This window comes from Coregonus clupeaformis, chromosome 5 (assembly GCF_020615455.1).
Source record: "Coregonus clupeaformis isolate EN_2021a chromosome 5, ASM2061545v1, whole genome shotgun sequence".
Classification (NCBI taxonomy): domain Eukaryota; kingdom Metazoa; phylum Chordata; class Actinopteri; order Salmoniformes; family Salmonidae; genus Coregonus; species Coregonus clupeaformis.
Window position 1 is genome coordinate 4,723,918 of NC_059196.1, and position 144,179 is coordinate 4,868,096.

The following is a 144,179-nucleotide window of genomic DNA, read 5'->3' on the forward strand; positions in this document are numbered from 1 at the left end:
AAATCAAAATATATTTGAGATTCTTCAAAGTAGCCACCCTTTGCCTTGATGACAGCTTTGCACACGCTTGGCATTCTCTCAACCAGCTTCATGAGGTAGTCACCTGGAAGGCATTTCAATTAACAGGTGTGCCTTCTTAAAAGTTAATTTGTGGAATTTCTTTCTGTCTTAATGCGTTTGAGCCAATCAGTTGTGTTGTGACAAGGTAGGATATGGGTGGTATACAGTAGATAGCCCTATTTGGTAAAAGACCAAGTCCATATTATGGCAAGAACAGCTCAAATAAGCAAAGAGAAACGACAGTCCATCATTACTTTAAGACATGAAGGTCAGTCAGTCCGGAAAATTTCAAGAACTTTGAACGTTTCTTCAAGTGCAGTCGCAAAAACCATAAAGCGCTATGATGAAACTGGCTCTCATGAGGACCAACACAGGAAAGGAAGACCGAGAGTTCCCTCTGCTGCAGAGGATAAGTTCGTGCTAGGCAGAATATTGTGAAAAGGGTTTTCTATAAACTTCTAGAAATGGCAAATAAATTACCATGGAAAACACAAAATCTCTGTCCGGTGCATGCCAATGGACACCTGAGGAGGTAGAGGTGTTGTTAACACGCTGGGCAGACGGAAGTGTTCAAGAGCAGCTTCTCTCTGCAGTGAGAAACGAGAGAGTCTTTACCTAATTTAATTCAGCGCTTGCTGCCCAAGGCTTTATCAAAACATCAACACAACAGTGCAGGTGGTCCATGATTTCCCACCAGAGGCGCAAGATCCCGGTAACTTGGACTAATGTCACTTTTCAGGGTTTTACACAATGATGTATATAAACCCTGGATTACTGATGGGTATTGGCCATTGAGAGGCTTTGAAGCCACCGTTCAGCCATATTGGCACTCCCCAGTAGAGCAGTCCTCCATAGGAATTAAATGACAAAATTACAAGTATTTAAGTATTTTTATTGTTGTAGTGGACAGCAACATTAGTAATTAAAACAATAAGGAAAATGTTTTTATTTGTATGTTTAGCTCACAGTATAATTTTAAAGTATGCATTAAGGTGTCTGTAATAAAATAAATGTAGCAAAAACAAATGTAGACATTAATAAATGCATTTCTATAAATATTTTTTACAACGTGGGGGAGTGCCAAGATGGAGGCAAGCTGGCTTCAACCCAGTGCCCCCTATTAGTGATCTAGTGTATATATAAGTCTTTGGTTGACCCCAGTGCTTGGCCTGTATTTCCACCACTGGAGGCCAGGCAAAAAAGTATTGGACCATGGCCTATTTGCCTTTTTTTCATCATGGCAACACTGCTGTAACTTTCCATGCGGTTTCCACAGTGGAGGCTGGTGGGAGAAGCTATAGGAGGACAGGCTCATTGGAATGGCTGGAATGGAATAAATGGAACAGAGTCAAACGTGATTTCCATATGTTTGATGATATTCGATACCATTCCATTTATTCTATTCCAGCCATTACTCCTCCCACCAGCCTCCACTGGTTTCCCAGTGTTATAAGCTAAGTAACATTAGGAAATGGTGAATGGTGAATGGTGTTTCCATAGCTAAAGCTACTTGCAAGTGTAGGCTAACACTGCGTATGTGAGCGTTATACTGCTTTGCCCAGAGGCCCAGGCTTTTGTGGTACAGTCCGTTAGGCGCTCGCATCTGCACCGTAGAAGCCTCGATGCAGCTCTCTCTTCTTTCCCGCTACATTGGTAGCAGTGGTGGGAATGAAGCAGCTTGTGCCACATAGGCTAAGACCAGGTCTCTGGGCAGAGGAAGTACAGTACAAAGCTCACATATACCGTGTTACACAAGCGTTTGCTAGTTATTGTGACCCTGTTTGTGTTGAGTACACATGTTATCTGGTGCTTCCACAGACAAGTCTCCATCCAGTTGGATGCCTGATGAGGCCCACGGTTTCTTTAGTCAGCGTTCAGGAACTTCAGGGTCTGAGGGGATAAATTCAGCTTCTAGGCTGAAAAAGCAGAAGATTATGGTAAACTGAGAAACACTGATCCATTACATTTTTAGTAAGCCTAAATTACCTACGACCTTACCGGAAAACATTTTATCTGTGCTTACTAGTGTCTTTCAACTGATCTGGTGCATTCACAGATTAATCTCCATCCCGCTGGACGCCTGAGAAGGTCCATGCATTGTTAACACTCTGGGCAGACAGGAGTGTTCAGGAGCATCTCCTCTCTGGATTGAGAAACAAGAGAGTCTTTACCAAACTTAGTTCAGAGCTCGCTGCCCTGGGGTTTAACAGGTCGTCATAGAGGTGCAGAGAGAAAATCATAAAGCTGAAACAAGGGTACCATAAAATCAAGGACGACAATAAGAAGAGAAGCTACAACCGCTGTAGAGAAAGATGGTTTGCCATCATGGATAGTGTCCTCCGTCACCAACCAAGTACTTTGGTAATAGATTCAGATGGAAAGATTTGGGAGTCAACTCAACCTGATTCCCCACAAGAAGTCGAAGATTCTGGTAAGTTAAGTTGTCTAGTACAGCATCTACACTAGTACACATTTTTAAAACACTAACTTGGCCTGCGACTGCAAGCTCGGAAGTTAATATTGTTTGTCTGTTTGTCAACTTATTGCTTGTATCAGCATTGGCACTGGACCTCGACTAACCTGTACCCCCGCACAGTGACTCAGTACCGGTACCCCCTGTATATAGCATCGTTATTTTATTGTGTTACTTTTTATTATTTTTTACCTTAGTTTATTTAGTAAATATTTCCTTAACTCATTCTTGAACTGCCTTGTTTGTTAAGGGCTTGTAAGTAAGCATTTCACGGTAAGGTCTACACCTGTTCTATTCGGCGCATGTGACAAATACAATTTGATTTGATTTGATCTGGTGCTTCCCCAGACAAATCTCCATCCAGTTGGACACCTGATGAGGTCCATGGTTTCCTTGGTCACCGAATAGGTACTTCCGCTGCTATGATAAATTCCCCTACTATGCTGTAGGAGTCGACTGATTCCCCTCTAGAAGCAGAACATTATGGGAAGTCATTTAGTAATGTCTGCTAACCATCTGAGGGACCAGACAGTAAAATAGTCAGATGTTGAGAAACACTTATCTAGCACACCTTTTTGGAAAACTGCATAAACTTGCTAGCTAACATTGTTTGCCAGTTTGTAAGTGCTTTTAACTGATCTGGAGCACTCACAGATTAATCTCGAGACAGCTGGTCACCTGAGGAGGTCCATGCATTGTTAACACTGGGCAGATGGGAGTGTTCAGGAGCAGCTTCTCTCCGCAGTGAGAAACAAGAGAGTCTTTACCAAACTTAGTTCAGGGCTCGCTGCCCTCGGATCTACGAAGACGTCTAAGCAGTGCAGAGAGAAAATAAAAAAGCTGAAACAGGAATACAAAAAAAATCAAGACCTACACTAGCAAACATAGTTCCAACATTCGTGGAAGAAGATGGTTTGCCATCATGGATGCTGTCCTCAGTCAGCGAAATAAGAACTTCAATGCTTTTGGAGTCGATTCAGCCTAAGTCCTTGCCAGAGGCGGAAGACTCTGGTAAATTAAGTTGTACTATACATTTTCAAAATGGTAACTTGCTTGTTTTTTGTGTGAGTGCTTTTAAAACGGTGGCTGGCTTTATAGATATTCACTGAAGCTGGCTAGTATCCCAAACCCTAGCTAAAGACATTTTAGATATAACCTGTACAATATTTTAGGTTTAAACTTGGATTTGTTTGTGTTTCCCACTGTAGGTCCCGGTTTAACTCTGTCCTCACTGCGTCTCCTTGCTCCACTATTATGCCTGATGTTAGCATTCTTGTGGCAAGTGGCTCAGCAGCATATTGTAAAGCATTATGGGAAACTGGAGGAGTTTGTGACTTTGGTGACAGAGATGGTTCCTGAGGTGCTGAGTTCCAGGCAGAGGACCCAACTCCTCCTGGGTCTGAGAGCAAGGGTGAGAGAGGTGGAAATGCAGAGGATTCTGATAAAGTATGGGCAGCTACTAGCTGCAAATAGTATGTTTTCCCCTGGGGCTGCCTCTCACATGTCTACCTCTTTTTCAGCTGGTTCTGGAGTTATGTCGCAATGAGAGCACAGCTGACCTCGTGACCATTCAGCCTCACCTGGACAAAATCCATTATTTGACAGAATACGCTGTACACAAAGAGTTAAGTTAACTTATTTTGGCAACATTTTAAAGTGAAGCAAATATGTTTTTAAGATGTGTTCAGCCCATATGTTGAGGTTAAGTTAATGTCTGATGTCATTTGTTTTGTTTGTTTATGCTTACTGACAGAGTAATCAAATCAAATCACATTTTATTTGCCACATGCGCCGAATACAACAGGTGTGGACCTTACAGTGTAATGCTTACAAGCCCTTAACCAACAATGCAGTTTTAAGAAAAATAAGTCTTAAGTAAAAAGAATAGGTAAGTATTAAATAAAAAATAAATTAAATGAAAGAGCAGCAGTAAAATAAAATAACAGTAGGGAGGCTATATACAAGGTGTACCGTTACAGAGTCAATGTGCGCGGGCACAAGTTAGTCGAGGTAATTGAGGTAATATGTACATGTGGGTAGAGTTAAAGTGACTATGCATAGATAATAAACAGAGAGTAGCAGCAGTGTGAAATAGGGGGTGGGGTGGGGTGGGGTGGGGTGGGGGGACAATGCAAATAGTCCGGGTAGCCATTTGATTAGCAGTTCAGGAGTCTTATGGCTTGGGGGTAGAAGCTGTTAAGAAGCATTTTGGACCTAGACTTGGCGCACCGGTACTGCTTGCCGTGCTGTAGCAGAGAGAACCGTCTATGACTAGGGTGGCTGGAGTCTTTGACAATTTTTAGGGCCTTCCTCTGACACCGCCTGGTATAGAGGTCCTGGATGGCAGGAAGCTTGGCCCCAGTGATGTACTGGGCCATACGCACTACCCTCTGTAGTCCCTTGCGGTCGGAGGCCGAGCAGTTGCCATACCAGGCAGTGATGCAACCAGTCAGGATGCTCTCGATGGTGCAGCTGTAGAACATTTTGAGGATCTGAGGACCCATGCCAAATCTTTTCAGTCTCCTGAGGGGGAATAGGCTTTGTTGTGCCCTCTTCACAACTGTCTTGGTGTGTTTGGACCATGATAGTTTGTTGGTGATGTGGACACCAAGGAACCTGAAGCTCTCATCCTGTTCCACTACAGCCCCGTCGATGAGAATGGGGGCTTGCTCACTCCTCTTTTTTCCCCCGTAGTCCACAATCATCTCCTTTGTCTTGATCACGTTGAGGGAGAGGTTGTTATCCTGGCACTACACGGCCAGGTCTCTGACCTCCTCCCTATAGGCTGTTTCATCGTTGTCGGTGATCAGGCCTACCACTGTTGTGTCGTCAGCAAACTTAATGATGGTGTTGGAGTCGTGCCTGGCCATGCAGTCATGGGTGAACAGGGAGTACAGGAGGGGACTGAGCACGCACCCCTGAGGGGCCCCTGTGTTGAGGATCAGCTTGGCAGATGTCTTGGCAGATGTGTTGTTACCTACCCTTACCACCTGGGGGCAGCCCGTCAGGAAGTCCAGGATCCAGTTGCAGAGGGAGGTGTTTAGTCCCAGGGTCCTTAATGATGATGAGTTGGAGGCTACAGAGTCTAACTTTGTGGAGTTGGTCCAAACCCTGCTGGAAGACCCTTCTGAGAGGGAGCACTTCTTTCAGGTAAGAGATCTTTCTGGTTCGTGACTATAAAGTGCTTATTGCTTGTATCAGCATTGGCACTGGACTTTGTGTTAAATTATCTATTTTTCAGGAGGTGTTGCCAGTACACTACGGCCCTCAGTATGACACAGCAGTGCAGGTACTGGTATGGGAGTTCCTCTCCAGACTGGAGGAGCTGCAACCTGTGCCAGACTTCACACAGGTACAGATTAAAGCATCACAGTATACGTTTGATCCTTTTAGTTTACAGTGGGTTGTATGCCAAAAAAATAGTTTGCTGTCTTACAAAGATCGCCAGAGTACAACTGAATAGAAAATACTTCACATGACATTTTAGGTAATTCCATGTGTGTAAAACATCAGGTGTCTGGCATAGTGTATTTTAACTGTATATTCCTCTGCTCCTCAGACGGCAGCATGGCTCAGTGCTGCCCCCTCTGTCTTGGAGGAATGTGGACAGACTATATTTGACCCTGAAGCACTAAAGACACTTCTGCAGCGCAATCAACATCATGGAAACCTGAAAAATAGTAAGTCTCCATCCAGAGCAAACCACAGTCCTGTCAATTGAACTTGATAATGCAGGTGTTTGGAGTTGGACTACACAGCCAGTCAGTGGCAATTATTTTAGCTGTAATGGTAAGGGAAAGGCTGCTGAAAAATATAGCAAGAGTAACTTGTGTGTATACCTTGGACTGAGGACTGTTTCTGTCTGTTATAAAGCCCTTTTGTGGGGAAAAACCTATTCTGATTGGCTGGGCCTGGCTCCCCAGTGGGTGGGCCTATGGCCTCCCAGGCCCACCCATGGCTGCGCACCTGCCCAGTCATATGAAATCCATAGATTAGGGCCTAATTCATTTCAATTGACTGATTTCCTTATGAACTGTAACTCAGTAAAATCATTGAAATTGTTGCATATTGTGTTTATATTTTTGTTCAGTATATCTACATTGGTCAATCCAAAATTACTTTTTAATTCTGTCGTGGAAATAATTGTATTTCCTATTACCAAATCATTTACGGTTTCTATGCCTTTAGTTTTCCATGTGGACCAATTTATCTGTGAATTCTGAAAAGCTATCCAATGATTGTTCCATAAGGTTGTGTTTTTAGGAAGTGATATTGGTTCTTGTAGAATCCGTTTCATTTTCTTCCATATTTTTATAGTGTTCTAAACTATGAAGTTCTTAGCTTTATCCTTTTAAGTGATAATGCCCGAGAAGCTGGTGTTTGTAGGATTTATTGGCAGGGGTGTTGTGCCAATGTATCCTCCAAACACCCGCTTCGAGGGCATTATCACTTTAATACATAGGGTTACCAACATATTAATGTAATGATTTACATATTTTTACTGCAACTCGCTGTTGGCTGGGCTCCCTGCCTGTGCCATTAAACCCCTACAACTTATCCAGAACGCTGCAGCCCGTCTGGTGTTCAACCTTCCCAAGTTCTCTCATGTCACCCCGCTCCTCCGCACACTCCACTGGCTTCCAGTTGAAGCTCGCATCTACTACAAAACCATGGTGCTTGCCTACGGAGCTGTGAGGGGAACGGCACCTCCTTACCTTCAGGCTCTGATCAGACCCTACACCCAAACGAGGGCACTACGTTCATCCACCTCTGGCCTGCTAGCCCCCCTACCTCTACGGAAGCACAGTTCCTGCTCAGCCCAGTCAAAGCTATTCGCTGCTCTGGCACAAGCTCCCCCACTACGCCAGGACAGCAGAGTCACTGACCACCTTCCGGAGACACTTGAAACCCTACCTCTTTAAGGAATACCTGGAATAGTATAACAGTAATCCTTCTACCCCCCCATTTAAGAAAAAGGGAAAAGGGTGGTTGTCCCACTGGCTATCCTAAGTTGAATGCACCAATTTGTAAGTCACTCTGGATAAGAGCGTCTGCTAAATGACTTAAATGTAAATATAAGAGAAATTATAGATAAAACGTATTGGTGCTCATAAACATTACACAACAACTTGTAAATCGCAAATTCAACAATGAGTGGTTTGGAAGGAATCAGTGGCTAAGTGCAAGCATTGCAAAGCAATCACTAGCCTGCTATTCAGTGGAGAGGGTGTGTGGTCCAACTCTGGGTTTAAGGGTCTCTTTTCCAAGCTTAAAAGGATAAACATTCAACATTGGCCATGTTGTCAATCCAGCATGATTTCTGCCGAGTTCAAAACAACTCGAAACTCTGAACTGGGAAATCTCAGACTTCAGTGAGTTCAAGACAACTGGAAACTCTACCCACATGTAGATATTACCTCAATTACCTTGACTGTGACTCTGTACAGGTACCCCCTGTATATAGCCTGTTATTTTATTTGACTGCTGCTCTTTAATTGTTTGCTTTTTTCTATTTTTTACTTATCTTTTTTTTTACTTATCTTTTTTTTACTTAACACTTTTTTTTTCTTCTTAAAAACTGCATTGTTGGTTAAGGGCTTGTAAGTAAGCATTTCACCTGTTGTATTCGGCGCATGTGGCAAATAACATTTGATTTGATTTTGATTTGAACGAGCTACGACTGGGAAAATACGTTTTGAACGGTCATCCAACTCTGAATTCCAAGTTGGGAAATCGGGCCTCTTTCTAGCGCTCCGACCTGAAGATCACTGATGTCATGATTCAACCTTTTTCAGAGTTCCCAGTTGTCTTGAAATCACCATAAATCCAGAGAATGCCCGTCTTTGATGAAAAAGTTTGATGACAAAATTTGCCCACAAAGGACCGCCGCACCACCTTCCTGTTCAAGTGAGCACAGCACAACAAGGTGAGTCCAAAAATGTATTGTATGCTGCTGCATAAACGACATAATATGCCAGGGAGATATGTATACTGCAGCTAAGAAAGTAATACTAAGTGTATGTTGTGTAGTAAGCTGTTAGTAGCCCATGTGCCACACCCTAATAATTTAGTCCCTTTTCCTCTCATAACGTAGCCTACTGTTCTGACTTGGTGGTACACATTTAGCCTATAGCCTGTTGTAGAGAAATGTCATCATCAAATATTGTAAGAGCTTTCATTGTCTGCTTATATGCCCCCTTTATTTATCCTATGGTTCTGACTTGTTGTACAGGGAGAATACTGTAAGAACGGCCCATGTTCTGAATTCTGTCGCTGTACATTTCAAAAGTTTTGAACAAATAGTTATATTGACTACGTCCATCCTAGCTTGCTCATGAATGTCTTAATCGATATTACGGATTGCCTCTTATCTGCTCGTCGTTCCTTTATGCCATAATTTGTACATCTCAATTGTCAGTAGAAACCACATTTGTTTAAGTAAGTCAGCCATATCAGCTATGTTTTTTTTAAAGGCAGTAAATGAGGCTGAGTGAACTGTTTCGCTGCCAGACAAGGCTCCGCTGATAGCCAGGTGTAGCAGTGGTAAGGTGTTGGGACTGCTGTTGGGACTTTATGTAGGCCCTAACAGTTTGTGGGCACCGTTTGTCACTGTTATAGTGCAATTAATGTATTGTTTAGTGTTGTGTTGTGTAGTGGCTTTGCTGGCATGCATAAAGTGCCCCACCAAGATTTAGATGCTAAAATCGCCACTGGGATACGTGTATGAATGATAATGAATCACTTCTTGTTGGGATGCGTTTAAAAATAAAACATTGTACCCCTTTTTTGTGATATCCAATTGGTAGTTACAGTCTTGTCCCATCGCTGCAACTCCCGTACGGACTTGGGAGAGGCGAAGGTCGAGAGCCGTGCGTCCTCCAAAGCGCGATGGGACAAGGACACCCCCACCGGTCAAACCCTCCCCTAACCCGGACGACGCTGGGCCAATTGTGCACCGCCTCATGGGTCTCCCGGTTGTGGCCGGCTGAGACACAGCCCGGGATCAAACCCTTGTCTGAAGTGACGCCTCTAGCACTGCGATGCAGTGCCTTTAGACCGCTGCGCCACTCGGGAGCCATTTGTTGAGTAAGGATGCATATGTGGGAAACCCATTTGAGGTGTCGAAAATTGTGAAGTATGCGCTGGGGAAAGTGGAGTCTGTCAGACTGACCAGGAGTGGTCTTATTTTGATTAATTGTTTTTTTGAAGAACAGAGGAAGATTGCAGTGAGCCTCAAAAGAATACGAACAACATACGTTTTGTGTTTTGAACTTAGGAGAAGAGCACCCGTCAAAGGAGTCATCTCAGGGGTGACGACGGATGCTCAGATTGAATACTTGAAGAAAATACTGGTGTGGCTGGTGCCTGGCGTCTGACCCGCTGGGTGAATAGAGAAAAAGAAGAAAGTCTGTCGGTCCTGTTGTTTTTTGATAAAGAGCAAATGGGAAGGTTGGTTATGTAAGATACACTGTAAGAACTTTTGTCCCCAAACCATTGCTGTGTTAGAATTGTAAAGGATTAGGCTATGTTTGCTATGTGATGCTAGTGAAGATATGGTAGTGGACGCACCACAGCCTGTAGTAAATGTTTGCTGCCAGTCAAAAGATACCCTGTGTGGTAAAAAGGTAGATTTTGTGGAGTTCATTGCCACAGGTATAAACTATACGGCACAAGTCTCAAAGAAGTCCAAGAAACTGGACATTACTGTGGCTGTGGCAGAAAAGGTTTTGGGACTTAAGGATTTTACATCTGAAGACTTGCAAGGATTTTACATCTGAAGACTTGCAAGGGGTACCAGGTTCAGAAAAGTTGTTTGATTTGGTTTAGTCTATTTTTTGTAATTTTTTTGTAGCTTTGTAGTTTTTTGGTGGGATATTTTGTTCCATTTTTGGGAATCCTGTTTCTACCCCGCACAGTAGGTGGCGGGATGCACATTAACTTGTGCGAACGCCAATATACCATAGAAGAAGAAGATTCCTCCAGGAAGGAGACGCTCAGAGGTATGACAGCTCATTTAATTCCATTTGTGTGACTAACAAATTAATCTTTGGCTAGAATATGTATCATTTTCGACTGTGAACTGAGTTGTGACATTACAGTCAACACAACAACTGAAGTAACTAGATCCTAACATGTTTCCATGGTTGTTGTAGCCTATAATATTCCCCAGTGTCGCTAGCTAGCTACTAAGTTTAGCTAGACAGAGCTACCTGGCTCACTAGCGACGTCAGCATGCAATAGGTTACTGTAGTTTATAATCAGTTATTCATAGTCATAAACATTGACACATTTAATTGTAGCTAACTATATGTTTTTATAAACTCACTCCAGCCAGCTAGCTAAGGGAGCGTTATTACACACTTTACTTGCTAGCTAGTTCTCGAAAACCCAAGGTGGTTTACACAGCCGGTCAATGTAATCCAATGGAGTTCGAGTCATGAATAAGGGTTACTTGTTATTAGCTGGTTGTTAGTGTGCATGCCGGTTAGCTAGCTAACTTTAGCGTGTGGGAGATGTTGCCACTAGCTGTCATTCAGTGACAAGCAATAACTAGCTAATGCGCTTCCTACCGTTGACAGAGGCCCAAACCCTAAAAAACGTGTTTGCTGGTCTTGTCTTCAGGTTGTCTGGTCGATTTAACAGTGAATGAGATGGCAAAGAATGGGGCAAGCTGTGAACAACCACAGCAACGAGGAACCAAAGACAAACAGAATGGACATTTTGCAGGTCGGTTTTGAAACTTATCCATGTGAACCAGCATTAGGCTGTGTTTATGGATAATAGATAAACAATTTTACCAAGGAAGGATAATGGTGTGTGTCGCTATTGGTATGCAGCAACTGCAAAAAGTATTCTATTGGCAGTTCTTCTTGCAACATTCCAGTATTGCCAGAATGGTCCCAACCTGTTGGGTACTTCTTTATTCCATAGTTTAGAAACTACTAAAATATTCTACTTGATTCAAAGGTCTAGACTAGAGAACACCACCAATTGCTAGCTTTACGTTCCTACTTAGGCCTAGACAGTGACATGATTTTGTCAAAGTCACGATAGCCTATGTCCCGCAAAATAAGGGGATATTGCAGTAGCTTTTTTGAAAGTAGCCCACTTTATAGGTTAATCTGACCTCACGAGTGTGCTCCTGTATCTACAGACCCTGTGGTGAGTGAGAGGAGGCAGAAAGATCGGGAGGAGCGTCTCGCTCTGGTGCTGTGGAGGAGGCCTATCCTCACACTACACTACTTCCTCCTGGAAACCTTCATCACACTAAAGGAGTGGACATTAAAGTAAACCACCACTACTTGACAGTAAAACTAGAAAGCAACTGATCAGTTTAAAGCTTTTTTCAGTTTGCCAGTCTAGTCATTAGGTAGTTGTACCTAATAAACTGTTCCACTTCTCCCCTCTACAGGTTATGGCGAAGAAGGGGTACAGTGTTCTTGTTCCTGGTATTTTGTTCACTCTTCTCCCTTGCCTACTCCACCGAGGGAGCACACCAGAAGGTAAGGAAGGAGAGAAACAGAAACCCCTATCACCTCCTCTGTCATTGATTTATTTTAGATGTTTAATGGTTAAAGATAAGTAACTGTTCATTCAGATACACTGCATTCCTAGAGGAAAGGTCATCTGAGGAGGAAATATGTTGAGCAATAAACTTTTTTTTGCTTGAGGCTCAGGCCAATACATTGGATAAATCTTAGCTCATATGTTGATATTATGGTGTACAATTTTTACATGTACTATTTTTTCCACCACTATCCTTGGCATAACATAGGTCTCCAATGTTCTCTCCAAAGGATAAATGTCTTGTGAAGTATGTTATGGCTATCTATGTCCATGCAAAAGCCTAAAGCGCTCTCTACTTCTCTCGCCCCCTCCTGTCTGTTCTCCTCTGCAGTATGTGCAGTACCTGGAGAAGAGGTTCCTGTGGTGTGCCTACTGGGTAGGTTTGGGCATCCTGTCCTCAGTAGGCCTTGGGACTGGCCTACATACTTTCCTACTATACCTGGTAAGTAAGAGAACCACCCTTCCCTTGCCTGTCAGCTGTGCCAACAAAAACGTAATCTAACTTATCACGCTCAGACAGTGGAAAAGCCTGCTGTATATCTGTAGTAATTACTTTTCTGAGAATGCTGGTACAGTATGTGTCATTGGATATTTTTGTGAGCCTATTAGCTCTGCTTGTTGTTCCATAACTGGCACGATAGATTAAAAAAATATATATAGTTACGGTGAATTAGTTGACAGGCTTGTCCTTGTCCTCTTTGAGCAAGAGGGACACATTTTGTGCACAGGGTATTTCCATCTGAGTGATGTTTGACTGACCACTACCAGAAACGTAAAATACATATCCACAGTTTGTCCAGTGGGTGGCCTCATACTTCCTATCTCATTCTTTGTGTATTCAGATCTGGTCTAAATAGATCTGCCTTTCACCTCTGGGCCCAGTTTATCAAAAGTTATCTATCTGGATTTAGGGCTGTCACAGTGACCATATTACCGCTACACCGGCAGTCACGAGTCATGACCGCAGTCAAATTCCATGTGACTGTTGAGTCACGGTAACTAGGCTTCTCCAAAACTGCGCTCTAATGCCGCTGATGGTCATTAGTAGCCTACCAAACTTGCTAACGGCCAGTCGCTAATCACCTGGTATTCGGCGTTCTGTCCCTCTAATCACTCTGACATCAATGTAAATACAATCGAAAATCAAATCAAACACTTCATGAGAGCCCTGACATTCAGTTTGAGCAGAATAGGATCACCTGTTGCGCAGAGAGCGCCAGCTCCTCATAGCTGGTTGATGCATAGAATGAAATGTGTTCTTATAAGCCCATGTTGCGCAACATTTCTATAGGCTAGGCCAGGGGTACTCAACTACTATTTGAGAAGATCCAGCGACACAAATTTCCTAGGTGGCAAAGTTCCGGATGGATAATGTCCTTTATCGGCGCTGTGGTACAGCGTAGTAACAAACATAGTCGTCTACGACTTAGGAAACATTAAATACATTAAATGAGACTAGGAATTTGAATTAATTACAACTTATGTAATTAACATGTGCAACATTGCATAAACATTGCTGAAGAACAAAAGTGGTTGCATAATTGTCTGTGCACTGTGAACCATTGTACATGGCCCTTGAATTTAAAAAAAATCAATAAAGTGCATGTTTTCTGGAGAACAAAGGAGAGTTTAACAAAAATAATCTGAATGCACAGAACGTCACTGTGGGCCATGCAATATTAATGTATAAGTCAGTCTGGGCCTTGCCCTGCATTAATGAGAAAAATTACACTCTCCTGCCAATGCTTTGAACTTTGTCACATGGTTTGAGAGCAACTCTGAGACACTGGTGCAGGTGTTCATTGGTGAGCCTGGTGTGGTATTTGTTTCACAGCTGTATGTGGAGCCAAACATGGTCAGGATGTCTAGTGCCAGTCTCTTGAGAACAGGGACATCAGCTGCAGGCACCATCTTTCCCCAGAAAGGGACAGGGTCACAAACACCAGTGTGCTCCTTCAAAGCCCCATTTTCTTGCAGTTCAATCAACTCCATTGTCAGTGATGCAACATCTACCCATCTGAAGATCTGTTTTGCTTCTTCTGACAACTTTGTCACATTTGTGGCCAAGACGGGGTTCTGGATGAGCAGCAGCAGTTCTCTTCCAACAGTGAAGTCATCAAAGCAAGCCTTGAAGTTATCCATCAGCTTCTGGATGAAATCAACATGGTTGGGAAAATCTGTCTCCCTGCGTTTGCACCAGAAGATTGGGGAGGTGGACAAGCTCTCCCTGGAGATCATTCTTGAAAGGCTCCAATTTGTTCTGGAAAGCCTGAACTGCTGTTATCATATCACACACTGTGTTGTCCCGTCCCTGCAGCTTAACATTCAGTTGATTAAGATGTGATGTAATGGGTGTCAAAAATGCAACTGTTTCCATCTTCTCATCTTTCAAAAACTCAGAAAACTGAGTTGCCTTGTCACTCTTTTGCTCTCATAAGAAAGCTTTGATTACCTCCTGAATGGCCCAAAAGCGTTCCAAAACGCTGCCTTTGCTGAGCCATCTGACATTGTTGTGCAGTAGTAAGTCATGAAAACTGGCATTGGCCTTTGTCAGAATGCCTCGTAGCAGGGGGTGTTGTAGGGAAGATGTTGCTCTCAAAACATTTATCAGTTTCATCATCATTGTCATGACCTCAGAATACTATTTTCCCAGACTGGCACACAGGACAGATTGATGGAGGATGCAGTGATATGTCAGGTCAGGGTGGGGGGCCAGTATATATAAAAAAAATAGGTATTCACTAACTGTAAGTCGCTCTGGATAAGAGCGTCTGCTAAATGACTAAAATGTATGTATGTAATGTATGTCCTCTTTCAAACGTGCAACCAGTCCCCTCCCTCTTCCTATCATGGCTGGAGCTCCATCTGTGGTGATGGAGACCACTGACTTTAGATCTGTCCCCCTTTTTGTCAGCATCCCTTTGATGGCCTCATAGATATCCTCTCCCCGTGTGTGTGCGTCTAGATTTGTTAAGCCCAACAGCTCCTCATAGAATTCCTAATTTGTTTTGTTATAAAATCTGACAAACACCAGAAGCTGTGCATTATCAGTGTTATCTGTTGATTCATCCACAGCTAATGAAATGCATGGTGCATTCTGAATGGCCTCATCAAGTTGTGAAGTTAAATCTTCAGCTAATATTTCAGTTCTTCTCATTGCTGTTGAATCTGACAGTTGGATCTGTTTGATATTTTCCTTCAGCTCATCTTTTTGTTTACCATCAAGCAAGGTCTCAGCAACTTCACTCATGCATTTTTTTTAACCATCACTGCGTCAGTAAATGGCTTTTTGCGTTTTCCCAAAACCCAAGTAATTCTCAGTGAGCACTCCATTGCACGTTCTTGGGCTGTCAGGGAATGCACAAGAACTTTGGTGGACCTCGAATATTGGGCTTTGAGCTTATTTATTTTTCTCGTTCTCACCTGTGTTTTGGGAATGAGTTTGCTCGAAATGACTGTGTTTTGTGTCATATTGGCACTTTTCACAAGCGCTATGGACTCTTGAGCATATCAGGCACATTGGTTTTGAACTTGTTGCGGGGAGAATTAATGCGTATTTGTCTGTCCACCCAGTCTTTGAAAATGTGATTTTCGCTATCAACTTTTCTTTTAACAAGCCATCCTCACATTCACAATGTCTATCGATGGACGTATTTCCGTATGTGTCTGCCTGCTGCTTGCTCCCAGTCCCAACAGTGTATTTCACTGTCAAAGATATTTGCATATATTTATGCGATTGGATGAGACGCGGCTCTCTTCATGAGACTGATTTACATAAATGCACGCGATTGGATAGGACGTGGCTCCAGGCTGGTGTTTCTTCACGCTATAGACATAAAGAGGCTGCACTGCGCTGGGGAAACGGCGCCCGGTCGATCATGTTTGAAGGCTGTCTGAAATTAATTTACTGACTTCGATATCGTTTGGTGCTGTTTGGTCCGTATTGACCCTTTGCTGTGTCGACCGCAGTCCGCCATTTGAGTATGACTGGACTGGGCTAGGCTATGCAATTGCGTGAGAAAATAGTTTTGATGGCTTCTATTAAAGAGGATCCAATCGGCTTTCTATAGGCTAGGCCTACTAAATTTATATTTATTTCTCAACTTTGTTAATATTAACATTGCTTCACTTTACAACCGGAGTAACCTACCTGGCTGGCATGAAAATTAACCGCGGGAAAAGTGTCCTCCATTCGCTATTCATGTGCATATGGTAGATGTCTTTTTCCCCCCCAGCCCCTGTTCCTACAGGTGCTTGATAATGGCCTATTCTAAATAAAAACTAATTTCACACATATATTATTTGGTATATGTAAAGACAATATTAAATTGAGAATAGTCTAATGGGTGATTATTATTATTATTATTATTATTATTACTTGTGAATGATGCCCAGCATGTGTAGTTTAAGGGAAGACATTTTTTTGCGACTTTTTCAAATCATAGTCACATGAATCATGTAGCCTAGCCCATAGGCCTATATGTTTTGATAAGGTTGGTATCACAACTAAAGTGGCCAAATAACTCTAAGCATAGCCTATAGGCCTAGGACCCCTGGAACAGGGTTGGAGAGCCTACAGCCTACAGAGTCTAGTGAAACGTGTTCTTATAAACCCAGCCATTGCGCAATCGTGTGTGAAAACAGAGTTTTGACTGGCCACTATTTAAAAGAGGATCCCAGCTTTCTTGTACTGCTATATTTATGGCTCAATTCTTAAAAGGTATCACATTAATCTGCTTTACAACTGGTGTAGCCTACCTGGCATATTAAAAACTGAACTGAGGGAAGAGCTTCCACCATTCGCTATTCGAGTACATGCTACGTTTAATTTTTTTGTGGGCCATTTTAAATAAAGAAATAAGGAGACAGGTTAAAGAAGGATTTAACATTTTTATTAGGAAGGTGTTCCTAATATTTATACACTCACTGTACAAATTCGTGGGTTATATGTAAAGACCAGATTCAATTGAGAATAGTCTGATGAAGTGTGTGCAGCCTGCGCAAGAAACAGAGCAGAGTTCATGCCTTTCATGCAACTTTTTTTCAAATCATTAGTCGCAGCGTTAAGCCTCGTTCACATTACCCATAAGTACACTGTTACGCCGGATGTCATGCATTTCAATGGGGACATTCACAACTGAGTGGAATCGCAATGTCCCCTTGCGGTTGAAGGCTCCGTTGCAAGACGGACGAAGCATACTTTGACATTTTTATAACTTTCAGTCCAGCTAGAGTCCATCGATGACTTGAATAATACACATTGGCTGTTAAGCCAATTATATTATGACAGTTGCCTCCCGTTTAAATTTGTGATGGTAATGACGTAATTATTAGGTGGAGGTCGCTAGCTACACTGGTATCTTCAACCTAGCCTAGCATTTAGTTGGCTAGTTAACTAGCTGCTCTGCAGTGGCCTGCCCAGACCCCAGACGTCAACCCTATAGAGCATCTTTGTGATGAGATGGAACAGCCTGTTCGCAGCATGAATGTACGGCTGTCCAATATGCAGCAACTGCATGATGCCATTGCGTCAGCATGGACCAACATCCCTGTAGAACGTTTCCGACACCTTGTAGAATGCCCCCGAAGAGGTCAAGCTGTTTTGGAGGCAAAGGGGTGTCCAACCCGGTAATAGATGGGTGGACCAAATAAACATGCTCTCCTCCATCTAGCGTTACAAACAGTATACTTGTCCCTTCAGTAGCGGGGCAAGACTCCGTGAAGATGGCGTAATAAAATGTGCCACGATGTAAACTGGGCATTAGAATGTATTAGAAATGAAAACATGTAGCCTAAGGTTTGTATCACAACTAAAGTTGCATAAATAACTCTAAATTAAGCATATAGGAGGACCTGTTTCAAATTATCACTTTGTTAACCACTTAACATAGCATGTGCGCACTCCCTCGGAAATCGTTTGGGGAAAATACCATTTTTATTTTATTCCGCTATGTTCAATTGTATTATTCTTACTATAAAATCATGCCACTGGAGCTATAAGCAAATCTTATCTGCTAAATGATCTAGTTAGGCCCACAACCATATGGCATAGCCAGGTCAGGGCCTAACATAAGGCTGACTCAGAATATGCTGTTCTGTTCTTCTGAAATGGGCTGCGTGTCAATGTTTCTTTAGACCTGCCTAAAATACATAATAGTTTATTGTGATGGTGTAGGCTATATTAAATGAATTTATTAGACTTTTTTAAATGTAGATGTTCCAAAGGTCCGCATCAGTGGCTTGTCTATGCGTAGAAGCCCAGAGATGTTAAACGGGTTTATGGTAATTAACAGTCAATTACCGTGAGACCGGCAGTTATTTGCATGACAATTACAGCCCGACAATTTCATGACCGCCACAGCCCTAGTTCCTCATGAGTGATCAAAGTGTGACTGCGGTTGAGTCACACTCCTTCCTCCACTGAGTGGTATGTTTGTGACGTCCATCTTGGCTGTGGTGAAATTAAACATTCAACTGTGACGAACACAAGGAAGTGATTCTGTCGAGGTCCCCATTTTTTTCAGGGATGTGGCCATTGTTCACCAGATCTTATGATGTATATACCCTTGAGTCAACAGCTCCACATTTACAAATGGGAAATTGCAAGGTTTCTACTAAACTTTTGAAATAGCTGATTTGGAAATACAATTTACTTTTGTAGCCTTTCCAATTCTATGCCTAACTACCCATTATTTTCCTCACTACACACACTACCCAAACCCACTAGTAGACACAGGCCTGTAAACCACAGCCTCTGGTAGTGTTGGTGGTGTTGACCTCATGACGTGTCATCTTCCCTAGACGTGTGTATGACCTTATTCCCTTTCCCACATCTCCCCACTCAGTGTGAGGGCGGTAATTTCCATCAGCTTTCAGTCATCTTCTCCAAAATGAGAAACTGTAGCTGTCTAATGCAACTTACAAACATTATTCTATATGATTTAATAAAGACAGTGTCAGTATTATGATTTGTATGGTGGTAGGCCCACTTTGTCTAATGTAACTTACAAACACTTAAATTATTCTATATTCATTCAAAGATGCAGTGTCGTGATTTGTATAGCGGTAGGCATATTTTGTATTGTACAAATGTTCATGTGGATATTACCAGTATGTTTGCTTTATATTTGAATCAAGGCATCACTAAAATATCAGCCACTTGTGAAAATATGTGCTGATATGATGGAGTGCTTGCTTAACTGTTTTTTGGACTCGCCACTTAAAAACAATATATCCTCCTACTATCTGGATAATGGTGAGGTTGTGCTCCCTGATTTAAAATAGTTAGGCTATGTGCACACTTTACCATCCTCGGAGGTGAGGTCAACATGTTGGAAAGTCCCTAGTTGAAGGGTGCCAGAAACATCTGCCCTCTAAAGAGCTGCTATGGATTTACCTCGGACCTAAAGAATTAGATACCCCATAGTAAGGAGCAGAGACCATGCTCCCATTTTGCTGGGGGTTACAAGAATAATTGTATGATTCATGAGTCTGGTCATGCTGGATTCAGATGGAAATGTAGGGGCTGTTTGTCTTATTTTGCTAAAGGCAATGGCCACCGTGCATTTCATTTGCTATGTTTAGAGGATTATTTATTTCCAAATAATGAAAAGGTGTTGTCTTGTTATCATTGAGTCACCATCATGGTGAAACTAGTATAGATTTGTAACGGAAGGAAAGTCAGGGATTGAGACCTTGTGAACCCGTATTGTGAAAAGACTCCCCAGCATGTCAGCTCTCTCTCTCTAGGAGAGCTATGGGGATCAGCACTGACTAATTGTCTTCTGTCTATCTCCTGTCACTGTGGTAATGAAGCCAGGTGACTAAGCCTGGGCTCTGATTAATGGAGCTGCATACCAGGCTGTCGGGGGGCTGTGCTGACTCAGCTGTGTGTGTGTGTTAAAGCTGGGCGATATGGACAAAAATCCATATCGTGATAAATTGACCAATTTTTTTCCGATAACGATAAATCGGCGATAAATTACAATACATACTTTTTTGGGGCGGTGCTAGAGCTGTTTGCTCGATAACAACAAATACAACAAACTTTTTTTTTATGGACAGTTAGTTTACATTAGCGGCACGGCTCTAGACAAAAACAAATCCAGTGCCAAGTAAGACACCTGAGGTGGTAGCCTATGATCTTAAAAAGCTATTTCATCTAACATATCCAGCAAATGCATGATTGATATTTTGATGTGCAACCTGTCAAAATAGGATCCGGAATTATCAGATTTCTTTTTGGCTCAGTAGAGAATTTGCTGACATCTTTGTGTATATTGGCCTATAAGCTATAGCCTATTGTTCACCAGCTGAGGAAGTGGGAACTCAAAACACTTAGCTAGATTGCGTACTCTAAACATGATATTGTAGCTAGATAGATTAATCGATTAGTCTACATGGCTATCAGTAAATGTAGGCTAATGTCCTACAAACACTTTCCAGCGCTAGGCCTAGGCTACTTGATGTAGGCAAATGGCGTGCTCGGCTTGGCTCTGCGGGCGCATCAGAACCATACTAACTACAGCCTACACCGGTTGGTGCCATGAACTCAATATTAAGAGGTGAGAAACACATTGACATACTCACAGAAAGCTGTGACTCTCCTCTCTGTAACTAGAACAACAGTAGTTGCTTTGAAAACTGTCTTTGTCCCGCAATAGCATTTTGCGCAATGGTCATATGCTTGTGCTTCTCAGAATGCATCTCTCCCTCCTCCGTGTCACAGTGGAGAGAGGGAGTAAGAGTCAGCAGCCGACAGGAACAGGCCGATTCTTTCATAGCAGGAACCAACATAATGCATAGGCTATTAATGTTGACCAAATAATGGTTTTAGAACAATCTACAGGAACATTGTATAGCAAAATCAATGAAAATTACCAACGTAAGCTAAATGCTTCGGTAAGAAGAAGGCGGTGTCGGTAATTTTCGGTTTATCATCCCAGCTCTAGTGTGTCAACTGCACATGTTCAGTTGAATTAAGGAATACCCATCCATCCTCTGGCTCTCAGGGTCCACACATAGCATCAGTCACCCTGGCTGCGTACGAGTGTGGTTCTACAGACTTCCCCGAGCCCCCCTACCCAGACCAGATCATCTGTCCAGAGGGAGGAGGAGTGGAGGGCAGCATCTCACTCTGGTCCATCGTGTCAAAGGTCCGCCTGGAGGCCTGTATGTGGGTAAGTAAACATCTGTCTTCAATGGCAAAAATAAGTATCATTAACCTAAAATCTAGCTTCAACATTGTAGTGAACTCTATGGGGCGGTTTCCCAGACACAGAATAAGCCTAGTCCTGGACAAAAAAAAAGCATGCTCAATGAAGAATGTCCATTAAAACGTTTTTGTTTTTTTGTCCAGGACTTAATCTGTGCCTGGGGAAACTGCTTCTTTGGGTTTAGAACAATCGGGGAATCTTGATGGCTCAACATTGGTAGTCTTCGGTTGACCTCACGTAACCTCATCTAGTAGTGAGAGACCATAGAGCTATGCCTGACTCTGGTATGAGCCAGAGTATGAACCAGTGCTAAACTAACCCAGTGTGTGACTTTCTCTCCAGGGTGCAGGCACAGCCATTGGGGAGTTGCCCCCCTACTTCATGGCCCGAGCAGCCAGGCTATCTGGAGCAGACCCAGATGACGAAGACTATGAGGAGTTTGAGGAGATGCTGGAGCAGGCAGAGACTGCTCAGGTGAGTGGGGACTCTGTCTTCCCCTCTCACAGAGTGTAGTAGCCTGCCTCTTGAGTGCCCCATTCCACCCAAATCTCTGGAGTCTTATATACTCTCCTTCAGTCTTTTATTTTGGGATGGAACTCTACTTAACTGTCCATCACTGACTTCTCTATCTGGCCTGTGATTGGCCTCCAGTTATCACATTACTTTTCTGAAAGCCCCTCCCACCATTTCCAGTAACAGTGTTGCTAGTGGAGTGAGTCACAGTGAAACAAGCTCTTCTTTAATCATCCCCGAGGCCGTTCTTTTCATGATCCTTTCATTTGAAGGACAGGCAATGTGAACAGCCTACCCCTTAGATCAGATTGCTAACTAAGCAAAGAGCTCAGATTTTCCTCCAGTCTAGTCTCATGCCATGGAATCTGAAATAAAGGTAATCTTATCATGTCTACCAGTAAATGTGTGTACAGCTGCATACTCATTTATTATTAAGATATTGTGACCTTGGGACTATAAGGTTCTATCTGCGCAAAGCATAGTGAATTCTTCTTTCATAACCCATTAAGGTCCTCACCTTAAAGGTACCTAAATTACAGAGTATCCAAATCCAATCCAACATCTGTGTAAAAAAGAAATTGCAGATAGAACCTTAAGGTTCTGAAATGTCAATATGGGTTCAGCCATAAGGTTCTATCTGGCACAGAATGTTACAATTATTTCAATAAGTACAGACATTTAATGATAAAATAAAAAGAATACCCTTCCTTCTTTCTAATCACATCATCAAATATATTAATGTTCATTACATGGTCGGTAGTGCACTAAAATGACAAATACACTATATCCTATGCAGAACTAGCAACATTGCTAAAGCTTAGCTCCGGATGAGTAAACTGATATATTTTTCTGGTCTCTGACACCCAAAGTCCGTAAACTACTTGCTAGTTATCAATAAAATGTGGTATGTTTGTAATTTTTGTGAAATACTCCTTCCATGAAGGTTTTCTTATTGATATAGAACAAGACTAAAACAGCAATGGTTCTTCAACATGCCTTAAGGCACCTGTATTTATGTTTACCATAAAGAGCTTAAGTGATGGCAATTTTTCTGAAAAAGTAATTGCAAAAGAGGACCAGAACCTGTGATATGAACAAAGGACTTGGTACTGAAAGGTTCTATCTGCAAAATGTATGGTTTTGTGATGATGAGTATTTTTCAAGTCCCAGACTGTTTTGTGATGTCTTCCTCTTTCATGACTCAAAGTACATCACCTTACATACAATGTTTTTTTTTTTACAACCCAGCATTGTGTGATTAGATTGCAGATATAACCTTATAGCACCAAGTTCAAAGGTGTTTGCACAGATAGAACATTCAGATTTCTTTCATCGTAAATTGACTTTTTCACATCTGACATATGTCACATGTGAAGGACCTCCTACAGAGCGACTCTATGTGAATAACTCATTTTTGACAAATGTCAGAGAACCTTATAGTCAGTCCCAAGGTCTCGATATACAGTATCATGTCATGCTTTTGACCTGACATTTACAACTGAATCGTTTTAGGGAAAGGGTTGAAGTAGTATGTGTCACATTATCACTAAAGACACCATTGATTAGATGATACATTTTATTTTGTGTCAACATAATTGCCCCCCATGAAACCACAATATTTCACCCTCCCACTGTAGTGTATATCAATCAGATCAAAAGAGTTCAACAGTTATTTGCCAACAACTCTTGGCTTGGATTTTTACCAGAGCTGCTAAAAGAGATCAAAGGAAAATATAATAGCCCATCTGATAGCATTTGTTATACCACATGAATTCTTTATCAAGTAACACCCTTTTCAGAATTACATTAGACTTTTGTTTTCAGTTTGGTTATATATCATGATATTGATATATTATTGAAGAAATTGTTTGATAATGTGTTAAGCATAAATTAATATAGGATAATAAACTGTTTATTTATGTTTCCAGGATTTTGTCACTAGAGCAAAACTGGGCATTCAGAACATGGTGCAGAAAGTGGGATTCTTTGGGATTCTAGCCTGTGCCTCGGTATGTCCAAAACTACATTTGATGACTTGACATGCACTCTGTTATCTTATACTGTTTTAAAGTTGAGGTCTTTATTATTGAAGCGCATCGCTGAATATTGTATGTTGATGTTTGTTACAATTAAGTTATGGCAATGAAGGTAGAATTCGAATGCACTCCTCTATTACAGGATATATTTTCACGTTACGACCTGTCTTTCAGATACCTAATCCACTGTTTGACCTGGCTGGTATAACATGTGGCCACTTCCTGGTACCATTTTGGACCTTCTTTGGAGCGACGCTTATTGGAAAAGCCATCGTCAAAATGCACATACAAGTAAATATTTTAGTTGTACTAACCAATTAGACATATTCAGACATTAATGTCAGAATATGTTCAGTTGGCTGTAATTCCATGGTTTCTGTGTTTTGAAGTACTTCTAGTGCTGCTGTTGAAGACCATTCCAGATGAAAGGAGTATGGAGAGCACTTTAATGAGAGCCATTGCTTTTTGTAAATCAGATCAAACTCTTAATTGTCGGCTGTATTGTTGAGTCTGCCACAGTGACTAATCTACTCCCAGACGGTGAGAGACTGACTGTGTCTCTCTGTGAGTCGTGGTGGTGAGAGCTGAGCCGTCTAACCAGACCAATTCATCTCCGTGGTACCAGCCAGTGATCTCACCAGTTCTGACAAAGCCCTCCAGGGTTGAGGAGGACCAGGGTCCGGGGGAGGCTTTGTGCCTCTCCCGCAGACCTCAAGGGTATTTTACTGTCTAGAGTTGGCTGGGATGGCATGTGTCACTGTGTTCAAAGCAGACATAGGATATGTCCCCCACCCCGGTGCAGATGGCGACTCAGGTTCTCACTGTCTGTGTCTCTGTCCGAGACTGATCACTAATCACCCAGTTCATTAATTTGTCTTCCCACAGAAACTGTTTGTTATCATAACGTTCAGCAAGCACATAGTGGAACAGATGGTGTCTCTGATCGGGTGAGTATGTGTCTGTGTTTAATGTATGCGTATAGATGAAGAGAGAGGTGCTTTGCCCAGTCATTCTTCCTCTGTGCTTTACTGGAGGCAGGGGCTCAACATGGATGCTTGTCCTCTTGTTAAGTAAAAAGAATCACACACAAATCACAATATCAAACAATTACTCTGATCAGAATTGGATCAGAGAGGCCAACATTGGAATAATATTCTAATCTATTTTTATGTACATAAATAAAAGCCTACATGTCAAAGTGTAGGTGATATGCATATTGTCCAAACCGATGCTGACATGAGGGAGGCACAAGAAAATGTAGCTAAACTTTAATGAGACTTAATTACATAAATATAGGCTAAACGGCAGTGGTGTTTGACAAATATAATGAAGGATAATTAACATTAACGTCTAATGGCTTGAGTCTGTCAACATACTCAAGACACAGTTCGTTCAGATCAAATGGTCACAAGAGCAGAGAGTGAAGGACGGTGCCTGTTGTGCACCGCACATCACCCACCTTTCAATCTGAGCGGAGCGAGTCAGCATTTTGAAAATGTTTAACCATAAACTTAATAGTTTTAAACTTGTTTCAAAGTAGCCTAGCCTAGCCAAAATAAGACCATAGAAATGATGAGGGAATTATTTTATAAACACTTAAGTCTAATAGCCTATGCTATTGAAACCAGAATTTTTTTTCAGAGGTTTTCAAATCAACATTATTTTATTGTCCAGCAGCGGATGTTCATTTCTGTCACATGAAACCGCTTGCGCATGTAGTGAGCGGTGTTTTCCCGCTAATTGCATTTTGGAACATTCGCACATAGCCTAAAGCCATGTGCGCATTGTTGAGCTTATAATATTAAGAAATAAAACTACTGTATCAACATTTTAAGCTAAACTGTCTGATCTGTTGCATCAGCATCATTGCTTTTGTTTAGTTTTTTTATTATGTGCAGTGGTTGTATGAATTTTGGATCCATCTTCCCAGAACTGTCCAAGAGTCTGTTTTGAACCGTAGACATACAGTATTTGTCAACGGGACGCCCTTAATTTCGAGCCATGGAGGGAATTATTTTATAAAGACCAAGTATTTTGTTGTAATTGTAATGTTGCTGTATTTTATAGGCTACCAAGAGTGGCCAACCATCCTCCAGGAGAGCTTTAAAGGGGCAGTGTTGTATTTTGAGACAGGCTTGAATATGCAAAGTGTAGCCTACATTTGTCTGGTTCTCTATGGTGAAAAATATAGTAATGCATTTTATTTTGTAAAGTGGTTCCTTGCATCATACAATGATGTAAAAATGCTCTTAAAGACAATGTTTATTGTTGGACAAGTGACTTGAGCTTTTGGACATGTAAAATAAAGTTAATATCAAGCCCTGGGGGGGCTTAACATCAAAGTCAATGTGTGTGTTTACCTCGTCCATTAAGGTTATTTCCCTTACACGCAAACCAATTCCCCACATAGGTGGTCAGACAGCCGTGTGGGGTCCTATCAGATGGAATGTGTTCTGTTCTGACTCACAGCAGTTTAGCTTTGACTGCACCAGAATCTACCCCACAGCAGCAGGGAAACTGCAGGATGTATAAAATAAAAATAAATCATCACTTCCATATTACACATCCAACATAACTAGCTAAGATCTTCAGCTCTTCCTTGACTATTTCTTACCACATAAAAAAATTAAATCTACAAATAAAATATAAATCGTACTCACAACTAATTATCAGTTTATAGTGCCATCTTATTCACAGTTAAAATGAGTCGCATGAGAAAGAACACTTGCTTGCTACCATTGCAATTGGTTGACTGGTCTGACTCGCTATGATGTGTTACACTGGTGCTTGAATGCTGAATCGGGCTGAGTGTGTGTGGCTGAGTGAGTCAGTCAAAGTTAGCCTGGGAATGGGCTTGCCATATCCCTTTAAGATCAGCAATTACAATTACCCAATTCACTTTTTTACCCCCTGATAGTAAATTGTCTTGAATCTGTTTAGTCAAGTTTTAGATGTTGAAGTTTTATATTAACACCTGAATTAAAAGAAACTCTGTAACTATGTCTAAGAAATGTTTGTATATTCTATTTAATGATGGTTGTGATACATTGATTAAACTATACCAATTATTTTGGTATAGTACTGTCAACTACAAATGATTGTGGAGTTATTCAGGTACATCAAGTTATAGTACCTCATGGTGTCTGAGGGTTCTCTTCCAATCAAATTGTCTGCATTCTCTGTAACTATAATCTAAAGACCCCGATGAACTAACTGTGGCCCACACAGTGATCTAATCCTTTGCTCTCCCTCCCATATATGGACAGTCATATTGATGAACACGCCTAGTTTGATCTGTTTCCACCCATAAGGCTGTGATGACAGCATATCGAGTCACTTCCTGGTTATTGGGCTCAGACTGGTTTCTTATAGGAACCTCAGGGATAAATAAGAGAGATGAGGACTGCCTCACTTCACTCTGCTGTGTGCTCTCCCAGCTAGAGGCCTGACTTGATGCCTAACTAGAAACACATAGAAAATGGAACTCTCGACATCATGAGCAATGGACTGCTCTCTTTAAACCCTGGTCCTATGGGACTAAGGGTTCCCTCTACAGAGCCTCATTCTTTTACCATGTGAAGGGATACTACTGGTATGGTAAGTACTCTGGGATATAATGTTGTCTCTGTCTTTTCCCCTCCTCACCTCTCCCCTGCCTGTGGATGTCCTTGCCCTGCCGCTGTGTCAGGTCTCTGCCGAGGGTAGGTCCCTCCATACAGAAGCCTTTCAGTGAGTACCTAGAGGCCCAGAGGAGTAAACTCCACCACCACACCGGAGAAGGCACCCCGGCGGTAAGAGCACTACTACCATCATCCATCCTTCCTAAGTCGAGACAAAGCATGTGATTTTGATTGCCAAGATAATACAAATTGTAATGCATTTGTGTTAGTCAAGTAATATTCCTCTGTATGCATGTCTCTCTGTGCAGACTGAGAACTGGCTGTCGTGGGGCTTTGAGAAGGTGGTTCTGGTCATGGTCTGTTACTTTATCTTCTCCATCATCAACTCCATGGCTCAGAGCTACGTCAAGCGACGACAACAGAGTCGGCAGCAGAGGTACACTGAGGAGAAAACCAAGTGATAAGAGATTCACCAACTGACTGCTGAGAGTCCCTCGGCTCTGTCTCACAAACCAACCTCGCCCTCTTCCATTCTTAAGAGGCTGAACTGGCACTATTCTGTGTGTGCTTACGGATGTATACTTTTGTTTGTCTCTCCTAAGGTTTTGTAGTTTCCCCTCATCTGTGTTTAGTGTGTGTGATGATTGATAATGTTATAATATGATGAGCAGTTAAGCAGAAGCTGGATGTCAACTGTTTTGCTGGCAGCTATACCAGCTGCAATGCCTTATGCAAGGTGGAGGGTCCTACTTCCATTGAACACAGTTCTTAATCACTAGACTTGATTTGTACCTAATTTTTCACTGTATGGATGGACTCTTTCTGTATGCTGATATGATGCTAAGGATGTTTTCAGGGTTACATTTTCTTGCGTTTTGTCCTGTTGATCAGAAATAGACCATCTGTCATTTGTGTTTCTTGGATTTGTTGGAAATAGCAATATGAAGTCGGATCAATGTGTTATTGATGGTTTGCACATCCTGGAAATATTTTTTGGACGGTATGTATGTACATGTATTTTGAATGATCTGGATGAACTAACTTGAACCAAAACGGAACAAAAAGGAAAGTGATATCATTTGTAACTTAACATTACACTCAGCTAACTTAATGTAATTTTTATTCTGTACAATTAGACAGTACATTTAGACAGAATATATAAAATGCCTAAATCATTTATTGTTTCCATGTCTGAGTTTATTTTACTCATTGTAGGTCTAACTATGTAAAAAATTGCTTCCATTCTTGTAAGCTTGCCCCATGTTATTGTATAGAGCATTTTCTACTGTTGAGGTAATGATGCTTAGGCAATCAGAACACCAAGATTGAAAGAATGGTAGAATTTCAACATCCAAAAGGTAAGTGCCAAGATTCTCAAGAAGCATACGGATCGCTATATTGTAAATTGGAGATACATTTCTATTTGAAAATAATGTATTTAAAACAATCTATATGTTAAGGAAAATATGGAATTGATATATTGTCATTTGAAACTAAATATATGAACAAGTTGTATATCATCATGGCTTATTGTTTCACACAGAATGCAATGCTTATTGTCCTGTGCGGGAATTAGTTTTCTGAAGCTGGTTTGTATAGACTTGGTCCTGGTTGTTGCAGGTATTTTACTCCCTCTCCCATCCTGTCAGATAGCTTATCAGACTGGTGTTGACTGTTTGAATCACATGGCGACAACGGTCTGTAAGCTGTCTGAAGTTCTGGGTATTAACCATCTGAAGAGTGCTATCTTTTGTACCATAGTCAAACTTTCAAGCATGTGCTAATTTCAGTACCTTTTGTGGCTAACGGATCAAATCAAACAACTTCCCAACAAAGACATTTGTAGGGCATCATGGCTGTTTTGTGTGCATCAATTGTCTTTTCTGAACAATCTTCAATAAAAAGCCCTGTCATAAAACATGTTACTTGTTTTTATACCCCTCTAAATGTACTTGAACATTTTATTTTTATTAATTCATTTTCATTACACTTTGACTCCTTTGAACATTACACACATGTACTGTTCTCTGGTACCAATCTCCTGTCCAATAAAATGCCAATATAGCATCAGCTCCCTGCATATAATGTCTCAATCGAAAATTACCCTGAAAGTGCATTGTCCAAATTTGCGGTCGGTTTGAATCCCGGTTTTAGTCATATCCAAACAGTATATTACTGGTCCAAAGGAGACAGTAGCATCAAAGTTGACTGTAGCTAGAGATGACCTGTTCAAGAGATGTGAAGCTATCCAGGAAATCCTCCTCTGAGATCCCAAACTTAGTGTACTGATGAATGTAGGCCCTATGGAAGAAAAGACACCACATCAATATGTGGAAACCCAATAACCTGGGAATGAGGCAGTTTAGATCAGTAGAAGTCTACCATTACCATGCAACATTTCATCTTCTGAAAATGGCATCCCAAACTTTTGCAATAATTGAAAGTAATTACTCATCCTGTTGGAAACCTTCAATATAAGTGAGCCTTTTTTTACATTATGTGTCTAACCGTACCTGGAGGCAAACATGTTCCAGGCTTTCCCCACCATGTTGTCCAGAGGCCTCAGCAGAGTCTGGCTGTTGCTGACCAGTATAGCAGACTTCTCATACTTGTTAAAGGGGACTGGGGTTTTCCACATGCTGAAAGCCTCATCTGCTGGAAGCCAGGGGGTATATAGGGTCGGATCCTGAAATCCACCTATAGATTTAAAAACATTCAAAAGGAGTGTTGGATTCTAGAATGAATAAAATAGACTCAACTAGTATCTGTATTAAAGTCCAATGTCCCATAGTAGTTAGACACCTATGTACTGGTCTCTTACCTATCTCTGCACTGTTCACATCCTTCCCCCGCAGTATGAGCAGGTTGGCCAGGGAGGTGTTGAAGCCTGGTCTTCTGTGACTCCTGGCCCTCTCTATCCCTTCAGGCTGGTGAGAGGGGGCTCGCACCTGCCAGTCGATGCCTGAAAAATAACAGTCCTCAGAGCATTAACATAAACATCTGGACATGGAACAGTAAACACATGATGGAGAAGCTAGCTTATACAAACTATCATGGCTAAACAAAAAAACGGAGAATACAATTTATGTATGACTAAACAGCATCAATATAAATAGACCCATATTGAGTTGCATGGGGACATCGATTGTTTTGGAATTTCACTGTTATTAATGTCACAGTTAGTCAATACTGGCTCCTAGTGTTCAATATTAGTATAGCACTCATTTCTGACCAATGCACTATGACAACACAACACTTGCCTTCCTCCATTTTGGCGTTGGCAATGAGCATCTGACGTAGGTGTTTGAGCAGGGCCGGCCAGGTGAACATGCTGTAAGCCATGGAGGAGCTGGACACCTGGGGAATGTTGCAGACGCTGAGCAGCTTGTACTCTGGGTGACACACCAGGCCGCTCATCAGTTCACCTGGAAACACAGTACACAGTATGTGATATGCTACTTCCAAGACTTTCTGACACACTGGTTTGTTTCGTCCCCCTACTACATTTTAAGGGGGCATAGGTTTATGTGTGTATATGTACAGAATGTGTGTTGTTACAGTACAGTGTTGATGCTGCTCAGTACTCACCTATGGGGTTTCTATTGTAGAGACCATGGGAGTCACCAGTGAGTGCAGGCTGCAGAACACTCCCTAGCTGGTGGGCGATGACTTTGTTGACGTCACTGAATGATATGTGTTTGATATTCATGAGCTGGGCACAGATCTTGTGAACCGTGTCATTTTCATGAACCAGGATGGCATCCGAGAGCTGGTAGAGGTGTGACAGTGTGAGCACAGAGTTGTAGTTCTGGACAATCACCTTCAAAGGAAAGCACAATACAACAGTTATTGAAAACTGGTCATCCAAAGAGTACTGATGATGATGATGTTTCTAACTTCAGAAATTATATTATTGTAACCGTGTAATTTATTTTTAATTTCTACTTTGGAAATGTGGTTGTGTCACCTAGCTATCTTAAGATGAATGCACTAATTGTAAGTCGCTCAGGATAAGAGCGTCTGCTACATGACAAATGTAAATGTAAAAATTTAATGCTTTGAAATACACTGCTCAAAAAAATAAAGGGAACACTAAAATAACACATCCTAGATCTGAATGAATGAAATAATCTTATTAAATACTTTTTTCTTTACATAGTTGAATGTGCTGACAACAAAATCACACAAAAATTATCAATGGAAATCCACGTGCCGGTATGACCTCCCTACAACACCTGGGCATGCTCCTGATGAGGTGGCGGATGGTCTCCTGAGGGATCTCCTCTCAGACCTGGACTAAAGCATCCGCCAACTCCTGGACAGTCTGTGGTGCAACGTGGCGTTGGTGGATGGAGCGAGACATGATGTCCCAGATGTGCTCAATTGGATTCAGGTCTGGGGAACGGGCGGGCCAGTCCATAGCATCAATGCCTTCCTCTTGCAGGAACTGCTGACACACTCCAGCCACAAGAGGTCTAGCATTGTCTTGCATTAGGAGGAACCCAGGGCCAACCGCACCAGCATATGGTCTCACAAGGGGTCTGAGGATCTCATCTCGGTACCTAATGGCAGTCAGGCTACCTCTGGCGAGCACATGGAGGGCTGTGCGGCCCCCCAAAGAAATGCCACCCCACACCATGACTGACCCACCGCCAAACCGGTCATGCTGGAGGATGTTGCAGGCAGCAGAACGTTCTCCACGGGCGTCTCCAGACTCTGTCACGTCTGTCACATGTGCTCAGTGTGAACCTGCTTTCATCTGTGAAGAGCACAGGGCGCCAGTGGCGAATTTGCCAATCTTGGTGTTCTCTGGCAAATGCCAACGTCCTGCACGGTGTTGGGCTGTAAGCACAACCCCCACCTGTGGACGTCGGGCCCTCATACCACCCTCATGGAGTCTGTTTCTGACCGTTTGAGCAGACACATGCACATTTGTGGCCTGCTGGAGGTCATTTTGCAGGGCTCTGGCAGTGCTCCTCCTGCTCCTCCTTGCACAAAGGCGGAGGTAGCGGTCCTGCTGCTGGGTTGTTGCCCTCCCTCGGCCTCCTCCCCGTCTCCTGATGTACTGGCCTGTCTCCTGGTAGCGCCTCCATGCTCTGGACACTACGCTGACAGACACAGCAAACCTTCTTGCCACAGCTCGCATTGATGTGCCATCCTGGATGAGCTGCACTACCTGAGCCACTTGTGTGGGTTGTAGACTCCTTCTCATGCTACCACTAGAGTGAAAGTACCGCCAGCATTCAAAAGTGACCAAAACATCAGCCAGGAAGCATAGGAACTGAGAAGTGGTCTGTGGTCACCACCTGCAGAACCACTCCTTTATTGGGGGTGTCTTGCTAATTGCCTATAATTTCCACCTGTTGTCTATTCCATTTGCACAACAGCATGTGACATTTATTGTCAATCAGTGTTGCTTCCTAAGTGGACAGTTTGATTTCACAGAAGTGTGATTGACTTGGAGTTACATTGTGTTGTTTAAGTGTTCCCTTTATTTTTTTGAGCAGTGTATTACTTTCTTATTCCATAGGAAATATGTCTGTATTGTAATGCATAAATTGTAGGCCTTTATATACAGTGCATTTGGAAAGTATTCAGACCACTTAACTTTTTACACATTTTGTTACGTTACAGCCTTATTCTAAAATGGATTTTTAAAATAATAATCCTCATCAATCTACACACAATACCCCATAAAGACAAAGTGAAAACAGGTTTTTAGAAATGTTTGCTAATTTATTACTAATAAAAAACAGAAATACCTTATTTACATAAGTATTCAGACCCTTTACTATGAGACTCAAAAATGAGCTCAGGTGTATCCTGTTTCCATTGATCATCCTTGAGATGTTTCTACTACTTGATTAGAGTCCACCTGTGGTAAATTCAATTGATTGGACATGATTTGGAAAGGCACACACCTGTCTATATAAGGTCCCACAGTTGACAGTGCATGTCAGAGCAAAAACCAAGCCATGAGGTCCAAGGAGTCCGTAGAGCTCCGAGACAGGATTGTGTCGAGGAACAGATCTGGGGAAGGGTACCAAAAAATGCTGCAGCATTGAAAGTCCCCAAGAACACAGTGGCCTCCATCCTTCTTAAATGGAAAAAGTTTGGAACCACCAAGACTCTTCATAGAGCTGGTCGCCCAGCCAAACTGAGCAATCGGGGGAGAAGGGCCTTGGTCAGGGAGGTGACCAAGAACCCGATGGTCACTCTGACAGAGCTCCAGAGTTCCTCTGTGGAGATGGGAGAACCTTCCAGAAGGACAATTATCTCTGCAGCACTCTACCAATCAGGCCTTTATGGTAGAGTGACCAGACAGAAGCCACTCCTCAGTAAAAGGCACATGACAGCCCGCTTGGAGTTTTCCAAAAGGCACCTAAAGGACTCTCAGATCATGAGAAACAAGATTCTCTGGTCTGGTCTGATGAAATCAAGATTTAACTCTTTGGCCTGAATGCCAAGCGTCACATCTGGAGGAAACCTGGCACCATCCCTACGGTGAAGCATGGTGGTGGCAGCACCATGCTGTGGGGATGTTTTTCAGCGGCAGGGACTGGGAGACTAGTCAGGATCGAGGGAAAGATGAACGGCGTAAAGTACAGAGAGAGCCATGATGAAAACCTGCTCCAGAGCGCTCAGGACATTGGGGCGAAGGTTCACCTTCCAACAGGACAACAACCCTAAGCACACAGCCAAGACAACGCAGGAGTGGCTTCTGGACAAGTCTCTGAATGTCCTTGAGTGGCCCAGCCAGAGCCCAGGCTTGAACCTTATCAAACATCTCGGGAGAGACCTGAAAATAGCTGTGCAGCGACGCTCCCCATCCAACCTGACAGAACTTGAGAGGATCTGCAGAGAAGAATGAGAGAAACTACCCAAACACAGGTGTACCAAGCTTGTAGCATTATACCCAAGAAGACTCAAGGCTGTAATCGCTGCCAAAGGTGCTTCAACAAAGTACTGAGTAAAGGGTCTGAATACTTATGTAAATGTGATATTTCATTTGCAAACACTTTTACATTTGCAAACATTTCTAAAAACCTGTTTTTGCTTTGTCATTATGGGGTATTGTGTGTAGATTGATGAGGAAAAACAATTTTATCAATTTTAGAATAAGGCTGTAATGTAACAAAATGTTGAAAAAGTCAAGGGGTCTGAATACTTTCTGAATGCAATGTATATGTCTGTTGCCAGATCTGTGATGTTTTCCAGGTGCTGAAGCAAGCCTCTTACCTCTCCAGTGCCATAGGGCCATGTCAGGTGGTTGAGGATGAAGGAGTTTGGGTAGGCATCCCGGAGACACTGAGTGACATATGTGCCCACTCCTGACCCTGTGCCACCTGCCACACTCATCATGGCCATGATTCCTGCCAGACGGTCACAGCGCTCCACCTCTCTCCTCACAATGTCCACCACTACCTCCTCATGACGCGGTCCATGGACACAGTATCTACACACAAAGAAAAGAAAACACAGCGTTGTCATATTACAGTGCAATGGACACTGCTGTCAGGTGCGGGGCGTGTGGTGCATACAGTTTTTCCTAACTACATGATGTCACCTGACCAGTTTTTCCTGTCATTTCGTGTGGTCATGAAAAACTCAGAGCCTTTATAATTACAAGGTGGCCAGCCCCTCCAAACAAATGTTACACCTTGAAAACATCCTTACCCATTCGCCCAGTTGTTTCCAGAACCCTGTTTCTGACTGAAGTGTGAAAGGTCCCCATATCTCCACTTCCCAGATTTGGCAGCCTTTGCAATACTCTGTGAGATGACTTTGGGTTCCATGTCAATCAGTACTGACCTTGCCACCAGGTCTGTGCAAAGACAACATTACATGTTAAATACACATCTGTTAAGTTTACATGTTAGAAGAGGAGCAACAGTTTATTATCATTAGGAATAGTTAACCTACTTCTATTTGCAGTCTCATTGAAGAACCGCTCACTGCTGCATTCACTGTAAACCTTTCTTTGAGTATCGTTTGCATCATTGCTGATCACCTCGAAGAACTCTTGGCCTACCTGGTTGCCACATTGTCCAAGTTGTACTGTCACGATGGACATTACTATTCCTGCTTGCAAAAGCTGTTGTTTACAAGTATGTTCGCCTAAATATTCACTGACTATGTGTGGAAAATAAGCTTGCTAGCTATGTTTCCTCCAACTGTCAATGACAGTTTCATGTTTGGATTCCAGTCTGGTTTGAAGCTCGCCGCGTTTCCTGCAACAAATCGATCATGTACGAGCTTCACTTGGTTTGTTGTGTGGTGCGCATGCTCCGTGTAGTAGCCGGTTATGGCGGCGGCGATGTGTGTTTGTCCATGAGGCGGGTAGCGCGAGCTATTCTCACGGACTGAACTTGAACGAAAGCAGCGATGGCGGGTGTATTCGACATCGATTTGGATCAGCCGGAGGAAAATGTCTCCGACGATGAGCTCGAGGAGGTAATTCTGTCGGGTGCTCGATTCTGTCGGGTGTGGTTGCACGAGTATTCGATGTAACTGCTAATAGCCATGCTAGCTAGCTTACTAGGTAGCCATAGGCCTGTCGTCTTGGTTTGTTGCCAATGCTTTAGGCCAAATTTTGACAACGCTACCAGCTACCATTATAGCTAGCCACACAGATCAGCCAGCTAAGTTAACACATGAGCTGTCACTTGTTCTCAGCTGTTGCGAGATAGTTGTTATACATTGAATTACGACATTTGCATACGTAATGCTTTATACTAATATTGAATATTAAATGTTCAAACTTACTAGACAGAGTCTGTGTGCAGCAAAGGCAAGCGTGCTTTGGTTGCTGGCGTGCAACAGTTTATTTTGGCATTTTGCAATTTGGAACAATATGGACTGGAGGTCCTTATGTGTACACACAGGCAGATCCCAAATTGGACAATATTTTAATCATGGGTTATAGTGGACATGCACAGTTCTGATAGGTCTATCTATTAACAATTTGTGATAACTAGCTAGTGAGTTGACTGTATAGGGCCGTGTTTACATATGAACGAACTGTATTCATGTTCTGACAGTTAGCTACCAAGAATGACAACTCAATTGAACATTTCATGTTCAGTGCCCTTCGGCAATGATTTTGTGCAACACTGAATATCACGTCACATATTTTTGGGGTGTAAAATATCTACCTCCATAAAGATTTGTAAACATTTTATGACATAATAAACGTAAATTAGGGGTCAATTACAAGGCTGTCAAGATAAAGAAAAGCAGGTTACAGCTCAAGATCCGCTATCCACGGTTCTGAAATAAATGTAATGATGGTATGCTCGCATGTTGGCCTATGTTGAGTTAATGTTTTAGCTAATATTGCATTGATTTCAGTTGATGTCCTTCCATCTTGCGTCTAAGATTGAACACTTTTATAATATAATCAACATTCCTGTTGAATCTAATGAGATGCTACTGCGGTTCTATGGCTCTGCAGTGATTTCAGTAACAACGCAGATTTGTTTTTACAATGTGCTAATTTACATTTTCTGTCATAGGCTCAGATCAACGATTTCATGGACCAGTGCAGCGGCTTTGAATTGTAAGTGTTGACACTTAGCATTATGAAGGCCTGGTCGATTAAATCATTCTGTTGAACAGTTACAGTGTTGAACAGTTCCTGAGTGGCGCAGTGGTCTAAGGCACTGCATCGCAGTGCTAACTGTGCCACTAGAGATCCTGGTTCGAATCCAGGCTCTGTCGCAGCCGGCCGCGACCGGGAGACTCATGGGCGGCGCACAATTGGCCCAGCGTCGTCCAGGGTAGGGGAGGGAATGGCCGGCAGGGATGTAGCTCAGTTGATAGAGCATGGCGTTTGCAACGCCAGGGTTGTGGGTTCGATTCCCACGGGGGGCCAGTATAAAAAAATTATGTATTCACTAACTGTAAGTCGCTCTGGATAAGAGCGTCTGCTAAATGACTAAAATGTAAATGTAAATGTACAGTAATTTTACCGTGTTTCGGTCAGTGTATTTAAAGTGAGCATATAGTTACTTACATACATTACTTCTTTCCCCAGCAATATGGACGACTGTGAGAAGATTGAGATATCTGAGGACAACGTCAACCAAGGAACAGAGAACATCAGGCCAGAGTGTTTTGAGCTGCTGCGGGTGCTGGGAAAGGGCGGTTATGGAAAGGTATCCTCTTATTCAAATGTTTTTTCATAGGCTTACTTTAATGAAGTATTATTGAAATTCCATATCACACTTGTCATTATTTGGCCTGGCCCATTGTGTTGAACTGGTTATTACCTTCTTCTTTTTTAGGTTTTTCAAGTTCGAAAAGTTGCTGGAGCAGCATCGGGGAAGATATTTGCAATGAAGGTTTTAAAGAAGGTACCTAAAAACAACATTCAAACACATTTACATTTAGTACATCATTGGCAGCATGCATAGCCCTCAAGTGTCTCTCAATTTTGTCTCAAACTTAGTAAATATGCAAATTAACTAATTGTTTAATTGTTTTATGTTGCTTCAGTGTGCAAATATTTCCTTGAAGTCTTTTGGTGGGTAAGGTCTTGTTGGTAGTTGCCATCTTCGCTGCTGCAGACTTGGCTGTTAATAAGCTGTCTCAGACCATTTGACTTAGCACAATAGATAGTGCTTTTGCTTGATCGGTGAAAGGGACTTTAATGACCGATGCAGTCACATACCACTTCATCAAGATTTGTCCACCAAGCTATGCTACAAAAATGCACCCAAAAGCCAATTGCTTAATTTCAAACAGAAATGTTCTAAGCAACACTGAGTTACATGTTAGTGCATTCTTGACAGTGGCGGCTTGTCTTGAACTAATAATTAAATGTATTTTATCATGCGGCTTTTGAAATGGCAGACTAGCGGTAATAGCATGACTAATGGTCATGAATGTTTTGGGGCCTCGCAGGCTATGATTGTACGCAACGCTAAGGACACGGCCCACACCAAGGCAGAGAGGAACATCCTGGAGGAAGTGAAGCATCCTTTCATCGTGGATCTCATCTACGCCTTCCAGACGGGGGGCAAGCTGTACCTCATCCTGGAGTACCTCAGTGGTCAGTAAATCAGGGGTCACACAGGCAGTTTCACCAGAAGATAAACAACCATCCATTCTTTCCACACTCTTCCTGTTGCCCAAGAGTTGCTGGGAAGTCGGTCTGAATCTCCTTCCACATTAGCAGTCCCAGTCATGCAGATGGTTTCTCTTCTTAAACCAAAGGATGGTTTCACCAAAATTATGATTCAAATAATCTGAATTGGTTGTCACACACAGGACGTTGGCCTTTACATACTTTACATCAACACTTAATGGGCCTCTGCTCATTGCATCTAACCATAATGTATGTAATAGTGTCTACATCCTGTCTACCATCCCATCCTGTCTGTGCACCTCTAGAGTTACAGAGAATAATGCACACTATTGTATGTGAAATTCAGTCAATGTCAGGATTCAAAATGTAAATGGATGAAAGAGTTAATTTGGTGTAGTCTCCCCACAATTATTTTGTGCAACACTACAATTGTTTCAGTTTTATTTCATTTTGTTGTAATTTTCAGGTGGAGAGCTGTTTATGCAACTGGAAAGAGAGGGGATTTTTATGGAAGACACAGCCTGGTGAGTAGAGATTATGAAAGGCAATGTAGTCATACCAGTGGCAGTTTTCTTACATCCACTGTAGTAAGACAAGTCTTTGGAATAACCTACACCAGTATGTTAGTTGGTGAAAGGGAAAATGCAATTTACAAAAGCAGTAAACTGAAGATTAGGTTACCAGGTGTTGGCTGTGCCTGGCACAGAAAATAATTTAATAAAAATCATTATAGTGTGTATATACAATGTAAATGTGGTTTCTTTCTTATCTGCAGCTTTTACCTGGCAGAAATCTCCATGGCTCTGGGCCATCTGCACCAGAAAGGCATCATCTATAGAGACCTGAAGCCTGAAAATATCATGCTTAACAACCAAGGTAATGCTGGAGCTGGGCAAGGATGTCAGAACAAATGTTCTGAGTTGCAATCATGTTCACTGCAAGTCAGACAATATTTGATGCTACATTACATTTACATTTTAGTCATTTAGCAGACGCTCTTATCCAGAGCGACTTACAAGAGCAATTAGGGTTAAGTGCCTTGCTCAAGGGCACATCGCCAGATTTTTCACCTAGTCGGCTAGGGATTAGAACCAGCGACCTTTTGGTTACTGGCACAACGCTCTTAACCACTAAGCTACCTGCCGCCCCATTAGAAGTAATGTATGTAAGTAACTATATGCTCACTTTAAATACACTGACCGAAACACGGTAAAATTACTGTAACTGTTCAACAGAATGATTTAATCGACCAGGCCTTCATAATGCTAAGTGTCAACATTAGAAGTTAATACATCCACATTTGTGCTTGTATTTGCACTTCATGTCAGACATTAGGGCTGGGAATTGCCATGGACCTCATGAGATGATATTATCATGATACTTAGGTGCTGATACGATATGGATTGCGATTTTCACGATTCTATATGTATTGTGATTTGATACGGCGATTTTATTGCAATTTGGTGTTCCAAAAATATCGCTCGCTATAAGTCTGCTGCAGAGCATGAGAAAACAAGCTATAGGATGAAAAACACGAGTTTTTGCGCAGGTACAGCTGACTAGCGCTAGCTAATGCTACCTACAGTAGCATTAAAAAAAATATATATATATATATATAAATTGATACTTGGAGTCAAATATCGATATAGTATCGTCCAAAAGAATATTGCGATATGTAACTATTGATTCCCCCTCCCCATCAATATAAGACATAACATTATTCCGCAGTAAATGTAATTTACTAAATGTTCTGCATATCCACCTCAAAGTGAAATTGACTGAATTGTTTCTGTGTTGTGTTTTTCCAGGGCATGTGAAATTGACTGACTTTGGTCTGTGTAAAGAGTCCATCCACGGCGGCACAGTCACCCATACTTTCTGTGGCACCATAGAGTACATGTAAGTCACACTTTGTCACACTGTTCTTCATGTAAATCAGTTGAAAGCTGTGCTATTTTTATCTATTGATTGCCTCAGTATATCATGAAAAGATGTATACAAAATGTTTTGTGTCAGGGCTCCAGAGATCCTGATGAGAAGTGGACACAACAGAGCAGTGGACTGGTGGAGTCTCGGAGCGCTTATGTACGATATGCTGACTGGAGCGGTGAGTGCAAAACTTCTCTCATAGCCTCCTGCTTATAATGATGTGGTAATACAACAACTTCTGTTACAATCAAGTGGTGTTGACCCAAGGTTATTGTTTTGTTTTTTCTTCAAATGTAGCCACCCTTCACTGGTGAAAACAGGAAGAAGACCATTGACAAAATCTTAAAATGCAAGCTGAACCTCCCACCCTACCTCACACAAGAAGCCAGAGATCTCCTGAAAAGGGTGACTTTTTGTTTAACAAATTGTATCTTTTTATTTTCATTTTTGTAATCTCATATGTATTTATACATGTTCTTGTTTTTCAGCTGCTGAAGAGAAATGCCTCGTCAAGACTTGGAGCAGGGGCCGGAGATGCTACAGAGGTGCAGGTGAGAACAAGAGAAGGAGTGGAACATTTTTGCATGGAGTGACTTGATGCTGTCAAGAAGAAACTGTAACCTCAACCTTGAGGGCAGGAGAGTTCGAGATTCAACCCCATTCTGGCAAGCGCCACTTTCTGTCTCAATCCTTTGATCACAATACAACAGAAGATGACCCTAAATAGAAGTGTTCACAAGTGAGAGGCGACAGGGAAGTATTGAAATTAAAAAGCTATTGTTATAATTATTTTCTGATGATCTTTCCTTAGGCTCATCCCTTCTTCCGACACATTAACTGGGAAGAGCTCCTGGCCAGGAAAGTGGAGCCTCCATTCAAGCCTTTTCTGGTAAGCAGCAGAAGAGCTTCTGTTTTAGACATCCTTTCAAGCTCTCACAGGCTTTAGACTGTAACACACCTGATCTCTTGTATCCAAAGCAATCCGCTGAAGACGTGAGCCAGTTTGACTCCAAGTTCACCAGCCAGACACCAGTAGACAGCCCAGACGACTCCACGCTCAGTGAAAGCGCCAACCAAGCCTTTCTGGTAAAACGGCTACATACTTTGTTTTTACAGCTTTTTCTTTTGTTATTACATGTACATTCTAAAGACATTTTATACTGAACAAAAATATAAACGCAACAGGCAACAATTTAAGTGATTCTACTGAGTTACAATTCATATAAGGAAATCAGTCAATTGAAATAAATAAATTAGGCCCTAATCTATGGATTTCACATGACTGGGCAGTTGTGCAGCCATGGGTGGGCATGGGAGGGCATAGGCCAACCCACTTGGGAGCCAGGCCCACTCACTGGGGAGCCTGGCCCAGCCAATCGGAATAAGTTTTTCCCCACAAAAGGGCTTTATTACAGACAGAAATAGTCCTCAGTTTCATCAGCTGTCCGGGTGGCTGGTCTCAGACGATCCCGCATGTGGAGGTCCTGGGCTGGCGTGGTTACACATGGTGTGTGGTTGTGAGGCCAGTTGGATGTACTGCCAAATTCTCTAAAATGACGTTGGAGGCGGCTTATGGTAGAGAAATGAACATTCAATTCTCTGGCAACAGCTCTGGTGGACATCCCTGCAGTCAGCATGCCAATCGCACACTCCCTCAAAACTTGAAACATCTGTGGCATTGTGTTGTCCCCAGCACAAGGTGAACCTGTGTATTGATCATGCTGTTTAATCAGCTTCTTGATATGCCACACCTGTCAGGTGGATGGATTATCTTGGCAAAGGAGAAATGCTCACTAACAGGGATGTAAACAAATTTGTGCACCGAATATGAGAAAAATAAGCTTTTTGTGTGTATGGAAAATTTCTGGTATCTTTTATTTCGGCTCATGGAACATGGGACCAACACTTTACATGTTTATATTTTAGTTCATACATGGCATACAGTGGGGGAAAAAAGTATTTAGTCAGCCACCAATTGTGCAAGTTCTCCCACTTAAAAAGATGAGAGGCCTGTAATTTTCATCATAGGTACACGTCAACTATGACAGACAAATTGAGGAAAAAAAATTCAGAAAATCACATTGTAGGATGTTTTATGAATTTATTTGCAAATTATGGTGGAAAATAAGTATTTGGTCACCTACAAACAAGCAAGATTTCTGGCTCTCACAGACCTGTAACTTCTTCTTTAAGAGGCTCCTCTGTCCTCCACTCGTTACCTGTATTAATGGCACCTGTTTGAACTTGTTATCAGTATAAAAGACACCTGTCCACAACCTCAAACAGTCACACTCCAAACTCCACTATGGCCAAGACCAAAGAGCTGTCAAAGGACACCAGAAACAAAATTGTAGACCTACACCAGGCTGGGAAGACTGAATCTGCAATAGGTAAGCAGCTTGGTTTGAAGAAATCAACTGTGGGAGCAATTATTAGGAAATGGAAGACATACAAGACCACTGATAATCTCCCTCGATCTGGGGCTCCACGCAAGATCTCACCCCGTGGGGTCAAAATGATCACAAGAACGGTGAGCAAAAATCCCAGAACCACACAGGGGGACCTAGTGAATGACCTGCAGAGAGCTGGGACCAAAGTAACAAAGCCTACCATCAGTAACACACTACGCCGCCAGGGACTCAAATCCTGCAGTGCCAGACGTGTCCCCCTGCTTAAGCCAGTACATGTCCAGGCCCGTCTGAAGTTTGCTAGAGTGCATTTAGATGATCCAGAAGAGAATTGGGAGAATGTCATATGGTCAGATGAAACCAAAATATAACTTTTTGGTAAAAACTCAACTCGTCGTGTTTGGAGGACAAAGAATGCTGAGTTGCATCCAAAGAACACCATACCTACTGTGAAGCATGGGGTTGGAAACATCATGCTTTGGGGCTGTTTTTCTGCAAAGGGACCAGGACGACTGATCCGTGTAAAGGAAAGAATGAATGGGGCCATGTATCGTGAGATTGAGTGAAAACCTCCTTCCATCAGCAAGGGCATTGAAGATGAAACGTGGCTGGGTCTTTCAGCATGACAATGATCCCAAACACACCGCCCGGGCAACGAAGGAGTGGCTTCGTAAGAAGCATTTCAAGGTCCTGGAGTGGCCTAGCCAGTCTCCAGATCTCAACCCCATAGAAAATCTTTGGAGGGAGTTGAAAGTCTGTGTTGCCCAGTAGTTACATAGCAAGAATAAAGTAATTTGATATTTGGATGTACTCATACATTATACAACGTGTTTTCAGTCATAACTATTATAGAACATGAGCTTTTAAACCCACCCCTCAGCTACTCTCAGTCCATCTCACCTATCTCCGTAAACCGCCCTCTTATGATTTCCATGTGCCATATATTTTTCAACTGTGCTGTGATGTTTCACATAAATTCTGAACCTGTCTAATCGCATAGTACATGTGTTGGTGTTAAGTGTTCATTTTGCTCATAATACAAAATCATGATATGACAGAGTTCACCTTAATTTCTCATTAACACATTTGTAGGCAATACTGGTGACCATAACCCCTCTGTCATTGCTTCTGCAGGGCTTTACGTATGTTGCTCCATCAGTACTGGAAAACGTCAAGGAAAAGTTCTCATTCGAGCCAAAAATCCGCTCACCCCGACGGTTTTTGGGGAGCCCAAGAACACCTGTCAGGTATTCCATCGTTTCAGCCACTTCGGCTGTTCCTACATAGCTTGTACAGTAACATTGAATATGCCACATCACCACAGTCATAGTATGTCCCCTATTCCTTTTCAGCCCTCTCAAGTACTCTGCTGGTGACGAGTGGCCCCGGGGCCCCTTGATGCCCGGCGGATCCTCTCTATGTCTCCAGTCGCCCCAGGAGCAGGTCATGGAGGTATCAACCCCAGAACAGATGGAGGTGCAGGCTAGCTCTGAGGCCTCGGCCCCCCTGCCCATCCGCCAGCCTACGGGGGCCAACCTGTCCCAGTTCAAACAACAGGCCTACCCTGTCATGGCCAAGCGGCCCGAGCATCTACGCATTAACCTATGACCAGCAGTTCATCTTAGAGTATTATATTTACTTTGTTGATTTTTATTTTTTTATTTTTTTTAAAGATAAGGACACTACAGACAATGAAACATTCAATTTCACTTCTACACACACACCATCACTACCTGAAGTCTCCCTCAGGCTGTAACCAGTGTGCTGCAGCTGAGCTCTGCAGACTAGGCCACTCCCTCAGGTCCCCTTGACCTCTTCACCCTGACCCCTAGCAGGACTGGACCAGTGGGAAGGGGCATCACTTTGGATCTTTAACTTTTTTTTATTACTCCATCCTACCGTGAAAAAAAGGAATGAGATCAAATGTATCAAATGTGACCCATCACATTTCACACTAACGTGCAGTATATAAAACATCATCCAAAGTGCTTCATGTTAGATGATCGAATGCTGATGAGGAATGAGTTGCTTCCACTGAACACTTGGGAGATTTTACAGTATTTCTTGTAGATTGCTTCCTGGCTCAGAATGAAATCATGAATTATTGTTAATTGAAAAATATATATGATTGGGAGGGGTATCAATAAGCTGAGGTTCTGAACATAGCTTTATGTCTTAAGTATTTTACAAAAGGAATGCAGCTACTGTGCTATATCAATGATGGATCAATTCATGAGGGCCTCAATAAAAACAATGTTTACTTTTTACTTTCTTTCACTTTTAGTGTCTGAATTACATTTTTTTTTTAATGTTTATTATTTTCCAATAAATAAGACCGAAATACAAACATTGACAATAATTGTACTGTTTAATTGGATGGCAGATTTAGAGGACAAAACAAAACTTAACTCACACATACTAAAATAAAAATGTCCTATTAGGTGTCTGAATTACTAACTGAATGGGGAGTTTAGGTTATTACATTTGTTCTTGTGCTGAGAGAGAAGAGGATGTTGTGTCAGGTAAGAGCTAAATGAGTACATGCATATCCTCTATAATAGTAAACATGAATAATAACTCTCAGTGTATTTTTAATTGTTTGGAAGGTACCATTGCTTAGTTGGACTAGAATTACTGTGACAAAGTCCCAGGACTATGACTAGACTTTAAAACGTCTTAAAACTCACCTGGTTCGTATCCTGCTTAGATTAAATTCTGCTGCCTGGCCAACCTTGGCATAAAGTAAATATGGCCAGTTCAAGTCAGTAACTCAGCTTTCCAGCCTGTCGTACCAGCTCTCCTTGAATAATATTTGGCAGCATCAACAACCTCATGTATAAATTATTTTCACCTCTTCGCTGTGGAAATCTCTGCTACTGTCCTTTCTAAACCAGCAGTCGCCAATCTGAGAGCCAGACGGGGTGGCGGCTGCGAATTTCCGTAAAAATACATATACTAGTGCTGCCGCCACATGGTGGTAAATGGTACTGCATGACTGTGCACTTTGGATTTTTGCCAGATAAAAACAATGATACTGACACTAAAGTTTAGACTCATAATGAACCATATGATATTTTGTGAAATGAATCAATTTTATCTGCTTTTTCAAACGTATTGAAGATTTTATTAGATAAACACTGGATGTATTGATGTTCTGGTTAGTATTTGAATTCTCGAGCCGACTACATTTACATTTTAGTCATTTAGCAGACGCTCTTATCCAGAGCGACTTACAGTTAGTGAGTGCATACATTTTCATACTGGGTGAAAAAATATTGTCTGTGCCCTTGAGCAAGGCACTTAACCCTAATTGCTCCTGTAAGTCGCTCTGGATAAGAGCATCTGATAAATTACTTAAATGTAAAGGCATAGTTCATCCAAACTACAAAATGGCACTTACCCTGTAACCAGTCTATGGGCAAGGTATGAGAGCAATTCAAGTCATGGGACCGATTTTAGCATTTTTCGCACATCATGACTCCGGAGTGGCGCAGTGGTCAAAGGCACTGTATCGCAGTGCTAACTGTGCCATTAGAGATCCTGGTTCGAGTCCAGGCTCTGTCGCAGCCGGCCGCGACCGGGAGACCCATGGGCGGCGCACAATTGGTCCAGCGTCGTCCAAGGTAGGGGAGGGTTTGGCCGGCAGGGATGTGGGTTCGTTTCCCACGGGGGGCCAGTATGAAAAAAAAACTTTAAAAAAACAAAAAACATGTATGCATTCACTAACTGTAAGTCGCTCTGGATAAGAGCGTCTGCTAAAATGACTAAAATGTAAATGTCCAAATCCCAAAGTATCTCAAATTGATTGTAAAGCTCAACAAAGTAACTTTTTGAACATGATGTATTGAAAAAGGCTAATATCGGTCCCCTGACTTGAATGGGATTTGTGCCACAAATGCTAAAACGTTAGCATGTGGAAACAGTCTCAGGGAAACTAAACCAAACTATGGTTTGCTGTCATACCTTGTCCATAGACTGCTTACAGGGTAAGGAAACTAATGTCATTTTATAATTTGGGTGAAGTATCCCTTTATAATACTCACCAGAAATCTGGATCAAAAGAACAGGGAACAGGTTGGTCAAGCTGCACTGTGTGCAGGACTGGTCTTCGCACCAATGTTCATGTTTACATACATTGGATGCAAGAGTTTCACTAGTGACAAGCATAAAATAATCAACAAGGGTGCTTTCTGTCACTCTATACCTGAAATCGTATGGGGAGTATTTGAGAAATGTATTCTGATAGCTGTAACAGAAATCTCCAAAATAATGATGATGGATGTGAATTAATAAATCTATTTGTAGACACTAGAGTGCCCTGGAAATTAAACATTATACCCTCAAATCATCAGCTGGAGTTGAAAGTATGCCAAACTTATGTCAGAGCTCCCCAAGCAGTTATGTGTATATTTGAGATATGATTCCCCCTCCTTAACCTCTATTTACCCTTTGCTCTACCTTATGTCATATTCCCCTCTGTCACGATCGTCTGAAGAAGCGGACCAATACGCAGCGCGTGGAGTGAACATGATGACTTTATTTTATAAAGCAACCACGAAAAACAACAAATGACGATAGTGAAGTCCTCTGTAACACTGACAGAAACATGGAACAAAAACCCACAATACCCACGAGAAAAACACACAGTATAAATATGGCTCCCAATCAGAGATAACGAGCCGACAGCTGTCACTCGTTACCTCCGATTGGGAGTCACCTGAATAATCACGAACAATCACCACACATAGAAATGAAACAACCAGAATACCCAACATAGAAATACACCCAAACAAGGAAAATGAACAACCCTGGCTCAATAATAAAGTCCATGGAGCCAGAGTGTCACAGTACCCCCCTAAAGGTGCGCACTCCGGGCGCACCAGCATACAGTCTAGGGGAGGGTCTGGGTGGGCGTCTGTCCATGGTGGCGGTTCTGGTCCAGGTCGTGGTCCCCACCCCACCCTTAGTCACTATCCGCTTCCGTAGCCCCCTCCACATGACCACCCCCAACTAAACCCACCTGGATTAAGGGGCGGCACCGGACTAAGGGGCAGCACCGGACTTAGAGGCAGCACCGGACTAAGGGGCAGCACCGGGCTAGGGGGCAGCACCCGGGCTAAGGGGCAGCACCCGGGCTAAGGGGCAGCACCGGGCTAAGGGGCAGCACCGGGCTAAGGGGCAGCACCGGACTAAGGGGCAGCACCGGGCTAAGGGACAGTACCTGACTAGCTGGCGGATCCTGGCTGGCTGGCTCAGGCGGATCCTGGCTGGACGGCTCTGGCGGATCCTGGCTGACGGAAGGCTCTGGCTGATCCTGTCTGGCAGAAGGCTCTGGCTGATCCTGTCTGGCAGAAGGCTCTGGCTGATCCTGTCTGGCAGAAGGCTCTGGCTGATCCTGTCTGGCGGAAGGCTCTGGCTGATCCTGTCTGGCGGAAGGCTCTGGCTGATCCTGTCTGACGGAAGGCTCTGGCTGATCCTGTCTGGCGGAAGGCGCTGGCTGATCCTGTCTGGCGGAAGGCTCTGGCTGATCCTGTCTGGCGGAAGGCTCTGGCTGATCCTGTCTGGCGGAAGGCTCTGGCTGATCCTGTCTGGCGGAAGGCTCTGGCTGATCCTGTCTGGCGGAAGGCTCTGGCTGATCCTGTCTGGCGGAGAGCTCTAGCGGCTCCGGTCTGGCGGGACGGCTCTGAAGGCTCATGGCAGACGGGCGGCTTTGCAGGCTCAGTACAGACGGGCAGTTCAGACGGGCGTTGGGCAGACGGACAGTTCAGACGGCGTTGGGCAGACGGGCAGTTCAGGCGGCGTTGGGCAGACGGACAGTTCAGGCGCCGTTGGGCAGACGGGCAGTTCAGGCGCCCGTTGGGCAGACGGGCAGTTCAGGCGGCGTTGGGCAGACGGACAGTTCAGGCCCGTTGGGCAGACGGCAGACTCTGGCCGTCTGAGGCGCACCGTAGGCCTGGTGCGTGGTGCCGGAACTGGAGTTACCGGGCTGAGGACACGCATCTCAGGGCTAGTGCGGGGAGAAGCAACAGGGCATGCTTGGCCCTGGGGGACGCACCCGTAGGCCTGATGCGTGGTGCCGGAACTGGAGGTACCGGGCTGAGGACACGCATCTCAGGGCTAGTGCGGGAAGCAGCAACAGGGCATGCTTGGCCCTGGGGACGCACCGTAGGCCTGATGCGTGGTGCCGGAACTGGAGGTACCGGGCTGAGGACACGCATCTCAGGGCTAGTGCGGGAAGCAGCAACAGGGCATGCTTGGCCCTGGGGACGCACCGTAGGCCTGATGCGTGGTGCTGGAACTGGAGGTACCGGGCTGAGGACACGCATCTCAGGGCTAGTGCGGGAAGCAGCAACAGGGCATGCTTGGCCCTGGGGACGCACATAAGGGCTAGTGCGGAGAGCCGGAACAGGGCATGCTGGACCCTGGGGACTCACATTAAGCCTAGTGCGGAGAGCAGCAACAGGACGCACAGGACTCGGGGAGACACACAGGAGGCTTGGGGGCGTGGTGTAGGCACTGGTGGGAAAGGGCTGGCGACGCGCACCGTATCCCTGGTGCGAGTGGCCGGAACAGGCCGGGCTGGGCTGGCGAAGCGCACCGTATCCCTGGTGCGAGTGGCCGGAACAGGCCGGGCCGGGCTGGCGAAGCGCACCGTATCCTTGGTGCGAGGGGTCGTAACAGGCCGGACCGTACTGGAGGCACACACCACTGGCTCTACCCCGGGAACTGGAACGGGCCGGACCGGACTGGATACACACCTCAGTCTCTCACGCCGTGCCTCTACATCTCCTTTCCCTACTTTGGCCAGTGACCCCCGTAACCTGGTTGCCTCTTGAATTCGCCCCCTTCTCTGCCTCCGTTAGCCCCGTCGTCCAAGCCATGTGCCCCCCAAAAACTTTTTGGGGTTGCCTCTCGTCCTTCCAACGATGATGGCCCTGCTGACGCCGTTGCTCCTCTCTCGCCAGGGCCTTGATCTTCCCCCAAGGTCCCTTGCCCCCGAGCATGTCCTCCCAGGACCACGATTTGCCCACCTGGGCCATCGCCAGCCTCTCGAGCTCCCTTACCAGGCGCTTCCTCCCATGTCCAGCTGTCTTGCTCCTGGACACGCTGCTTGGTCCTTCTATGGTGGGTTTTTCTGTCACGATCGTCTGAAGAAGCGGACCAATACGCAGCGCGTGGAGTGAACATGATGACTTTATTTTATAAAGCAACCACGGAAAAACAACAAATGACGATAGTGAAGTCCTCTGTAACACTGACAGAAACATGGAACAAAAAACCCACAATACCCACGAGAAAACACACAGTATAAATATGGCTCCCAATCAGAGATAACGAGCCGACAGCTGTCACTCGTTACCTCCGATTGGGAGTCACCTGAATAATCACGAACAATCACCACACATAGAAATGAAACAACCAGAATACCCAACATAGAAATACACCCAAACAAGGAAAATGAACAACCCTGGCTCAATAATAAAGTCCATGGAGCCAGAGTGTCACACCCTCTGAAAAATAACAGGGGAAAACTAATGTCATTTTTTAATTTGGGTGAAGTATCCCTTTATAATACTCACCAGAAATCTGGATCAAAAGAACAGGGAACAGCTTGGTCAAGCTGCACTGTGTGCAGGACTGGTCTTCGCACCAATGTTCATGTTTACATACATTGGATGCAAGAGTTTCACTCGTGACAAGCATAAAATAATCAACAAGGGTGCTTTCTGTCACTCTATACCTGAAATCGTATGGGGAGTATTAGAGAAATGTATTCTGATAGCTGTAACAGAAATCTCCAAAATAATGATGATGGATGTGAATTAATAAATCTATTTGTAGACACTAGAGTGCCCTGGAAATTAAACATTATACCCTCAAATCATCAGCTGGAGTTGAAAGTATGCCAAACTTATGTCAGAGCTCCCCAAGCAGTTATGTGTATATTTGAGATATGATTCCCCCTCCTTAACCTCTATTTACCCTTTGCTCTACCTTATGTCATATTCCCCTCTGAAAAATAACAGGGGAAAACTAATGTCATTTTTTAATTTGGGTGAAGTATCCCTTTATAATACTCACCAGAAATCTGGATCAAAAGAACAGGGAACAGCTTGGTCAAGCTGCACTGTGTGCAGGACTGGTCTTCGCACCAATGTTCATGTTTACATACATTGGATGCAAGAGTTTCACTCGTGACAAGCATAAAATAATCAACAAGGGTGCTTTCTGTCACTCTATACCTGAAATCGTATGGGGAGTATTAGAGAAATGTATTCTGATAGCTGTAACAGAAATCTCCAAAATAATGATGATGGATGTGAATTAATAAATCTATTTGTAGACACTAGAGTGCCCTGGAAATTAAACAGTATACCCTCAAATCATCAGCTGGAGTTGAAAGTATGCCAAACTTATGTCAGAGCTCCCCAAGCAGTTATGTGTATATTTGAGATATGATTCACCCTCCTTAACCTCTATTTACCTTTTGCTCTACCTTATGTCATATTCCCCTCTGAAAAATAACAGGGGAAAACTTGCACAAATGCAAACATTTAGTACATATAGTAAAACTGTCCCATTGTGCCCTGTGACATGTGCATTTTTGAGGAGGATTACCTGCGATGTTCAGGTACAGCCTCAGGACTGACTGGGACCAGGATGAGAGGTTCCGTTCTTACTATTTCCATTAGATTATGGCTGACTAGAGCCTTAAAGCATGATGATCATTATAGGATGAGATTGGCTTGATACAAATATATCCTTGGTTTGATCAGTAAACTCAGCTACGAGCCATCAGTTATAGTGTGACGCCACCCACCCATTACCACAAATTGGCCAATGGGAGTTGGGAGGCAGAGTTGTTCTCCTGGCCGCCATTAAAGAATTCAATCCATGAATTCAAATGGAAACCTGCAGGACCCGAGAATCAGTAAACGCAAATGCAGTTTACCCTTACATCATGATGTCAGTATTTTAGTGAAAGTTGTAATAGTTTTATCGGATTCCGGTGACTTTGGGGAATAGATGGGTGGTGTTAGCTAACTGTTTTATTTAGTCTGACTTGGCTATGTTAGCTAGCTACGTTAGTTAAACTCGGGGAGGGGAGAGTGTCTTTGCTCTGAACTTGTTTAAGATTAGATCACTTTATGGTGAGGTTGTTTTATGGTTCGTGTATATATTTTATTTAACGTATTGTGAAGTAAAGTAAGAACGGACTTCAAGTGGGGGTTGATGAATTTGTTAGCGTAGAAATCTAACTAGCTAGTTGTGTTAGCTGGCTAGCTAACCGTAGCTGGCTATCAAGACAGCGAGACTGTTTAGCTAGCTAGAAGCTAGCGAAGTGGCTAGCCATCAACCGGTTGTATAAATAACTAGCCAGTTAGCATCTTAGTTTTCTGGGGTGGTTGACTAAATACTCAATATCCAGATCAAATAGCTTAAAACTTTGCTGAATATTGCTCTTCTCGGTGAATGAGACGATGGATTGTTCAACCACGCTGTGAGGATGAGTTCATGTTTTGTACCAAACGGGGCCAGTTTGGAGGACTGCCACTCCAACCTATTTTGCCTGGTAAGTGATTAAACTCTGTTAGCATGCTAACGGTAGCTAGCTCAAACTGAGGCCAGAAAGCCATTTTGGCTAGGCTGTCAGCAAGCTAAACCTCTTGACTACAGCTGACTAGAGGCGTCAAGGCCTGATCTAGATTGCTGGCTAATGCAATTTTGCAAGTGAGTTAACGTTAGCTAGCTTATTTAGCTAGCTAACATTAATACTTGGTTGATACGATGTTAGTTTATAGCAAGTGAAGTACACCAGATTCAACCACAAACTTACTTAGCTAGCTATCATTTCGCTTGCTAACTAATATGGCTAATGTTGGCTAACTGGCTTGCTAGGTTCAGGTTGTTTTATGAGGTTGTCTGTTATTGTGAGATGTTTATGATTCTTCTTTACCTCAGCACCATTGGCTATATATTTGATTTCAATTTCATCTATCCAACTACTTAGCAACTAGTCGTAGTGTACATTAGCGTTTTATTTACAACTTGATGTTTGGTTAGCCATAACTTTTTAGGCCAACAATATCATGAGTCAGCCTATGACTAGGTCTACAGTAGTTTTCTTCAGTGAGCATTCCTATTGCCAATGCTGTCAACTACAACTCACGCAAGCTAGTGAGTTGCACACTTCCTCATTGTAGTATTATGTGGTACTCCCTTATGGATAGAACTTTCAGCAGTGTACCCAGATAAGTGTACCTTATCCCAACTATAGGCTACTATAGATATTGGACTGAGGGTCTACTGGCCAATAGTTTTAGTGATTCTGAAACTGTATATTTTATTGAAACTAGGATATAATAAATATTTTGTCATATTTTGAATTGGTACTATATTCTTGTTCTGGAAAATGTGTTGTATAGCATTTGAAGGTATTCTATATTGAATATTCTAGGTAATATCCATTGGCACTAAATACTTTGATAGAAAGGGGTTTCCCACCCATCGAACCCTAAAGTCTAATGAGTTGGAAGGTTAGGTTGCGTTGCTCAGAACAGCTGCATCCGTTACATTTTGTATTTGGAGGTGCTTCACACTGATTGGACAGAGCAGTTGTTAAAGTTGTCCCGGGAGTTAGGCTACTACTGCTTTGCATTCAGCCGGCTTGCATCCTGTCTCTGGGACGCACTTTTGGAGATCTGAAAGAATTTGGTTGGTATAAGCAATATGGTGAAACTTCCACCTAGCCTATCAGAGGGCAAGGTGGAGCTATTACCATATTAGTTGCACCTGTCAAATCCTCTCAGATCTCTACAAGTGCATAAGGTGTAGTGTCCATTTGGGATTGGGCCTTTGTCTCAGCTCTCTCTTTTCTCACCCCGTCCCCCAGGCTGACCTGACTGGGATAAAATGGCGACGTTTTGTGTGGCAGGGGCCCACCTCCTCACCCATCCTGTTCCCTGTGACAGAGGAGGACCCCATCCTGTGCAGCTTCAGCCGGTGCCTGGCGGCCGACGTGCTAAGCGTGTGGCGGAGGCACCACACCCCGGGCCGCCGCGAGCTCTGGCTCTTCTGGTGGGGGGATGACCCCAGCTTCGCCGAACTCATCCACCACGAGCTGTCAAGTAAGGGCTAGCCTCTGCCACGTGAAGGGATGCTTGTGGCTCACATGGCATTGGAGTTAGGATAAACTCTCAGTTGACTGTTGGGAGAGAGGCTGCCAGTGTCATGCGAGACACTGCTCAGTTGAGGACCCACAGTAGTCCACAGCCTGACGCACTTCAATGACTACCTGCATCTTTCATTACCAAAAGCTGCAAGTAGTCGGGCCTACAGTTTTGAGTTCTGCTTGTTGTTGGGAGGGGGTTTGCGCACCACGATACCAGTCAGCTGAACGCATAAATCATAAAATCTCCCATCTGCTTTTTCATTGGGGTCGCAGCTCTTGTTACAGTAGTTAGCTGCCTACAGGGTAAACATAAGGGGCTGCCTGGTGGCTAGATCTTATAGGCCTTGCCACTGATAAAACAAAACAAAGCTAACATGTTTTTGTTTAGTATCTATCCAACACTAGTCAGGTGAAATTCCCCGTTGTATCCCCACCACCCGTCAAACTGTTGCAACAACAGTTCATCATGAAAGCTTAAAGGGAAACTCCATTCAAAAATGATATTTTGGATATGATGCATGTGGGTGGTGACCCTTTGCTTCTTGAATGTCCAATATCATGAAAGCTAGACAGCTTGAATGCTGTTTTTGAGTGGAGTTTCCCTTTAACATATTATTTACATGGTTGCATAATGTGTTGTTTCATTGTAAACATTGGCAGATGGTAAAAAATTCCTGTCCGATCTTTTCTGAAATGTTCAAACCCATGACAAAAGGCAACACTACCAATCCTTGAGTTTATGTTTACAGTTTAAAGTTGTGATGTAAATGGCATATTATTATTATTGATGTTGGTGGAGCATTCAGCAGGTATCTGACTGTCTTTTCTCTCTCCCTGGCTCAGGTGAGGAGGATGGCGAGTGGGAGAGCGGCTTGTCCTACGAGTGCCGCACACTCCTGTTCAAAGCTGTCCACAACTTGCTGGAGCGTTGCCTCATGAACCGCAGCTTTGTCCGTATTGGCAAGTGGTTCGTCAAGCCCTACGAGAAGGATGAGAAGCCCATCAAGAAGAGGTAAGAGTCCCCATAATAACCCTATTCTGTAACCAGTGCATGGATATCTTCATCAGTATTGCGGAGTGCTCTGGTGACTGTTTCTAGTAAATTTCTACAGCAGGTCAACCAGGCATCCTGATCCAGTGTACTTCCTTATTGGTTTTAGAAATGTATTGCACTGGATTAAAACGTCTGCCAAGAATAGTAAATTGGTTGGCCACAAATGTAGGCCTACAGTAAATTGAGTGAATGCCAATGAAAGTTGTTAATGATGTGCATTAGTGTCTAGTGTGAAATTCAGCCATTTCTGACATGCTAACCACACCGTTCGCGTTACGTGCGCGAGCGTTGCAAAATAAATGTACACATACAGTGAGGGAAAAAAGTATTTGATCCCCTGCTGATTTTGTACGTTTGCCCACTGACAAAGAAATGATCAGTCTATAATTTTAATGGTAGGTTTATTTGAACAGTGAGAGACAGAATAACAACAACAAAATCCAGAAAGACGCATGTCAAAAATGTTCTACATTGATTTGCATTTTAATGAGGAAAATATGTATTTGACCCACTCTCAATCAGAAAGATTTCTGGCTCCCAGGTGTCTTTTATACAGGTAACGAGCTGAGATTAGGAGCACACTCTTAAAGGGAGTGCTCCTAATCTCAGCTTGTTACCTGTATAAAAGACACCTGTCCACAGAAGCAATCAATCAATCAGATTCCAAACTCTCCACCATGGCCAAGATCAAAGAGCTCTCCAAGGATGTCAGGGACAAGATTGTAGACCTACACAAGGCAGGAATGGGCTACAAGACCATCGCCAAGCAGCTTGGTGAGAAGGTGACAACAGTTGGTGCGATTATTCGCTAATGGAAGAAACACAAAATAACTGTCAATCTCCCTCGGCCTGGGGCTCCATGCAAGATCTCACCTCGTGGAGTTGCAATGATCATAAGAACGGTGAGGAATCAGCCCAGAACTACACAGGAGGATCTTGTCAATGATCTCAAGGCAGCTGGGACCATAGTCACCAAGAAAACAATTGTTAACACACTACGCCGTGAAGGACTGAAATCCTGCAGCGCCCGCAAGGTCCCCCTGCTCAAGAAAGCACATATACATGCCCGTCTGAAGTTTGCCAATGAACATCTGAATGATTCAGAGGAGAACTGGGTGGAAGTGTTGTGGTCAGATGAGACCAAAATCGAGCTCTTTGGCATCAACTTAACTCGCCGTGTTCGGAGGGGGAGGAATGCTGCCTATGACCCCAAGAACACCATCCCCACCGTCAAACATGGAGGTGGAAACATTATGCTTTGGGGGTGTTTTTCTGCTAAGGGGACAGGACAACTTCACTGCGTCAAAGGGACGATGGACGGGGCCATGTACCGTCAAATCTTGGGTGAGAACCTCCTTCCCTCAGCCAGGGCATTGAAAATGGGTTGTGGATGGGTATTCCAGCATGACAATGACCCAAAACACACGGCCAAGGCAACAAAGGAGTGGCTCAAGAAGAAGCACATTAAGGTCCTGGAGTGGCCTAGCCAGTCTCCAGACCTTAATCCCATAGAAAATCTGTGGAGGTAGCTGAAGGTTCGAGTTGCCAAACGTCAGCCTCAACCTTAATGACTTGGAGAAGATCTGCAAAGAGGAGTGGGACAAAATCCCTGTATCGCTGTGCCACTAGAGATCCTGGTTCGAGTCCAGGCTCTGTCGCAGCCGGCCGCGACCAAGAGACCCATGGGCGGCGCACAATTGGTCCAGCGTCGTCCAAAGTAGGGTAGGGTTTGGCCGGCAGGGATGTGGGTTCGTTTCCCAAGGGGGGCCAGTATGGGAAAAAAATAAATATGTATGCATTCACTAACTGTAAGTCGCTCTGGATAAGAGCGTCTACTAAATGACTAAAATGTCAATGTTTTGCAGAGGGGTCAAATACTTATTTCCCTCATTAAAATGCAAATCAATTCATAACATTTTTGACATGTGTTTTTCTGGATTTTGTTGTTGTAATTCTGTCTTTCACTGTTCAAATAAACCTACCGTTAAAATTATAGACTGATCATGTCTTTGTCAGGGGATCAAATACTTTTTTCCCTCACTGTACAAAAAATAATAATTTCATCCAAACTGCTCGCGCACGTCAATGTGCGTCTGCATAGCCAGGCGCTAAAATAGAACTTGGTTCTATTTTTGAAGCTTGACGCGCTGCAAGTCCCGCCTCTCCCATCTCCTCATTCGTTTTTAGGATCATATACCCACCTGGGTGATTGAAAGATGAACTGAGGTCCACACTCCAGTCCAGTTGGTGGTGGTAATGCACCTTAAAGTTGGTTGCCAACCGCCATATAAAGTCCAAAGAAGAAGACTGAAGGAGGAGAGATTACCAGAAACTAACTAGGTTTACCCTTTTATCTGTGGATTAATTGTCAGAGTAGAGGACCTTGTTCATTTCAGGTAAAATTACAACCCAATGTTTATATCCCAGGACAAATTAGCTAGCAACAGCAAGCTAGCTAACTAAATTGCAATGAATGTTTCGTGCGTTTCGACCTGTCCCCAAATTAATATAATTAGTTCAGAGTTCGTTTTGATATTGCAACCTGCTCATCCTGATCGCGTCTGGTGTGGATGGTCAAAATCAACATGCGTGCGATGGCGCACGCGGACCCGTGCCCGGTCTAGTCAGCATGTGAATGTGATAGTTTTCGTCTTACTTGATGTTCGGGCATATGCTTTGTAACACATAGGCCATAGAAATGTGCACACTTTGTCATTGACTCCCTATCTGACGCTATTGTCCCTTATGATTTATTCTTGAAATAAACCCTGAGGTTCATTGGATAGATGGATTCATTGAAATCCCCCTAGGACACTTGGCTCTTCAAAGGCAGCATATGTTTAGTATTTATTCACATGTTCACTTCAGTATCCTTTTCTGTTAATAGCCCTGCTGGATTACTTCTTGGATGTCTGGAGAGTTTCCTGTTGTCCATAGAGAGTATTTTAGTAATGGCAGGTGAATGTATGCTTGTTCACATAAGTCAGCCTGCACAGATTCTGATCTATAAATGACCTCCGATTCCAAACAACTACTACACTGCCATGAGTTATTTTGGAAATATTAGGGAATCTATGCAGCGCCTATCTCAGGCTGAACAAGCAGCAGCAGTACATGCATACTGTATTAATTCTTGCCCTGTTATGCGTCAGCATGCTTCAGTTTGCCTGGCACCTAGCTGTACTCGGCTAGGCTAACCAAACGAGTGTGCTCGCATACGCCATTAAAAGACCTTCGCTTGAAAAACGAGAAAAAATCGGCAATAGTACGGTTTGTAAATTTGAGATGCCGTAGAAGATCTTAGTTGCGCAATTTTACATCTAAGATGTTTGGTGCACTATTTCTCAATGAAAGAATGTGCATGAAAACAAGTCTCCTTGAATGACAACAAATACTTTATTGAAGAATCCCTGCTGTCGACCAATCACAGATGAAGGGGCATAGACTTCGGCTACCGACTTCGGCTTGCGGCGAGAGAAAAAATGTGTGCCCGAACAGCGGAAGTTCAAAACCCTTACCGAAGTCCAAAACGAACAAAACCATCACAAAATGTCGTCATAATATATGCAAGAACTCTTCGCAGCTGTTTCGGCTGGGAAGCATGCGGGCGCCTTTAAGGGGAATGACATCACAGTTTTGGCTTCCCCCTGCACTTGAATGGGGCCTGGGGGAATCCTGAAGAGCCCTGATGGGCTAATTTGATCCCTGCCTGTTTCGCCTGCCCTGGTAATTCAAGCAGTGCTGCTGTTTTAAGCGTTTCCTTTTTGCTCAGAGCTGCCCCCCCACCACCACAGGAGAGTACGTTTTCAGTCAGCAGGGCGAGAGCGTAGAATTGAGGTGATTGCAGTGCATGATCACTTGAGGGTTAAGCTGTCACGGTGTGTTTACGGGTGTGAAGTGTGTGAGAATTGGCATCTTGGGGTTCAGGATGAAGACATCTACAAGTGGATGTTGAAGAAGAGCAGTGCCTGCTTGGACTGGATGAAAATGAGAGTTGGTGAGAGATTCAGCGGTCTCACTGTCACCTGTACTCTCTGTCTGGTAAACAGGGCTGTCTTTGGAAAATGCTGAGTCTGCACTGTGGTTTTACACCAACCATGTCAACAGGAACTATTTTGGTGTGTTTAGCCTCTTTGCTGTGCAGCACTATTGAGGAAATAAAGCCTTGTTGTTTCAACATTTCAATTCTATAATAGTCTCTGTTATTTTTAAGTAGGCGATCACATTTTGGCCTATTTAAGGAAAGTAGGTGTTTTGGAGGATCACTTTGAACTGAAACTAAAATAATCTTCTGTCTGTTGTCCGTGCTGGTTGAAGGCCAGGGCTCAGGCCTCCATGACCATTTTCCTCATAGTAAGCAGCCATTGTGACCTGGAAGTAGATTTTAATGACATAGAAGTCAGTATGTGAGCGGAGTAGAGCTGGAGCAGAGCGAGGAGCGGAGCGTGCCCAGTAGCGCTCACTTCACCAGCTCATGGCATGCCCGCCCCAGAATGCATTTGTAGTCTACTTGTGTGCTGCTATAGCCCCTTGCTTTAGCTACTGGCATGGAGTTTGCTACATATTTTCATAAAGAAACTGATAAAGCACACAAGTGCTAAATCAAGGTGACTTACAAAGATGAGGACCAAGAGCAAGAGAGGGAGTGCGGTGATGTAGTGTTCACAACTAAATAATAATTGTGGAATCTGAAAAGACACGTATCCCAAAAGCATGATGGTGTACTTACTATGTGCACATGCTAAAAGAAAGGAAAGAGGTGGGTAGAAAACCAAGTGTGTCATTGTAGCAAAGTATTTATAAACAAAAAATCTGATCTCTTAAACGTTAAGTTAATTTCCGTTCTATTATCTATACAATAGGCCATAATTGACTTTGGCCCAATAGGCCTGGCATATTCCCACGTTCAAGGAGCTTTCCATTTTGATTGGGTTATTTTGCCTAAAAACCATTTAGGCCTACCTATAAAAAATTAATTAAAAAATGCATCTCTGCCCAGCCTGACAAGGGTTAAGTGAGCAGTATGTCAAGAAGCAGTGCGGCTTGGCGGGGTCGTGTTTCGGAGGACGCGTGGCTTTCGACCTTCGCCTCTCCTGAGTCTGTATGGGAGTTGCAGCAATGGGCAAGACTGTAACTACCAATTGGATATCACGAAAAGGGGGTAAAAAGTACACATAAAATAATAGTTCAAAGGCACTAAAGTAATTTTTCGTTTAATTTGTATTTAATTCTAAGTAAGTCGCAGCCTATATGTGTAATTTATAGACTAATGATTTAATACAACAAAATATTTAAATGCTAAGGGCCCTATGTCCCTACCAGCCTAGTGTGTCGCACTCACAAATGCTTCACAATGTATTTCTTTGTAGCTTTCCTGTCTGGCTCCTGACCTATTTAGTGTTTATATGCTGTTTTAATATGACATGTAGCCTATTTGAAATTATGTTCGCTTCTTATATTCACAGTTTCATGTTTATTAGAGTACGTTTCATTCAAATCCATATGGTTTGGTTTCAATACTTAAAAACCAATTGGTAGGTCCAGGTAGTCACAAAAATAAATGGGTGTTGGTTAAATGTGGATTTTAAAGAACTGAGCACATTTGGAGTGGCAGTTTTTTTTTTTTTTCATCCTGTGGGCGCGTTTTAGCGGAGCGCCCTCATCGGGATTTCCAACTGCTCAGCTCTGCTCACACGCTCTGATAGAAGTGCACAACAAATATGTGAGGAATGTTGTTTCCGCTGTCTGGTCCCCTCACTCCCTTCCCTGCTCTCCTTTCCTCACACCGCTCCTCTGACATTCATGGACAATTAGCTTTCTCTGTGGTGAAGACATGGGCCTGTCGCTCTAGGAACAGACCAATAGCCTGTCATAAACTGAAGCCTGTATGTGACTAGTGTATTTCTGGGATGTTGAGACTATTATCCTTTCAGCAAAGTACTGGAGCTGCTATCTATGTAACACAGACTGTAAAAGTTTTGATTGTAAAGATTAGTTTGAAATTGGTAACCCTGTCATGTGCCTTCTCGTGCCAACATTCCCATCTTTGATTCAACCTTATAGAAAGTCAAGGTTTTTGTAATGACTTGACTTGAAAACAGGGATTTTTCTGCCATTGTAATCCTTGGGTGGGCCACATAAGCGTCCAAACAGCGTAATATATATATATTTTTAAAAATCAATTTCGGGATGGAAAAACTCTTTCAGTGTTAATTTACACGACTAAAACCAGATATAAAGTATGTAGAAAATACAATTTTTTATAATAAAATCTGTGAGAACTACAATCACCAAAATAAAATCTAGACTGTGAGAATTGAACATTCCAAAAACAATGAATTTAGCCGTCTTGATTTTATTATGTTTGCGCATAAGAACACAGCATTAGCCATGGCAAAATGCATGCAATTGCAGGAAATTAGCTTTAAAACTGTAACATTGTCTCTCTGCTCCATGGCAGAATATGTAGAAAAGTATGAAATTAGCTATAAAACTGCAAAAAAATTATCTCCACTGGCTTAAAATTTCTAAAATATCTCTAAACAACCAAGGTGGTGGTGTAAAGAAATTCAGCAGCGCCGACCGCACCCATTGCCATGGCACGCCCACCACCTACGCTCCTTTTTGATCCAGAAAAAAACCCTAAAATAGTTTGGGTTTTTAATCGGTACATTTACTGTTGTGTTAACTGTTCAGTGCACGTATAACATGAGTGAGACGATTGTAGTAATCCAGTGTATCCTGACTTGCTCCATCCGTCAAGAAATCATGCATGCAGATCTTTACTCTGCATACAGCAGCAAAGCTTTGTTTACCTTTCAGTTTCATTTCCAGCCTCAACCCTGCTAACAGCCTCATAGGACTGTAGATTGTTTTGGTATAGTATTTTTCTTTCATGTCTGATGTACCATGTCAGGTCAAGGACAACAGACCTCACTGTTCAACCCTTTTAATTCCTCACCTGTGTCATTTTGTCAGTTAATCCAAATGAGAATAAATAATTATTTTGCTTTCTGTTATTTTTCTGTATCTAATAAGACATTGAATCTTTTATGTTTCACTCTGATTGCTTCTCTGAGGAATGTCGTACGTATATTTCCAGATGGATCTGAGATTGACCAAGTTTTTCCATCCCTTCTGCAGTGAGCACCTGTCGTGTGCGTTCACCTTCTTCCTGCACGGGGACAGTAATGTGTGCACCAGCGTGGAGATTGCCCAGCACCAGCCTGTCCAGCGGCTGAGTGAAGAGCACCTGAGCCTGGCACAGCAGAATGCCAGCCCCCTGCAAGGTGGGTCTAACCAGCCATGGCCTAGTCCTATTGAGTCTACCTGGCATTGGTTAAATACTGTAATGTCCATAGATATGAATGTTATTTTTTTGTCAAAGGCAATGCCTCTGCAGTAATATTTATAATTCAAGTATAGTCCTGCCTGCTCTCTGCTGTCATAATTCATTTATCTCTAGTCACGACTCTATCCCCTCTCTCCCTTCCACAGTCATCTTGAGTCCATACGGTCTGAACGGGACGGTCACGGGCCAGTCCTTCAAGATGTCTGACCACCCCACACAGAAACTCATTGAGGAGTGGAGGCAGTTCTATCCCATCAGCCCCAGCGCCAAGGACCGCCCAGAGGACAAGATGGAGGATACAGACTGGGAGGATGACTCACTAGCAGCCGTGGAGGTCCTTGTTGGTAAGATGGGGGTAGTGGGGTTGTTGCTACAGTTGAGTGTGTATTCTGTGTGGATGTGTTATTTTAGTGGTTAGTATGTGGTATTGCAATTGTGTGTGTGTCTGAAGGAGATTGTCTTCTGACTAAATGTGTTGTGCTGATCTGTTCCAGCGGGAGTGAGGATGGTGTACCCTGCCTGTCTAGTACTGGTGCCCCAGTCAGACCTCCCTGCCTTGGCCCCCCAGGGCTCAGCCAACCCCTCAGCCATCCTGTGTGGGGGCCAGGGGGCCCACAGAGACCCTCCTATGTCCTCTGTCACCCTTACCCCTCCCACATCACCAGAGGAGGCCCAAACAGGTAGCCTTACCATTTACTAATGAGTCTATTAGGACCACAAACACTGCAAGTGTAATAGGGTATGAGTAGCTGTCTGGCTTCAGTGTCCATCTTTGAATTATTAAACATTGATGCGTTCAGGTTCAATTATTTTATAAAGTCCATTTTACATCAACCGTTGTCACAAAGTGCTTATACAGATACTCAGCCTAAAACCCCAAAGAGCAAGCAATGCAGATGTAGAAGCACAGTTCTAGGAAAAACTCCCTAGATAGGCACATATACATGAAACTCATAACTTATTATACACTAAGGCTGAGTATTATATTCATTTATACAACGGGTGGGTCTAATCCTGGATGCTGATTGGTTAAATACCGCCTTCCAGCCGGTGTCTATTACCACTGGCTAAATCTATGACGTTGAAATGCCTATTTACTCTGTTCCATCTGACTGCACAATCCACTGTCTCATCAGCCCAGCCAGGCAATTTATATACTAGATCTACACTAAAAAGCGTCTAGACATTATCTGCTCTTTCTTTTAGACTAACAGTGGAGATTTGTATTAACCTTGCTGTCTGTCTCTGACATTTGCAACATTGTTTAAAAAATTGAAATTTGATTTCCATCTGTCCCATAGTAATGAACGTGTCTGAAGTTGGGATGAGCCAGTCGAAAATCATGAATCAGCATAATTTGTATGGATATATACAAAGAAATGTCAATAGCAAAAAAACACAATGCAGCTAGTTTGCTGTCATTCCAGCATCAGTTTGAAGTGATTGTTTTAGCTGTGCAGTTGGCTATCTCTTCTGAACAGTGGCCTGGCGAGAGAGCAAATGTTCTATGCCAGGCGAAATCGCGCATCATTAGCTCATTGTTATGGATGTATCCCAAAAGAATTCACTAGAAACACAGCTTTAACAATATTCAGCTACTTTGCTGTTATTCTGGCTGCACTGTTTGACGTGACTGTGTTAGCTAGTTGGCTGGCTAGCAAGCAAGAGATAAGAACGTTGCCAGCCACCATAGATTTAGAACAAAAAGACTTAACGACTGGGTCATGTCTCTGGCAACCGAACCGATAGAATGAACGACCAGCCGGCTTGGGTAGCAACCCTAGATTTGTGTCGGGACTATATCTTGTGGAAGGATGAAATAGTATGAATAAATTAATCAGAATAATTGTTTTTAATGAGAATATGTCAATCATTATTTGAGTATGTTGGTAACTCGTTGTATAAAAGCGATAATGCCCTCGAAGCCAGTGTTTCGTCTCGGGGCCAATACTGTATATCCTCCAAACACCGGCTTCTCTGGCATTATCACTTGTGTTTCTCTATCTTTTTCGCTGTAGATTCTCAGGCAGCCCAGAGGTGGTTGAAGCTCTGCTCGAAAGTGGATGGTTTCAACTCCAACAGTAGCGGTATCCACGGCAGCAAGATCCCCCGCAGGCTGGCTGCCCAGGTGGTGGAGAGCGTGTGGCAGGAGTGCACTACCAACCGGGCCCAGAGCAAGTATGTACTCTACCCGTCACTTCACCCTACTGATTCATATCATACTACCGGTCTATTGAAGGAGAGTGTCTGCTGAGCTCTGTTTCTGGTTCTTTGTCAGGAGGAAGTTTGCTACATTGACCAACGGCACCTGTGAGGAGGAGGGGGACAAAACAGGAGTGTGGGATTTTGTGGAGTCATCGCGTAGGGCACACTGCAACTGTTCAAGGTACTGTGGATCACGTTTGATTATAACAGTGGGGGTTGTTTTAGGCCAGGGGTGTCAAACTCAATCACCGCCCGGGCCATATTGAAAAAACACATAGCATTTTAACATAAATAAAAGGAGATAAATAATATTTGTCCAGCCTTTGCTTGCAGATGTGCATTGGCTAATATGCTTAGACCCTAATTACAAATATTTTAAGTGTTTTGTTGCAGGTTTTGTTTTTTGGTTATTCATTGTCAAGCTTTAAAAACCGAAGCCAGACTTCAACATTTTAGTAGCGTAGGAGGCACTGCCTGTGCACTTACCTTCCGCTGCGCGCGATAAATGGGACCGCACAATTGATGTACATCAGGCTGTAATTTCATAAAGTAGATGACTCAACTGTTAACTCATTTATACTTGCGTGTGTCCTTTAGTAGTAACTTATACTTGCGTGTGAATCCTTTATCTAAGAACATTTTGACAACCATGATGCCATTTTCTGTAGGCTACATCAATGACCCATTGGAACTGAAACTTGGCATCAACATTTAGCCTACAACTTAAACTTTCGGTCTGGTAGAAGATTCGGTCAGTGCCGTTAAGGAAAACAGTTGTTTAGTGAGGTGATCCAGCACACTGGCTGGCTCCTGGTTGGGTGGGTGTGGGTGTGGGAGGAGGGTTGTGTGTGTGTGGCAATGCAATGCACTGCCTTTGGAGCGCATCAAGTTGGCAGTGCTTGCTGGGACTTGTAGTGCAGCGCGTCGTGGGCTGTATGGAAGCGGGCCAAAATGAATTCACAACCCAAATCATTGTGCAAGCCAGATAGAAATGTGTCATGGGCCAGATCCGGCCTGCGGGCCTTGTTTGACACGTGTTTTAGGCTGATGTGAATTTTTCCCCAGAGTCCTTTAGGAGATCTGATTTTTATCACAGACACCTTGGAAATCAACATTCAGCTATTCCAATATTTTGTCTATTTACCCCAGGCATAAAAACCAGAAGCAACGATCAGGCAGCACCTCAGGAAACCCTCCATCGGTGGGCCAGCCCCCACAGCCGCCCCCCAAACACAAGCTGGGCGAGAAGTTGGAGAAGGGGGAGAAGCAGCAGAAGAGGCCCCAGACACCCTTCCACCACCGCAGCTATGTTTTTGAGGAGCCGGCCATGGAGCCCCAGAGGCTGTGTATGAGAACCCAGGATGAGGTCCCCTACCCCAGCCTGCACCACATAGACACAGCCCCTTCCAAAGCCCCCATGTTGCACACCCACGGGACCCCCCAAGACCTGGCCGGCTCCCCACAGCCCCCTCCTCTCAGCCCCCACCCCTGCGAACGCGGGGAGGAAGACCCTGGGGCCATGAAGAGCTCCTCCACGCCCGTCCACCAACACTTCTACCCCCCCTCCTCCGAGCCCTGCCTGCTGCCCCAGAAGACCTCGTCTGACGAGCCCCTGCCCCTGCCTTTCCCCGCTGCCTACCCTGAGTCCCTGGAACCCACTGTCTACGTGGGTTCAGCCATCAACCCCAACGAAGACTCTGCCCACAACCCCTGGAAGTACTTCAACTTGCCACGTAAGAAGGCCTCAGACTTCTTGACACCACTGCTGCCTGTGGACAAACTACAGGATGACTCCGGGGGAGGAGGAGGGCAGGAGAACATTGTCTCTGTCACAGAGTGAGTACACTACCCCTCCTCTCTTTCAAGATGTAATGATGAACCTTACTACAAGCACCAAGGTGATGAGTGGCTATGATAGATATTTGGTTTCTCCCTCTCTGTACATCCACTTTGAGCATTATATATGCAGTTTCCCCTCCTTTCACATGATTACTGATCATCTATGTAACATTGTCTCCTCCCAGGTTGATGTCTGGCTCTGGCAGGCCTCTGAAGGTGTCTGACGACCTGGTGAGGACCTACACCCAGAGGAGGAACAGCCACCTGGCGGCTGCCATGGCTGACGAGGACCAGGAGGAGGAGCCAGACCCCTACGCCTTTGTGGAGGGAGACGAGGAGTTCACCTTCACTGACAAGAAGGACAAACTAAGCTCTGAGAGAGAGACCAGCAAGAGACACAAGGTGAGTATCAAACATGAGTTTCTAAGAATTCATTCCATAGTTATCCCTACACCCTTTTCCTAATCCTACCTACCTAATGTGGTAGAATTTGTTAGTTCAGTTGACATTAAATGCCACTCTTTTGCTTATGGGATGATGTAGCACAGTGGTTCCCAACATTCTTTGCTTACTGTACCACCAACTGAATTTTGCTCTGCCTGGAGTACCCCTGAAGTACCCCCTCATGTGCATTTTACCAGTCAGCTTATGGTCTTCTCAAGTACCCACTGTGGATAGACCATGTACCCCCAGGGGTCCTAGTACCCCTGGTTGGCAGCCACTGATGTAGCAGATGCCAAGAGAATAACACATTTGTTATGCTGGTGTTTGTTTAGGGTGACGATGGCAGTGGGACCTCAGCAGATGGTGAGCATTTCCTTCTTTGTTGAAGACTTTGTTTTAATAACTCCTCTAAAACTACAAGAGTGGAATGTCAAAATGGTCATCCAGAGTGGTTACTGAGGGCACTTCCTTTGTGTCTGTCTCTCTGTGTGTGCAGATGGTCAGGGTTCAGCTGGTGGAAAGCCTGTACCCTCCACCAGCCTCATCCATGAGACGGACCTGGCTGTGTCCATCAACGACCTGGACAACCTCTTCAACTCAGACGAAGATGAGTTAGCGGTCAGTAGAGTATACAGTGCCTCCAGAAAGTATTCATACCCCTTGACTTAATCCACATTTTGTTGTGTTACAGCCTGAATTCAAAATTGATTAAATAAAAATTCTCACCCATCTACACACAATACCCCATACTGACAAAGTGAAAACATGTTTTTAGAGATTTTAGCAAATGTATTGAAAATGAAATGCACTCCTTTGCTATGACACTGCAAACCACTTTCTTTTGATCATCCTTGATGTTACTACAACTTGACTGGAGTCCACCTGTGGCCCATTCAATTGATTTAGAAAGAAACACACCTGTATATAAAAGGTCCCACAGTTGACAGTACATGAAAGAACAGGGAGGTGACCAAGAACCCAATGACCACTCTGACAGAGCTACAGAGTTCCTTGGCTGAGATGGGAGAACCTGCCAGAAGGACAACAGTCTACGGCATTTCACCAATCTGGGCTTTATGTGAGAGTGGCCAGACGGAAGTCACTCCTAAGAAAAAGGCACATGACAGCTCACCTGGAGTTTGCAAAAAGGCACATGAAAGACTCAGAGCATAAGGCAAAAGATTGTGGTCTGATGAGAAAAAAATTTAAGTCTTTGGCCTGAATGCAAAGTGCTGTGTCTGAAGAAAACCAAGCCCAGCTCATCACCCTTCTAACACCATCTCTACCGTGAAGCATGGTGGTGGCAGCAGCATCATGCTATGGGGATGCTTTTCAGCGGCATGGACTGGGAGACTGTTAAGGATAGAGGGAACAATGAATGGAGCCAAATACAGGCAACTCCTTGATAAGAACCTGCGTCAGAGTGCAAATGACCTTAGACAGGGGGCGAAGATTTACGTTCCAACAGGACAATGACCTCAAGCATACAGCCAAAGCAATGCTAGAATGGCTTCAGAACAAGTCCTTGAGTGGCCCAGCCAAAGCCCAGACTTGAATCCCATTGAAAATCTGTGGAAAGATTGCTGTTCACTGCTGCTCCCCATCTAACTTAACAGTGCTTGAAAATCTTGAGAATGGGAGACAATCCCCAAATCCAGAAGTGCAAAACTGATAGACATACCCAAGGTGACTCAAAGCGTTTGTTCACTTTGTCATGAGGTATTGTGTGTCGATGGGTGGGCAATTTGTAAAATATTTGATCCATTTTGAATTCAGGCTGTAACAACAAAATGTGGAATAAGTTAAGAGGTATGAATACTTTCTGCAGGCACTGTAGTTGTCATCTACATTGGGGGGCAACATTGTTTGGGTTACATATCCTTTTGTCCGTTTCAATATCTCTAGTTGATACATTGCTCACAGAACATTATGTAAAGTCTTAAAGCTCTCTGTTCAAAGCCTTTTTAAAACGTTCTGTCCCCCACAGCCTGGATCCAGGAGAGCAGGAGTACATGGAGACAAGTTTGGCAGTAAGGAACACAAAACATCAAATCTGGACCCTCTGTCCTGCATAAGTATGTTCCCTTTCTCCAATTCCTTCCCTAAAGTTCCTCTTTAGGTCATCACTGTATCCTACATTAATTTACCAAACAATAGGGTGATTCCTCGGTTCACCTTCCTGTCCCCAGGCTCTGCTGACCTGCACAAGATGTTCCCCACCCCTCCCTCTCTGGAGCAGCACATCATGGGCTACTCCCCCATGAACACTGGGGGGAAGGACTATGGTGGCGTGGAGGGCGGGCTGGGCCTCACTCTGCTGGAAGGGAGCCAGTTTAGCAGCCACTACAAGATGGAGGTGGAGGAAGGCTTCTGCAGCCCCAAGCCCTCTGAGATCAAGGTAACTTAAAGGCCCAATGCAGCTGTTTTTATCTTGATATAAATAACTTCTGGGTAATAATTAAGTACTTACTCTTATTGTTTTCAATTAAAATGGTCAAAAACAAACAAAGCTTCTTAGTAAATTGCCAGAGCAATTTCTCAAGCAATAATTTTGCTAGGACTGTCTGGGAGTGGTCGGAGTTTGGGGCCTCATTGGATGAGCCTAAAGGGAGGGATATGTAACCTGAAAAATAGCTGTTATTGGCAGAGGTTTGAAACTCTTTGTTATTGGTCTATTAACTTATACTGCCGGTGATGTCGCCAGGCATGCCAAAACTCCATCACACCAAAACAGGAAGAAATTTCAGGTGATCTTTTCAAACAGCTCTTACACTAAAAGGGTATTATCATTTTCACAATTTCACACTATTATTCCAACCTCATAGTGTGGAAATATTTATAAAACAGGAAAATAAAATGTTTGATTGCACTGGGCCTTCAGATTCAGTTTAGTGTGGAGGGTCTTGATTTTACATTTTAGTCATTTAGCAGTTTCTCTTATCCAAATGACTTGCAGTTAGTGCATTCATCTAAGGATAGCTAGGTGAGACAACCACATCACAGTCGTAGTAAGTACAGGTTATCAGCAAAGTCAGTGCTCGTAATGCACTTTTTTTGGGGGGGGGGGGGGGATAAGACTGACGTTTTATTTAACATACTCTTTGTCTAGTCATGCTGTTGTCAGCTTCAATACTTGTTCTTAGCTTAGACTTGCTGAAGTGTTATAGTGGCTTATTTTCCTTCTCCCCCATCTACCTCCAGGACTTCTCGTTTGTGTACAAGTCGGAGGCGTGCAAGGCATTCACAGGCTGCTCCATGTTTGCTCCACTGAAGATGCTGCCCAGTCAGTGTATGATGCCCATCAAGCTGCCAGACTGTGTTTACACACCCAGCTGGACCATGGGCAAACTGGAGCTCATACCCCCTGTGCCAACCATGGGCCTCCTCACCAAAGACGGGTAACCAATCAGACTGGTCCCCTAGAATTATACAAGTCTCATATACCCAATTGTGTGTCAGGGGTTTTAATGTGTGTGCTGTTATCTCCCTATTTCAGTAACATCCCCAGTGTTGAGCCAGACTACCAGAGCTACACACCTCAGACCCACACGCCCTTCATGTCCAACAGCGCCCCACCCAGCAACAGCGGCACGGGCATCCTGCCCTCCCCGGCCACACCCCGCTTCTCTGCCCCCACCCCACGCACTCCCCGTACCCCACGCACCCCAAGAGGGCCCGCCAGCGTCCAGGGATCGCTCAAATACGACGAGTCTGACCTCTACTCGCCTGCCTCCACCCCTTCCACCTGCCGACCTCTCAGCTCAGTGGAGCCAGCCACTGTGCCCTCCATCCCCGAGGCCCACAGTCTCTACGTCACCCTCATCCTCTCTGAGTCCGTCATGAACCTCTTCAAGGACTGTAACTTTGACAGCTGCTGCGTATGCGTGTGCAACATGAACATCCGTGGCGCAGACGTGGGCGTGTATCTTAACGACAACGGCGAGGCCCAGTACCCCTGCACCTGCGGTTTCAGCGCCGTGGTCAACCGTCGATACGGCAGCTCGGCTGGGCTCTTCCTGGAGGACGAGCTGGACGTGGTGGGGCGTGGCTCGGACGCTGGCCGCGACTCTGAGAGGCGTTTCCAGGAGCTGCACTCCGCCTCCCTTCACAGGACCGGCAACCCCAAAGAGAGGCCCCCAGACGAGCTCATCCTGCTGCTGCAGGACCAGTGCACCAACCCATTCTCCCCCATGGCTGGGGTGGAGTACCCCAGGGCTCTGTCCTCAGGCCCCTTTCGCTCTTCTCTACGGGTGGAGGAGAGGGACTGCTATAATGACTGCTATATGGCTCTGGAGCATGGCCGGCAGTTCATGGACAACATGTCAGGAGGCAAGGTGGATGAGGCACTGGTTAAGAGCACGTGTCTACACAACTGGCCTAAACGCAAAGGTGAGTCCGCTCCTTCACTCATTGACAATGCACAATCTTCTTTCCCCTCCTACTCTTTCCTCCTTTTCCCGTCTCTTCCTACTCCTCTTATGTGAAACCCAGTCTCCTTGGTTGGATGTGTGTTTGTCTGATGCTGATCCCTCGCTCCCTCTGTTTCCCCCTCCAGCTGCAGAAGTGAGCAGGCTGTTCTCTCAGGACGTGTTGCGGGTGCTGCTCTCCCTCCAGCCTGTACTCCAGGATGCCATCCAGAAGAAGAGGAGCGTGCGTTCCTGGGGCGTTCAGGGACCCCTCACCTGGCAGCAGTTTCACAAGATGGCCGGCAGGGGATCCTACGGTAAACACGAGGACTTTAAAAATCAAGCAATAATAATAATAATAATAATAATAATAATAATAATAATACATGAATGTATCTAGTTTTTTTTTCTGGATTAAAAAGTGGCTTAGGTGGTGGCCTTTCGGCGCAGCTGAATTGAAGAGAATTCTTGCAATTCTATAAATGTCTCCATGGAGCTGAGAATTTATTTGCCGTTTTAAATCTAATTTCCTGCAATTCCATGCATTTTGCCTTGGCTAATGCTGTGCTTTTGCTCAAACATAATGACAAAATCCATACTACTAAATTAATTATTTTTTAAATGTAATTCACCCTGATTGTCTAGCTTTTATTTTGGTGATTGTAGTTCTCAAATATGATATTATTAAAGAATATATATAGGTCCATTTTCTTCATACTTTATATCTGGTTTAAGTTTACACAAAGCAATTGTTTCAGTTACTGGCCCAAAGCTCTTACCGCCTAGGCTACCTGCCGCCCTCAACTAAACTTTGCAATGAGTCTGACTGTCCCTCCTCTATGAACCGTTAGGCACTGATGAGTCTCCAGAGCCCCTGCCCATCCCTACCTTCCTGGTGGGCTATGAGTATGACTTTGTGGTGCTGTCGCCCTTCGGCCTGCCTTACTGGGAGAAGCTGCTGCTGGACCCCTTCGGCTCCCACAGGGACGTGGGATATGTAGTCGTCTGTCCTGAGAACGAGGCTCTGCTCCGCGGGGCTAAGAGCTTCTTCAAGGACCTTACGGCCGTGTACGAGGTAAGTGGGGACACACACACAGACACCCCCCATAGTCTAATAAAATATAAATGTAAAAGAATATAAATAAAAGAAAATTGGTACATTTACCCATGTTTTTCTCTTTGCAGGCTTGTCGACTGGGTCAGCACAGACCAATCTGTAAGACTCATCCAGATGGCATATTGCGGGTTGGTACGGCAGAGGGCAGGAACCTGGCAGAGCAGCCCCTCAGTGACTGGTTCCTCAAAATGGCCAGCAGCAACGGGAATAGCGAGGCCTTCAGCAAACTCAAACTCTACGCCCAAGTGTGCCGGCATGACCTGGGTATGTCTTCATTAGAATGCAATCTTCTATTTCAGGAGATTTGTACTGAATAAGAGATGGGGTTTATAATTTGGCTTGTACAAAAGGCAAGAAGCAAATATTCAGATGTCATTTATTGGCTCTTTTTTGAGTTGGGTGTCTCTTAATATCAGACATTGGTCATCTTTTTCTCAACATTTTTGTTACTCTCCTTAGCTCCATACCTGGCTGGGCAGTCTCTGGACAGCTCTCTGTTGAACCAGCACAGCCCCACTGTGGCCTCCCCCCAGTCCTCCTCCTCCCAGTCCCCTGGCTCCACCACCCCCTCATCAGGTCCCCAGAGCTCCAGCAGCACTGCCCAGCCTGCCAGCACCCCACCCTCCTCCACCACTTCCACCATAGGCCCCCAGGCAATGGGAGGGATAGGGGGCTTAGGAATGCCCTCGGCCAAGCCCAGCTCCTACACACCATACGGGACATCAGGCCTGCAGGGCAGCGTCTCCCAGAATGGGCCCCAGTCGGGAGCTCAGACCACAGGGGAGAATGGCCCCACTGCCAACCAACCCCAGGCCACCACCGAGCCCGTGGAGACGTATGTAACACCACCATCTGACATCCTCTGGTTTAGTCACTGATTTTCTGTAGCACCACTTGTTGCCCTGAGTTTGTAATTGACTCGCACTTGGAATAGGCTGAATTACGACCTTACCCATCTCTCCCATTTTTGTGCACTAGACTTGTCTGGAAAATAACATTTGGCCTGCTAAATGTCTTTAATCTGATACATAAAGCTAGTTGATTATTGTCTGTTTGACCTTTGACCCGAGTGCTTCTCTCTCTACAGCACGTTGGAGAGAGACAAGGTGGGCGTCCCTACAGACGGAGAGTCCCATGCAGTGACGTTCCCCCCAGCCATTGTGGTCTACATCGTGGATCCCTTCAGCTACGAGGACGGGGAGAGGGACTCCCACTCCAGTGTGTGGACGCTGGGTCTGCTGCGCTGCTATGTGGAGATGCTCCAGTTCCTGCCACCTCACATCAGAAACTCTGTGTCTGTGCAGGTAATGGAGGACTTGACACATGTAGCCAGACTGCAGACCATTCACATTTATGTTCAGCACATTATCTCAAACACCTGTGGGGTTGGTGTGGTTAAAAAGGTGGTTTCTAACAATGTATTGTGTTGGTCAGATCATTCCCTGCCAGTACTTGTTGCAGCCTGTGCGCATTGAGGAACGCCATCTCTACGGTCAGCACCTCAAGTCCCTAGCCTTCTCGGTGTTCACCCAGTGCAGACGGCCCCTCCCCGGCAACACCAACATCAAGGCTCTGACAGGCTTCGGCCCTGGCCTGGCCATCGACATGGCACTGAGGAGCTCGGAGGTAAACAACAACACACCACACATAGGAAACTGCACTAAAACCTCTCAAATATTATTACTGGATTGATTTAGACTGCTTATCAGTTTTAGAAACTGTTGTCACAATGTGAATGGTCTGTTTAACATAACATCCTGGTCTTTGACAACTCCTTGCAAATACCTTGATGATCCAAGAGACCACTGCTCTGTTGAATAAATCACAACGGCTTACTAAATGCAGCTTGCTAAGTGACACATATGAACCATTGGTCTGACCCATGAACTTTGACTTTCACACCTGTGCAGAGGCCAGAGTGTCTGCGTCTGTACACCCCACCGTTCATCCTGGCGCCCATCAAGGACAAGCAGACAGAGCTGGGGGAGACGTTCGGCGAGGCCTCTCAGAAGTACAACGTGCTGTTTGTGGGCTACTGCCTGTCGCATGACCAGCGCTGGCTCCTGGCCTCCTGTACTGACCAATCAGGAGAGCTGCTGGAGACATGCATCATCAGCATCGACGTGCCTAACAGGTCAGTGACACACACAACCTGTCAAATGGTAGATACTCAAAATGCAAACAAATTCAATTCAGAATGTCTCTTTTGTGACGATGTTTGTTGTGTCCTATGTACAGGGCTCGGAGGAAAAAGGGTTCAGCCAGACGACTGGGCCTGCAGAAGCTGTGGGAGTGGTGTCTAGGCTTGGTGCAGGTGACATCACTTCCCTGGAGGGTGGTGATTGGCCGCCTGGGCAGAATGGGCCACGGAGAGTTACGAGGTATGCCACACTAGTCCAAACTCCAGCAGATGAGAGATATACATACATACATACAGTGCATTGGGAAAGTATTCTGACCCCTTGACGTTTTCCACATTTTGTTAAGTTACCGCCTTATTCTAAAATGGATGAAATTATTTTTGTCCTCATCAATCTACACACACTACCCCATAATGACAAAGCGAAAACAGTTTTTTTTAGAATTGTTTGCAAATGTATTTTTAAAAAAGAACCAGAAATACCTTAAGTATTCAGACCCTTTGCAATGAGACTCGAAATTGAGCTTAGGTGCATCCTGTTTCCCATTGATCATCCTTGATGTTTCTACAACTTGATTGGAGTCCACCTGTTGTAAATTCAATTGATTGGACATGATTTGGAAAGGCACATACCTGTCTATATAAGGTCCCACAGTTGACAGTACATGTCAGAGCAAAAACCAAGCCACGAGGTCGAAGGAATTGTCCGTAGAGCTCCGAGACAGGATCGTGTCGAGGCACAGATCTGGGGAAAGGTACCAAATCATTTCTACAACATTGAAGGTCCCCAAGAACACAGTGGCCTCCATCATTCTTAAATAGAAGAAGTTTGGAACTACCAAGACTCTTATTAGAGCTGGCCGCCCGGCCAAACTGAGCAATCGGGGGAGAAGGACCTTGGTCAGGGAGGTGACCAAGAACCCGATGATCACTCTGACAGAGCTCCTCTGTGGAGATGGGAGAACGTTCCAGAAGGACAACCATCTCTGCAGCACTCCACCAATCAGGCCTTTATGGTAGAGTGGCCAGACGGAAGCCACTCCTCAGTAAAAGGCACATGACAGCCCGCTTGGAGTTTGCTAAAAGGCACCTAAAGACTCTCAGACAATGAGAAACAAGATTCTCCGGTCTGATGAAACCAAGATTGAACTCTTTGTTCTGAATGCCAAGCGTCACGTCTGGAGGAAACCTGGAAACCTGGCACCATCCCTACGGTGAAGCATGGTGGTGGCAGCATCAGGCTGTGGGGATGTTTTTCAGAGACTAGTCAGGATCGTGGGAAAGAGGAAAGGAGCAAAGTACAGAGAGATCCTTGAAAACCTGCTCCATAGCACTCAGGACCTCCGACTGGGGCGAAGGTTCACCTTCCAACAGGACAACAACCTTTAGCACACAGCAAAGAGTGGCTTCGGGACAAGTCTCTGAATGTCGTTGAGTGGCCCAGCCAGAGCCCGGACTTGAACTCGATCGAACATTACTGGAGAGACCTGAAAAGTGAAGGAAAAGCAGCCAACAAGTGCTCTGCATATGTGGGAACTCCTTCAAGACTGTTGGAAAAGCATTCCTCATGAAGCTGGTTGAGAGAGTGCCAAGAGTGTGCAAAGCTGCCAAGGCAAAGGGTGGCTACTTTTGAAGAATCTAAAATATATAAAAAACATGGTTACTACATGATTCCGTATGTTATTTCATAGTTTTGATGTCTTCACTATTCTACAATGTAGAAAATTAGTAAAAATTAAGAAACACCCTTGAATGAGTAGGTGTCCAAACTTTTGCTGGTACTGTGTGTGTGATATATATATATATATATATATATATATTACACACACACACACACACACACACGTATATGGACACCCCTTCAAATGAGTGGATTCAGCTATTTCAGCCACACCTGTTGCTGATATATGTATAAAATCGAGCACACAGCCATACAATCTCCGTAGACAAACATTGGCAGTAGACTGGCCTTACTGAAGATCTGTGACTTTCAACGTGGCACAGTCATAGGATGCCACCATTCCAACAAGTCAGTTCGTCAAATTTCTGCCCTGCTAGAGCTGACCTGGTCAACTGTAAGTGCTGTTATTGTGAAGTGGAAACGTCTAGGAGCAACAACGGCTCAGCCGCGAAGTGGTAGGCCACACAAGCTCACAGAACGTGACCACCGGGTGCTGAAGTGTGTAGCGCGTAAAAAATCGTCTGTCCTCTGTTGCATCACTCACTACCAAGTTCCAAACTGCGTCTGGAAGCAACGTTAGCACAATAACCATTTGTCGGGAGCTTCATGAAATGGGTTTCCATGGTCGAGCAGCCGCACACAAGCCTAAGATCACCATGCAATGCCAAGTTTCGACTGGAGTGGTGTAAAGCTCGCCGCAATTGTACTCTGGAGCAGTGGAAATGCATTCTCTGGAGTGATGAATCACGCTTCACCATCTGGCAGTCCGGCTGACAAATCTGGGTTTGGCGGATGCCAGGAGAACGCTACCTGCCCCGATACATAGTGCCAACTGTAAAGTTTGGTGAAGGAGGAATAATGGTCTTGGTCTGTTTTTCATGGTTCGGGCTACGCCCCTTAGTTCCAGTGAAGGGAGATCTCAACGCCACAGCACAATGACATTCTAGACGATTCTGTGCTTCAACTTTGTGGCAACAGTTTGGGGAAGGCCCTTTCCTGTATCAGCATGACAATGCCCCCGTGCACAAAGCGAGGTCCATACAGAAATAGTTTGTCTAGATTGGTGTGGAAGAACTTGACTTGCAGAGCCCTGACATCAACCCCATCGAACACCTTTTGGGATGAATTGGAACGCTGATTGCGAGCCAGGCCTAATCGCCCAAAATCAGTGCCCAACCTCACTAATGCACTTGTGGCTAAATGGAAGCAAGTCCCAGCAGCAATGTTCCAACATCTAGTGGAAAGCCTTCCCAGAATAGTGGAGGCTGTTATAGCAGCAAAGGGGGGACCAACTCCATATTAATGCCCATGTTTTTGGAATGAGATGTTCAATGAGCAGGTGTCCACATACTTTTGGTCTTGTGTATATACAGTGAGTTGTACATGATCTGTTGTGCCCTGACTGATGACAGCCTCCCTGTCTCCCTCTGTGTTCCAGACTGGAGTATTCTGCTCAGCAGGAGGAACCTGCAGTCTCTCAGCAAGCGCCTCAAGGAGACCTGCAGGATGTGTGGCATCTCTGCCGCAGACACTCCCAGCATCCTCAGCGCCTGCCTGGTTGCCATGGAGCCCCAGGGCTCCTTTGTCATCATGCCGGGTAAAAACGAACAGAAGTTTTAACCTTGAGCGATGGCTGCACAGTGCAGCCTTGGTTCCCCTGTTTGAATTTCCTGAAATGTTTTGGTGTTATCTGTATCGTGTTAACCCCTCTCTCTCTGCTGTGTAGACTCTGTGTCAACAGGCTCAGTGTTTGGCCGCAGCACCACTCTGAACATGCAGACTTCCCAGCTGAGCACTCCTCAGGACACGTCCTGCACCCACATCCTGGTGTTCCCTACCTCGGCCATGGTGCAGGTCAACAACGCCACCACCGAACAGAACATAGACATCGCCTTCAACCCCATCAACCCTGGTCAGTCTCTCTCTCTCTCTCACACACACACACACACACACACACACACACACACACACACACACACACACACACACACACACACTGCAGCTGTTGATGCATTTCTAGGCTCTGGCTGTAGTCTGGCTCCACACGGCGATGTTACTGAAACAGGGAGACAGAGCAGCTCTGTCTGAGCTGAATGGGATATAGTCTTGAATGAGCCTTTGTGTTTATCCCTCTCCATAGATGGTTCAGATGGGATGGGCATCTTTGACCTGTTTGATAACGACATGGTGGACCCTGACCTCATCAATATCCTGCCCAACTCTCCCACCACCTCCCCCGTTCACTCCCCCGGTGGACACTATCACCAGGGGGGAGACGGCAGCAAGGTAAGCCCCCTCTGCCCCTCCACAACACTACCAGCAGGAGGATGCTTACCTGACTATGAATAAATGAAGATTGAATAAGGATTGATGGTGTCTCCCTATGTCCCTGTGTGTTCCAGGGCCAGAGCACAGACCGTATGGAGTCCCACGAAGAGGCCCTGAACATCCTGCAGCAGCCTATGGCTCTGGGCTACTTCATCTCCACAGCAAAGGCTGGCCCCCTGCCTGACTGGTTCTGGTCAGCCTGCCCCCAGGCACAGAACCAGTGCCCACTGTTCCTCAAGGTACCTACCTACCTAATGCTCCTCTGACAGTTAACCTCACACTCACTCTGCTCCCAAAGGCTTTTGTTCTTCTCTGGTCCTAGAACCCAGCAGCGCATTTCTGCTTTACTTAAATGTGTACTTGATCAGGAGTCATGTCATTTCAATGTTTCCCTTTTCTAATGTAACTGGTGTGATGTTTGGGTGTTCTTCTAGCTGACCTCTTGTTGTCTGTCGTCCCTCCCCAGGCCTCCCTACACCTCCACGTGTCCTCAGTCCAATCAGATGAGCTTCTCCACAGCAAACACTCACACCCTTTGGACTCAAACCACACCTCAGATGTGCTCAGGTAAACTGCTCAATATTGAATGGAAGCCATATGAAATAACATAAATGGGCAATACATTAATTTGATAGGCAGAGCATAGGTTTATTAGAAAAGAGGGGTAAGTTGAATGTATAGTTAGTTATATATAGTGATGTGTTCTCTGCCCTGACAGGTTTGTGCTGGAGCAGTACAACGCCCTCTCCTGGCTGACGTGTGACCCTGCCACACAGGACCGGCGCTCCTGTCTGCCTGTTCACTTTGTGGTGCTCAACCAGATGTACAACTTTATCATGAACATGCTCTGAACAAGGATATCAAGTGGGATCTATGGACATCATCATGAAACTAATGGGAGGGGGTTCCCTGGAGTGGATGGACCCTCAACACTTCAGGGTGGGGGCATGGCCATAAGGAATCTCCCCCAGCCAACGTCTCCATGGCAGCACTGAAGGTGTCCTATCCTATCAATCAAATGCCAAGTGTCCATTTTAACATTTTGGAATAGGGACTTTTCATAAAGGAGAATAAGTTGTGTTTTTAATGATCTTAGATTTCAATCTGATAAAATGTTATCCTAATGAAATGCCTGCATATATCTTATTTATTGTAAGTTTAAATGTGTAATTTTTATTTCTTAATATCTTTTATATATAAAGAATCTGAGGGTGTATTGCCATCTCACTTTAAAAGGAATTGGTTTAAAATGTAATCCATTTTTTTGAATTACAAAACCGAAACCGCTCAAGTGAATTTGCTGTAGGCCGCTTTTAGAGTATAATATTTTTTAAAGGGTATTGACATTTGTATTGCCCTGATGTACAGATTAAGTAGGCTGGGCATTTATATCCCTTCCTTTTGAGTGGACAGGACTTACAGCTCAGCCATAGTGCCAGAGTCTGTTGCACAGTAATTCAATGCATTCAGATAAATGGGATATGAGGTACAGATTGTCAGATTATATATTTTATATGACAGATTTAGAGAATTGTGTGTGTGTGTGTGTGTGTATATGTGTACATATAAATGTGTGCCACTACAGATGGTGCAGCTTCTGTTTTAGGAATAAAGTACGTCTACCTATACATTTTGTCTCTCTTATGAAAACATTGTTTGCGGTGTTGGGGAATGGAGCGATTTCTACTGGTACATAATTCTAACCCTTGCTTTTAAATACATCATAGTTAACTCAGAATGCAAATTTTACCTCTGTCCTTGTTAGCCACTCCCTCACTGCTGGGTGAGTGTTTGATTGGCACGTTAATGAGCTGTTTTAGGGGTTGACTGGGCCATGGGTGGGGTCCAGATGGATCCTTAATGGACCATGGGTTTAGGGTTACCCCTATTTAACCCCTACCCCAGCTAAAGGGATTTGGCAGGTCGGTAAGAGTGGAATTGGCTAACTGAGAACATCTTATCCCAAAGCCTCATCCAATCACCGCCTTATTCAGTCTAATGGGATCCCATTGGAAGGGTAGCTAGTTGCCTCATTCATTAGTGGGCATTAGGGGCAGTGTGCCAGAGCTGTGTCATTTGAGGGCAAATATAGTGCAACAATACTATTCCAGTCACACTGAAATCATTTGGGGACCAAGCAATGTACAGTATGAACGTGTGTATTTATTGGAGTGTGGGCCAGTATGGGTTCACGCAAGGCTGAGGGGATGTGAGATCAGAGGGCTCATTTGTGAGCAGGTTCTTCAGGAATCTCACTTTAAATAATTCTGCATTCATAACATCTAGTAAATTTGTAAATAATGTATTACTTTTCTACAGTGGGGGAAAAAAGTATTTAGTCAGCCACCAATTGTGCAAGTTCTCCCACTTAAAAAGATGAGAGAGGCCTGTAATTTTCATCATAGGTACACGTTAACTATGACAGACAAATTTGAGAAAATAATCCAGAAAATCACATTGTAGGATTTTTAATGAATTTATTTGCAAATTATGGTGGAAAATAAGTATTTGGTCACCTACAAACAAGCAAGATTTCTGGCTCTCACAGACCTGCAACTTCTTCTTTAAGAGGCTCCTCTGTCCTCCACTCGTTACCTGTATTAATGGCACCTGTTTGAACTTGTTATCAGTATAAAAGACACCTGTCCACAACCTCAAACAGTCACACTCCAAACTCCACTATGGCCAAGACCAAAGAGCTGTCAAAGGACACCAGAAACAAAATTGTAGACCTGCACCAGGCTGGGAAGACTGAATCTGCAATAGGTAAGCACCTTGGTTTGAAGAAATCAGCTGTGGGAGCAATTATTAGGAAATGGAAGACATTCAAGACCATTGATAATCTCCCTTGATCTGGGGCTCCACGCAAGTTCTCACCCCGTGGGGTCAAAATGATCACAAGAACGGTGAGCAAAAATCCCAGAACCACACGGGGGGACCTAGTGAATGACCTGCAGAGAGTTGGGACCAAAGTAACAAAGCCTACCATCAGTAACACACTACGCCGCCAGGGACTCAAATCCTGCAGTGCCAGACGTGTCCCCCTGCTTAAGCCAGTACATGTCCAGGCCCGTCTGAAGTTTGCTAGAGTGCATTTGGATGATCCAGAAGAGGATTGGGAGAATGTCATATGGTCAGATGAAACCAAAATAGAACTTTTTGGTAAAAACTCAACTCGTTGTGTTTGGAGGACAAATAATGCTGAGTTGCATCCAAAGAACACCATACCTACTGTGAAGCATGGGGTTGGAAACATCATGCTTTGGGGCTGTTTTTCTGCAAAGGGACCAGGACGACTGATCCGTGTAAAGGAAAGAATGAATGGGGCCATGTATCGTGAGATTTTGAGTGAAAACCTCCTTCCATCAGCAAGGGCATTGAAGATGAAACGTGGCTGGGTCTTTCAGCATGACAATGATCCCAAACACACACCCCGGGCAACAAAGGAGTGGCTTCGTAAGAAGCATTTCAAGGTCCTGGAGTGGCCTAGCCAGTCTTCAGATCTAAACCCCATAGAAAATCTTTGGAAGGAGTTGAAAGTCTGTGTTGCCCAGCGACAGCCCCAAAACATCACTGCTCTAGAGGAGATCTGCATGGAGGAATGGGCCAAAATACCAGCAACAGTGTGTGAAAACCTTGTGAAGACTTACAGAAAACGTTTGACCTGTGTCATTGCCAACAAAGGGTATATAACAAAGTATTGAGAAACTTTTGTTATTGACCAAATACTTATTTTCCACCATAATTTGCAAATAAATTCATTAAAAATCCTACAATGTGATTTTCTGGATTTTTTTCCCTCATTTTGTCTGTCATAGTTGACGTGTACCGATGATGAAAATGACAGGCCTCTCTCATCTTTTTAAGTGGGAGAACTTGCACAATTGGTGGCTGACTAAATACTTTTTTCCCCCACTGTATAGTGCTTTTCATAGAATCTCAAAGCGCTTCGAGCAACAAAAATAACCCCAGCAATATTTCATGACGGGTCAACCAATAGATGCCAAGTCTTTGAATGCTGCATCCTCTGAAGAGAGCGGGGGGATGGGGTCAGTTCATGGCTTGATTTGAGAGAGCTGGTCAGAGGACGGTAGGTAATGGTTATGGAGTCTGCTGATTATCTTGTAGAGGGCAAGTCTGGGAACCAGCCTGACTTATAGCCACTGGACTTCTCTTCCACTGTGTAGCACCCAGTTGGGTGATGCCTCAGCAGCTCTGGGCGCCAGAAAGCTCACCACACAAAGTTCAGAATAGTAGCCAGTCGTCCTCACTATGAGCCCTCTGCCTCAGCACTGCAGTATTCCTCTATCTCCCATTCTTCAGGCGACTCCTCAAATTATGTTCTCAAATACCAGCATACGACTGGGAAAAATCCACTTGAATGCCCCTCCAACTGGTAATTACTAGTGGGAAACTCATCATTTCTGAGCTCCGACTTCTCCCACATTCTGAACTCTGACATCACATACTAAGAAAATTACCTCGATAACAGCATTTTCTGCAGTTAAATGCAACAAAACATTTATAAAAAGCAATCTATTAACATGTTTTTTTAACACTAATTTGTGTACGAGCATGATAGCTGTGCTTTCAGTTTATGGTTAACTCAGCTTGTTTGCCATAAGCCAATCGGCGTTCTCAAAGAGTTCAAAGCACACAACTCACTTGTATAAGTTGCATAAGTCCTCCAGGAGGATTACTTGACCAAAAGTATGTGGACACCTGCTTGTCGAACATCTCATTCCAAAATCATTGGCATTAATATGGAGTTGGTCCCCCCTTTGTTGCTATAACAGCCTCCACTCTTCTGGGAAGGCTTTCCACTAGATGTTGGAACATTGCTGCGGGGACTTGCTTCCATTATGCTACGAGCATTAGTGAGGTAGGGCACTGATGTTAGGCGATTAGGCCTGGCTTGCAGTCAATGTTCCAATTCATCCCAAAGGTGTTCAATGGGGTTGAGGTCAGGGCTCTGTGCAGGCCAGTCAACTTCTTCCACGCTGATCTCGTCAAACCATTTCTGAAACAGGAAAGGGCCTTCCCCAAACTGGTGGAAGCACAGAATCGTCTAGAATGTAATTGTACGCTGTAGCGTTAAGATATCCCTTCACTGGAACTAAGGGGTCTAGCCCGAACCATGAAAAAAAGACCCAGACCATTATTCCTCCCCCACCAAACTTTACAGTTGGCACTATGCATCGGGGCAGGTAGCGTTCTCCTGGCATTTGCCAAACCCAAATTCGTCCTCCGGACTGCCAGATGGTGAAGCATGATTCCTTATTCCAGAGAACATGTTTACGCTGCTCCAGAGTCCTCTGCGGCGAGCTTTACACCACTCTAGCCGACGCTTGGCATTGCGCATGGTAAACTTAGGCTTGTGTGCGGCTGCTCAGCCATGGAAACTCATTTCTTGAAGTTCCCGATGAACAGTTCTTGTGCTGACGTTGCTTCCAGAGGCAGTTTGGAATTCGGTAGTGAGTGTTACAACCAAGGAGAGACGGTTTTTACGCACTTCAGCACTCGGCGGTCCCGATCTGTGAGCTTGTGTGGCCTACCACTTCGCGGCTGAGCAGTTGTTGTTCCTAGACATTTTCACTTCACAATAACAGCACTTACAGTTAACCGGGGCAGCTCTAGCAGGGCAGAAATTTGACGAACTGACTTGTTGGAAAGGTAGCATCCTATGACGGTGCCACATTGAAAGTCACTGAGCTCTTCAGTAATGCCATTCTATTGCCAATGTTTGTCTATGGAGATTGCATGGCTGTGTGCTCGATTTGATACACACCAACGGGTGTGACTGAAATAGCTGAATCCATTCATTTGAAGGGGTGTCCACATACTTTTGTATATAGTGTACCATAATGTAAACGTGCAACTGTGTTTGCATTCCCTAGCTTTGAGGACCTGATGTGTATGGTTGGGTTTTATAAATTACCTGACCTACTTGAAACCCTGGAGTCTCTCTTTTCCTGCTTATTGCTGCTCCATCACAGCGAGCCAATTTTAATGGTGGTTTGTCCCTCTGCCTCATTGAATCATGTCACTCTTTATAACATAGCTGAATGAGAGACTACACTACCTATAATTCCACCTGTTGTTCACACTCCTGTTGCTCGTTAAGTGCACTAAATCAAATCAGGAATTTAGGAGCCCTAATAAGATTACCATTACAGTCACTGGTGATACCTCTGTTGGTAAGTAACAGTGATGACTGGAGCCAGAGGACATGGACAGTAGGTCTGAATACAGTGTATCTTTGTTTTCTGGAAGTCCACTCAATTGTACAATGTGCTCTAATAGGTAGACGAAGATATCAAAATATACTGAACAAAAATATAAACACAACATGCAACAATTTCAAAGATTTTACTGAGTTACAGTTCATATAAGGAAATCAGTAAATTGAAATAAATTCATTAGGCCCTAATCGATGTATTTCACAAGACTGGACCAGGGCGCAGCGATGGGTGGGCCTGGGGTGGCATAAGCCCACCCACTGGGGAGCCAGGCCCATCCAATCAGAATTAGTTTTTCCCCACAAAAGGGTTTATTACAGACAGAAATACTCCTCAGCACCCCATCAGACGATTCCGCAGGTGAAGAAGCCAGATGTGGAGGTCCTGGGCTGGCGTGGTTACACGTGGTCTGAAGTTGTGAGGCCGGTTGGACGTACTGCCAAATTCTCTAAGGTGATGTTGGAGGCGGCTTATGGTAGAGAAATTAATATGGAATTCTCTGGCAACAGCTCTTTTGGACATTCCTGCAGTCAGCATGCCAATTGCACGCTCCCTCAAAACTTGAGACATCTGTGGTATTGTGTTGTGTGACAGTACTGCACATTTTAGAGTGGCCTTTTATTGTCCCCAGCACAAGGTGCACCAGTGTAATGATCATGCTGTTTAATCAGCTTCTTCATATGCCACACCTGTCAGGTGGATGGATTATCTTGGCAAAGGAGAAATGCTCACTAACAGGGATGTAAACAAATTTGTGCACAAAAAAGCATTTTGTGCATATGGAACATTTCTAGGATCTTTTATTTCAGCTTATGAAACATGGGACCAACACTTTACATGTTGCGTTTATATTTCTGTTCAGTAGAAATCTCCCATTTGTCATTCAGTAGAGAAGCAGCTGTCCATTATGTTGGTCAGCCTTATAAAACAGCTGTAAAAAGGCTGTAAACACACAGTAAGGTGACTGTGTTCAGACCAATGAAAAGAGGGGTTCAGCCCATCCGTGTCACTTCTCTGTACTGTATATGCTCAGAATCTGTTTGTGTACAGCACAGAGCAACCCATGCCAAGAAGAGCTGCTAAAGCCTTAAGCTGGTTTAATGCAATTGAGATAAAGGTTACTCACTTAAGTAGTGGAAGATTAGACAATTCTCTGTATTCTAAATTATAAATGGAAAGTTAAGCTTGGCCATTTAATTGACCTGTATGGCAGGTCATAGTATATCCAATGTAGTATGTCCTGTTCCAATCATTTCCAAATGTTTTAACCCCCTATAACCAGATTCATACATAGTAGTCATAATTTATCATGTGTATGTGTGTATTAAGTTGTCCATTCCTAGGGTAGCTCAGGTCTCTGGTCTAACGTATAGTAGTTGTGGTTATTTGGGTTGTAAAATGAGTTAAATGTTCTGTTCCACATGCCTCTTTAGAGAATCGACATCCCCATGTACCACCTCTTGGGCTGTCTGAGTGACTGAGTGTGAATGATTGAGAGACGAGAGAGAAAGAGCGAGAGAGAGGGTGGGTGAGGAGGGAGAGAGTGCTAGAAAGCGAGAGAGGGAGGGTGAGTGAGACAGAGCAGGGTAGAGGAAGTATTTGCATAAGCTGAGTGTTACCTGACACTACAGACCCCACAGACAGACACAGAGGGTTGTCTCAGAGCCAAAGGAGTCTCATGCTGGAGAGGCTAGATTTTGAATCACTTCCCAAGTCTGATAAGGGTTTATTCATTGGAGTAAGCCACTTGCCTGCCTTTCTGGATTGCTGCTAAGGTTGGCTGACAAATTGGACATGCATTGGCAGATGGAGCAATAGATAGGTATGTATATGTGTGTTTATGTCTGCCTGTTTCAAAGGCATGATCTTTGAAAGCCTGAAAACTTGAAAAATGTTTACTAATTGGTAATGATTTGTAACATAGGTACGAATAAACACAGTTTTTCAATGATCTGGTATCCATAATATGGTATTGGCTGCTGCACTTTGTATTTATTATAGACTGTTCTCTCTGCTACCGCACGGCAAGCGGTACCGGAGCGCCAAGTCTAGGTCCAAAAGGCTTCTTAACAGATTCTACCCCCAATCCATAAGACTCCTGAACAGCTAATCATGGCTACCCAGACTATTTGCATCTCTCAGGCCCAGAGGGGTAAGAGAGGTCAGGGCAGCCACGGCACTGTGATGACTGACACAAACAGCCAGGAAGTAAATACATACCTACCCCATGGGCTGACAGCTCCAAACACATGTTTAACCCAATTATTTATTTATACACTAGATGACTCTCTCTGTATTGCCTCAGGCCCAATGCTGCCACCACCCTATAGTGTTTACATTTTAGTCATTTAGCAGACGCTCTTATCCAGAGCGACTTACAGTTAGTGAGTGCATACATGTTTTTGTTTTTTTCATACTGGCCCCCCGTGGGAATCGAACCCACAACCCTGGCATTGCAAGCACCACGCTCTACCACCTGAGCTACCAACTGGTGTTGCATCAACTCTGCCCCATACAAACCCCATCTCTCACCAAGGGATTGATGCCCTGCAGAGAGAGGGATCAGTTCTCTCTCATCTGTCCTCCATGCATCCATTGGGAGGGGCTGGAAAGGAGGGCATCACCCTAAAGAGTTCCTAACAGTCCATTATGAGACTCCCAAGCCCCTTTCACTATAGAAACACCATGCATGGGGAAGAAGTATAATCCAAGGGGGATTTGTTGCTTTGTTTTCTGTTCACAGGAGGTTTTCAGCAAAGCGAGTTAATTGCAGGTTATATGCGCTGGTGATTCTCTATGGACTTTTGTCTCATAATGTGGACAGTAATCTGGCCAACTGGCACACACCCACAGACAGAACACATTTAATGTAGTAGAATACATGAGTAGTCTGTCCTCTACCTTGCAATAAAGGTGAGTGTCTAGCCTGACGTGTGTAACTGTTCAGTGTATCAGCATTCACTAACAGCAATACTGGGCATGCGTCCTTGGGGAGAATGACTTCCAAATTATTTAAATAGTCCTCAATTGGATTATTCTAATGATGCAAACCATAACATGCATAATTTATAACATGCATTTATTCATTGCAATTAGTGTGTCCTGTCCTGTGAAACACTCCTTGGCCTAGATTCAATCAGATCAAACGTTAACCAGCGATAGGATCTGATTGAATAGAGACCCTTGTTTTCAAGCTGTTAACAAAAGTTCCCTTCGGATGTTTTTCAAAATAACCTGTTATCTGCGATAACATCTGTGTACGCGACCAATAAACTTTGATTTGATATATTACTATGGAGCTCCAGTATATATCAAATCAAATCAACGTTTATTGATCGCATACACAGATTTGCAGGTGCAGTGAAATGCTTCTGCACTGTTGCTAGAAACATAAGCATTTCGCTGCACCTGCGATAACATCTGCAAATCTGTGCACGCGACCAATACACTTTGATATATACAGTGCATTCGGAAAGTATTCAGACCCCTTCACTTTTTCCACATTTTGTTACGTTATAGCCTTATTCTAAAATTGATTAAATAAATGTTTTTGCTCATAATTCTACACACAATACCCCCTAATGACATAGCAAAAACTGGTTTTTAGATTTTTTTACACAAGCATTCAGACCCTTTGCTATGATACTCGAAATTGAGCTCAGGTGCATCCTGTTTCCATTGATCATCCTTGAGATGTTTCTACAACTTGATTGGAGTCCACCTGTGGTAAATTCAATTGATTGAACATTATTTGGAAAGGTACACACCTGTCTATATAAGGTCCCGCAGTTGACAGTGCATGTCAGAGCAAAAACCAAGCCATGAGGTCGAAGGAATTGTCCGTAGAGCCCCGAGACAGGATTGTGTCGAGGCACAGATCTGGGGAAGGGTACCAAAAAATGGCTGCAGCATTGAAGGTCCCCAAGAACACAGTGGCCTCCATCATTCTTAAATGGAAGTAGTTTGGAACCACACAAAGACTCTTCCTAGAGCTGGCCACCCGGGGGAGAAGGGCCTCGATCAGGGAGGTGACCAAGAACCCGATGGTCACTCTGACAGAGCTCCATAGTTCCTCTGTGGAGATGGGAGAACGTTCCAGAAGGACAACCATCTCTGCAGCACTCCACCAACCAGGCATTTATGGTAGAGTGGCCAAACGGAAGCCACTCCTCAGTAAAAGGCACATGACAGCTTGCCAAAAGGCGCCTAAAGGACTCTCAGACCATGAGAAACAAGATTCTCTGGTCTGATGAAACCAAGATTGAAGTCTTTGGTCTGAATGCCAAGCGTCACGTCTGGAGGAAACCTGGCACCATCCTTACGGTGAAGCATGGTGGTGGCAGCATCATGCTGTGGGGATGTTTGTCAGCGGCAGGGACTGGGAGACTTGTCAGGATCGAGGGAAAGATGAACGGAGCAAAGTACAGAGAGATCCTTGATGAAAACCTGCTCCAGAGCACTCAGGACCTCAGACTGGGGTGAAGGTTCACCTTCCAACAGAACAACAACCCTAAGCACACAGCCAAGAAAATGCAGGAGTGGCTTTGGGACAAGTCTCTGAATGTCCTTGAGTGGCCCAGCCAGAGCCCGGACTTGAACCCGATCTAACATCTCTGGAGTGACCTGAAAATAGCTGTGCAGCGACGCTCCCCATCCAACCTGACAGAGCTTGAGAGGATCTGCAGAGAAGAATGTGAGAAACTCCCCAAATACAAGTGTGCCAAGCTTGTAGCGTCATACCCAAAAAGACTCCAGGCTGTAATCCCTGCCAAAGGTGCTTCAAAAAAGTACTGAGTAAAGGATCTGAATACTTACGTGAAATATTTGCAAACATTTCTAAAAACCTGTTTTTGCTTTGTCATTATGGGGTATTGTGTGTAGACTGATGAGGGAAAAAATAAAACAATTTAATCAATTTTCAAATAAGGCTGTAACGTAACAAAATTTTGAAAAAGTCAAGGGGTCTGAATACTTTCTGAATGCACTGTAGCTCCATAGTAAAACGTGCTTTAGCTCTTGTGTCAGTATCAGACCAGTTGGCCATGTAGCTGATGGGATTTCCTAAATGACTGGGGCTTTTCCTAGAGGGAGGTGGCGTGGGGGAATGTCACATTGTCTGACATCATTTGGCAGATATGATCAATTATAACTCCAATGACATGAGCATGTTTATTTGTCTACACTCTTAGAAAAAAAGGTGCTATCTAAAACCTAAAAGGGTTCTTCAGCTGTCCCCATAGGAGAACCCTTTGAAGAACCCTTTCCACAAAGGGTTCTACATGAAACCTAAAAGGTTCTACCTGGAACCAAAAAAGTGATCCTATTGGGACAACCGAAGAAACCTTTTTGAATCCTTTTTTCTAAGAGTGTATAAATAAACATATTACACTTCTACTCTGTTTTGTCCGGTTGCAAACTTAAGAGTTTCATTATATCCAAGGATGAAGAGGGGTTGGCATCACTGAGCAGTCTGGGCTTCCTGTATCTCTACCTACCTTCTCTGTCCCTAGGTAAGGCCCCACCGTCTGCCTGCCCGCAGCTGTCTCCACACCATCACTTCTCCCCAGTATGATTTGATTTGATTTATTAGGATCCCCATTAGCCGACGCCAATGGCAACAGCTAGTCTTACTGGGATCCGACACACAACGAAAAAGACATTACAGACAAAAGACTACAATTTACATACATTTAAAAAGATTCATGTAGTGTTTGTGCATCTATCAGTTACACATACAGTGGGGAGAACAAGTATTTGATACACTGCCGATTTTGCAGGTTTTCCTACTTACAAAGCATGTAGAGGTCTGTAATTTTTATCATAGGTACACTTCAACTGTGAGAGACGGAATCTAAAACAAAAATCCAGAAAATCACATTGTATGATTTTTAAGTAATTAATTTGCATTTTATTGCATGACATAAGTATTTGATACATCAGAAAAGCAGAACTTAATATTTGGTACAGAAACCTTTGTTTGCAATTACAGAGATCATACGTTTCCTGTAGGTCTTGACCAGGTTTGCACACACTGCAGCAGGGATTTTGGCCCACTCCTCCAGACAGACCTTCTCCAGATCCTTCAGGTTTCGGGCTGTCGCTGGGTAATACGGACTTTCAGTTCCCTCCAAAGATTTTCTATTGGGTTCAGGTCTGGAGACTGGCTAGGCCACTCCAGGACCTTGAGATGCTTCTTACGGAGCCACTCCTTAGTTGCCCTGGCTGTGTGTTTCGGGTCGTTGTCATGCTGGAAGACCCAGCCACGACCCATCTTCAATGCACTTACTGAGGGTGCAGTCGTCCCTTACAAGATCTCGCGATACATGGCCCCATCCATCCTCCCCTCAATACGGTGCAGTCGTCCTGTCCCCTTTGCAGAAAAGCATCCCCAAAAAAAGATGTTTCCACCTCCATGCTTCACGGTTGGGATGGTGTTCTTGGGGTTGTACTCATCCTTCTTCTTCCACCAAACACGGCGAGTGGAGTTTAGACCAAAAAGCTCTATTTTTGTCTCATCAGACCACATGACTTTCTCCCATTCCTCCTCTGGATCATCCAGATGGTCATTGGCAAACTTCAGACGGGCCTGGATATGCGCTGGCTTGAGCAGGGGGACCTTGCGTGCGCTGCAGGATTTTAATCCATGATGGCGTAGTGTGTTACTAATGGTTTTCTTTGAGACTGTGGTCCCAGCTCTCTTCAGGTCATTGACCAGGTCCTGCCGTGTAGTTCTGGGATGATCCCTCACCTTCCTCATGATCATTGATGCCCCACGAGGTGAGATCTTGCATGGAGCCCCAGACCGAGGGTGATTGACCGTCATCTTGAACTTCTTCCATTTTCTAATAATTGCGCCAACAGTTGTTGCCTTCTCACCAAGCTGCTTGCCTATTGTCCTGTAGCCCATCCCAGCCTTGTGCAGGTCTACAATTTCATCCCTGATGTCCTTACACAGCTCTCTGGTCTTGACTATTGTGGAGAGGTTGGAGTCTGTTTGATTGAGTGTGTGGACAGGTGTCTTTTATACAGGTAACGAGTTCAAACAGGTGCAGTTAATACAGGTAATGAGTGGAGAACAGGAGGGCTTCTTAAAGAAAAACTAACAGGCCTGTGAGAGCCGGAATTCTTACTGGTTGGTAGGTGATCAAATACTTATGTCATGCAATAAAATGCAAAAATTAATTACTTAAAAATCATACAATGTGATTTTCTGGATTTTTGTTTTAGATTCCGTCTCTCACAGTTGAAGTGTACCTATGATAAAAATTACAGACCTCTACATGCTTTGTAAGTAGGAAAATCTGCAAAATCGGCAGTGTATCCAATACTTGTTCTCCCCATTGTATGTCAGTACATACACACAGCAAGTAGGTCACATGGGGGAGAGGCGTTGTGCCGTGAGGTGTTGATTTATTTGTTTTTAGAAACCAGGTTTGCTGTTAATTTGCGCTATATAAGATGGAAGGGAGTTCCATGCACTCATGGCTCTGTATAATACTGTACATTTCCTTTAATTTGTTCTGGACCTGGGGACTGTGAAAAGACCTCTGGTGGCATTTCTGGTGGGGTAAGTGTATGTGTCAGTGCTTTGTGGAGTGTGGTGTCAAAATAACAGAGCATCTCTTTATTACAGACAGACCTCTCCCCATCTTTACAACCACTGAATCTATATGTTTTGACCATGACAGTTTACAATCTAAGGTAATACCAAGTAATTTAGTCTCCTCAACTTGTTCAACAGCCACACCATTCATTACCAGATTCAGCTGAGGTCTAGAACTTAGGGAATGATTTGTACCAAATACAATGCTCTTAGTTTTAGAGATGTTCAGGACCAGTTTATTACTGGCCACCCATTCCAAAACTGACTGCAACTCTTTGTTAAGGGTTTCAATGACTTCATTAGCTGTGGTTGCAGATGCATATATGGTTGAATCATCAGCATACATGGACACACATGCTTTGTTTAATGCCAGTGGCAGGTCATTGGTAAAAATTGAAAAGAGTAGAGGGTTTTCATCAAGGATCTCTCTGTACTTTGCGCTGTTTATCTTTCCCTAGATCCTGACTAGTCTCCCAGTCCCTGCCGCTGACAAACATCCTCACAGCATGGGGCTGCCACCACGCTTCACCGTAGGGATGGTGCCAGGTTTCCTCCAGACGTGATGCTTGGCATTCAGGCCAAAGAGTTCAATCTTGTTTCTCATGGTCTGAGAGTCTTTAGGTGCCTTTTGGCAAACTCCAAGCGGGCTGTCATGTGCCTTTTACTGAGGAGTGGCTTCCGTCTGGCCATAAAGGTCTCATTGGTGGAGTGCTGCAGAGATGGTTGTCCTTCTGGAACGTTCTCCCATCTCCACAGAGGAACTCTGGAGCTCTGTTAGAGTGACCATAGGGTTCTTTGTCACCTCCCTGACCAAGACCCTTCTCCCCCGATTGCTCAGTTTGGCCGGGCGGCCAGCTCTAGGAAGAGTCTTGGTGGTTCCAAAGTTCTTCCATTTAAGAATGATGGAGGCCACTGTGTTCTTGGGGACCTTCAATGTTGCAGAAATGACTTGGTACCCTTCCCCAGATCTGTGCCTCGACACGATCCTGTCTCGGAGCTCTACGGACAATTCCTTCAACCTCGTGGCTTGGTTTTTGCTCTGACATGCACTGTCAACTGTGGGACCTTATATAGACAGGTGTGTGCCTTTCCAAAAATGTTGAGTCTCATAGCAAAGGGTCTGAATACTTATGAAGTAAGGTATTTATGTTTTTGCTTTGTCATTATGGGTTATTGTGTGTAGACTGATGAGGGAAAAAATTATTTTAATCCATTTTAGAATAAGGAAACAAAATGTGGAAAAAGTGAAGGGGTCTGAATACTTTCTGAATGCAATGTATGAATGTTATCTGATGTTAGCAAGTTATTGATTTTATGAACCTTATTTCTAAGGCTACATATGTATATTAATATGGGCTATTTCAAATCAAATCAAATTTTATTTGCAACATGTGCCGAATACAACAGGTGTAGACCTTACAGTGAAATGCTTACTTACCAGCCCTTAACCAACAATGCAGTTTCAAGAAAAATAAGTGTTAAGTAAAAAATAGATAAGTAAAAAATTAAAATTAATTAAAGAGCAGCATTAAAATAAATGTTCAGCAGGGGGCCTTCCAGCCAAAGGCATGCCCTCCCCAGGTACCAGTGGAAAAGAGAATAATGGGAACTAGGAAGTTGGGGCTGAGGCAAAATATATAGTATTTAGGTATCATCACGTTTTGATGTCATGAGTTACTAGTGTGTGATCAGCAGTCTACATTTCCTTATCTTTGTCAGACGTCAAATGTTCTAGACATGGCACCTGGACCTAGGACTGGAGTGAGTACCCTTTAGATTATTTTAATACATATACAGTATTGCCAAAATGTTCTCATTTGAAAAGTGTTTTGAGATCTGTTTCTATTTTGACCTATTGAACTGGTTGTTATCTCAGAGACCAGGAAGATGGCATACAATGCATGTCCGCATTGCATGGCAGATCCACCACCATAAGCTGAGAGTGAAGGTATAGATAGTGTTGAACATCCACTAAAATGTGTATAAAACCCGATAATTATTATTTGTATCTAAACCACACATTATAACTGACGCAATTTCTCTGTCTGTCTGTCCTTCCATTTCTCAGCAGAAGATGCAAGTGGACTCACATGCAATCAGCTTCGGTATCAAGCCGGAGTTACTGACTCAGCCTCCTGGTCCTGACCTGATTCAAGCCATCCACCATCAGCGGGACCTTATTCAGTCCTCCACCCCACTCTCTAACCCAGGTGAGGACAGGGACCAAAGACTAAACCTCCTTAAAAAGATGACTTGTCTAAACTATAGTACTGTAATCTAACACAGAGAGAAATGACTCAACATAGCATTTTCCCATTGTTCTCCTGCTCCGGAGTCACACAGTTTGGGGACACTGAGTGTCACAGCCTTTGGTGGCATGGCAAACCTAGCACTAAGTGAGTAGCACCTTCAGTCTCCCTTCAGTGTGGGTTCAGTATTATGTTCAAGACAATATAATCATAAAGGAGGGAATTGCCTTTTGAAACTATTTTTTTTTTGACTTGCTTATTCTTCCTCCTCTTAAAAATAGACTATCCCACAGACAATACAAATGCACCAAGTGGAGAAGTAGGAGGAACTCCTGAGTGGTGGAGCAGGCAGCAGAAGACACCCCCTAAGAGACCCACCGTGGGATGTATACAGAGGTATGGACCTCCCTGTCTCCTCCTGTCAAGAGCTGGTCATGAGGGCTGATCCTCTACATGGTGTGGTGGGGGCCAGGCTGTTGGAGGCAGCAGAATGGTCATACAGAGACCCTCATCACAGCTTTCCACACCCACCCCATCACCCCTGAAGCAGCAGTGGAGGGCTTACCTCATGGAGAGGGACCGTCTGCACATGCTCAGAGAGGAATACTACCAGCACAGCCTCCATTCTGCCACCTTGGGCGGCCATCTCCCCTATCCCAGCCTCCTGACCTCCACCTATTCCGGGTCACATATCTCCAAGGTGGGTCTCACAGAGCCCCCAGAGTAGCCTCCCCAACAAAACTCTTCCCCCTGGGTCCTTAAGCACACTGCCGCCTCTGGTCCCCTTGTCTGGCGCTCCCCACAGGACTGCCTCTTAATGACAGAAATCAGAAGACCCTACTCTGTGTGCTTGCTTGCCTTAGAACTGTAACTCAGCAATGTACTGCTTTAAGACAAATTCTGTGATTCTGATTACTACCTGTATGACACAGATCAAGGACAAACTGTGTTGAAAAACTCTAAATTTATTTACATCCTTTAAAACACCTGTAAATGAATGAACAATGATATTGTTCAACATAAAAGTGCGATCCACCAAATGAGTTCATAAAATGTTAACTTATGAGTTTGTAATGTTCCTAAAATGGACATACAAAAATTTAAATAACTGACAAAACTTAGCAAATCTAAAAAACAAACAAGAACTATGTAAAATCAAATGCTATGGCATTAATGGAATCAAAATATCCAGTGACCATAAAGGAAAACCTAAGACCTATAACTTAATGGAAAAGAGTTTCAAAAACATGATCTGACAGACTTCTACACTACAAACCTGAGGTTATTTCAAAACTGCTGTCAATGGGGTCACATTCTGAGGCTGCACTAAACTGAAGCTGCTAACGCCCTCACCGCATTAAAGCTCATACTGTAAAACACTAACAAATAAAAACATTTGATCAGGCTAGTAAGCACTAACACAATCTTCACATTCTTGTCAACTTGTCAAATCTCTCCCAGAGATACTAACGTTTAGTGAACTTTAATAAACAGTCCATCCCAGGTTAAGCCCAGCCATCATACATACAGCACAGCTGTAACATTGGAGTGATTCAGTAATGCTACATTAGTGGTCTCCAACACTGGTCCTGAGAAGATACTGGATTTGGATTATTTTTTTTAAGCCAAGTGCTCGTTTCCTAAAGGAATGACATAGTGTGTTAGATATGAAAGGCTGCATTGATCGCCTGGAATATTCCTATTCATTGAGATACAATTCAAGTTGGTATCATTACTTCAGTCTACAGGATCAAGGTTGGAGACAACAATGGTGGCAGCATCAAGAGTTTACTTGGGCCACTAGAATAAGGATGGTCAGTGTGTGTGATCACACAACATCCATCCCCAGACCCCTGGCCACCTCAGTCAGGGCCCTCACAGCACCTGAGGGCCCGCAGGAGTCAGAGCCATCCCGGGTGGCGTCGGGGTCATCCCCCATATCAGACACGTTACTCAGGACACAGTACACAGGTGAGTCACTGCCCCTGGGGCTGGGCTGGGCTGACGTCTCCTCCCCTGCAGAGAGCTCTGAGGAAGAGGAGGAGCAAGAGGAGGGGGAGGACGAGCCAGGGGGAGAGCCGTGACTCCTGTCTGCCCGGGTGGCAGCTCTCTTGGCTCGGCTGCTGGACCCGCGGCCCTTATGGAGCGTCCTCTTTTTAGCCATGTTCTTCATGATCTCCTGAGTCACCTCCACTGTCTCATAACGCACCATGTTCAGCCTCAGGTAGCCATCTTCATCCTCCTTGTATCTGTGGAGCCAAATAATCAACAACCACCACCTTATGGTAAAACTGACTAACTCATGTTAACTCATCACATAAGGGAAAGATTAAGTGTTGTTCATACCTGAAGCGGGAGTGTCCAGAGGGCCATTTCAAGTGGTGTTTCTTGCGCAAGTGAAGAGTGAGTGTGTAACACCAAGAGAAGGTTTTGTCACAGAGATGACACTTGTATTTCGAGACCATTCCACCCTACAGAGGAGAATTATACAAGTGTCAAGTACAGTACACTTGATCAAAATTCCACAAACCCAAAAGCGTTTTTGCAAATGAAAAAGTCTAGCTTTGACACTGATCTTGATTCTGTAGGTCTATTGAGCACTGAATGAGTGTTTGGCGCCCCCTGCAGGCAGTCTGAAGTACCTCATGTACTCTCCTGTAGTGCTGGTTCATGGTGTGGGCCATGCGGGAGGAGTAGTCACAGCCCTCTACAGAGCAGTGGTAGGCCGCCCCCTCATTATGGGTCTCCATGTGCTTCCGCAGGTCGTGCTGGTTCTTAAAGCTGGGAGACATACATCATAAACAACAGAGTGTAAGCAAAATAATGTACACAATATGTATACAGTCCATAAGGGTCAGCAAGTTGTGGAGAGTCTGATGAGTCTGTGGGACAACAACCTGCTCTCACAGAAGTCACAGGGAAAGGGTCGCTCGTCACAATGGCGGAACTTGATGTGGATCTTCAGAGTGGCGAGAGAGGTGCAGGTCATGTCACACAGGGGACACTTGATATGGTTCACTGGGAGAGGCAGAGGATAGATCACTCAAGGTTTACAGTGAAAGAAACTGGACACAGACAACAGCCATCATCAGCCGATCAAAATATCTTATTGACAAACCCTATTGATAGCACTACAACTAAATTAAATCTGCTTGACTAATAGATGTACATGTCGAAGCCAGACATGGAAAATGAGCTAAATAATACTGAACAGAGAAGTGGTGGAGAACAGCACACTCACCATGCTGTCGTACGTGGTCTCTCAACAGTCTCTCATTGGCAAAGCCTTTGTCACAATGCTCACACACCAGTGACTCTGCAAGAATCAGAGGGCATTCAATGAAATTAAAAGCTAAGCCAATAACATATATGCCTATGAGCTGTAAAACAGTGACTTCTGGCCAGGCAGAGCTGAGCCCATTCACCCTCTGGCTCGGCCTGTCTGTGGATGTGGTCGAAGAACTTGGTGTTGCTGGAGAACATGCAGCCGCAGGTGGGGCAGGCCACCAGACGCTCCTGAGTGTGGCTGCGCAGGTGCTCCCGCAGACGGTACTTGATCTTAAAGAATGCATCACAACCTGTGGAAACACATGACGAGGGTATCAGCTGAAGCTGGCCAACAAAACATACAGTGTATTCAATGCAGCACTACAGCAGGAAAGGCTGTGCTGATACAGTATAATGTGATCCCTTCCTTGCCCCTAGCAGTACCTTTCCAGCTGCAGAAGATGGCCTGCTGCTGGTCTGGGAGAGGAGAGAGCCCAGTGCAATGAGCGTGCATGTCCACATGCCGATAGAACCACTCAGGGTTGTTAAATGTACTCTATAGCAAAAGACAACAACAAAAATTAAGTATATCACATACAAAGAGTCACTGAGGGTGGCAGTGGATTATAAGAGAGATGTCAAACAGTGGGATGCAGAATCAACCCCCATTGTATTATTAACTTACATCACAGTGCTCCCACTGGCACACGAATCCCTCTGAGATCTCAGGGACCAGGTTGTTGCTGTGGAGGTCCTGGGTGCAGCTGGGGAAGTTGGGGTGGGACTTGAGCAGCTGCTCCCCGATGAACTTGAGTTTGTTGTGGAAGGTGTGGAAGTGAGCGTGGATCTCCAGCTCCCTGGGGCTGCCCATAGCCAGGAACTCACAGCCCTCCCACAGACACGCATAGTCATCTGGAGGGAGCAACACAACACACGTTATCTGGCGAAAGGCAGTAGGTGCTGTTAGTGATATTCTGATCAGCATATAATCAACTGTGTCTCAGTACTTTTCAAAGGCTTCCTGTCCTTGACTACTTTCCCTTGCAATCACCGACAGACTGTAGGGGCCGGAAAGATTCCAAATAATACATTTGCTTTCACCTGACGGAAAAGACTAGGGAAAGGAAGCTATTGGGACAATACTGAGACACTGGTGTAGTTGTCATCTGCCAGTCCTCTCACCAACCCACCTAGTTCCTCCATAGCATCTCTGTCTCCTAGGTGATCCTTCAGGTGCAGTGACATGTGTTCGCTGAGCTCCTCCATGCAGTGGCCTTTGAAGGTGCAGGACGCCCACTTACAAGACACCACCAGGTTGGACAGGCTCCTCCTCTTCGCCATGGTGATCTGGCTGCTGGACACAAGGTAGGTAGTGCTGCCACACCAGTCTCAAACCACCTAGAACCAAAAAAAACAGCAGGTAGTGTTATAGCTAAATAGCCAAAACAGTCCTTCTAACAGCAGGTTTAGTTAACTAGTTAGTTCACAACATCATTACAACCAAACTGGATTAATTCTGGCACAAGCTTCAGTTGGCACTATTTTTCCAATTTCAATATGACTAACAATACTATTTAGCTAGACAGCTAGCTTCAAGTGGGAAATATTTAGTGTGTTTGTGTCAAATACCTAACATGACATTACAAAACTAGCTGGCAAGCAATGTTTTAATAACGTTAGCTAGCTAACTGGGATTTCCAACATTGGAAAGAGACGTACACCAAAGATATTTATAACTAACCCCCCACCCCCTCTGTCTGTGCGTAAACGTTAGTTAATTACCAAATGCTAGCCCTTTATCTTTGTACAAATTCTGATACAATTGACATACTCTCTAAACATTACTGTAATAAACAGTGTTAGCTAAATATCATATGTGAACTTACTTACGGACTATGTTGACATTTTCAACAGAAGATCTCAGAATATTTTCGTTCCTTCCAATGTTTTTTAATCACTTCCTGTCACACTACAAACAGGAAGTTCTTATTTTTCTCCTTCTGTTGATTTTTACATGGCGGTTGGCAACCAACTTTAAGGTGCATTACCGCCACCAACTGGACTGGAGTGTGGACCAGAGACAGTGAAGGTCTAAATCCTACCCAATAATCTCGTCTCCCTAAGGAAACGAAATACATAATTAAATACTACATCCCCTGAAGATTTCCCCAGCAGTTCACTTAATCCTGGCTCTTCAACCCCATTACTCCTCAAATCTAATAACTATCGCTCCCTTTCTCTCATATATTTCTGCCACTGAAATAGAACATGTTCCATTGTCTCCATCTCCTCCTGACAATGATCACACCTCCCAGTCGGATGTTTCCCCACCAATTTCAATGTACCTTGTGTGTCTCAGTCTCAGCCTTGTGACTACACTTTCCTCCCTTCTCTCTCGGCCTGAGGACCTCCCTGCCCCCACCTTTTCCTGGATCTTATACAGGTGTCTTACCTTACTCTCCCTGTTCCACAACTCTTGCCACTTATTTTTAACCACTGTTCTTATTAATCCCTTGGCTTCTGCTTTACTGATTGACAATTATATCTCAACATTAGGATGTTTAAGAGCCTGTTTGGAAATAATATCCACTTCCTCATTCCCCTCTACTCCCACATCAGCTGGTACCCAGAGGAACATAACAAATATCCCCATCTGTTTCACCCTATACAAGCACTGTAAAACCTCATACAATACATTGTGTCTGCTCTGAGACACACATGAATTTAAGCTCATCAGTGCTGCACAGGAGTCAGAGCAGATGACTACCCTGTCTGGCCTCAACCCCTCCACCCACTCTGCAGCCAATAGTATGGCCAACAACTCCATTGTGTAAACAGATAAATGATCCGTTGCTCTTTTCGTCACTGCCACCTTATACTCAGGAACACTAAAAGCTGCTCCTGTCCTCCCTGTTTTAGGGTCCTTAGATCCATCTGTGAATATATTCAAGAAAGCATAGTATTGTGTTCTTAAATGTTCACTTACAACTGAATCTACTCCTTCCTCAACATCTCTTACCCTCTCAAGCAACCCTAGATCTATCACTGGTTGAGGAAGAAACCAAGGTGGGATAGCAGGAAGAACCACAGAGCGGCTGAACTTCCTCCCAAACAACCCCATCTCTCTCACCATGCAATTGCCTATTTACCCAAATCTTGTATTCAGATTCTGTTCATGTTCCCAGCACTCTAGGAGCACATCTTTTGTAGGATGTGTAACCTTATGTCCTTGTAGATTTACCCAATATGTCATGGCTAGCTGTTGTCTTCTTAGCTTTAACGGCATCTCTCCCAACTCTACCTGCATTGCTGCCACCGGAGAGGTCCTGAGTGCTCCACAACATATTCTTAGGGCTTGGGCCTGGATAACATCTAGCTTTTTTAAAGATGTCTGAGCTGCTGATCCATATGCTATACTTCCATAATCCATTGATGACCTTAAAAGCGCTATATATATACAATTTTCAACGCCATTCTATCTGCCCCCCCCACTCTATTCCTGACAAGCAATGCATCACATTCAATATTTTCTTTCCTTTGACAACTACTCTGTTAATATGCTCCGCCCATGTAATTCGAGTGTCAAACCAGACCCCCAGGAACCTAAACCCTCCAGATTCCTTCCATACAACTTTCCTCCCCAACCTTCCTTCTAGAAAAAAACACAGTCTGTGTTTTCTCAGCTGAAAACTTGACGCCCCACCTGAGGGATCACTGCTCAACTTCACTAATCGCTTCTTGAACTCTTCTGGCTGTATGGGTAATGTTTCTCCCTCTCTTCCACAGCACTCCATCATCCGCAAACAATGACCTCCCAATATCAGGTCTCACCTGAGACAAACAGGAAGTTCCCACATTAACTTATTCTTCTACGTTCCAGTAAAATTGATGACGTAATGCATGTCATGAATCATGAATGATGAAATATAAAATGTAGCCTATGCAAAAATATTGTGAAAATAAGTCAAATTAATACAAACAAATACAACAGGAGGATATAATCTGCATAGAAATTTTGACTCAATTAGGAGACATGTAAACTCAGTAAAACTGTTTCTCTGGCTTTGACTGTACCTTTTGTGTGTTGGTGTTTGCTTTTCCATTAAAACAAACATGCAAAATATTCCCTTAGGAGAAAAGACTGCAGTGAAAGTGCAGTATAACTGCAGTATGCTGGAAATGCTGCATCCAAAATAACACCTTTTTTTTTTTACTACCGCAGTCGACTGCAGTTACTGTACTTTTACTTCAGTTTCAAAACTGCTATCTTTTTTTGTAAGGGTTGTGCTGTGATCTTAATCTACAGTAGTATCATCACAATATACCCAATCATTATCACGTTGTGACTACTTTTACATCATGCTGTTTCACTTTTCCTACTCTCCTGTAGTAACACCAACAGGGCTATCGTGTTCAGCAGCCTTTTTTAAGGTGTAATCTGTTAAAGGATTTGCTGTGTGGAACAAAACAATAACTTCCCAATGCCAGGAATGAGATGATATTACCATAATGAGCATGATTTCTCCACCAATTTCCTTGTTTAATTGGTCATCAGTAACAGACTTACACTACCAGTCAAAAGTTTGGACACACGTACTCATTCAAGGGTTTTTCTTTATTTTTACTATTTTCTACATTGTAGAATAATAGTGAAGACATCAAAACTATGAAATAACACATGGAATCATGTAGTAACCAAAAAAGTGTTAAACAAATCAAAATATATTTTATATTTGAGATTCTTCAAATAGCCACCCTTTGCGTTGATGACCGCTTTGCACACTCTTGGCATTCTCTCAACCAGCTTCATGAGGTACTCACCAGGAATGCATTTCAATTAACAGGTGTGCCTTCTTAAAAGTTAATTTGTGGAATTTATTTCCTTCTTAATGCTTTTGAGCCAATCAGTTGTGTTGTGACAAGGTAGTGGTGGTATACAGAAGATAGCCCTATTTGGTAAAAGACCAAGTCCATATTATGGCAAGAACAGCTCAAATAAGCAAAGAGAAATGACAGTCCATCATTACTTTAAGACATGAAGGTCAGTCAATCCGGAACATTTCAAGAACTTTGAAAGTTTCTTCAAGTGCAGTCGCAAAAACCATCAAGCGCTATGATGAAACTGGCTCTCATGAGGACCGCCACAGGAATGGAAGACCCAGAGTTACCTCTGCTGCAGAGGATAAGTTCATTAGAGTTACCAGCCTCAGAAATTGCAGCCCAAATAAATCTGTCACAGAGTTTAAGTCACAGACACATCTCAACATCAATTGTTCAGAGGGGACTGTGTGAATCTGGCCTTCATGGTCGAATTGCTGCAAAGAAACCCCTACTAAAGGCCATCAATAAGAAGAATCAATCCCCTGACCTCAACCCAATTGAGATGGTTTGGGATGAGTCAGACGGCAGAGTGAAGGGAAAGCAGCCAACAAGTGCTCAGCATATGTGGGAACTCCTTCAAGACTGTTGGAAAAGCGTTCCAGGTGAAGCTGGTTGAGAGAATGCCAAGAGTGTGCAAAGCTGTCATAAAGGCACAAGGTGGCTATTTGAAGAATCTCAAATATAAAATATATATTGATTTGTTTAACACTTTTCTGTTAACTACATGACTCCATATGTGTTATTTCATAGTGTTGATGTCTTCACTATAATTCTACAATGTAGAAAATAGTACAAATAAAGAAAAACCCTTGAATGAGTAGGTGTGTCCAAACTTTTGACTGGTACTGTAGTTTAGAGCTGGAATAGCTATTCATAAAGTGTAAGAAAAATTACAACATTGAAATTGATAAAGTTACACTATATAACAGTTTACAGTATACATATTTATGGTCTACAATTTGTAACGCTGAGGTTGAGGTTTTGTGTAAGCAGTCTATTTTTATATTGCCAACATCCTAGTTACCAGGTAATGTGTCACACAAAGCCTTTAATGAATGACCAACTGTGGTTACCATGGTGTTCCACCCTCAGTCCAGCTATAACATATCAAAGGTCTCTCTGTGAATTCAACACTTCCCTGATCCATCCTACAGGTTATGCCTGTCCACTACCCATAATTAAATGGTGAAGGAATGAGAATCCTACTAAGACAACAAGCTTTCTGACTACAAAAGTGTTGAGAAAATAATGTCTCATTCAGTCATACAACTGATTATTATTATTATGAGTCTGAGAGAAAATGTTGCAGTTTTAAAGCTAATTTCCTGTAGTAAAAAAACCAAACATGGCTTATCAGGTGTTCATATGCTATCTGGGGGGCCCGACCTCCAGGAGGACCCCAACCTAAAGCTTGTGCCCCTTTGCTGTGTGGAACAAAACAATAACTTCCCTATGCCAGGAATGAGATCATATCACAAAATATTACCATAATGAGTATGATTTCTCAACCAATTTCCTTGATTAATTGGTAATCAGTAACATACATAGTTTGGAGCTGGAACAGCTATTCATAAAGTGTAAGAAAAATTAGAACATTGAAATTGCTAAGTTACACTATATAACAGTTTTACAGTATATATATATTTATGGTCTACAATTTGTAAAGCTGAGGTTGAGGTTTTGTGTAAGCAGTCTATTTTTAAATGATATTGCCAACATGCTGGTTACCAGGGGATGCGTCACACAAAGTTTCTAATGAATGACCAACTGTGTTCTAAGAACCATGGTGTTCCACCCTCATACCTGCCATAACATATCAAAGGTCTCTCTGTGAATTCAACACTTCCCTGATCCATCCTACAGGTTATGCCTGTCCCTTACCTATAATTACATGGTGAAAGAATGAGAATCCAAGAAGACAACAAGCTTTCTGACAACAATAAGTGTGGAGTCATACAACTTCAATTTATAAACTATTTTTTTTCAGGTACTGATTTCCAACACTTCATATGAAATCATGTATTTGACCCACTGACGTTATTGACAACTTTACTACAGAGGAGGTGCTGACTCAATCTGAGAGCAAAATGGGTGGTTCCAAACAAAACTGCCATACACACCTCGCCTCTCACCTGTGAACAAGGTAATCATCTCTGCCTCACATCACATAGCAGGCTATCTAGGCTGGGTTAAATTGAAATGTGCCTAGGAACGAAAAAGGTGAAAATGCAAGAAAGAATATTCTCTTGGATTAACAAGGTTGCCTTTATTTTATGTAAGTACCACTGGCTTAATACTGTTGTATAGTAGCTTAAACCAAAACATATTCAGCCAGTGCCCTTAAGATGCTGGACACTGTTTATCACGGGGCACTTAGATCTATAACTAATGCAAGACCACTCACCCATCACTGTGATCTATACGACATGGTGAAGTGGCCCTCCCTTCCTATGAGAAGGCTGAAGCATTGGTACATCTTTGTGTACAACGCAGTGCCTGGACTATTGCCTACTTATCTGTGCTCCTCACTTACAAGCTAATCACAAACGTATAGTCTCCGTTCTCAGCTGCTTCTATATTTCACGGTTCCTAAGGTCAGAACTGAAATGGGAAAAATATGATTTTCCTATAATGCTCCTTGGTCTTGGAACGAGCTGCAAAAGACATTAAAACTGGAGGAGAGGGTATCACTTGTTGAGTTTAACCTCTAAAGTTTAAAACGTTGGGGGAGGGGGGTACTAAGCTAACATATGGAATTGTTTTAAGATGGTCATACCATGGATAATTTAGCTATTTGATTTGGAATTTTAAAATCCCTTTAGGTAGCCCCCCAATAAATACAATTATTTGATAAAATATAGAATTTGGCCTTTACTACTATAGCCCATAGACACTCATTGAATAATACATTCATTAATGGCAAAATAGACAGCAAAAAAATGAATCATAAGGAATAAGGTTTTGAAGTGTCAGTCCTATATCTAGGAGATATAAGAAAGATCAGGAAATATGTACACTGTTTATACATATATAAACTACCAGTCAAAAGTTTGGACACACCTACTCATTCAAGGGTTTGTCTTTATTTGTACTTTTTTTTTACATTGTAGAATAATAGTGAAGACATCAAAACTATGAAATAACACATATGGAATCATATAGTAACCCAAAAAGTATTAAACAAATCAAAATATATTTTCAAATAGCCACCCTTTGCCTTGATGACAGCTTTGCACACTCTTGGCATTCTCTCAACCAGCTTCATGAGGTATTCAACTGGAATGCATTTTAATTAACAGGTGTGCCTTCTTAAAAGTTAATTAGTGGAATTTCTTTCCTTCTTAATGCGTTTGAGCCAATTAGTTACCAGCCTCAGAAATTGCAGCCCAAATAAATGCTTCACAGTTCAAGTAACAGACACATCTCAACATCAACTGTTCAGAAGAGACTGTATGAACAGGCATTCATGGTCGAATTGCTGCAAAGAAACCCCTACTAAAGGACACCAATAAGAAGATGAGACCTGCTTGGGCCAAGGAACACGAGCAATGGACATTAGACCGGTGGAAATGTGTCCTTTGGTCTTGAGTCCAAATTGGAGATTTTTGGTTCCAACCGCCGTGTCTTTGTGAGAAGCGGTGTGGGTGAACCGATGATCTCCGAATGTGTATTTCCCACCGTAAAGCATGGAGGAGGAGGTGTTATGGTGTGGGGGTGCTTTGCTGGTGACACTGTCAGTGATTTATTTATAATTCAAGGCACACTTAACCAGCATGGCTACCACAGCATTATGCAGCGATATGCCATCCCATCTGGTTTGGGCTTAGTGGGACTATCATTTATTTTTCAACAGGACAATGACCCAACACACCTCCAGGCTGTGTAAGGGCTTATTTGGCCAATAAGGAGAGTGATGGAGTGCTGCATCAGATGGCCTGGCCTCCACAATCCCCCACTTCTTTGTTTACTACATGATTCCATATGTGTTATTTCATAGTTTTGATGTCTTCACTGTTATTCTACAATGTAGTAGTGAAAATAGTGAAAATAAAGAAAAATCCTTGAATGAGTAGGTGTGTCCAAACTTTTGACTGGTACTGTATATACATGACGTCGTCACATCAAATCGATCAATAATATATATCTATATTTTTTGAATTCACAGTTTTCACACACATAACAGCCAACAGTATATCAATGTTGAAGGATGAGAAGGGCATAATCACAGAACAAGTACTAAACACAGCACACGTAAATACATCAACATCACATAATTCAACATCTACCTCAGTGATGGATGGAATGACCAAGTATGTTTTAAAAATCCCAAGTGAAACATTACTGCCTGTAACCAGTCAGATGTCAATGGGAACCACTGTTTCATCAACTCCAACAGAAAATACCAATGAATCCATAGAAACTATAGCTTCCACTACATCAAAAGCTTCTTCAAGTGATGCCACCACAACTACATCAACATCAGCAGTCAGTTCAAGCAATGCCACCACTCCCTCAACAATCACTTCAGGTCATGTCAATTCTCCCTCAACTACATCAGCAGTAACTTCAACTGAGGCCACCACTCCCACTACTTCAACAGTCACCTCAAGTGATGCAACCAATCCCTCAACTATGTCTTCAGTCACTTCAGGTGATCCCACAACTCCCACTACTACATTGACAGTCACAAGTGATGCCATCATTCACTCCACTACATCGACATTGACAGTCCCTTTGTTTACAGTCACTTTAAGTGATACTACATCAACACCTACTTCAAGTGATGCCACCACTCCCTCAACAGTCACTTCAACTAATGTCACTTCTCCCTCAACTATGTCTACAGTCACTTCAATTGACACCACCACTACTACATTGACAGTCACTTCAAGTGAAACTACATCAACACCCACTGCAAGTGATGCCACCACTCCCTCAACTATGTCGACAATGAGAGTCCCTTTACTAAGTGATGCCACCACTCTCTCAACAGTCACTTCAAGTGATGCCACCACTCCTTCAACTACATCAATAGTCACTTCAAGTGATGTTACCACTCCCTCAACTACATCGACAGTCCCAAGTGATGCCCTCACTCGCTCTACTACATTGATATTGACAGTCACTTCAAGTGATGCCAGCAGTCCCTCAACTATGTCGACAGTCACTTCAAGTGATAACACCACTCCCTCAACAGTCACTTCAAGTGATCCCACAACTCCCACTACTACATCAACATTGACAGTCTCTTCAAAAGATGCCACCACTCTTTCAACAGTCACTTCAAGTGATACTACATCAACACCCACTTCAAGTAATGCCACCACTCCCTCAACTACATCAAAAGTCACTTCAAGTGATACCACAACTCCTACTACTACATCGACAGTCTCAAGTGATGCCATCACCAGCTCAACTACATTGACATTGACAGTCCCTTCAAGTGATGCCACCACTCCCTCAACAGTCACTTCAGGTGATGTCACTTCTCCCTCAATTAAATCCGCAGTAACTTCAACTGTGGCCAACATTCCGTCTACTATTTCGACAGTCATATCAAGTGATGCCACCACTCCCTCAACTATGTCTACAGTCACTTCAAGTGATGCCACCACTCCCTCAACTACATCAACAGTCATTACAAGTGAGGCCACATCTCCCTCTACTCTTTCTACAGTCACTACAAGTGATAATATATCAACACCCACTTCAATTGATGCCATCACTCCCTCAACTATATCAGTAGTCACTTCAAGTCATGGCACCTCTCCCACTACATCGAAAGTCACTACAAGTGATGCTACCACTTCATCGACAGTCACTTCAAGTGATGCCACCACTACATCGACAGTAACTTCAAGTGATGCCACCACTACATTTACAGTAACTTCAAGTGTTGACACTACTCCCTCGACACCAACAGTAACTTCAACTGTGGCCACCATTACCTCAATGACACCGACAGTCACAAGTGACGCCACCATTCCCACAACAATTTGTCAAAGTAATGCCTTCACTCCCTCAAATACATCAGCAGTAACTTCAAGTGATACCACCACCACTACAGTAACATACACTTCAAGTGAAGCCATCACTCCCTCAATTACATCAACAGTTACTTCAAGTAATTCCATAACTCGGTCTACTGCATCAAAACCCACTTCAAGTGATTCAACCAATCCCTCCACTATGTCTACAGTCATTTCAAGTGATCCCATAACTCTCACTACTACATTGACAGTAACAAGTGACGCCATCAATCGCTCTACTACATCAGCATTAACATCAACTGTGGCCACCATTCCCTCTACTATGTCAACAGTCACTTCAAGTGATGGCACCTCTCCCTCTACTATGTCTACAGTCACTTCAAGTCATAACACCACTACTACATCAACAGTCACAAGTGATGCCCTCACTCGCTCTACTATATTGGTATTGACAGTCCCTTCAAGTGATGCCACTACTCCGTCAACAGTCACTTCAAGTAATGCCACCACTACGACATCGACAGTCATTTCAAGTGATAGTACATCAACACCCACTTCAAGTGATGCCACCTCTCCCTCTACTTCTCCCTCTACTACATTGGCATTGACATTCCCTGTAATAAGTGATGCCACCATTCCCTCAACTACATCAAAAGTCACTCAAAGTAATGCAATCTCTCCCTCAAATACATCAACATCCACTTCAAGTGATACATCCACTACTACACCGGCAATAACATCAACTGTGGCCACCATTCCCTCAACTACATTGACAGTCAGTTCAAGTAATGCCACAACTCCCTCAACAGTCACTACAAGTGATGCCACCTCTGCCTCAACAGTCACTACAAGTGATGCCACCAATCCCTCAACTACATCAAAAGTCACTTCAAGTGATGCCACCTCTCCATCAACTACATCAATAGTCACTTCAAGTGATGGCACCTCTCCCTCTACATTTAAAGTCTCTTCAAGTGATGCCACCACTACATCAACATTCACTTCAAGTGATGCCACCTCTCCCTCAACATCAACAGTCACTTCAAGCGATGGCCCCTCTCCCTCAACATCAAGAGTGACTTCAAGTGATGCCAACTCTCCCTCAACTACATCAACACCCACTTCAAGCGATGCCACCACTCCCTCAAATCAATCAATAGTCACTTCAAGTGATGCCACCACTGCCTTAACAGGCACTTTAAGTGATACCACCACTCCCTCTGGTACATTGACAGCCACTTCAAGTGATACCACTGCGCCCTCGACATCAACAGTCAATTCAACTGATGCCACCTCTCCCTCAAATACATTGACAGTCACTTCAGGTGATGCCACCACTACATCAGCAGTAACTTCAAATGTGGCCACCATTCCCTCTACTGCTTCGAGAGTCATCTCAAGTGATGCCGCCAATCCCTCAACTACATCAACAGTCAAAAGGGATGCCATCACTCGTTCTACTACATCGACATTGACAGTCCCTTCAAGTGATGCCACCACTCCGTCAACAGTCACTTCAAGTGATGCCACCACTCCGTCAACAGTCACTTCAAGTAATGCCATCACTACAACATCGAAAGTCACTTCAAGTGATGCCACCACTTTTATGACAGTCACTTCAACTAATGCCACCATTACATCGACAGTCACTTCAGGTGATGCCACCACTACATCAAAAGTCTCTTCAAGTGATGTCACAACTCCCACAACTACATCGAGAGTCACTTTAAGTGATGCCTCAACTCCCTCAACTACATCAATAGTCACATCAAGTGATGGCACCTCACCCGCTATATTTAAAGTCTCTTCAAGTGATGCCACCACTACATCAACACTCACATCAAGTGATGCCACCTCTCCCTCAACATCAACAGTCACTTCAAGTGATGGCACCTCTCTCTCAACATCAAGAGTGACTTCAAGTGACGCCACCTCTCTCTCAACTACATCAACACCCACTTCAAGTAATGCCACCTTTCCCTCTACACCGAAAGTCTCTTCAAGTGATGACACCACTACATCGACAGTCACTTCAAGTAAAGTCACCACTACCTCAACTATATCAAAAGTCAATTCAAGTGATGCCTCCACTCCCTCCACTCCCTCAACTACATCAACACCCACTTCAAGCGATGCCACCACTCCCTCAAATACATCAACAGTCACTTCAAGTGATGCCACCACTCCCTTAACAGTCTCTTCAAGTGATGCCACCACTTCCCCAACAGTCACTTCAAGTGATTCCACCACTCCGTCAACAGTCACTCCAAGTAATGCCACCAGCCCCTCAACTATGTTGACAGTCTATTCAAGTGATGTCACCACTCCCCCAACTACATCAACAGCCCCTTCAAATGATGTGATCTCTCTCTCAACTACATCAACAGTCACAAGGGATGCCATCACTCGTTCTACTACATCGACATTGACAGTCCCTTCAAGTGATGCCACCACTCCCTCAACAGTCAATTCAAGTGATGCAACCACTACATCGACAGTCAATTCAAGATATGCCACCACTCCATCTAATATATCAACAGTCACTTCAAGCGATGCCACCTATAACTCAACATCAACAGCCAATTCAAGTGATGCCACTGCACCCTCAACTACATCAAAAGTCATTTCAATTTATGGCACCTCTCTCTCTACATCGAAAGTCACTTCAAGTAATGGCACCACTACATCAACAGTCACTTCAAGTGATGCTACCACTACATTGACAGTTATGTTAAGTGATACCACCACTACATCGACAGTCACTTCAAGTGCTGACACTACTCCCGCCACATCAATAGTAACTTCAACTGTGGCCACCTCTCCATCAACTACATCAACACCCACTTCAAGTGATGCCATATCTCCCTCTAAATCAAATGTCTCTTCAAGTGATGACACCACTACATCGACAGTCAATTCAAGTGATGCCACCACTGCATCATATATATCAACAGTCACTTCAAGTGATGCCACCTCTCCCTCAACTACATCGACAGTAACGTCAACTGTGGCCACCATTCTCTCAACAACATGGAGAGTCACTTCAAGTGATTCCGCCACTCACTCAATTACATCAACAGTCACTTCAGTTGATGCCACCACTCCCTCGACATTCTCTTCAAGTGAAGCAACCACTCCCTCAACAGTCACTTCAAGTGATGCCACCATTCCCATGCCTTCAACAGTCACTTCAAGTGAAGCCACCTCTCCCTCGACATCAACAGTCACTTCAAGTGATAACAGCACTATTTTGACAGTCACTTCAGGTGAGGTCACCTCTCCCTTGACATCAACAGTCCCTTCAAGTGATGCCAAATCTCCTTCAAATACATCAACACACACTTCAAGTGATCCCATCACTCACTCTACATCGAAAGTCTCTTCAAGTGATGCCACCACTTCCTCAACTACATCAACACCCACTTCAAGTGATGCCACCACTTCCCCAACAGTCACTTCAAGTGATTCCACCACTCCGTCAACAGTCACTTCAAGTAATGCCACCAGCCCCTCAACTATGTTGACAGTCTATTCAAGTGATGTCACCACTCCCCCAACTACATCAACAGCCCCTTCATGTGATGTGATCTCTCTCTCAACTACATCAGCAGTAACTTCAAATGTGGCCACCATTCCCTCTACTACTTCGAGAGTCATCTCAAGTGATGCCACCAATCCCTCAACTACATCTACAGTCACAAGGGATGCCATCACTCGTTCTACTACATCGACATTGACAGTCCCTTCAAGTGATGCCACCACTCCGTCAACAGTCACTTCAAGTAATGCCACCACTACGACATCAACAGTCACTTCAAGTGACAGTACATCAACACCCACTTCAAGTGATACCACCGCTCCCTCTACTTCTCCCTCTACTACATTGACATTGACATTCCCTGTAACAAGTGATGCCACCATTCCCTCAACTACATCAACAGTCACTCAAAGTAATGCCATCTCTCCCTCAACTACATCAACATTCACTTCAAGTGATACATCCACTACTACACCGGCAATAACATCAACTGTGGCCACCATTCTCTCAACTAAATCACCAGTCAGTTCAAGTGATGCCACCACCCCCTCAACAGTCACTTCAAGTGATGCCACCTCTGCCTCAACAGTCACTACAGGTGATGCCACCACTCCCTCAACTACATCAATAGTCACTTCAAGTGATGCCACCTCTAACTCAACATCAGCAGTCACTTCAAGTGATGCCACCTTTCCCTCAACTACATCAACACCCACTTCAAGTGATATCATCTATCCCTCTACATCGAAAGTCTCTTCAAGTGATGCCACCACTACATCGACAGTCAATTCAAGTGATGCAACCACTACATCGACAGTCAATTCAAGTGATGCCACCACTCCATCTAAAATATCAACAGTCACTTCAAGTGATGCCATCTCTACCTCAACTACATCAACAATCATGTCAAGCGATGCCACCTCTAACTCAACATCAACAGCCACTTCAAGTGATGCCACTGCACCCTCAACTACATCAAAAGTCATTTCAATTGATGGCACCTCTCTCTCTACATCGAAAGTCACTTCAAGTAATGGCACCACTACATCAACAGTCACTTCAAGTGATAATACCACTACATTGACAGTCACGTTAAGCGATACCATCACTACATCGACAGTCACTTCAAGTGCTGACACTACTCCCGCCACATCAACAGTAACTTCAACTGTGGCCACCTCTCCCTCAACTACATCAACACCCACTTCAAGTGATGCCATCTCTCCCTCTACATCAAATGTCTCTTCAAGTGATGACACCACTACATCGACAGTCAATTCAAGTGATTCCGCCACTCACTCAATTACACCAACAGTCACTTCAAGTGATGCAACCACTCCCTCAACAGTCACTTCAAGTGATGCCACCACTCCCATGCCTTCAACATTCACTTCAAGTGAAGCCACCTCTCCCTCAATATCAATAGTCACTTCAAGTGATACCACTTCTCCCTCGACATCAACAGTCACTTCAAGTGATAACAGCACTATTTTGACAGTCACTTCAGGTGAGGCCACCTCTCCCTTGACATCAACAGTCCCTTCAAGTGATGCCACCACTTCCTCATCTACATCAACACCCACTTCAAGTGTTGCCACCACTTCCCCAAAACCCACTTCAAGTGATACCACCGCTCCCTCTACTTCTCCCTCTACTACATTGACATTGACATTCCCTGTAATAAGTGATGCCACCATTCCCTCAACTACATCAACAGTCACTCAAAGTAATGCCATCTCTCCCTCAACTACATCAACATTCACTTCAAGTGATACATCCACTACTACCCCGGCAATAACATCAACTGTGGCCACCATTCTCTCAACTAAATCACCAGTCAGTTCAAGTGATGCCACCACCACCTCAACAGTCACTTCAAGTCATGCCACCTCTGCCTCAACAGTCACTACAGGTGATGCCACCTCTCCCTCAAATACATTGACAGTCACTTCAGGTGATGCCACCACTACATTGACAGTCACTTCAAGTGTTGAAACTACTCCCTCGACACCATTATTAACCAAAACTCCCTCAACTACATCAACAGTCACAAGTGATGTCATCACTCGCTTTACTACATTGATATTGACAGTCCATTCACGTGATGCCACCTCTCCCTCGACATCAACAGATTCTTCAAGTGATGTCACCACGCACACAACTACATCGAGAGTCACTTCAAGTGATGTGTCCTCTCCCTCAAATACACCAACAGTCACATCAAGTGATGCCCCCTCTCCCTCAACTACATCAATAGTCACATCAAGTGCTGGCACCTCTCCCTCTACATTTAAAGTATCTTCAAGTGACGCCACCACTACATCAACATTTACTTTAAGTGATGCCACCGCTCCCTCGACATCAACAGTCACTTCAAGTGATGCCACCTCTCCCTCAACTACATCAACACCCGCTTCAAGTAATGCCACCTTTCCCTCTACACTGAAAGTCTCTTCAAGTGATGACACCACTACATCCACAGTCACTTCAAGTAATGCCACCACTACCTCAACTACATCAAAAGTCACATCAAGTGATGCCTCCACTCCCTCAACTACATCAAAAGTCACATCAAGTGATGCCTCCACTCCCTCAACTACATCAACACCCACTTCAAGCGATGCCACCATTCCATCAACTACATCGACAGTCACTACAAGTGATGCCACCAACACTACATCAACATCAGCAGTCACTTCAAGCAATGCCACCACTCCTTCAACATTCGCTTCAAGTGATGCCACCACTACAATACCGACATCAGCAGTCATTTCAAACGATTCCACCACTCCCTCAAAAGCCACTTCAAGTGATAACACTGCTCCCTCAACTAAATCAACAGTCACCTCAAGTGATGCCACCACTTCCCCAACAGTCACTTCAAGTGATGCCACCACTCTGTCAACAGTCACTTCAAGTAATGCCACCACCCCCTCAACTATGTTTACAGTCTATTCAAGTGATGCCACCACTCCCTCAACAGTCACTTCAAGTGATGCCACCATTCCGTCAACAGTTACTTCAAGTAAAGCCATCACTACGACATCGAAAGTCACTTGTGATGCCACCACTTTATTGACAGTCACTTCCACTAATGCCACCATTACATCGACAGTCACTTCAAGTGATGCTACCACTACATCAAAAGTCTCTTCAAGTGATGCCTCCTCTCCCTCAACTACATCAATAGTCACATCAAGTGATGGCACCTCTCCCGCTACATTTAAAGTCTCTTCAAGTGATGCCACCACTACATCAACATTCACTTCAAGTGACGCCACCTCTCCCTCAACTACATCAACACCCACTTTAAGTGAGGCCACCTTTCCCTCTACACCAAAAGTCTCTTCAAGTGATGACACCACTAAATCGACAGTCACTTCAAGTAATGTCACCACTACCTCAACTATATCAAAAGTCAATTCAAGTGATGCCTCCACTCCCTCAACTACATCAACACCCACTTCAAGCGATGCCACCACTCCCTCAAATAAATCAACAGTCACTTCAAGTGATGCCACCACTCCCTTAACAGTCTCTTCAAGTGATGCCACCACTCCCTCAACAGGCACTTTAAGTGATACCACTAAATTGACAGCCACTTCAAGTGATAACACTGCTCCCTCAACTACATCAACAGTCACTTCAAGTGATGCCACCACTTCCCCAACAGTCACTTCAAGTGATGCCACCACTCAATCAACAGTCACTTCAAGTAATGCCACCAGCCCCTCAACTATGTTGCCAGTCTATTCAAGTGATGTCACCACTCCCCCAACTACATCATCAGCCCCTTCAAGTGATGTGATCTCTCTCTCAACTACATCGGCAGTAACTTCAAATGTGGCCACCATTCCCTCTACTAATTTGAGAGTCATCTCAAGTGATGCCACCAATCCCTCAACTACATCAACAGTCCCAAGGGATGCCATCACTCGTTCTACTACATCGACATTGACAGTCCCTTCAAGTGATGCCACCACTCCCTCAACAGTCAATTCAAGTGATGCAACCACTACATCGACAGTCAATTCAAGATATGCCACCACTCCATTTAATATATCAACAGTCACTTCAAGCAATGTCACCTCTAACTCAACATCAACAGCCACTTCAAGTGATGCCACTGCACCCTCAACTACATCAAAAGTCATTTCAATTGATGGCACCTCTCTCTCTACATCGAAAGTCACTTCAAGTAATGGCACCCCTACATCAACAGTCACTTCAAGTGATGCTACCACTACATTGACAGTCACGTTAAGTGCTGACACTACTCCCGCCACATCAACAGTAACTTTAACTGTGGCCACCTCTCCCTCAACTACATCAACACCCACTTCAAGTGATGTGATCTCTCTCTCAACTACATCAGCAGTAACTTCAAATGTGGCCACCATTCCCTCTACTACTTCAAGAGTCATCTCAAGTGATGCCACCAATCCCTCAACTACATCAACAGTCACAAGGGATGCCATCACTCGTTCTACTACATCGACATTGACAGTCCCTTCAAGTGATGCCACCACTCCCTCAACAGTCACTTCAAGTGAAGCCACCACTCCGTCAACAGTCACTTCAAGTAATGCCACCACTACGACATCGACTGTCACTTCAAGTTATGCCACTGCTCCCTCTACTTCTCCCTCTACTACATTGATATTGACATTCCCTATAATAAGTGATGCCACCAGTCCCTCAACCACATCAACAGTCACTTCAAGTGAGGCCACCTCTCTCTCAAGTACACCAACCGTCACTTCAAATGATTCCCCCACTATAACGACAGTCACTTCAAGTGATGCCATCTCTCCCTCAACTACACCAACAGTCCCTTCAAGTGATGCCACCACTAAATCAACTTTCACTTCAAGTGTTGGCACTACTCCCTCGACATCAACACCCACTTTGAGTGATGCCACCTCTCCCTCAACTACATTGACAGTCACTTCAAGTGATACTACATCAACACCCACTTCAAATGATGCCACTTTTCCCTCAACATCAAAAGTCACTTCAAGTGATGCCACTCCTCCCTCAACTACATCAATAGTCACTTCAAGTGATGGTACCTCTCCCTATACTTCGAAAGTCACTTCAACTGATGGTACCACTACTACATCAAGATCAGCCGTCACTTCAAGCAATGCCAACATTCCCTCCGAAGTCATTTCAAGTGATGCCACCACTCCCTCAACAGTCTCTTCATGGGATGCGACAACTTCCTCAACAGTCACTTCAAGTGATGTTACCTCTCCCTTGACATCAACAGTCTCTTCAAGTGATGCCACCACTACATCAACAGCCACTTTAAGTGATAACACCACTCCCTCAACTACATTAAAACCAACTTCAAGTAATGATGCCACTATATTGACAGTCACGTTAAGTGATACCATCACTTCTACAGCAACACCCACTTCAAGTGATAACACCACTCCATCAACTACATACACATTCACTTCAAGTGATGCTATCACTCGGTCCACTACTTTAACATTGACAGTCCCTGTAATAAGTTATGCCACCACTCCCTCAGCTACATCGACACTCACTTCAAACAATCCCACCACTCCCTCAACAGTCTCTTCAAGTGCTGACACAACTGCCTCAACAGTCACTTCAAATGATGCCACAACTCCCTCAACTACATCAAAAGTCACTTCAAGTGAGGCCACCTCTCCCTCGACATCAACAGTCTCTTCAAGTGATGTAACCACTCACACAACTACATCGAGAGTCACTTCAAGTGATTCCTCCTCTCCCTCAAATACACCAAGAGTCACTTCAAGTGATTCCACCAATACTACATCAACAGGCACTTCAAGTGATGCCACCTCTCCCTCAACTACATCAAAAGTCATTTCAATTGATGGCACCTCTCTCTCTACATCGAAAGTCACTTCAAGTAATGGCACCACTACATCAACAGTCACTTCAAGTGATGCTACCACTACATTGACAGTCACGTTAAGTGATACCACCACTACATCGACAGTCACTTCAAGTGCTGACACTACTCCCGCCACATCAACAGTAACTTCAACTGTGGCCACCTCTCCCTCAACTACATCAACACCCACTTCAAGTGATGCCATCTCTCCCTCTACTTCAAAAGTCTCTTCAAGTGATGACACCACTACATCGACAGTAAATTCAAGTGATGCCACCACTGCATCAAATATATCAACAGTCACTTCAAGTGATGCCACCATTCCCTCAACTACATCAACAGTCACTCAAAGTAATGCCATCTCTCCCTCAACTACATCAACATTCACTTCAAGTGATGCCACTCCTCCCTCAACTACATCGACAGTCACTTCAAGTTATGCCACTGCTCCCTCTACTTCTCCCTCTACTACATTGATATTGACATTCTCTGTAATAAGTGATGCCACCAGTCCCTCAACCACATCAACAGTCACTTCAAGTGAGGCCACCTCTCTCTCAAGTACACCAACCGTCACTTCAAATGATTCCCCCACTATAACGACAGTCACTTCAAGTGATGCCACCTCTCCCTCAACTACACCAACAGTCACTTCAAGTGATGCCACCACTAAATCAACTTTCACTTCAAGTGTTGGCACTACTCCCTCGACATCAACACCCACTTTGAGTGATGCCACCTCTCCCTCAACTACATTAACACCCACTTCAAATGATGCCACTTTTCCCTCAACATCAAAAGTCACTTCAAGTGATGCCACTCCTCCCTCAACTACATCAATAGTCACTTCAAGTGATGGTACCTCTCCCTATACTTCAAAAGTCACTTCAACTGATGGTACCACTACTATATCAAGATCAGCCGTCACTTCAAGCAATGCCAACATTCCCTCCGCAGTCATTTCAAGTGATGCCACCACTCCCTCAACAGTCTCTTCATGGGATGCGACAACTTCCTCAACAGTCACTTCAAGTGATGTTACCTCTCCCTCGACATCAACAGTCTCTTCAAGTGATGCCACCACTACATCAACAGCCACTTTAAGTGATAACACCACTCCCTCAACTACATTAAAACCAACTTCAAGTAATGCTGCCACTATATTGACAGTCACGTTAAGTGATACCTTCACTTCTACATCAACACCCACTTCAAGTGATAACACCACTCCATCAACAATGTCTACAGTCACTTCAATTGATGCCACCACTCCCTCAACTAAATCAACATTCACTTCAAGTGATGCTATCACTCGGTCCACAACTTTAACATTGACAGTCCCTGTAATAAGTTATGCCACCACTCCCTCAGCTACATCGACACTCACTTCAAACAATCCCACCACTCCCTCAACAGTCTCTTCAAGTGCTGACACAACTGCCTCAACAGTCACTTCAAATGATGCCACAACTCCCTCAACTACATCAAAAGTCACTTCAAGTGAGGCCACCTCTCCCTCGACATCAACAGTCTCTTCAAGTGATGTAACCACTCACACAACTACATCGAGAGTCACTTCAAGTGATTCCTCCTCTCCCTCAAAAACACCAAGAGTCACTTCAAGTGATGGCACCTCTCCCTCTACATTTAAAGTCTCTTCAAGTGATGCCACCACTACATCAACATTCACTTCAAGTGATGCCACCTCTCCCTCGACATCAACAGTCACTTCAAGTGATGCCACCACTCCGTCAACAGTCACTTCAAGTAATGCCACCACCCCCTCAACTATGTTGACAGTCACTTCAAGTGATGCCACCACTCCCTCAAAAGCCACTTCAAGTGATAACACTTCTCCCTCAATTACATCAATAGTCACTTCAATTGATGCCACCACTCCCTCAACAGTCACTTCAAGTGATGCCACCTCTCCCTCAACTACATCAATAGTCACTTCAAGTGATGGCACCTCTCCCTCTACATTTAAAGTCTCTTCAAGTGATGCCACCACTACATCAACATTCACTTCAAGTGATGCCACCTCTCCCTCGACATCAACAGTCACTTCAAGTGATGCCACCACTCCGTCAACAGTCACTTCAAGTAATGCCACCACCCCCTCAACTATGTTGACAGTCACTTCAAGTGATGCCACCACTCCTCAAAAGCCACTTCAGGTGATAACACTTCTCCCTCAATTACATCAATAGTCACTTCAATTGATGCCACCACTCCCTCAACAGTCACTTCAAGTGATGCCACCTCTCCCTCAACTACATCAATAGTCACTTCAAGTGATGGCACCTCTCCCTCTACATTTAAAGTCTCTTCAAGTGATGCCACCACTACATCAACATTCACTTCAAGTGATGCCACCTCTCCCTCGACATCAACAGTCACTTCAAGTGATGCCACCACTCCGTCAACAGTCACTTCAAGTAATGCCACCACCCCCTCAACTATGTTGACAGTCACTTCAAGTGATGCCACCACTCCCTCAAAAGCCACTTCAAGTGATAACACTTCTCCCTCAATTACATCAATAGTCACTTCAATTGATGCCACCACTCCCCTCAACATTCTCTTCAAGTGATGCCACCAATCCTTCAACAGTCACTTCAAGTGATGCCACCACTCCCTCAAATACATCAACCGTCACTTCAAGTGATGCCACCACTCCCTTAACAGTCTCTTCAAGTGCTGCCACCACTCCCTCAACCGGCACTATAATTGATACCACCACTCCCTCTACTACAGTGACAGCCACATCAAGTGATACCACTGCGCCCTCGACATCAACAGTCAATTCAAGTGATGCCACCAGTCCCTTAAGTACATCAATAGTCACGTCAAGTGATGCCACCAATACTACATCAACATCAATAGTCACTTCAAGCGATGCCACCACCCCTTCAACATTCGCTTCAAGTGATGCCACCACTACTACACCGACATCAGCAGTCATTTCAAGCGATTCCACCACTCCCCCAACAGTCACTTCAAGTGATGCCACTACTCCGTCAACAGTCACTTCAAATGATAACACTTCTCCCTCAATTACATCAACAGTCACTTCAAGTGATGCCACCACTCCGTCAACAGTCACTTCAATTGATGCCACAACTCCCGCAACATTCACTTCAAGTGATGCCACCACTCCCTCAACTACATCAATAGCCACTTCAAGTGATACAACCTCTCCCAAGCCTTCAACAGTCACTTCAAGTGAAGCCACCACTACATCAACAGCCACTTTAAGTGATAACACCTCTCCCTCAACTACATTGACACCCACTTCAAATGATGCCACTTTTCCCTCAACATCAAAAGTCACTTCAAGTGATGCCACTCCTCCCTCAACTACATCAATAGTCACTTCAAGTGATGGTACCTCTCCCTATACTTCGAAAGTCACTTCAACTGATGGTACCACTACTATATCAAGATCAGCCGTCACTTCAAGCAATGCCAACATTCCCTCCGCAGTCATTTCAAGTGATGCCACCACTCCCTCAACAGTCTCTTCATGGGATGCGACAACTTCCTCAACAGTCACTTCAAGTGATAATACCTCTCCCTCGACATCAACAGTCTCTTCAATTGATGCCACCAGTCCCTCAACATTCTCTTCAAGTGATGCCACCAATCCTTCAACAGTCACTTCAAGTGATGCCACCTCTCCCTCAACTACATCAATAGTCACTTCAAGTGATGGCACCTCTCCCTCTACATTTAAAGTCTCTTCAAGTGATGCCACCACTACATCAACATTCACTTCAAGTGATGCCACCTCTCCCTCGACATCAACAGTCACTTCAAGTGATGCCACCACTCCGTCAACAGTCACTTCAAGTAATGCCACCACCCCCTCAACTATGTTGACAGTCACTTCAAGTGATGCCACCACTCCCTCAAAAGCCACTTCAAGTGATAACACTTCTCCCTCAATTACATCAATAGTCACTTCAATTGATGCCACCACTCCCTCAACATTCTCTTCAAGTGATGCCACCAATCCTTCAACAGTCACTTCAAGTGATGCCACCACTCCCTCAACCGGCACTATAATTGATACCACCACTCCCTCTACTACAGTGACAGCCACATCAAGTGATACCACTGCGCCCTCGACATCAACAGTCAATTCAAGTGATGCCACCAGTCCCTTAAGTACATCAATAGTCACGTCAAGTGATGCCACCAATACTACATCAACATCAATAGTCACTTCAAGCGATGCCACCACCCCTTCAACATTCGCTTCAAGTGATGCCACCACTACTACACCGACATCAGCAGTCATTTCAAGCGATTCCACCACTCCCCCAACAGTCACTTCAAGTGATGCCACCACTCCGTCAACAGTCACTTCAAGTGATGCCACTACTCCGTCAACAGTCACTTCAAATGATAACACTTCTCCCTCAATTACATCAACAGTCACTTCAAGTGATGAAACCACTCCGTCAACAGTCACTTCAATTGATGCCACAACTCCCGCAACATTCACTTCAAGTGATGCCACCACTCCCTCAACTACATCACTAGCCACTTCAAGTGATACAACCTCTCCCAAGCCTTCAACAGTCACTTCAAGTGAAGCCACCACTACATCAACAGCCACTTTAAGTGATAACACCTCTCCCTCAACTACATTGACACCCACTTCAAATGATGCCACTTTTCCCTCAACATCAAAAGTCACTTCAAGTGATGCCACTCCTCCCTCAACTACATCAATAGTCACTTCAAGTGATGGTACCTCTCCCTATACTTCGAAAGTCACTTCAACTGATGGTACCACTACTATATCAAGATCAGCCGTCACTTCAAGCAATGCCAACATTCCCTCCGCAGTCATTTCAAGTGATGCCACCACTCCCTCAACAGTCTCTTCATGGGATGCGACAACTTCCTCAACAGTCACTTCAAGTGATAATACCTCTCCCTCGACATCAACAGTCTCTTCAATTGATGCCACCAGTCCCTCAACATTCTCTTCAAGTGATGCCACCAATCCTTCAACAGTCACTTCAAGTGATGCCACCTCTCCCTCAACTACATCAATAGTCACTTCAAGTGATGGCACCTCTCCCTCTACATTTAAAGTCTCTTCAAGTGATGCCACCACTACATCAACATTCACTTCAAGTGATGCCACCTCTCCTCGACATCAACAGTCACTTCAAGTGATGCCACCACTCCGTCAACAGTCACTTCAAGTAATGCCACCACCCCCTCAACTATGTTGACAGTCACTTCAAGTGATGCCACCACTTCCCTCAAAAGCCACTTCAAGTGATAACACTTCTCCCTCAATTACATCAATAGTCACTTCAATTGATGCCACCACTCCCTCAACATTCTCTTCAAGTGATGCCACCAATCCTTCAACAGTCACTTCAAGTGATGCCACCACTCCCTCAAATACATCAACCGTCACTTCAAGTGATGCCACCACTCCCTTAACAGTCTCTTCAAGTGCTGCCACCACTCCCTCAACCGGCACTATAATTGATACCACCACTCCCTCTACTACAGTGACAGCCACATCAAGTGATACCACTGCGCCCTCAACATCAACAGTCACTACAAGTGATGCCACCAGTCCCTTAAGTACATCAATAGTCACGTCAAGTGATGCCACCAATACTACATCAACATCAACAGTCACTTCAAGCGATGCCACCACCCCTTCAACATTAGCTTCAAGTGATGCCACCACTACTACACCGACATCAGCAGTCATTTCAAGCGATTCAACCACTCCCCCAACAGTCACTTCAAGTGATGCCACCACTCCGTCAACAGTCACTTCAAGTGATGCCACTACTCCGTCAACATTCACTTCAAGTAATGCCACCACCCCCTCAACTATGTTGACAGTCACTTCAAGTGATGCCACCACTCCCTCCAAAGCCACTTCAAATGATAACACTTCTCCCTCAATTACATCAACAGTCACTTCAAGTGATGCCACCACTCCGTCAACAGTCACTTCAATTGATGCCACAACTCCCCGGCGAACAGTCACTTCAGGTGATGCCACCACTCCTCAACTACATCAATAGCCACTTCAAGTGATACAACCTCTCCCAAGCCTTCAACAGTCACTTCAAGTGAAGCCACCACTACATCAACAGCCACTTTAAGTGATAACACCACTCCCTCAACTACATTAAAACCAACTTCAAGTAATGTTGCCACTATATTGACAGTCACGTTAAGTGATACCATAACTTCTATGTCAACACCCACTTCAAGTGATAACACCACTCCATCAACTATGTCTACAGTCACTTCAATTGATGCCACCACTCCCTCAACTACATCAACATTCACTTCAAGTGATGCTATCACTCGGTCCACTACTTTAACATTGACAGTCCCTGTAATAAGTTATGCCACCACTCCCTCAGCTACATCGACACTCACTTCAAACAATCCCACCACTCCCTCAACAGTCACTTCAAGTGATTCCACCAATACTACATCAACAGTCACTTCAAGTAATGCCACCTCTCCCTCAACTACATCAATAGTCACTTCAAGTGATGGCACCTCTCCCTCTACATTTAAAGTATTTTCAAGTGATGCCACCACTACATCAACATTCACTTCAAGTGATGCCAACTCTCCCTCGACATCAACAGTCACTTCAAGTGATGCCACCACTCCGTCTACAGTCACTTCAAGTAATGCCACCACCCCCTCAACTATGTTGACAGTCACTTCAAGTGATGCCACCACTCCCTCAAAAGCCACTTCAAGTGATAACACTTCTCCCTCAATTACATCAATAGTCACTTCAAGTGATGCCACCAATCCTTCAACAGTCACTTCAAGTGATGCCACCACTACCTCAACTACATCAAAAGTCACTTCAAGTGATGCCTCCACTCCCTCAACTACATCAACACCCACTTCAAGAGATAACACCACTCCCTCAAATACATCAACCGTCACTTCAAATGATGCCACAACTCCCTCAACTACATCAAAAGTCACTTCAAGTGAGGCCACCTCTCCCTCGACATCAACAGTCTCTTCAAGTGATGTAACCACTACACAACTACATCGAGAGTCACTTCAAGTGATTCCTCCTCTCCCTCAAATACACCAAGAGTCACTTCAAGTGATTCCACCAATACTACATCAACAGTCACTTCAAGTGATGCCACCTCTCCCTCAACTACATCAAAAGTCATTTCAATTGATGGCACCTCTCTCTCTACATCGAAAGTCACTTCAAGTAATGGCACCACTACATCAACAGTCACTTCAAGTGATGCTACCACTACATTGACAGTCACGTTAATTGATACCACCACTACATCGACAGTCACTTCAAGTGCTGACACTACTCCCGCCACATCAACAGTAACTTCAACTGTGGCCACCTCTCCCTCAACTACATCAACACCCACTTCAAGTGATGCCATCTCTCCCTCTACTTCAAAAGTCTCTTCAAGTGATGACACCACTACATCGACAGTAAATTCAAGTGATGCCACCACTGCATCAAATATATCAACAGTCACTTCAAGTGATGCCACCATTCCCTCAACTACATCAACAGTCACTCAAAGTAATGCCCTCTCTCCCTCAACTACATCAACATTCACTTCAAGTGATGCCACTCCTACCTCAACTACATCAATAGTCACTTCAAGCAATGCCAACAGCCCCCCAACTATGTTGACAGTCTTTTCAAGTGATATCACCACTCCCCCAACTACATCAACAGCCCCTTCAAGTGATGTGATCTCTCTCTCAACTACATCAGCAGTAACTTCAAATGTGGCCACCATTCCCTCTACTACTTCAAGAGTCATCTCAAGTGATGCCACCAATCCCTCAACTACATCAACAGTCACAAGGGATGCCATCACTCGTTCTACTACATCGACATTGACAGTCCCTTCAAGTGATGCCACCACTCCCTCAACGGTCACTTCAAGTGAAGCCACCACTCCGTCAACAGTCACTTCAAGTAATGCCACCACTACGACATCGACAGTCACTTCAAGTTATAACACCGCTCCCTCTACTTCTCCCTCTCCTACATTGATATTGACATTCCCTGTAATAAGTGATGCCACCAGTCCCTCAACCACATCAACAGTCACTTCAAGTGAGGCCACCTCTCTCTCAAGTACACCAACAGTCACTTCAAATGATTCCCCCACTATAACGACAGTCACTTCAAGTGATGCCACCTCTCCCTCAACTACACCAACAGTCACTTCAAGTGATGCCACCACTAAATCAACTTTCACTTCAAGTGTTGGCACTACTCCTCGACATCAACACCCACTTTGAGTGATGCCACCTCTCCTCAACCTCATTAACACCCACTTCAAATGATGCCACTTTTTCCTCAACATCAAAAGTCACTTCAAGTGATGCCACTCCTCCTCAACTACATCAAAAGTCACTTCAAGTGATGGTACCTCCCTATACTTCGAAAGTCACTTCAACTGATGGTAGACTACTATATCAAGATCAGCCGCCACTTCAAGCAATGCCAACATTCCCTCCGCGAGTCATTTCAAGTGATGCCACCACTCCTCAACAGTCTCTTCATGGGATGCGACAACTTCCTCAACAGTCACTTCAAGTGATGTTACCTCTCCCTCGACATCAACAGTCTCTTCAAGTGATGCCACCACTACATCAACAGCAACTTTAAGTGATAACACCACTCCCTCAACTACATTAAAACCAAATTCAAGTAATGCTGCCACTATATTGACAGTCACGTTACGTGATACCATCACTTCTACATCAACCCCCACTTCAAGTGATAACACCACTCCATCAACTATGTCTACAGTCACTTCAATTGATGCCACCACTCCCTCAACTACATCAACATTCACTTCAAGTGATGCTATCACTCGGTCCACTACTTTAACATTGACAGTCCCTGTAATAAGTTATGCCACCACTCCCTCAGCTACATCAACACTCACTTCAAACAATCCCACCACTCCCTCAACAGTCTCTTCAAGTGCTGACACAACTGCCTCAACAGTCACTTCAAATGATGCCACAACTCCCTCAACTACATCAAAAGTCACTTCAAGTGAGGCCACCCTCCTCGACATCAACAGTCTCTTCAAGTGATGTAACCACTACACAACTACATCGGAGAGTCACTTCAAGTGATTCCTCCTCTCCCTCAAAAACACCAAGAGTCACTTCAAGTGATTCCACCAATACTACATCAACAGTCACTTCAAGTGATGCCACCTCTCCTCAACTACATCAATAGTCACTTCAAGTGATGGCACCTCTCCCTCTACATTTAAAGTCTCTTCAAGTGATGCCACCACTACATCAACATTCACTTCAAGTGATGCCACCTCTCCTCGACATCAACAGTCACTTCAAGTAATGCCACCACCCTCAACTATGTTGACAGTCACTTCAAGTGATGCCACCACTCCCTCAAAAGCCACTTCAAGTGATAACACTTCTCCCTCAATTACATCAATAGTCACTTCAATTGATGCCACCACTCCCCTCAACATTCTCTTCAAGTGATGCCACCAATTCTTCAACAGTCACTTCAAGTGATGCCACCTCTCCGACAACTACATCAATAGTCACTTCAAGTGATAGCACCTTCTCCTCTACATTTAAAGTCTCTTCAAGTGATGCCACCACTACATCAACATTCACTTCAAGTGATAACACCTCTACCTCGACATCAATAGTCACTTAAGTGATGCCACCACTCCGACAACAGTCACTTCAAGTAATGCTACCACCCTCAACTATGTTGACAGTCACTTCAAGTGATGCCACCACTCCCTCAAAAGCCACTTCAAGTGATAACACTTCTCCCTCAATTACATCAATAGTCACTTCAATTGATGCCACCACTCCTCAACATTCTCTTCAAGTGATGCCACCAATCCTTCAACAGTCACTTCAAGTGATGCCACCACTCCTCAAATACATCAACCGTCACTTCAAGTGATGCCACTCCCTTAACAGTCTCTTCAAGTGCTGCCACCACTCCCTCAACCGGCACTATAATTGATACCACCACCCCTCTACTACAGTGACAGCCACATCAAGTGATACCACTCGCGCTCGACATCAATAGTCACTACAAGTGATGCCACCAGTCCCTTAAGCACATCAATAGTCACGTCAAGTGATGCCACCAATACTACATCAACATCAACAGTCACTTCAAGCGATGCCACCACCCCTTCAACATTCGCCAAGTGATGCCACCACTACTACACCGACATCAGCAGTCATTTCAAGCGATTCCACCACTCCAACAACAGTCACTTCAAGTGATGCCACCACTCCGTCAACAGTCACTTCAGGTGATGCCACTACTCACAACAGTCACTTCAAGTAATGCCACCACCCTCAACTATGTTGACAGTCACTTCAAGTGATGCCACCACTCCTCCAAAGCTACTTCAAATGATAACACTTCTCCCTCAATTACATCAACAGTCACTTCAGGCGATGCCACCACTCCGTCAACAGTCACTTCAATTGATGCCACAACTCCCTCAACAGTAACTTCAAGTGATGCCACCACTTCCTCAACTACATCAATAGCCACTTCAAGTCATACAACCTCTCCCAAGCCTTTTCAATAGTCACTTCAAGTGAAGCCACCACTACATCAACAGCAACTTTAAGTGATAACACCACTCCCTCAACTACATTAAAACCAACTTCAAGTAATGCTGCCACTATATTGACAGTCACGTTAAGTGATACCATCACTTCTACATCAACACCCACTTCAAGTGATAACACCACTCCATCAACTATGTCTACAGTCACTTCAATTGATGCCACCACTCCCTCAACTACATCAACATTCACTTCAAGTGATGCTATCACTCGGTCCACTACTTTAACATTGACAGTCCCTGTAATAAGTTATGCCACCACTCCCTCAGCTACATCGACACTCACTTCAAACAATCCCACCACTCCTCAACAGTCTCTTCAAGTGCTGACACAACTGCCTCAACAGTCACTTCAAATGATGCCACAACTCCTCAACTACATCAAAAGTCACTTCAAGTGAGGCCACCTCTCCCTCGACATCAATAGTCTCTTCAAGTGATGTAACCACTCACACAACTACATCGAGAGTCACTTCAAGTGATTCCTCCTCCCCCTCAAAAACACCAAGAGTCACTTCAAGTGATTCCACCAATACTACATCAACAGTCACTTCAAGTGATGCCACCTCTCCCTCAACTACATCAATAGTCACTTAAGTGATGGCACCTCTCCTCTACATTTAAAGTCTCTTTCAAGTGATGCCACCACTACATCAACATTCACTTCAAGTGATGCCACCTCTCCTCGACATCAACAGTCACTTCAAGTAATGCCACCACCCCTCAACTATGTTGACAGTCACTTCAAGTGATGCCACCACTCCCTCAAAAGCCACTTCAAGTGATAACACTTCTCCCTCAATTACATCAATAGTCACTTCAATTGATGCCACCACTCCTCAACATTCTCTTCAAGTGATGCCACCAATCCTTCAACAGTCACTTCAAGCGATGCCACCTTCTCCGTCAACTACATCAATAGTCACTTCAAGTGATAGCACCTCTCCCTCTACATTTAAAGTCTCTTCAAGTGATGCCACCACTACATCAACATTCACTTCAAGTGATAACACCTCTACCTCGTCATCAACAGTCACTTCAAGTGATGCCACCACTCCGTCAACAGTCACTTCAAGTAATGCCACCACCCCCTCAACTATGTTGACAGTCACTTCAAGTGATGCCACCACTCCCTCAAAAGCCACTTCAAGTGATAACACTTCTCCCTCAATTACATCAATAGTCACTTCAATTGATGCCACCACTCCCTCAACATTCTCTTCAAGTGATGCCACCAATCCTTCAACAGTCACTTCAAGTGATGCCACCACTCCCTCAAATACATCAACCGTCACTTCAAGTGATGCCACCACTCCCTTAACAGTCTCTTCAAGTGCTGCCACCACTCCCTCAACCGCACTATAATTGATACCACCACTCCCTCTACTACAGTGACAGCCACATCAAGTGAGTACCACTGCGCCTCGACATCAACAGTCACTACAAGTGATGCCACCAGTCCCTTAAGTACATCAATAGTCACGTCAGTGATGCCACCACTCCTTAACAGTCTCTTCAAGTGCTGCCACCACTCCCTCAACCGGCACTATAATTGATACCACCACCTCCCTCTACTACAGTGACAGCCACATCAAGTGATACCACTGCGCCTCGACATCAACAGTCACTACAAGTGATGCTACCAGTCCTTAAGTGCACATCAATAGTCACGTCAAGTGATGCCACCAATACTACATCAACATCAACAGTCACTTCAAGCGATGCCACCACCCCTTCAACATTCGCTTCAAGTGATGCCACCACTACTACACCGACATCAGCAGTCATTTCAAGCGATTCCACCACTCCAACAACAGTCACTTCAAGTGATGCCACCACTCCGTCAACAGTCACTTCAAGTGATGCCACTACTCCGTCAACAGTCACTTCAAGTAATGCCACCACCCCCTCAACTATGTTGACAGTCACTTCAAGTGATGCCACCACTCCCTCCAAAGCCACTTCAAATGATAACACTTCTCCCTCAATTACATCAACAGTCACTTCAAGTGATGCCACCACTCCGTCAACAGTCACTTCAATTGATGCCACAACTCCCTCAACAGTAACTTCAAGTGATGCCACCACTCCCTCAACTACATCAATAGCCACTTCAAGTCATACAACCTCTCCCAAGCCTTCAACAGTCACTTCAAGTGAAGCCACCACTACATCAACAGCCACTTTAAGTGATAACACCACTCCCTCAACTACATTAAAAAACCAACTTCAAGTAATGCTGCCACTATATTGACAGTCACGTTAAGTGATACCATCACTTCTACATCAACACCCACTTCAAGTGATAACACCACTCCATCAACTATGTCTACAGTCACTTCAATTGATGCTACCACTCCTCAACTACATCAACATTCACTTCAAGTGATGCTATCACTCGGTCCACTACTTTAACTTTGACAGTCCCTGTAATAAGTTATGCCACCACTCCCTCAGCTACATCGACACTCACTTCAAACAATCCCACCACTCCCTCAACAGTCTCGGCTAAGTGCTGACACAACTGCTCTCAACAGTCACTTCAAATGATGCCACAACTCCCTCAACTACATCAAAGTCACTTCAAGTGAGGCTACCTCTCCCTCGACATCAACAGTCTCTTCAAGTGATGTAATCACTCACACAACTACATCGAGAGTCACTTCAAGTGATTCCTCCTCTCCCTCAAAAACACCAAGAGTCACTTCAGGGATTCCACCAATACTACATCAACAGTCACTTCAAGTGATGCCACCTCTCCCTCAACTACATCAATAGTCACTTCAAGTGATGGCACCTCTCCCTCTACATTTAAAGTCTCTTCAGGTGATGCCAACACTACATCAACATTCACTTCAAGTGATGCCACCACTCTGTCAACAGTCACTTCAAGTAATGCCACCACCCCTCAACTATGTTGACAGTCACTTCAAGTGATGCCACCACTCCCTCAAAAGCCACTTCAAGTGATAACACTTCTCCCTCAATTACATCAATAGTCACTTCCAATTGATGCCACCACTCCCTCAACATTCTCTCTTCAAGTGATGCCACCAATCCTTCAACAGTCACTTCAAGTGATGCCACCTCTCCCTCAACTACATCAATAGTCACTTCAAGTGATGGCACCTCTCCTCTACATTTAAAGTCTCTTCAAGTTATGCCACCACTACATCAACATTCACTTCAAGTGATGCCACCTCCCCTCGACATCAACAGTCACTTCAAGTGATGCCACCACTCCGTCAACAGTCACTTCAAGTAATGCCACCACCCTCAACTATGTTGACAGTCACTTCAAGTGATGCCACCACTCCTCAAAAGCCACTTCAAGTGATAACACTTCTCCCTCAATTACATCAATAGTCACTTCAATTGATGCCACCACTCCTCAACATTCTCTTCAAGTGATGCCACCAATCCTTCAACAGTCACTTCAAGTGATGCCACCACTCCCTCAAATACATCAACCGTCACTTCAAGTGATGCCACCACTCCTTAAAGTCTCTTCAAGTGCTGCCACCACTCCCTCAACCGGCACTATAATTGATACCACCACTCCTCTACTACAGTGACAACCACATCAAGTGATACCACTGCGCCCTCGACATCAACAGTCACTACAGGTGATGCCACCAGTCCTTTAAGTACATCAATAGTCACGTCAAGTGATGCCACCAATACTACATCAACATCAACAGTCACTTCAAAGCGATGCCACCACCCCTTCAACATTCGCTTCAAGTGATGCCACCACTACTACACCGACATCAGCAGTCATTTCAAGCGATTCCACCACTCCAACAACAGTCACTTCGGTGATGCCACCACTCCGTCAACAGTCACTTCGGGTGATGCCACTACTCCGTCAACAGTCACTTCAAGTAATGCCACCACCCCTCAACTATGTTGACAGTCACTTCAAGTGATGCCACCACTCCCCTCCAAAGCCACTTCAAATGATAACACTTCTCCCTCAATTACATCAACAGTCACTTCAAGTGATGCCACCACTCCGTCAACAGTCACTTCAATTGATGCCACAACTCCCTCAACAGTAACTTCAAGTGATGCCACCACTCCCTCAACTACATCAATAGCCACTTCAAGTCATACAACCTCTCCCAAGCCTTCAACAGTCACTTCAAGTGAAGCCACCACTACATCAACAGCCACTTTAAGTGATAACACCACTCCCTCAACTACATTAAAACCAACTTCAAGTAATGCTGCCACTATATTGACAGTCACGTTAAGTGATACCATCACTTCTACATCAACACCCACTTCAAGTGATAACACCACTCCATCAACTATGTCTACAGTCACTTCAATTGATGCCACCACTCCCTCAACTACATCAACATTCACTTCAAGTGATGCTATCACTCGGTCCACTACTTTAACATTGACAGTCCCTGTAATAAGTTATGCCACCACTCCCTCAGCTACATCGACACTCACTTCAAACAATCCCACCACTCCCCTCAACAGTCTCTTCAAGTGCGTGACACAACTGCCTCAACAGTCACTTCAAATGATGCCACAACTCCCTCAACTACATCAAAAGTCACTTCAAGTGAGGCCACCTCTCCCTCGACATCAACAGTCTCTTCAAGTGATGTAACCACTCACACAACTACATCGAGAGTCACTTCAAGTGATTCCTCCTCTCCCTCAAAAACACCAAGAGTCACTTCAAGTGATTCCACCAATACTACATCAACAGTCACTTCAAGTGATGCCACCTCTCCCTCAACTACATCAATAGTCACTTCAAGTGATGGCACCTCTCCCTCTACATTTAAAGTCTCTTCAAGTGATGCCACCACTACATCAACATTCACTTCAAGTGATGCCACCTCTCCCTCGACATCAACAGTCACTTCAAGTAATGCCACCACCCCCTCAACTATGTTGACAGTCACTTCAAGTGATGCCACCACTCCCTCAAAAGCCACTTCAAGTGATAACACTTCTCCCTCAATTACATCAATAGTCACTTCAATTGATGCCACCACTCCCTCAACATTCTCTTCAAGTGATGCCACCAATCCTTCAACAGTCACTTCAAGTGATGCCACCTCTCCGTCAACTACATCAATAGTCACTTCAAGTGATAGCACCTCTCCCTCTACATTTAAAGTCTCTTCAAGTGATGCCACCACTACATCAACATTCACTTCAAGTGATAACACCTCTACCTCGACATCAACAGTCACTTCAAGTGATGCCACCACTCCGTCAACAGTCACTTCAAGTAATGCCACCACCCCCTCAACTATGTTGACAGTCACTTCAAGTGATGCCACCACTCCCTCAAAAGCCACTTCAAGTGATAACACTTCTCCCTCAATTACATCAATAGTCACTTCAATTGATGCCACCACTCCCTCAACATTCTCTTCAAGTGATGCCACCAATCCTTCAACAGTCACTTCAAGTGATGCCACCACTCCCTCAAATACATCAACCGTCACTTCAAGTGATGCCACCACTCCCTTAACAGTCTCTTCAAGTGCTGCCACCACTCCCTCAACCGGCACTATAATTGATACCACCACTCCCTCTACTACAGTGACAGCCACATCAAGTGATACCACTGCGCCCTCGACATCAACAGTCACTACAAGTGATGCCACCAGTCCCTTAAGTACATCAATAGTCACGTCAAGTGATGCCACCACTCCCTTAACAGTCTCTTCAAGTGCTGCCACCACTCCCTCAACCGGCACTATAATTGATACCACCACTCCCTCTACTACAGTGACAGCCACATCAAGTGATACCACTGCGCCCTCGACATCAACAGTCACTACAAGTGATGCCACCAGTCCCTTAAGTACATCAATAGTCACGTCAAGTGATGCCACCAATACTACATCAACATCAACAGTCACTTCAAGCGATGCCACCACCCCTTCAACATTCGCTTCAAGTGATGCCACCACTACTACACCGACATCAGCAGTCATTTCAAGCGATTCCACCACTCCAACAACAGTCACTTCAAGTGATGCCACCACTCCGTCAACAGTCACTTCAAGTGATGCCACTACTCCGTCAACAGTCACTTCAAGTAATGCCACCACCCCCTCAACTATGTTGACAGTCACTTCAAGTGATGCCACCACTCCCTCCAAAGCCACTTCAAATGATAACACTTCTCCCTCAATTACATCAACAGTCACTTCAAGTGATGCCACCACTCCGTCAACAGTCACTTCAATTGATGCCACAACTCCCTCAACAGTAACTTCAAGTGATGCCACCACTCCCTCAACTACATCAATAGCCACTTCAAGTCATACAACCTCTCCCAAGCCTTCAACAGTCACTTCAAGTGAAGCCACCACTACATCAACAGCCACTTTAAGTGATAACACCACTCCCTCAACTACATTAAAACCAACTTCAAGTAATGCTGCCACTATATTGACAGTCACGTTAAGTGATACCATCACTTCTACATCAACACCCACTTCAAGTGATAACACCACTCCATCAACTATGTCTACAGTCACTTCAATTGATGCCACCACTCCCTCAACTACATCAACATTCACTTCAAGTGATGCTATCACTCGGTCCACTACTTTAACTTTGACAGTCCCTGTAATAAGTTATGCCACCACTCCCTCAGCTACATCGACACTCACTTCAAACAATCCCACCACTCCCTCAACAGTCTCGTCAAGTGCTGACACAACTGCCTCAACAGTCACTTCAAATGATGCCACAACTCCCTCAACTACATCAAAAGTCACTTCAAGTGAGGCTACCTCTCCCTCGACATCAACAGTCTCTTCAAGTGATGTAACCACTCACACAACTACATCGAGAGTCACTTCAAGTGATTCCTCCTCTCCCTCAAAAACACCAAGAGTCACTTCAAGTGATTCCACCAATACTACATCAACAGTCACTTCAAGTGATGCCACCTCTCCCTCAACTACATCAATAGTCACTTCAAGTGATGGCACCTCTCCCTCTACATTTAAAGTCTCTTCAAGTGATGCCAACACTACATCAACATTCACTTCAAGTGATGCCACCACTCTGTCAACAGTCACTTCAAGTAATGCCACCACCCCCTCAACTATGTTGACAGTCACTTCAAGTGATGCCACCACTCCCTCAAAAGCCACTTCAAGTGATAACACTTCTCCCTCAATTACATCAATAGTCACTTCAATTGATGCCACCACTCCCTCAACATTCTCTTCAAGTGATGCCACCAATCCTTCAACAGTCACTTCAAGTGATGCCACCTCTCCCTCAACTACATCAATAGTCACTTCAAGTGATGGCACCTCTCCCTCTACATTTAAAGTCTCTTCAAGTTATGCCACCACTACATCAACATTCACTTCAAGTGATGCCACCTCTCCCTCGACATCAACAGTCACTTCAAGTGATGCCACCACTCCGTCAACAGTCACTTCAAGTAATGCCACCACCCCCTCAACTATGTTGACAGTCACTTCAAGTGATGCCACCACTCCCTCAAAAGCCACTTCAAGTGATAACACTTCTCCCTCAATTACATCAATAGTCACTTCAATTGATGCCACCACTCCCTCAACATTCTCTTCAAGTGATGCCACCAATCCTTCAACAGTCACTTCAAGTGATGCCACCACTCCCTCAAATACATCAACCGTCACTTCAAGTGATGCCACCACTCCCTTAAAAGTCTCTTCAAGTGCTGCCACCACTCCCTCAACCGGCACTATAATTGATACCACCACTCCCTCTACTACAGTGACAACCACATCAAGTGATACCACTGCGCCCTCGACATCTACAGTCACTACAAGTGATGCCACCAGTCCCTTAAGTACATCAATAGTCACGTCAAGTGATGCCACCAATACTACATCAACATCAACAGTCACTTCAAGCGATGCCACCACCCCTTCAACATTCGCTTCAAGTGATGCCACCACTACTACACCGACATCAGCAGTCATTTCAAGCGATTCCACCACTCCACCAACAGTCACTTCAAGTGATGCCACTACTCCGTCAACAGTCACTTCAAGTAATGCCACCACCCCCTCAACTATGTTGACAGTCACTTCAAGTGATGCCACCACTCCCTCCAAAGCCACTTCAAATGATAACACTTCTCCCTCAATTACATCAACAGTCACTTCAAGTGATGCCACCACTCCGTCAACAGTCACTTCAATTGATGCCACAACTCCCTCAACAGTCACTTCAAGTGATGCCACCACTCCCTCAACTACATCAAAAGCCACTTCAAGTGATACAACCTCTCCCAAGCCTTCAACAGTCACTTCAAGTGAAGCCACCACTACATCAACAGCCACTTTAAGTGATGCCACCACTCCCTCAACTACATTAAAACCAACTTCAAGTAATGCTGCCACTATATTGACAGTCACGTTAAGTGATACCATCACTTCTACATCAACACCCACTTCAAGTGATAACACCACTCCATCAACTATGTCTACAGTCACTTCAATTGATGCCACCACTCCCTCAACTACATCAACATTCACTTCAAGTGATGCTATCACTCGGTCCACTACTTTAACTTTGACAGTCCCTGTAATAAGTTATGCCACTACTCCCTCAGCTACATCGACACTCACTTCAAACAATCCCACCACTCCCTCAACAGTCTCTTCAAGTGCTGACACAACTGCCTCAACAGTCACTTCAAATGATGCCACAACTCCCTCAACTACATCAAAAGTCACTTCAAGTGAGGACACCTCTCCCTCGACATCAACAGTCTCTTCAAGTGCTGACACAACTGCCTCAACAGTCACTTCAAATGATGCCACAACTCCCTCAACTACATCAACAGTCTCCTCAAGTGATGTAACCACTCACAACCCTACATCGAGAGTCACTTCAAGTGATTCCTCCTCTCCCTCAAAAACACCAAGAGTCACTTCAAGTGATTCCACCAATACTACATCAACAGTCACTTCAAGTGATGCCACCTCTCCCTCAACTACATCAATAGTCACTTCAAGTGATGGCACCTCTCCCTCTACATTTAAATTCTCTTCAAGTGATGCCACCACTACATCAACATTCACTTCAAGTGATGCCACCTCTCCCTCGACATCAACAGTCACTTCAAGTGATGCCACCACTCCGTCAACAGTCACTTCAAGTAATGCCACCAGCCCCTCAACTATGTTGACAGTCACTTCAAGTGATGCCACCACTCCCTCAATTACATCAATAGTCACTTCAATTGATGCCACCACTCCCTCAACATTCTCTTCAAGTGATGCCACCAATCCTTCAACAGTCACTTCAAGTGATGCCACCTCTCCCTCAACTACATCAATAGTCACTTCAAGTGATGGCACCTCTCCCTCTACATTTAAAGTCTCTTCAAGTGATGCCACCACTACATCAACATTCACTTCAAGTGATGCCACCTCTCCCTCGACATCAACAGTCACTTCAAGTGATGCCACCACTCCGTCAACAGTCACTTCAAGTAATGCCACCACCCCCCTCAACTATGTTGACAGTCACTTCAAGTGATGCCACCACTCCCTCAAAAGCCACTTCAAGTGATAACACTTCTCCCTCAATTACATCAATAGTCACTTCAATTGATGCCACCACTCCCTCAACATTCTCTTCAAGTGATGCCACCAATCCTTCAACAGTCACTTCAAGTGATGCCACCACTCCCTCAAATACATCAACCGTCACTTCAAGTGATGCCACCGCTCCCTTAACAGTCTCTTATAGTGCTGACGCCACTCCCTCAACCGGCACTATAATTGATACCACCACTCCCTCTACTACGTTGACAGCCACATCAAGTGATACCACTGCGCCCTCGACATCAACAGTCAATTCAAGTGATGCCACCTCTCCCTTAACTACATCAATAGTCACGTCAAGTGATGCCACCAATACTACATCAACATCAACAGTCACTTCAAGCGATGCCACCACCCCTTCAAAATTCGCTTCAAGTGATGCCACCACTACTACACAGACATCAGCAGTCATTTCAAGCGATTCCACCACTCCCCCAACAGTCACTTCAAGTGATGCCACCACTCCGTCAACAGTCACTTCAAGTGATGCCACTACTCCGTCAACAGTCACTTCAAGTAATGCCACCACCCCCTCAACTATGTTGACAGTAACTTCAAGTGATGCCACCGCTCCCTCCAAAGCCACTTCAAATGATAACACTTCTCCCTCAATTACATCAACAGTCACTTCAATTGATGCCATAACTCCCTCGACATTCTCTTCTAGTGATGCCACCAATCCCTCAACAGTCACTTCAAGTGATGCCACCACTCCCTCAACTAATTCAATAGCCACTTCAAGTGATACAACCTCTCCCAAGCCTTCAACAGTCACTTCAAGTGAAGCCACCACTACATCAACAGCCACTTTAAGTGATAACACCACTCCCTCAACTACATTAAAACCAACTTCAAGTAATGCTGCCACTATATTGACAGTCACGTTAAGTGATACCATCACTTATACATCAACACCCACTTCAAGTGATAACACCACTCCATCAACTATGTCTACAGTCACTTCAATTGATGCCACCACTCCCTCAACTACATCAACATTCACTTCAAGTGATGCTATCACTCGGTCCACTACTTTAACATTGACAGTCCCTGTAATAAGTTATGCCACCACTCCCTCAGCTACATCGACACTCACTTCAAACAATCCCACCACTCCCTCAACAGTCTCTTCAAGTGCTGACACAACTGCCTCAACAGTTACTTCAAATGATGCCACAACTCCCTCAACTACATCTAAAGTCACTTCAAGTGAGGCCACCTCTCCCTCGACATCAACAGTCTCTTCAAGCTATGTAACCACTCACACAACTACATCGAGAGTCACTTCAAGTGATTCCTCCTCTCCCTCAAATACACCAAGAGTCACTTCAAGTGATGTAACCAATACTACATCAACAGTCACTTCAAGTGATGCCACCTCTCCCTCAACTACATCAACACCCACTTCAAGAGATAACACCACTCCCTCAAATACATCAACAGTCACTTCAAGTGATTCCTCCTCTCCGTCAACAGTCACTTCAAGTAATGCCACCCTCCCCTCAACTATGTTGACAGTCACTTCAAGTGATGCCACCACTCCCTCAACTACATCAACAGTCACTTCAAGTGATTCCTCCTCTCCGTCAACAGTCACTTCAAGTAATGCCACCCTCCCCTCAACTATGTTGACAGTCACTTCAAGTGATGCCACCACTCCCTCAAAAGCCACTTCAAGTGATAACACTTCTCCCTCAATTACATCAATAGTCACTTCAATTGATGCCACCACTCCCTCAACATTCTCTTCAAGTGATGCCACCAATCCTTCAACAGTCACTTCAAGTGATGCCACCACTACCTCAACTACATCAAAAGTCACTTCAAGTGATGCCTCCACTCCCTCAACTACATCAACACCCACTTCAAGAGATAACACCACTCCCTCAAATACATCAACCGTCACTTCAAATGATGCCACAACTCCCTCAACTACATCAAAAGTTACTTCAAGTGAGGCCACCTCTCCCTCGACATCAACAGTCTCTTCAAGTGATGTAACCACTCACACAACTACATCGAGAGTCACTTCAAGTGATTCCTCCTCTCCCTCAAATACACCAAGAGTCACTTCAAGTGATTCCACCAATAATACATCAACAGTCACTTCAAGTGATGCCACCTCTCCCTCAACTACATCAACACCCACTTCAAGAGATAACACCACTCCCTCAAATACATCAACAGTCACTTCAAGTGATTCCTCCTCTCCGTCAACAGTCACTTCAAGTAATGCCACCCTCCCCTCAACTATGTTGACAGTCACTTCAAGTGATGCCACCACTCCCTCATCTACATCAACAGTCACTTCAAGTGATTCCTCCTCTCCGTCAACAGTCACTTCAAGTAATGCCACCCTCCCCTCAACTATGTTGACAGTCACTTCAAGTGATGCCACCACTCCCTCAAAAGCCACTTCAAGTGATAACACTTCTCCCTCAATTACATCAATAGTCACTTCAATTGATGCCACCACTCCCTCAACATTCTCTTCAAGTGATGCCACCAATCCTTCAACAGTCACTTCAAGTGATGCCACCACTACCTCAACTACATCAAAAGTCACTTCAAGTGATGCCTCCACTCCCTCAACTACATCAACACCCACTTCAAGAGATAACACCACTCCCTCAAATACATCAACCGTCACTTCAAATGATGCCACAACTCCCTCAACTACATCAAAAGTCACTTCAAGTGAGGCCACCTCTCCCTCGACATCAACAGTCTCTTCAAGTGATGTAACCACTCACACAACTACATCGAGAGTCACTTCAAGTGATTCCTCCTCTCCCTCAAATACACCAAGAGTTACTTCAAGTGATTCCACCAATAATACATCAACAGTCACTTCAAGTGATGCCACCTCTCCCTCAACTACATCAAAAGTCATTTCAATTGATGGCACCTCTCTCTCTATATCGAAAGTCACTTCAAGTAATGGCACCACTACATCAACAGTCACTTCAAGTGATGCTACCACTACATTGACAGTCACGTTAAGTGATACCACCACTACATCGACAGTCACTTCAAGTGCTGACACTACTCCCGCCACATCAACAGTAACTTCAACTGTGGCCACCTCTCCCTCAACTACATCAACACCCACTTCAAGTGATGCCATCTCTCCCTCTACTTCAAAAGTCTCTTCAAGTGATGACACCACTACATCGACAGTAAATTCAAGTGATGCCACCACTGCATCAAATATATCAACAGTCACTTCAAGTGATGCCACCATTCCCTCAACTACATCAACAGTCACTCAAAGTAATGCCATCTCTCCCTCAACTACATCAACATTCACTTCAAGTGATGCCACCAGCCCCCGAACTATGTTGACAGTCTTTTCAAGTGATGTCACCACTCCCCCAACTACATCAACAGCCCCTTCAAGTGATGTGATCTCTTTCTCAACTACATCAGCAGTAACTTCAAATGTGGCCACCATTCCCTCTACTACTTCAAGAGTCATCTCAAGTGATGCCACCAATCCCTCAACTACATCAACAGTCACAAGGGATGCCATCACTCGTTCTACTACATCGACATTGACAGTCCCTTCAAGTGATGCCATCACTCCCTCAACGGTCACTTCAAGTGAAGCCACCACTCCGTCAACAGTCACTTCAAGTAATGCTACCACTACGACATTGACAGTCACTTCAAGTTATGCCACCGCTCCCTCTACTTCTCCCTCTACTACATTGATATTGACATTCCCTGTAATAAGTGATGCCACCAGTCCCTCAACCACATCAACAGTCACTTCAAGTGAGGCCACCTCTCTCTCAAGTACACCAACCGTCACTTCAAATGATTCCCCCACTATAACGACAGTCACTTCAAGTGAGGCCACCTCTCCCTCAACTACACCAACAGTCACTTCAAGTGATGCCACCACTAAATCAACTTTCACTTCAAGTGTTGGCACTACTCCCTCGACATCAACACCCACTTTGAGTGATGCCTCCTCTTCCTCAACTACATTGACAGTCACTTCAAGTGATACTACATCAACACCCACTTCAAATGATGCCACTTTTCCCTCAACATCAAAAGTCACTTCAAGTGATGCCACTCCTCCCTCAACTACATCAATAGTCACTTCAAGTGATGGTACCTCTCCCTATACTTCGAAAGTCACTTCAACTGATGGTACCACTACTACATCAAGATCAGTCGTCACTTCAAGCAATGCCAACATTCCCTCCGCAGTCATTTCAAGTGATGCCACCACTCCCTCAACAGTCTCTTCATGGGATGCGACAACTTCCTCAACAGTCACTTCAAATGATGTTACCTCTCCCTCGACATCAACAGTCTCTTCAAGTGATGCCACCACTACATCAACAGCCACTTCAAGTGAGGCCACCTCTCCCTCGACATCAACAGTCTCTTCAAGTGATGTAACCACTCACATAACTACATCGAGAGTCACTTCAAGTGATTCCTCCTCTCCCTCAAAAACACCAAGAGTCACTTCAAGTGATTCCACCAATACTACATCAACAGTCACTTCAAGTGATGCCACCTCTCCCTCAACTACATCAATAGTCACTTCAAGTGATGGCACCTCTCCCTCTACATTTAAAGTCTCTTCAAGTGATGCCACCACTACATCAACATTCACTTCAAGTGATGCCACCTCTCCCTCGACATCAACAGTCACTTCAAGTGATGCCACCACACCGTCAACAGTCACTTCAAGTAATGCCACCACCCCCTCAACTATGTTGACAGTCACTTCAAGTGATGCCACCACTCCCTCAAAAGCCACTTCAAGTGATAACACTTCTCCCTCAATTACATCAATAGTCACTTCAATTGATGCCACCACTCCCTCAACATTCTCTTCAAGTGATGCCACCAATCCTTCAACAGTCACTTCAAGTGATGCCACCTCTCCCTCAACTACATCAATAGTCACTTCAAGTGATGGCACCTCTCCCTCTACATTTAAATTCTCTTCAAGTGATGCCACCACTACATCAACATTCACTTCAAGTGATGCCACCTCTCCCTCGACATCAACAGTCACTTCAAGTGATGCCACCACTCCGTCAACAGTCACTTCAAGTAATGCCACCACCCCCTCAACTATGTTGACAGTCACTTCAAGTGATGCCACCACTCCCTCAAAAGCCACTTCAAGTGATAACACTTCTCCCTCAATTACATCAATAGTCACTTCAATTGATGCCACCACTCCCTCAACATTCTCTTCAAGTGATGCCACCAATCCTTCAACAGTCACTTCAAGTGATGCCACCACTCCCTCAAATACATCAACCGTCACTTCAAGTGATGCCACCACTCCCTTAACAGTCTCTTCAAGTGCTGACGCCACTCCCTCAACCGGCACTATAATTGATACCACCACTCCCTCTACTACAGTGACAGCCACATCAAGTGATACCACTGCGCCCTCGACATCAACAGTCAATTCAAGTGATGCCACCAGTCCCTTAAGTACATCAATAGTCAGGTCAAGTGATGCCACCAATACTACATCAACATCAACAGTCACTTCAAGCGATGCCACCACCCCTACAACATTCGCTTCAAGTGATGCCACCACTACTAC

The 144,179-nt window shown here is 44.2% G+C and overlaps 6 protein-coding genes across 11 annotated transcripts; 4 read left to right on the top strand and 2 right to left on the bottom strand.

Moving 5' to 3' along the window:
* The first annotated feature begins 10,435 nt into the window (after positions 1–10,435).
* On the top strand, positions 10,436–28,661 carry LOC121559094 (vacuole membrane protein 1). The gene is made up of 12 exons (XM_041872389.1): positions 10,436–10,533; positions 11,156–11,260; positions 11,688–11,820; positions 11,946–12,036; positions 12,432–12,542; positions 21,112–21,279; positions 21,658–21,789; positions 23,757–23,837; positions 24,039–24,155; positions 24,750–24,811; positions 27,553–27,655; positions 27,793–28,661. Exons 1-12 carry the CDS (start codon positions 10,461–10,463, stop codon positions 27,943–27,945), a joined length of 1,329 nt encoding a protein of 442 aa, XP_041728323.1. The 5' UTR covers positions 10,436–10,460; the 3' UTR covers positions 27,946–28,661.
* A 27-nt stretch (positions 28,662–28,688) lies between these two features.
* On the bottom strand, positions 28,689–36,290 carry LOC121559080 (tubulin delta chain). Of its 2 annotated transcripts, none has more exons than XM_041872380.2 (8): positions 36,251–36,290; positions 35,162–35,309; positions 34,724–34,940; positions 31,073–31,304; positions 30,745–30,909; positions 30,306–30,446; positions 29,998–30,181; positions 28,689–29,785 (listed from the first exon to the last, which is right to left on the bottom strand). In XM_041872380.2, exons 2-8 carry the CDS (start codon positions 35,278–35,280, stop codon positions 29,683–29,685), a joined length of 1,161 nt encoding a protein of 386 aa, XP_041728314.1. In that variant the 5' UTR covers positions 35,281–35,309; positions 36,251–36,290; the 3' UTR covers positions 28,689–29,682. The 2 variants fall into 2 exon arrangements, with proteins under 2 accessions (XP_041728314.1, XP_041728308.1); XM_041872374.2 differs by lacking the exon at positions 36,251–36,290 and adding an exon at positions 35,408–35,740 and having other exon boundaries at positions 28,691–29,785.
* On the top strand, positions 35,781–45,266 carry LOC121559072 (ribosomal protein S6 kinase beta-1-like). The gene is made up of 15 exons (XM_041872362.2): positions 35,781–35,938; positions 37,000–37,043; positions 37,521–37,641; positions 37,771–37,839; positions 38,390–38,537; positions 39,040–39,097; positions 39,349–39,449; positions 40,382–40,472; positions 40,590–40,680; positions 40,800–40,907; positions 40,991–41,053; positions 41,314–41,391; positions 41,481–41,588; positions 44,045–44,157; positions 44,263–45,266. Exons 1-15 carry the CDS (start codon positions 35,870–35,872, stop codon positions 44,516–44,518), a joined length of 1,518 nt encoding a protein of 505 aa, XP_041728296.1. The 5' UTR covers positions 35,781–35,869; the 3' UTR covers positions 44,519–45,266.
* Positions 45,267–51,773: 6,507 nt separating this feature from the next.
* Positions 51,774–80,276, top strand: LOC121559102 (mediator of RNA polymerase II transcription subunit 13-like). Its single transcript, XM_041872392.2, has 30 exons — positions 51,774–52,484; positions 53,805–54,039; positions 54,927–55,095; positions 62,281–62,426; positions 62,635–62,832; positions 62,983–63,168; positions 64,507–64,666; positions 64,767–64,874; positions 65,843–66,529; positions 66,718–66,934; positions 67,309–67,339; positions 67,473–67,594; positions 68,964–69,051; positions 69,166–69,374; positions 70,178–70,374; positions 70,473–71,365; positions 71,532–71,699; positions 72,234–72,457; positions 72,568–72,763; positions 72,959–73,334; positions 73,587–73,803; positions 73,934–74,125; positions 74,410–74,633; positions 74,738–74,880; positions 77,759–77,917; positions 78,047–78,232; positions 78,461–78,606; positions 78,723–78,887; positions 79,115–79,215; positions 79,367–80,276. The coding sequence occupies exons 1-30, from the start codon at positions 52,419–52,421 to the stop codon at positions 79,497–79,499; spliced, it is 6,342 nt and encodes a 2,113-aa protein (XP_041728326.2). The 5' UTR covers positions 51,774–52,418; the 3' UTR covers positions 79,500–80,276.
* A 6,252-nt stretch (positions 80,277–86,528) lies between these two features.
* On the top strand, positions 86,529–95,607 carry LOC121559113 (autism susceptibility gene 2 protein-like). Of its 4 annotated transcripts, XR_005998684.1 has the most exons (7): positions 86,529–86,709; positions 90,328–90,397; positions 94,210–94,251; positions 94,367–94,438; positions 94,559–94,700; positions 94,777–94,886; positions 95,021–95,607. XR_005998684.1 is itself a non-coding variant. In XM_041872427.1 (4 exons), the coding sequence occupies exons 1-4, from the start codon at positions 94,228–94,230 to the stop codon at positions 95,182–95,184; spliced, it is 402 nt and encodes a 133-aa protein (XP_041728361.1). In that variant the 5' UTR covers positions 93,985–94,227; the 3' UTR covers positions 95,185–95,607. The 4 variants fall into 4 exon arrangements, 1 of the variants encoding a protein (XP_041728361.1); XR_005998682.1 differs by lacking the exon at positions 94,777–94,886; XR_005998685.1 differs by lacking the exon at positions 94,777–94,886 and having other exon boundaries at positions 94,562–94,700.
* A 79-nt stretch (positions 95,608–95,686) lies between these two features.
* LOC121559108 (histone H4 transcription factor-like) lies at positions 95,687–99,974 on the bottom strand. Of its 2 annotated transcripts, none has more exons than XM_041872402.1 (10): positions 99,897–99,974; positions 99,197–99,404; positions 98,692–98,918; positions 98,451–98,562; positions 98,165–98,317; positions 97,981–98,055; positions 97,637–97,757; positions 97,382–97,520; positions 97,086–97,210; positions 95,687–96,988 (listed from the first exon to the last, which is right to left on the bottom strand). In XM_041872402.1, the coding sequence occupies exons 2-10, from the start codon at positions 99,345–99,347 to the stop codon at positions 96,568–96,570; spliced, it is 1,524 nt and encodes a 507-aa protein (XP_041728336.1). In that variant the 5' UTR covers positions 99,348–99,404; positions 99,897–99,974; the 3' UTR covers positions 95,687–96,567. The 2 variants fall into 2 exon arrangements, with proteins under 2 accessions (XP_041728336.1, XP_041728347.1); XM_041872413.1 differs by having other exon boundaries at positions 99,893–99,966.
* Between the last annotated feature and the right edge of the window lie 44,205 nt (positions 99,975–144,179).

Bases quoted from the DNA above. Each gene is read 5' to 3' on its own strand.
- LOC121559094 (XM_041872389.1), top strand. From the start codon at position 10,461: ATGCACATTAACTTGTGCGAACGCCAATATACCATAGAAGAAGAAGAT. The intron at 12,037-12,431 runs GTAAGGAAGGAG...TCTCCTCTGCAG, and splicing joins CCGAGGGAGCACACCAGAAG to TATGTGCAGTACCTGGAGAA. The intron at 24,812-27,552 runs GTGAGTATGTGT...CCGCTGTGTCAG, and splicing joins CAGATGGTGTCTCTGATCGG to GTCTCTGCCGAGGGTAGGTC.
- LOC121559080 (XM_041872374.2), bottom strand. From the start codon at position 35,558: ATGTCCATCGTGACAGTACAACTTGGACAATGTGGCAACCAGGTAGGC. The intron at 35,310-35,407 runs GTAGGTTAACTA...GTCTTTGCACAG, and splicing joins CAATGAGACTGCAAATAGAA to ACCTGGTGGCAAGGTCAGTA. The intron at 30,910-31,072 runs GTGAGTACTGAG...CTGTGTTTCCAG, and splicing joins CTACAATAGAAACCCCATAG to GTGAACTGATGAGCGGCCTG.
- LOC121559072 (XM_041872362.2), top strand. From the start codon at position 35,870: ATGGCGGGTGTATTCGACATCGATTTGGATCAGCCGGAGGAAAATGTC. The intron at 35,939-36,999 runs GTAATTCTGTCG...TTTCTGTCATAG, and splicing joins CCGACGATGAGCTCGAGGAG to GCTCAGATCAACGATTTCAT. The intron at 37,044-37,520 runs GTAAGTGTTGAC...TTCTTTCCCCAG, and splicing joins CAGTGCAGCGGCTTTGAATT to CAATATGGACGACTGTGAGA.
- LOC121559102 (XM_041872392.2), top strand. From the start codon at position 52,419: ATGAGTTCATGTTTTGTACCAAACGGGGCCAGTTTGGAGGACTGCCAC. The intron at 67,340-67,472 runs GTGAGCATTTCC...CTGTGTGTGCAG, and splicing joins CAGTGGGACCTCAGCAGATG to ATGGTCAGGGTTCAGCTGGT. The intron at 70,375-70,472 runs GTAACCAATCAG...TCCCTATTTCAG, and splicing joins GGCCTCCTCACCAAAGACGG to TAACATCCCCAGTGTTGAGC.
- LOC121559113 (XM_041872427.1), top strand. From the start codon at position 94,228: ATGGCACCTGGACCTAGGACTGGA. The intron at 94,439-94,558 runs GTATAGATAGTG...TCCATTTCTCAG, and splicing joins ACCATAAGCTGAGAGTGAAG to CAGAAGATGCAAGTGGACTC. The intron at 94,701-95,020 runs GTGAGGACAGGG...TCTTAAAAATAG, and splicing joins CACCCCACTCTCTAACCCAG to ACTATCCCACAGACAATACA.
- LOC121559108 (XM_041872402.1), bottom strand. From the start codon at position 99,347: ATGGCGAAGAGGAGGAGCCTGTCCAACCTGGTGGTGTCTTGTAAGTGG. The intron at 98,919-99,196 runs GTGGGTTGGTGA...TGCTCCCTCCAG, and splicing joins AGATGCTATGGAGGAACTAG to ATGACTATGCGTGTCTGTGG. The intron at 98,318-98,450 runs GTACTGCTAGGG...GTGTTTCCACAG, and splicing joins CATCTTCTGCAGCTGGAAAG to GTTGTGATGCATTCTTTAAG.